The 144,179-nt window shown below is 41.1% G+C and overlaps 2 protein-coding genes and 1 long non-coding RNA gene across 3 annotated transcripts; 2 read left to right on the forward strand and 1 right to left on the reverse strand.

Annotated features, from left to right (window-relative positions):
• Positions 1-25,949: 25,949 nt before the first annotated feature.
• LOC134498388 (uncharacterized) lies at positions 25,950-45,711 on the forward strand. The gene is made up of 2 exons (XR_010068031.1): positions 25,950-26,063; positions 45,414-45,711. It is a non-coding gene; the product is annotated as an uncharacterized LOC134498388 (long non-coding RNA).
• A 106-nt stretch (positions 45,712-45,817) lies between these two features.
• On the forward strand, positions 45,818-94,902 carry SACS (sacsin molecular chaperone). The gene is made up of 9 exons (XM_063305764.1): positions 45,818-45,910; positions 61,342-61,492; positions 64,103-64,190; positions 72,257-72,342; positions 74,435-74,546; positions 75,578-75,724; positions 76,206-77,688; positions 78,796-78,887; positions 81,619-94,902. Exons 1-9 carry the CDS (start codon positions 45,873-45,875, stop codon positions 93,171-93,173), a joined length of 13,752 nt encoding a protein of 4,583 aa, XP_063161834.1. The 5' UTR covers positions 45,818-45,872; the 3' UTR covers positions 93,174-94,902.
• Positions 94,903-96,909: 2,007 nt separating this feature from the next.
• On the reverse strand, positions 96,910-113,620 carry SGCG (sarcoglycan gamma). The gene is made up of 8 exons (XM_063305765.1): positions 113,511-113,620; positions 109,658-109,852; positions 107,742-107,843; positions 105,261-105,348; positions 104,362-104,487; positions 103,995-104,079; positions 98,995-99,118; positions 96,910-97,098 (listed from the first exon to the last, which is right to left on the reverse strand). The coding sequence occupies exons 2-8, from the start codon at positions 109,850-109,852 to the stop codon at positions 96,928-96,930; spliced, it is 891 nt and encodes a 296-aa protein (XP_063161835.1). The 5' UTR covers positions 113,511-113,620; the 3' UTR covers positions 96,910-96,927.
• Between the last annotated feature and the right edge of the window lie 30,559 nt (positions 113,621-144,179).

Raw genomic sequence — 144,179 nt, forward strand, 5'->3', positions numbered from 1 at the left:
GTCTCAATATCAAATAAATATCCCTTGCCTTTGATAAAAGATATGTTATCACATCTGGCTAAGGGGAAAATCTTCTCGAAACTGGATTTAAGGGAAGCCTATTACCGTGTGAGGATCCAGGAGGGGGATGAATGGAAAATGGCATTCAATTGCCCGTTGGGAGCTTTTCAATATAAGGTTTTACCGTTTGGTTTGGCTGGGGCTCCTGGGGTGTTTATGCAATTGATCAATGAAGTATTACATGAATATCTGTTTAAAGGGGTATTGGTCTACTTGGATGATGTATTGATTTATACTGAAACTCTGGAAGAACACGTACAGTTGGTTAAGCAGGTGCTTCGCAAGCTAAGGAAAGCTGAGTTGTATGCCAAACTGTCCAAATGTGCATTCCATCAAACACAAATTGATTATCTGGGGTACAGGATCTCAGATAAAGGCATAGAGATGGATCCTGCAAAAATCCAGGCCATCTTAGAATGGGAGAGACCCCGCACCTGCAGGCAACTTCAAAGTTTCCTGGGGTTCAGCAATTACTACAGGTTGTTCATAAAGGGGTTTGCAGAAATAACTTTGCCCCTGACAGATTTGCTTCGGACGAAGGGGGTGGGAGAAACCCGCCGGGTAAAAAACCCAGGCGCGCTGCTTAGATGGACTCCGGCTTGTCAGGCGGCGTTCGATAAGCTGAAGGAGTCTTTTACACAGGAGCCTATTTTACAACATCCTGACCCCTCCAAGCCTTTTGTTGTTCAGGTGGATGCCTCTGATTATCCTATTGGAGCCCTGTTGTTGCAAGCAGATGGGGCGGGTTGTTTAAAGCCATGTGCCTACCTGTCCCGTAAATTCTCTGAGACGGAGAGACGTTGGCATGTGTGGGAAAAGGAGGCTTTTGCAGTCAAAGTGGCTTTGGACTCTTGGCGCCACTTGCTGGAAGGGGCTAATCATCCATTTGAGGTGTGGACTGACCATAAGAACTTGGAAGCCCTTAGTACCCCTTGCAAGCTGAGCCCTAAACAAGTCCGCTGGGCTCAGTTCTTTAACCGGTTCAACTTCAAACTGAAGTTTATCCCAGGGAAAAGGAACTTTTTAGCAGACGCGCTGTCCAGGCAACCCCAGGGCTCCAGCTCAGCGCCAGAGGTGGTCAGCACGCTGTGGACACAGCCATAACTGGGAATGCCGGCTGTGACCCGCAGCCAAGCCCGTGCGCAGCAGCCTGCTGGCAGTAATTCCGCTCCACAAGGCACCTTGTCCATTTCATCTCAATTGCAACAAAAGTTTCTAAAGGAGCAAAAACCTGACACTTGGTTGCTAGCCAATAGAGACAGTGTTACTTTTGACCGGGGATTCGCTTGGAAATCCAACCGTCTCTATGTCCCTGACAGCTTGCGAAAGGAGGTTTTACTCCGTTTGCACGATGATAAGGTTGCTGGGCATTTTGGCTTTGTAAAAACTTTGCACCTGGTTCGCAGACAGTTTTGGTGGCCCACATTGCGCAAAGATGTGAAGGATTATGTGGCGTCTTGTTTTGTTTATGCTATGTCTAAACGTAAGGTGGGAAAGCCTCAAGGCTTGTTACAACCAGTGGCCAGTCCTGCTTGCCCCTGGGAGGAGGTTTCCATGGATTTCATAGTGGAGTTGCCTCCCAGCTAATGAAAAACTGTTATTTGGGTAGTAAAAGACTATTTCTCCAAGCAAGCTCATTTTATCCCATGCGTCTCCATTCCTTCAGCACGACAATTGGCCCGCCTATTCCTTGTACACGTGTACAGGTTACACGGATGTCCCTCCCGCTTAATTTCTGACAGGGGCACACAATTCACCTCTCAATTTTGGTGGGCATTTTTAAAACTTTTGGGCACTAAACAGGCATTGTCCACAGTGTGGCATCCTGAGACTGACAGGGCCACAGAGGCGCTAAATTCAACACTGGAACAATATTTGCGTGCTTTCATGAATTATCAACAAGATGACTGGGTTGACCTCCTTCCCTTTGCTGAGGTTGCCTACAACAACGCCGTTCATCAAAGCACCGGTCAAACCCCTTTTCGCACCGTTCACGGCAGGGATTTTGTCCCAATCCCTGACTTGCCGCAGCCATCTATCCCGCCTGCTTCACCGTCCGAATGGGCAACACAGCTGGTGGACTCTTGGCCGGTCATCCAGCAGGCACTAGCGGACGCACAGTCTGCTTACAAACAGCACGCTGATAAAAAGTGTGCCCCTCACCCTTCGTTTCAAGTGGGTGACATGGTGTACCTGTCTACCAAATTCATCAATTCCTCTCAACCATCGAAAAAATTAGCTCCTAAATTTGTGGGTCCCTTTCCTATTGTGGCACAAATTAACCCAGTGACTTTTAAACTTGATTTGCCGCATAATTTGAAACGCTTACACCCTGTCTTTCATTGCAGTTTGCTCAAACCCCTTACTCGCTCTGACCGCTGGCATGACCAACCTCCGCCGCCTCCTCCCATCATGATTGATGGGCAACAACACTTTGAAGTAAAAGAAATTCTTGACTCTCGCCGGCTTCGCAACACACTGCAGTACCTAGTTCGCTGGAAACACTTCCCTCACCCTGAGTGGGTGACCGCTCACGATGTGGCTTCCCCTATTCTTGTTCGTCATTTCCATAATGCTTACCCCTCCAAACCGGGTCCGTAAATTTATTTTGGGGGGGGGGCAGTATGTCATGTTCACCGTTTCAATGTGCTTGATACATCGTAACATTTCGCATGTCATTTGCCTGATACATGTTTGATCTCGGGAGAGAGGAGGATTCCTCCTCAGGGAGTTGTTATCTGTTGGCCGCTGGGTTGGAATGTGTTTGAGTTATCTCATGTGTTCAAGGTTGCTTTCCCAGGATGTGTGGAAAATGGTTACCAGCACCTGGGAGGGGGGTGGTTGCTATGGCTGGTAGGGGGGAGGGATTACGTTTGGAGCCGAGGGTTTTTAGTTTGTATTTGGCACGCTTTTAGTCATTCTCAGCTTTCTCTGTATCTGCCATAATTTCCCTAATAAATCAGATTTCATTTAAGTAACCTCTTGTGAGTCTGAGTGTTTGGGATAGGCAACCATCCAGTCACCAGGTATACATAAGGCCTCCAAAGTTTTCAGCATTCTTCCCAGAGCCTCCAGAAGTTGCTGAAAAGCCACAAATTTTAATGTATGCAGATTCTTCAAGAGCAGGCAAGTCCACGCTTTTAAAAGGTATCTACCGATGCCACTGAAAACTATTCCAAATAGAAAACATTAATTATACTTCTTCTAACCACATTATAAAAAGGATTCCTTAATGTTCTTTCATTAAGTACATTATTGTCATTAATGTACTTTCATGTACGTATCATAAACCATCTTGCAAGGCAAGAGATACTTACTTACTTACTTACTTACTTACTTACTTATTTATTTATTTATGAAATTTCTATCACCACCCATCTCCCCCCCAAGGAGGGACTCTGGGCAGTTTACAATAAAAATAAAATTTCAAATTCAATACAAACTATAAATAGTACATTAAATATAAATACAAATAGAAGCTAACAATATAAAATGCAATAAAATCCAGATGGCGATAAGGTTCTACTTCAGTCCATGAATATATAAGGGGCCATTCTAAGGTGCTAGCCATTCCCAAGAATGACTATTCCCCTCCCTGCCCCAGATGCGCTGACAGAACCAGGTCTTCAGTTTTTTACGAAAGTCCAGGAGAGAGCGGGCTTGCCTCACCTCCGGGGGAAGAATGTTCCAGAGGGTGGGAGCTACTGCAGAGAAAGCCTGCTTTCTGGACCCCACCAGGTGGAATTCTTTTACAGACGGGGTCCCCTCTCTGCATGACTGGGTGGGACGGGTCGATGTATTGTCAAGCAACAAAAGGGATCAAGCTCACAAGAATTAAAAGACCATTTTGAGTGGGTAGGATTTGAGGGAAAAAATGAAAAATGGATATACATATGGCATAGTTTGAGAAAGTTCTACTTTCTGGCTCTTTTGATATGATATATGTTGAACCCTTATTAAAATGTGGGTTTTGTGGTGATTAGAGGCTAAATTATAATAGATTTTTTTCTCCAAAACCAACTAAGAGGTTTGTGCTATTTGAACAATTCTAGCACAAATGGATATAGTCCATAAAATACATTAGCCTTTAAGGTGACATCTGATTGTTAATTGTGTTAACAATTTCTGTTTTTTTCTGTTTTACTTTATGAGTCACCAGAGTCCCTCTGGAGTCAGGTAGCACCAAAATCAATCAATCAATCAATCAATCTATCTATCTATCAATCAAATAAATAAATAAATACAATTTCCTTGGAAGTTGTTTTTTATGAGGAGTTATCAGCATATTCTGGTACTGTTTTCTAACATTAAAATATGTTCTAGTTTTAATATCCATTATTTCAGCATGCCCCATGTCATGTTCCCCTTTCAATGTGCTGTTAACATTGTAACGTTTCACATGTCATCTTCTGTTCCGTGTTCCTTCACCCGGGGTTTTTCCATTCCTTCACCCTCCATTGTTTTGAGGGCTTGGAATGTATGTTTGGGTTTGCACTCCTGCTCAAGGTTACTTTCCCAGGCGCGTCTAACGGCTTCTAGCACCTGGGAGGGGGAGCGTCCTGACGAGGGATGGGGCGGAACTTGCTCACAGGCAAGGCTTTTAAGTTTGTATTTGGCGCGCTTTTGCTCATTCTCAGCTTTCTCTGTATTTGCATACTATTCCTTTAATAAATCAGTTATCTTTAAGCCCGAGCTTGTGAGACTGAGTATTTGGGATTAGGCAACCGTTACATAAAGCTGAGAATCATTTCATCCATTTTCCGCTAGCCCCATCCAATCGTTGGATAAGAGGGAACGCTAGCGATGACCGAACATCAGCTTCGCGCAAGTGATGGAAGCGAGGATGAGCGGGAGGCGGCAAGGATCCGGCCAGCTCTAACCTTGAGAGCGCGTATCTGAGATATACAGTTGTTGCCATTGTAACTGCTAGTAATTTTGACATAGACTTTGTGCCAGTGGCATTGTATCCATGGATGAGGAAATGCCATTTAAAGCCAGAGAAAGTTACTCTAGAAGCAACAATTCTTGCTACCTTCAGATTGAAGGGACAATCTACCGTCTCTTTGGGGGGAATCCTTGGTTCACTGCATCTCCCATCTCCTGATTGGCTGGTTATTCTTTGAAAGTCCTATGAATATGCTCTTGCTCATAGCATCCTAATGTCTGAGTAGATCTGAAAACAGAACAGCATTGATCAATCTTGGTGAATTTGCATCCACATCCAAGAAGTTGGGAGGGGAAATGTCTGCTCACCTGGAACAATCTTAAGGGCAATGCCAGAGAACTTTCACTACAAGATTTGCTTCTTCTTAGTCATTCTGGCATAAATGTATTTTATATACTTACTGATTACTGGTATTATTTATGATTTTATTGAATTTTAAATTGTTTTTATTGTGAACCACCCAGGGTCCCCTGTCCTGGGGGAGATGGGCGGTCATAAAAATATGATAGATGGATGGATGGATGGATGGATGGATGGATGGATGGATAGATAGATAGATAGATAGATAGATAGATTCCAAGAGAATTTAAGGTGTGTTGCCATCCATTCCAATTTTACATGGATCTTATTAAAGAAAAATGAAAAAAATAGTCCCATGAGCCCATCATGACTCAATATGTAGTGTCAAAGGACAGTTCGTGTGATGTTTCTTTTTTTGCATTTTGCAGCTTCCAACTTAAAACCGCATTTTTGTTGAAAAACTTTCCACTTCACCGTATGACAAGTTAATTGTTTCTTGCTCCAGATTCTATCAATGTGGTTTATCAGTTACATCATCTAGATCCCTCTCTTTTACTAGCTTGAAGGCAGGTTGTTCCAGTAACAGAGCCAGACTAGTTTTTGCCAAAAAGCAAAAAAGCCCTGCTTTTTTTACAGTCCTGTATTTCTCATTGTTACTTAATGTAACTTTTCCTAATTGGGTACCTTCCACGTGCATTGGACTTGTACTATCCAGAACCCCAGATCAACAGTAAGATATGTCATCCCAATATATCTATGCTAGGTTGGAAAACATTAGTTTAATTAAAAAACCTTGCAAGCAATTTGCTTCTAGACTAAATTTTGGAGCATGACTAGATGCAAAATGGATTGTGCCCCATGGATCAGTTGGTACCATCACTAAGTGACTGGAGGTCTTGATTTCCTCTTCCTGCAATTGCAAGGTCTGGGGCAAATGGGAAACTTCCAACTACGAGAAATGAGAAGCATGGCTATTTTGTTTCCCAATGGGGAGACCTCTGAATTGGCCTTCTTCCCAGTTTCTGGTCTCCCAGCCTGGCAGCTGGTTTGCAAGACTGGATAAAGGAGATAAAATATGTCATGCTGGGAAGTGTGCTGGATAGAAATAACACTTGCAATGTGTTTGCTTTTACTGTAGGGTTTTTGTTTGGTTTGAAACTGAGGGAGTTGCTAGGCAGAGGTTGAGCACTGATTGGCTAAGGCATCTCATCTATTGGCCAGAAAGGGAAAATTTTCAGCCGTTGTCATTTTACAGAAGTAAATGTGTCCCTTTCTGAGGTGTCCAGGTAATAAAACCAGTTAGAATAGTAACTCACGCCCTGCTTGCTTTCAGTTGTAGAATCAGAAGACTTGGGAAACAAGAAGGCTGAACATCTGGAAGGAGCTTTGGATCTCTCTCTGATAAGAGATTTCAAGAACTATCCCAGAAGAGAGATGATCCAAACTAATTTAGAAAGTGACTTTAATCAAACTGCCAAAAGCCATTACTTCAAAGGGATATAGGAAGATCAAACACACCGTACTATGCAGTAATTATAACTATATACTTGAGCATTTCAAAACCTGGGCTTGAATTTGATATTCATGAAAGAAAGGCATTAATAATACTACCTTTAGTCAGCAGCTGCTAAGCAGGAATCCCCACATGTTCTGCTGCTGTTCTATGTTCTCTTAATAGTCTTGGTCAATTACTTGGCCAGCTCCACTTACTCAAAATACTTTCTACGTATTTGTGCAAAGCTTCAAAGGAGCGCGTTGCTCCGGCGAAGGTTTGTGTGAAGTGCCCTTTGAAGCAGCTTTCCTTAATTTCACTGATGTCCTGAGGTCTCTTCTGGCGGTTCCAAAAGTAGGAAGAGACCTGTGTGTGTGTGCAGAAGCTTCTTCCGACAGTTGGACCTACTAGAGGAACCTCTTAGTGAGGCCAAGGGACTTGTTATGGAGAATCGTGTCGCTTCTCACTTTGAGGAGGAGGCCCACACCGTGGCGCGAAGCACATTGTCAGAGCAAAGCCATGCTACCTTGCACAGGCTTACTTTCCAACATTTCCTAGTTTTGATTAGAACAGCTGGTCAGGAGCATATTGGTAGAACTGTGACAATTAATAAAATTTATCAGGTTGTAATATTCCTTATATAACAAACAAAACAGGCTAAAATCCTGTGAGAACACTAGATTGGATGGTTGTGGTGTTTTCAGAAGAGATTCAGCAAGATTTCAAGTGAAAACCCCCCATCAGCTTGAGGTCTCGTCATTCTCTTATAAGATCAAGTGAGATCTTGTGAAATTTGGGACAATAAAAAGTAGCTTATTTTGTGGCACCATGCTATTCCACAAGATTGCAAATAATGTCAACCACTTGAAAAGGTTACCAACCCTTTTACTAAGGAATGATGGGTGTGTTTGTGCATCATTATAAACCAGAAACAAACAAACTGCATTATGGATTAACATTATGTGTAATCTTAATATGGATGCAATAGTTACTTTGCAGAACAGCCAAAGGAAACTTTTCTAATTTCTCATTTTACATCAGTGGGGTGATCTTCAAGAAACATTCATGCAAATACAAATATGAAACTGCTAAAGTGTTTCTGTACATCTGTTCAGGTGGCACTATAATTAAGCCAAATGGTTTTCTTTGAGAAGTTTTGGCTTGAAATGGATTGTTGAGAGAATGGGCATTTAGTTCCTCCCTAGAGCTGTAAGGCAGATCTTTCAAACACATTTGTATGCATGTTAAAACTCATTAAGAGGTTTACGAGGTCAAAAAAGTTGGGTGTTCTAAGGGCTGGTCTCTTACAATGGGACAATAGTGAGTCACCTTAGAACATGCTTACAGAATCTGCTAAGAGACCTGGAGTTCCAAGTAATGCAAAAAGGGGTTCCTTGCAGGTAAACAGATGGATTATTACAAATTAATAACAATAATTAATAACAACAAAATCTATCATATGGTAAGTATGCAGGTAGAAACGTTACTAGAGAAGTACTAAATGCCATTATTTGGTGGTGCAAAAATGTCAAATGTTATATTAGGAGTGGACAATGTTGCTTGCAATTTGGGGGCTAATTTCAAAAGCCCTCTGCGCACAATTGATTCAACCCTTGGTTAAGGTCCCTGTCTTTTTCCTGGTTGTCTGCTGCCATGCAGAGAAGGAAAAAGGCCTACTTTTAGTCCTGTTTCTCTCCCTTCTTAACAGCATCCCCCAATGCAACCCCCAATAAATTATCCTTGAGATAATCTGGCTCTTGCCAGAAAAAAGTTGCTTGCCCCTGCCTTTGTCTCTGCTAATTGAGAAAAGACAGTGAGTAAAATTAAGAAATACAGAATGGCTTCATGCTGGGCAGAGAATGCACAAATCAGATTTTTGCTTTACCAGGTCAGTGAGACATGTGTGAATATGAAGACTGAATTATGAAAAGCTTTGTGTGACTTTGGCACTGAAGATTGCTGATTGTAATAACTCTCGTGTTGATGGAAGTAAAGCATGTCTGAGAATAAATGGAATGCTTTGTGAATTTCAACACAGACTAGGGAGTATATTATCATTATTTATTATTTGAATTTATTAGCCGCCCAACTCTGATGGACTTAAAATGGAGTAAGAGAAGGATATGTGATGTCCCCTTGCTTGCTTAATGTATCTGTGGAAAATTGTGTAAGGAATGTTGGTTGTGATATTAGAGGTGCGTTGGCTGAGGATATGAATGTGTATGTACTTTTGTAAATAGACAATGCTACATTGTTGGCTGAGAGCCTGATTGTTTTGCAGTGAATGTTAGATAGATTGAATGATGTAATAAAGAGTATACATCTGAAAATAATGTATCAAAGACCTAGGTAGTTGTGCTTGAGGAGATGAACAATTCCCAGTTATACAGAAATGGTAAAAAAATGAGAGGAAATATATTAGTTTTTTTACTTACTTTGATAGAATACTTTCTAGAAATAGGAACATGGGTGGAGAAATTTTAGGATGTGCAAATGATTGTAGTAAACCTGTCACACTATCCCCTTTCAAGATAAGCAGTCTTATAGAACAGGGTTCCTCAACCCTGAGGAAGCTTTGCTGGCTGGGGAATTCTGGGAGTTGAAGTCCGCACAGCTTAGAGTTGCCAAGGTTGAGGAACCCTGTTACAGAAGGCATAGAAAAAGAGTAGGCAGGAGGGAATAGAAGAAATTAAAGGTAGAAGATGAGAAAAAAAGGAAAGGAAATCTAACAAGGAAATCTAGACAGTGTGATTAGATTGTAGTCTGTTGTAAGGAATGAATATTGTATGAAAAGAATCAGTAATGGCTGTGTATAGGAGTGTGCTGCTGCTCACTTTGTGATATGGAACTGAGAATTTAGCATGCCAAAAATTGAATGCAGTGGTAAATGTATATGCTAAAATAAGAAGAGATAAGGTAAAAATAATTATGAACAAAACCAAGTGACTACTACGAAAGAATACCCTGAGGTGGATCGGCCACATAAAAAGAATGAATGAGAAGTGAACGGGTTCAAAGGATGGGGGAAATGAAGAAAGTCAGGGCTAAATGGAATAGATTAAATTATCCAAAGTCAGAGGGGACAGTTAAAGAATAAAAGGCAGTGTATGTCTATGGATACACTGTATATGGAAGTGGTGGAAGTTGGCAATGGAAAGTTAGTGTAAACTAGATTTCCTCATTAGATTTCCTTCCCTTTTTCTCTTTAATTTAATTTTTTAAAAAATTAAAAATTAAACACTTATACTTTTAATTTCTTCTATTCATTTCCGCCTACTCTTTTTCTATGCCTTGTACAAGATTGCTTATCTTGAAAGGGGATCGTGTGACAGGGTGTCCGCATGTGGTCATCATTCTGTTGCCCTTGGTAGAGATGTCAACTCATTGTAATGTGGAAGCTATCTTACACAGAGCCATCCATTCCACTATCTTCAGAGAAGAAATGCTGATGTAAAGGGCACGCTTGACAGTGTAATCCAAGATGCATGATCATATGGCATGGGCATATTTTCCCCATGGGGCAAGGCGTAGTATAGGATGAAGGATTACTTCCCTCCTTTCAATAGCTTTGCAGCTCTGATATAACCCCAGACAGCCCTTAGCTGCTTTTTTTTCTTTCTTTCTTTTATAGCTTATTCATAGTTTTATTCCTGGTTTGGTTTTGTGTCCTTTTCAAGCCTCTCTCCAATCTATAGAACAGCTAGGAAAGAGCCAGTAGAAAGGGAGGAGTGGGCCAAACAAGTCATGCTTACTTTGCTCAGCTATAAGACTGGCTTCTTTCTAGATTGTTCATCAAACCAGGTCAAAGGATGATTTAGCATTATGTGTGAACCCAGCCAATGAGTTGGTGCCAAAGTAGAAACATGGTGCTATTAGAGTGAAAGGTGTGCCTAGATTATGCATATTAGGGTGTGGAAATCTTCAAAGGGGTGATTTGCTTCAGTAGTGCTTTAAGAAGCAAAGGAGCCACATGCTTCAAAAAGTAAAGTTGGTATGTTGCTTTATGTCATACTGTGTCTAAGGCCTCACCCAGTACACCCAGGAGCCAGAATTCTTGTTTTCTAGCCCTACATGCAATGCAAAGGGACTCAGTTGGATGAATCTTGCCATCCCTGCATCTCAAGTAAGCAAAGACCTGCCACTTCACAGGTCTTAATTTTATTTTATTTTATTTTATTTTATTTATTTATTTATTTTATCCCACGACCACCTTCTCCACAAACTTCCCTAGAAAAGGAAGGTTGGAAACTGGACAAAAACTGTCCAGGCTGGTTGGGTCGAGTGATGGCCCCTTGAGAAGGGGGCACAACACTGCCTCCTTAAGAGAACTGGAGGTTCACCAGGGAGTGATCTGACCATGACAGGGAAGAAATCAATATCTCTCCCAAATTCAGAACATGTTACCACTGCCCTGACAATAAAACCAGGTCAGGTGTATGACCACTATTATGCATTGGGCCCTGGATGACCTGGGACAGGCCCATGGCTGTCATGGTGACCAGGAACTCCCGAGCTCCCTCAGACCCTATTCCAGGGAAGGCAAGTTGAAGTCCCCCAAGACCATAAGCCTGGGGAACTCTACCACCAACCTGGCCATGGAATCAAGGAGCTCAGGCAGGGAGGTTGCTATGCAGCATTATGCTTATGAACCAGTATAAGAATGTGGAAATTAGATACACTGAAAGATTGAAATAATATACTAGTCTTTATACCTTTCATCAAATGCATCCAACAATTTCAGAAAAAGCCAAACAAGGATACTGGGACAATTAAGATGTGGCAATGTGCAAGAACTCAGAATTTCACTTGCAAAAATGTTGCTGAAATTATATTTGGAATTAAAGTTTACATCTCTGATACTCCACCAGGCCTGTGAGTTCAGGGTAAGTGGCACCAAATTCCATAACTGGAAGCACTGCATGTTGTATCAATTAGTGTTATAGAATTATTTTCCCTGCTGTTTCTCTGATGTGTTCTCCTCTGAATGAGACTTCTGTTTTTCTAGCTTATTCATGTTCTCAGGATGCTTGAGAACTTCTTTGTGGTGGCTGAGATTACTTTATTCTTGGAAGTAGTGAAGGATCATGCAATTGGTGATTTTTTTGTTCTCTGTTACACATCTTTCCATCTCTGAAATCTTGCTGGCTGTGATATTTCTCAGTATAACAAAGCCCAGCAGGAGCTGTTTCCCTATCATACCTTCCCCTAAGATTTGATGAAAGGATGGAAAGCCAGGAAAGTTGGAGACTGCTAGAGAGATGATTATAAAGTGAAAGACAGGTAGCTCACACACGGATACACCTGGGCCAGCTTGCAGCTAAGAATACCACATTCCAACCCATGAGAATATCATTAAATTCTTTTCTCCCTTAAAAGAAATTTCAGATGTAAATTCTTTCATCTAACTGGCTGAGAAGCAGTAGGAAAAATGCAGGAGATTTTTTGCAAGACACCGATATCCTTTTATAATATTTTCCAAGGATGCCAAGAGCTTCTGCCTAATGGCATTTCAATATGAAGGTTGCACCATCTACTGGATATATACATTCTGGTGTAAATGGGGCATGGCTGCAGCTAAGATACTTCAAAGGCAGAGTGGATGAATGGCAAATTATTATTGATGATGTTGTCTTTCAACATTTTATGTTTCACTTTATTTTATTTATTTATTTATTTTTCAAATTTAGTCACTGCCCATCTCACTCAAAGAGCGACTCTGGGCAGTTTACAATAAAACAAGAATAAATACTAGTTAAAATACAATAAAACAATAAAACAATACAATAAAACAATATTCTTGAATAAATAGTGTGTTCCAAGGTGTAGATGGTAAAAAAGTTCTTAGTTTACAGGAGCATCTTCAGAGTGCTAACCACTCCCAGGGTTGGTTACCCCTCCTCATGTTCCATGCAAGATGGCAGAGCCAGGTCTTCACCCCTTTCCGGAAGGCTGGGCGAGTGGGGGCCTGCCTCACCTCTGGGGGAAGAGTCTTCCATAGAGCGGGGGCAACAACAGAGAAGGCCCTCTTCCTGGGCTCCGCCAGTTGACATTCTTTCATAGACGGGGTCCGCAACATGCCTTCTCTGCCTGACTGGGTGGGATGGGTCAATGTGATGGGGGTGAAATGGCCCCTCAGGTAACCTTTATGGCTTGATTCATGCATCACCATAAACTATAAACTAGGGATGTGCCCAGCACTGACAGGGCACTTCGCTTTGACAAAGGCTTCTACGAAGTGACCCTTCTGAAGCTGCTGTACGCAGTAAGATCGCATTGTGCTTCTAAAAGCAAAGCAGTCTCATTGCTTCCCACTGCATTACTATGGATATGCAGATGCCATTTCTGATTATTAGAACCACCAGAAAGACATTGAGATACACATTGCCTCCTTAGCTTGATGGGAAGAATCACATTGCCTACAGGTGCCTTACACGTAAACTAGGCAATTGATTAGCTGCAGAAATATTTACAGATCATCAGGTGAGAAATAAGAATTTAGTACACAGGTTCTCCACACTTTTTACTGCATATTTAGTGTGTGTCAGGTTCTGATTTCTGCGAGTTCAGTAGAAACTGGTTCTCTGAAATATTTTGTAGATAATTTCTAACATTGTTTTGAAAGTATCCCAATTAACATATCAGGCGAGCAGAATATATGAGAGCAAAATTTTCCAATTTGATGACCATCATCATGAAAAAGTTTTGAGGAGCATACTATCGGCCAGGCCTGAGCAACTTGAGCTCTGCAACTTATGTCCGGAAGTCTCCAATAGTCAATATTTTAGAAAATTAATTGGCAATATTACATAAGTGCCAATTTCACAAGATTTTAGAGTCATATCTGCTGCCCTGTAGAATTTTAGGAGAAGGAAAGAGAAAGAGAGAGAATGAGAATTGGTAGTGCTCTGAGATTTGGGACATTAAAAGAAAAAAGAAAAAACAGGTTGGAGTTAATTCCTGGCATTGCTTTGGATGGTTCCCAGTGAAGAGAAGTAGACTAAATATAAATCAACAATGCAAGTCTAGTTAAAACAAAATATAAGAGAAAATAGTTAAGGAATAATGAGCTGTTGGGATTTTAAAAAAAATTGTCTGAAATGATGAAACCTTTTGGCTTTTAAAATATATATATTCCCAGCTCTGAAAACCACAAGATCTATTTCTGTTGATAACTGGAGTAACACATGAGAGGTATTATTGATTTATGATAATCAATAGTGTTTGTTTTCTGGCTTGGGGGCAAAGTTTTGTCTTTTTCTATTGCTTCCAGTTTTGCACAGCAATAAAAACAAACAGACTGGCATGGGAGCTGCTTAGCATCCCAGTTGGGCAATGCAGTCATTCAGCTGGGAATAGAGGACAAGTATAGGAAATCTAGTTGATTTCCACTATATCTAGGCTATATGGTATAACTGACTCCTGGGTTTGTCAAAATAGAATTTTTTTCCAATTGTAAGCACTGTTGATTGATGATAAAGATGGATTAAATTGATTTTGCCATATTATCTGGACTCCTTTTGGCCTGTGATCTTTGAGGAAGTTTAGTCTAGCTTGTCCTCTAGAAGCAGGTAGAGAAGTGACCACCTTGATCCATGAGATTGTTAACACCTTCCAGTATCCTGGAGCTGCAGTCCTAAATAACTACCAGCCAGTCCCCAATCTTCATTTTTTGAGGAAGGTTGTTGAGACAGTGGTGGCAGATCAACTATGAAACCACCCTAGAAGAAGTAGATTATCTGGACCCTTTGCGGTCAAGGTTCAGGCATGGGTATTGGATTGAGGTGGCTTTGGTCACTCTCCTAGATGATCTTTGTTGGGACCTGGATAGATGTAATGTACCTCTCCTGGTCCTTTTAAACCTTTGGTTGGTTTTGATACCATCAACCATGATATCTTACTGGAGATAGGAGGCACCATTTTATAGGAGTTCCCCTCTATCCTCAACGGGCAGTCCCAGTCTGTTGCGGTGGCAAATGAGGTCAGCTCAGTGGCCTCTGATTTACAGAGTTCCCCAGAAATTGGTCCTCTCTCCCTTGATTTTTATCATCTATATGAAGCTACTAGGGGAAGTCATCCAATAGTCTGGGATGCAATATAATTTTTTTCAGTATCGGGGAAAAAAAAGACTTTGATTTGAAAGTGTTTCTCCAGATGTCTTTACATATGGGTTTGCACCAATGCTATGACCCCTCCCCCCGGTACTGCTGCAGTTTATTTGAAACTGGCACTAAACATCACAACTGTGTAATTTTGATGAATTTGATCTGTTTTCCTATTGGCAGGAACTCTTGCCTCATGCTTCCTCCCGATTCCTGGATTCAAGGCAACTATTACTGTTTCTCTTCCCCGAACCCTGCTTCCAAAGAATTTCAGTGTCCTGTTCCTGACATCTGTTTGTAGGCATTGTTTAGAATGTTTCTCCCCTGTTCCAGCCATCATAGAAGGTTAGGGTTAGGATTGCATGACATTCTATTATTTCACTATTCCAGAAGCTATTAAATGCAGGAGAAAAGGTAAGCTGTACAGTACAGCTGGAAAGCTTTCCTTGTAGTAGCCACACAGATTTTTTTTTCCAATTATTTATGTTCATCAACAAGTAACATCAACTAAAACTGTGGATCTGAAATAGCTAGCAATTTTTTTTAATGTAGAGTGATCTTTGCTCTACGATTTGTGATAGCTTGGAGATGGAGTGTTGTTTAGATTATTTGTTGTCTTGTATTCTCCAGTTGGTCAGCTGGAGATGAGCATTCATGGTGTTCCTTGCATGATCTCAGTATTTAAAGTCACCAGGACTGAAAATGGTCATCTTTGAGTTGCTTAGAGGAAGCAACTTAGAGGAAGTAACTTGAGTTGCTTAGAGGAATTGGGGTATATAAGCTACTACATATAAACAGGGAGCAAACCCCACACTCACCAGAACTGATGATGTTACCTAGTTGGGTACTGAAATATCTGCAAGCAAACAACCAAGCTCAGAGAGCACCAAGGACTCCACAGTTCAACCCTGAGCTATACATATTCTCTTCTATTGAGGTATGGAAACCCTGGCAGTGTGGAAGTGCCTGAGTCTTAAGGGCAGCTATTCCTTTTATATCTCAAATATAAATTTCATCCTATTCAACAAATACCTGAAGATTAATGGAACTCCTAAACAAGTAAATAAATCCTAAATAAGAAAAGCATTGTTAGATTTTTACAATTATTTTCTACCAATGCTGTATTAATGATAATCTGATAAACAGCTCATCTCCATATTTTATATACTTCATATTCACTTCTACAAAAAGCTGCCACTGCATTGGTTTGCTTGAAACACATTTTTCCTTAAACACTGTACTGAATTATGGTAGAATATTAACACACATTAAGCTAGCAGCCAGTCAAGTTTCTCAACCATCTAATTCTAGTCAACCATTTTCTGTACTTCTAGTTGAAAGAAAACATCTGTGTCGGTACAGAGTTCATTATTTGATCAATTTATTGTAACAAGATTCAGATTATAAATTCCCTGTCTTTAGGATGAGCTGAATCTAATCCAATTTTGTAAATTAAAAACAGATGTCCAGATGTTTGGAAATTACCAAATAAAACAGATCTGTGTACATTCCCTTTCCCCCCACAGCATTAAGTTTTGTTGCCAAAATTGGCAATAAAGGAAAGATTTAGTGTCAAAAATTTGGCTCACCTTAAATTATGTTACAATTCAGACTTACTTTACTGAGGATCAGATTTCAATGGTTAAAATTAAAGAAGGCTTTTAGCTATCAGCCATCCACTTTGAAGAATGTAGATATTATGTATAATTATTCTCACAATGTATTCATTGGTGGAGGTATTGTTTTATATTTGCATGGCACACTAAACCTTAATATAGTTTAGTGACAAATAAGCTCTGTAAAGGTTTTACTGTATTTGGGACCTTTGGGTCTTTTCCAAAGTTTGGAAGTCACGTAACTTGTGCTACTCACAAGATGAGTTAATGGCTGCAGGTGGAAGACTAACAAGATGCATTTGCTGGTTCGCTAATGTTTTGTAAACATTCAGTTTGTATGTCGCAGCACAGTAAGCAACCCTGGACCTTCAGATGTTCCTGAGTTATAACAGCTAGTGTCCTTCACCATTGACCACTGCTGATTGGGCTGCTAAGAGCTGAAATTTGGTGGCATTTGAAAAAAAAATGAATTGCCCACCTTGATTAAATTAATAGATTTAGAATGCATTCCTGTATTGATGAATCACTGATTGAGGATCTACAGAAAGGATGGACAATATCTGAGAATTATGGCCTGCAATTTGGCTTTCTGTCCTTCTGGAGGACTGCAGAAACCCATAGGGATGTCATCTGGCAGGTCCCTAAGTGAAGCCTTTTCTGTCAAGGTGCCCGTCTTCTGGAACATTGTTCCCCAGAGATTAGCCTTGCCTCAACCCTATCAGTCTTCCATAAGGTCCTAAAAAACTGATTTTGTTGGTGAGCCTGGGGCCTGTGGTGTGTGGGTGAGCCCATACCTTAGCTATGTTGATTGTGCTGTTGGTTTTATCTTGGCTCCTATGTTTGTTATTTATTGTTTTGTTATGTTTTTATCTTGTTTTTATTCTTTGTTAGCCACTTTGAGTCATATGTTCGAGATGGGTGGCCATATAAAATGAAATGAAAGAAATAGTTGAAGCCATTTTTTTTACAATTTTTTTAAAGGGGCAGGGAGATTTCCGTGGAAGGAATGGGAAGCTTTGGGAGGCACACTGTATCCATTAAGAACCCCAGAAAAGTCCTAAGTAGTGTCTTTAATGTTAATGATTAAAAGTTTTTTTTTAAGAGAGCAGTGTAAGCATGAGAATGAAAGTGATTTTCCTCCCATAGTTCTCTTGCTTTCATTTTTGTCTTTAATGTTGCAAAGGGAGGGAGGGAGGGAGGGAAGGAAAAATAATACTCAGTTATTAGTGGACTGGTGATTAATGGTGATCAACTAGTAGCTCTCCAGATGTCCATGAACTTAACAAGTAGCATAGCTAGTGTGAAGCATGTCAGGAGTGGTAAATTGGCAACATCTGTAGAGACAAAAGTTACTCACCCTTGCAGGATATTGCTTTACGTTAATACTTTCCCCTTCTTTATTATAAGGCAACCTGATACAAGACAACTGCTATCCAGTTTTAAATGAAGTGTACAGAAAGAATTTCATTTTAGGAACTTTCATGGAAACTCTTCTAAGTGATGTTTATGTTCCTTCTTTCATTGAAACTGAATTATATTTCCACAGTTGCCATCTTCTGAGAATAAACAACAACTGTAAGATTTCATCAAGACAGTGTAGAAGTGTTTCTTTTATATAAATCCATTAGGTTCAAAAGGAATATGTTGCTTGAGACCAGCTTCTTCTTGCACTCAGTAAATTCAGATAGCTCCACCCTCAATCAATCCCCACCAGGTTCCATCTATCCCTACCATAGATGGAACCCAAAGTACCCCAACCCTGCTGGATCTTATGCAACAGCAGAAACAATTGGAGAACGATGGTCCTACAAATATCCTGGCCCTATAGATGACAACCACCATCTGGAAGTGTTCCGGTAACTAGTGCAGTTCATGTAGTTGAGCTGTTACATGGGTGTACCAAGGTCCACCCATAGCTAGTTACCCAAGTGCATTCTGGATATGTATCAAACATATTAGGTCTTCAATGAATTCAAGAGATAGATCATGCTTACTTTGTTTCATGGGTGTTTAACTTCCTTCCTTATTGTTTTTGTCCCTGAAGCTGTTAATGCTGTTGCCAAGATGCTTTGCTGCATTCAGTTGCCCAATTAATTTCTCTCTTCCTTTACACAAAAGAAAAATATTATTCTGGCTTCTTTTCAGCTTGCAAGTAACAATATTTTTATTTCCAGTTCTTAAAAATAATAGCCTTTCTTTTCCTTGCTTTCTTAACTGTGCTTTATGAACTTCAGATAGCTGGTTGAAGTATAACAAAGAAATGCTTAAGTACCTGTGTTACCCAAAATAATCCATCAGAGTTGCAGCAACTGGCCAAGCTTTTATCAACAGCAAAAAACAACAAAAAACAAATGCACGTTTATAGCTGAAACAACATCTTGTGTTCTTCATTCCAGACTTTATGATCTCTTCCTGAGATACACTTTCCTGTTCAACAAATAACAATTTTATGGCAATGGCTAGAAGTCTGTAATTTACAAGCTTTGTTTCAGTTTTGATCTGGTTGTTAAAAATGTGCATCGCTTTCATTTGCTAATGACAGGATAGTATTTTGTCTTGGTCTTCTGATGGGTAGCCAGGAAAAGACTGCTTCTTTCCTGGAGGTCCTGCACTGCTACCACATTTGCCTGCATAAGTAGTTCTATGCCAAAATAAAGCCTATTTTGTCTTGGAATCTGAAGGAGAATTGCCCATTCAGCAGCTTCACTTGATGATAATCCTTGTGTTTGAGAAGCCCAGCAAGAAAGCTTGGTCTTTATCACAGCAGCAGTTATTTAAAATAGGGATGCACATTTTTTTCAGGCCAACTGCTGCGCTGGGTGTTTGAGTAGCATGGTAGGGCCATAGTCCCAAAATAAGTGACCTAGGGCAAAGTCTACATTTGAACTAATGAAACTGAAAGTGAATGACATTAACTCAGTACAGTTAACACTATATAATTATTCCCCGCAAACATAGTACTTTCCCCCTTCCATCACATAATGAATGGCAGGTGTGTGGCACGTTTTGGAGGACTTTGAGAGCTGCACCAAAGACTTTCTGAGCCTAAGACTGTGCTTTCCTGACATAAAGATTTCACCAATTAAATTCTACAGGACAACATTGGAGTTGGGTGGCTATGACACATTTGAATAAATAAATAAACATTTAGAATTGATGTGAGGAGACTTGATATACTGTATAAGGTTGGTTAATTTACTTACTGTGCCTCATATGATGCACCACAGGAATTTTACTTATTCTTTATTTTTGCGTTTCTATCATGCCTTTTTCCATGGGGATACAGTATTCCCTCATTTTATCCCCATAATAGTATCCCATTGCTATTGCGGGATAGTGATAGGAGGTGGGCTGGGTGGAGAGAGGGAGGAGGTGAGAGGGAGGGAGTCTTCATCAGAGTCACCTGGTGAGCTCTGTGGTCAAATAGAGACTTGGGCCTCCCCCATCAAAGTCCAGCACACTTACAGAAACTCACACAGGGGTGTCCGCAGAGGGGATCTAAAGTCAAAATGGCAGGTACAACTGTATGATTGGAACCCCATCCCAAGGGGGGCATATTGGTTCCAAGGTCATGGGCACCATCTTGACTGTTTTATCCCCCATGATGCCTCTACATACACATATACACTTTGTACATAATGTAACTGTCAAACATGTGGTCATACACAAACGTTTATACTCCTTGCTGTGATCCTCTTGAAACTATTAATAATAAGCAACCACAACAAATGAAGGAAGGCTGGAGCCTGGCCCGGAAGGGAGGAAGAGTGCCAGATCCCAGCACGCAGGAGGCTGAGTCGTAAGCTGGGGGGCTGGGGTTTCCAATGGGGAGAGTGGTGGGAGAGCAAGGAAGGGGCAACGGAGGACGGTGGGGGGGAAGGAATCTGACGGCTGGATAGCAGGAGAGGAGGCAAAAGGAGTTGAAAGACAAACCAGTGAAGGGAAAGAAACAGAGAGCCAGGAAAGAGTAGTGGTAATGAATAGATGCCTAAGGGAAGAGCAGGTTGGAGGATTTGGGGTGTGGGTGGGGGGTAAGCTCCTTGGTGGCTGCTCCAGGCTCATTAAAAACTAATACAAATCAGTTTAGTTCTTTTTAGATTGCCAGCTGGATGAGGCATTGCAAGGATAAATACTGGATTTCCCAGAAAATAATTAGTCATATGGCAGGCTTAGGGTAATGCAGTGTATTTGAGAGTTACAATTTATCTTCCATGGCAAGATTTTGCCATCCAAAAATAAAAAAAGCTTTGTCTAGTTTATGGCATGAATTAGCTCCAAGTAAGTTCTTAAGAGCAGCATATCTCTTTTTGTTTTCTCTCTGTCTTTCACGCACATAGACACCACATTCATAATTGTGTGTGCATATGTCTCCATATACAATACAATGTACCAAATCCAATCCATTCAGTGGTGTAGTAAATCAACCTTACCTTCATAGTCAGAGCCCTTGGAGAGCCTAAGGCTCAACATTGCCAGTTGAAAGGGCCAAAAATGGGATTTGCATCTTTTCTTCCCTTCCAAGCCATGCTTTTAATGGGAGGGAATTAATCTGTGTCAGGTCAAAAGATAAACACTGGAAAACCAACTGGTTGTCAGAAATCCTGTCCATCTCAGAGAAAATAATGTTTAAAATTACATCACATTTGTGTGATTCCACCCCTGAGATCTCACACATTCTTGCAAGATTTGGCAGCATCATGAGATTTTAGCCATTTTTTAAAACAAATAACATTTAAAATAATAATTTTACTCTAGCGATCTGCAGATACCATCTAGGACCCTTAGTACCAGTGGGAACTTGACCAAGATTATTTTGCAAAGGGGGTCAAAAAAGTCAAGATGTTGGCCACAGTGATGTGATCAAAGCTGCACCATTTTTAATGTGTGTTGCATGGTTTTGCTCACCATCTTGACTTTTTTGACTCCTCCTGTGGACACCCCTCTTTAGGATCATGATCAAAACAGCTGATTGCTCAACACTGAACAGCCAATTGTCATAGATTTGCACTCCTATGTTGATAAATATTTCTTTTACCTCCTCTCCTTTTAATATCCTCTTAGAATTGATGCTTGAGTAGCATCCTGGCTAAAGGCCATTGGGGAGAAGTCAACTTTCCATCAAATGTCTGATTAAATCTAAACATTGGCAACTTTTCCATTGAATAGAGAGACACCATTTTATCTGCAGTGACTGAAATAGATGCTAAAGGCATTTTAAAACGGAAAATTGAGTTGGGTGCATCTGTTCCTTTGAATGCTGCTGAGACAGTGTGAAAAGAAAAAGTGAATGGTAAATTATTCAGTTGCATTCACTGTAGTATAATATCTTTATAATGAAAATGCTGATCATCATGTTCAGTTTTCTGCATATTCATCTTGGTGTCCTGTTACTAAAATGAAATTTAAAAAACCCCAGAAAACCAAGAAAGGGGTAATCTTTCCATAGTCCTACAAGGGCCCCTGCTGGATAAAAACTGCATAGCAGCATTTCAAGCTGCATTCAACAATATTGGATAAGTATTGCAGAGATGCTACATCACTGCAATAGAATGGGCAAGAAAAAATATCTGTGCTTTCTTCATTAGGCTGCAGATACTGGCACAGAAAGGGGCAAACATTTGTGAAATTTCATCCATTTTCTGCATCTTGCAGAATATATTGCTTTTCAAAGTTGCAAGAGAATGCTAAAATCAAAATGATTCTGAGATACTTTTCTACTGCTATAACCATGGGATTAGAAGTCATATAAAAATAATTACTTTCCAATCAGAATATTGTAAGAACATTTTTGGCTCTTTTAATTTTGTGTATACACAGACTGAAGGTCCTAACTTGCTAAAATAGGAAATCTTTTGACCCTTAAAAGCTGAGGAATTTATTATGGCTTAAGGGTTCTTGGACTCTAGACCATGACAAGTAATTTCATAATTAATTGGTTAATTTTTATGGTCTTAATTTTTATGGTGTAGCTGAGTGGAAAAGAAAATAGGACTGAGGACTGATAATTGCATGAACTGAAGAATGAGAATACTTGATAGAAATTCCTTGATCTATCCTATGAATAAAACAATAATGAGAGTTTCAGGTTTTAGTCTTATTTTTGATAGATTATAACATCCTACAGGCTGGAGATTTCCTTTCCCATTTTATGGTAATATGTCTTCATTTGGGGAAAGTGTCCTTCAAATCAAACTTGATTTTTGGGGACTTCATGGACACATCCATGTGGTTTTCTTGACAATGATACAAACATTTGCATTGTCTTCTTCCATTTATGCCAATTTCACAAATAATAATGTCACTTCATTCTCACACCCCAGACTGGGAAGCCTAGACTGGCACTCTGGCAGATTATCTCATGCTCTCCTTTTGGGGGAGAAAAATCTAGAAACTGTTCCTCTTTTATTGTTTTTTCAATATTATTTATTGAATACTCACATATTGAATACTCAATATTATCTGAGTAATATTTGAGTGAAATTTGAGTAATTTGAGTAATATTGAATACTCAATATTATTTATTGAATAAACAAAAATATTGTTTATTCAATATTTATTGAATACTCAATGATGTATTCAATGTTGCTGCATTAATGAACTTGGAATTTCCTTGAACGACAATGGCATATAAGTAGTGACTACTGACTGATTCCAGGATGAAGCCAGGCTGCATAACTTCGAAGGGGTGATTTGAGTTGTCCAACCTTTCCTTAAGTGCAGATTCATGCATCAAAGCAGGGAGCTACTTCCAAGGAAACAAGTCAAACTGGGTGACTTTCAAATGCATTGGAGCTTTCCAGAAACACCCGAGATCTGACTGCTTTTCTGCTGCTTCACAGCTTCTTACAGACGAAATACTGTATTCAATTCAGTGCCATGTGTGGAGAACACCGGGGGTGGAGCAGGGTCTGAGTTCGAGTCATCATGCAGCCACAAATGGTGGCTGTGAACGATTGAACCAAATGCTAGAACAATACTTTAGGTGCTATGTAAACTACCAGCAGGACAGCTGGGTGGATCTACTCCCTTTTGCTGAAGCAGCTTTTAACAATCTAGTACATCCAAGCACGGGATTCACCCCGTTTAAGATAGTAAACAGCCAGGATTTTGTAGCGCTCCCAGAATTGCCTGCACCTGACCCCACAGTAGTTCCACTGAAAAAATGGGCAAAACACATAGCTGGCCGATAATACAGAGGGCGCTAGAACACGCAAAGGAGACATACAAAAGACAAGCTGATCACAAGAGAGCCCCCAAATGGAAACTGAATGTTGGGGACAGGGTGTATTTATCCACGGAATTTTTAAAGTCCTCACAACCCTCCAAAAAGCTAGGACCAAAGTTCTTAGGACCCTTCCAAATCACTAAGATAATCAACGATGTAGTGGTGTGGCTGTAACTACCAAAAAACCGTGGTAAAATCCATCCAGTCTTTCCCTGCAGCTTACAGAAGCCAGTCAAGGAATCAGACTGCTGGCAGCCAGAGCAGAAGGTGCCGGCACCAGTAATGATAGATGGGGAAAGTCACTTTGAGGTACAGGAAATGCCAGACTCCAGACAGCATAGGGGGAACCAGTATCTGGTTCAATGGAGGCACTTCCCTAAATCACAGAGTGAGCAGGTGTACAGCCGCGTTGTCCAAGCGCCTTGGCCAGTAAAAGGATTTCAAAAAAAGTTTCCTGCAAAACCTAAATAAGAAGGGGGACTGATCTTCTGGGAGGGGGGCAGAATGTCATGGATAGCCTCTGCTCAGGTGCTTTCCTGACATGATGCCAGCGGAGGACGGTCGTTAGCAACCCATAAACAGCAACAACCAGAAGACGTGCAGGCGGAGAAGAACCGATGTTGATTCAGCACCTTGGACCAGCAGCGCGCCAGAGAAGTGGATTCGGAGGGAGGAAGCACGAGACGAGAGGCGACACCGGCTTAAAGGAACTCTGGGGAGGAGATGGGAGAACAAATGTATTTGTACTGACAATTAGAGACTGTAGCCACTTGGATCTTTAGTAAGCTTTTGGATCACTGCTCAATAAAACTCTTCTGTCTGTTCCTAACTGCCTGGTTCAGAAGCGCTGATTCATTGGGCAAGGGATCAGGGCCATGACAGAGGAGCTCAGCTCAACTGCAGCATGTAAGTATGAGTTCAGGCTGAACTTAAATTCTGCAGTAGCTGGGCGGATTGAAGTCTCTTGGTGAAGAGCAAATGGGTGCAAGGCTTTATGCAATTGTTCTAAAAGTAGGGATTGGTTGGCAAGGCTAAAAATGCCACTTTCTTAGGGCCAGCCTCTGTCTCTGTGATTGCCTAGCTCTTGACATATCTCATTGTGCCAACCTGCTTCATCCGCCTCTCCTATTTAACAGAGTATTGGCAGTGAGCTCCAGCCCTGACAGCCAATTCCAACCAGTGATGAGGGGTCCTTCCCAAGATGCACCGAGCTTGCCAACCAGCTATGCCAGCTTTCATGGCATCCCCAAAACCCAGTAATCATAGGCAGAAGAGCTATGGCACCCCACAAAGGCAAATCAATGGTCATTCTTTGGAGATCTGCCCAGATTTCATATTTTGCCAAGGTGCCCTGCCCATCTTGGCACCTCACCAAAGCCACATTCCCAGGAAGGGCCAATCTTGCTAACCAGCTAGGCCAGCTTTCCTGGCACCCCAAAATACCAGTAATGAGAGGGCCAAAAAAGCAGAAAAGCAAATGGAAAGCAAATTGCTTGCTTTTAGTATCTTTTTAATGTGTGTAATTTTTAATTGGAATAGGACACCTCAGCCCATGTCTCTGAGCATTTGACAGAAAATTGGAGGCTGTTGTGATGTTCTTTCCAGGAAATGGCCATGGGAGGAGTATGTGTCCAAAATGTCAAGCCATGACCACTGCATTTGAACCAATGACCCATGTAAAAAAATGGTTGCAGGGCCTCACTGGTTAAAATTGACGTGTTTAATCTTTCAGGATTTCACTGTCATAAAATCTTATTTTGAACTACTTTTCTTTTCTTTTTGCACTAACTGAAATCCACAATGATGCTATACACGGCTGCATGGGATCTGATATTTGTCTATGTCCGGTGAATTCACTCTGGCTTACACCTAGATGCATCTTGGAAGATAGACATTCAGTACAAGCTGAACTGTATCTGCTCAGAAGCAGACTCCATTGAACTGTGTCCAGGTAAGTGGAACAGAAGAATGCACTGGGTCCTCAAAATGCTGAAGTAACAGGTGTTCCCACTGATGCCTGAAATAAATGATACACAGCCCTTTAAAAAAAGAAAAGAGAGAGAGAGAGAAGAAAAGAAAGAGGGCGCTAGATCCTTTTACTGCATTGGACTTGTTTGGCTCTGCTAAGGCTGCAGCAGAGATCGTGCAGTGTTCCATAAGAACAGCTGATTTTACATAAGGCATGTGCTCCTCTCAAGGAGTTGATACACCTATCTGTAAAGGAAGAACTGGGGTGTCACTCTGGCTAGTATGTGGATGGCCTTTAGAGAGAAAGAGTCAAACCTAGAGGCTGGCCTGTGCTGGTGCCAGCTGCTCTTCTGCTGATGTAAGTACCGGCTTGGTTGAAAACTGCTCAAGCATTGTCGTTGGTTGTCTGGAGGAGATTTTATAGCATGTCCCATGCTGGTGGCTTTTATTGTCCTTATCACAGTAGCAGTTGCTTTTTAGTCCAGGAAGGAACCCCCTGTTTTGCCTATAAATCTAGGAAGGTTTTACATTTGATTTAATTATTTTACCAAAATATGCTAGGATGTAAGTGTTTGAGGCTGAATGAAATGCAGGCTTGGTTGATTTGCTTCTGTCTTTCTTGCACCCTGAGTTGGGGAAAATGCTCTTGTCACTGCAAATTTACAGAGAGGCTTATGCTGAGATATAGGACACAGCCTGAATTTGAGATCCCAGTATGATTTCTATTGATTTTAGAGAAGCTTCTATGGAGACATAGCAGACATCTTTGATGAGCTGTGCCCTTGGGCAGAAGCCCTTGAAAACATTGATTTCATGATCCTAGTCTTTGTCTGAAATGACAGACACCAACCTAGCAGGAGAATAAAAATATTCTTTACCCAACTGGCTGTAAGAATGAGAGTTTCTTCCCCTACTTTTTACAATGACCATTTTTATCTTATGCTCCAGCATTACGTTTTCTTTTTCATCTTGGCAGATCTTTCTTAATTCAGGGATCTTTGATTTTTAAAATATTATAAAAGTCAGCAGTTGGATTCTGGATAGTAAGCTCTGTATGGAAACCTCATCTATCTTTTGGTGGCTGGTTGGTGGATAATGCTTTCCATATGTCAGGGGGTAGCAGGCATGAAACTGTGTATTCTTAGGAACAGGTGGAAACAGGATAAACTTTCTTGTGCATGGGGAGCTTAGAGACGATTGCTCAGTAATGAAAATGTGAACTATAGTTGACTTTTTAGCCCCTGTACAAGGTTGAATTACTTGCACTGGGTCCATCATTGTTTTGTAAAAAATTTATATAATCAGCTGTGAAATGGAGCAGAATGTTTACTTCCTCTGTAACATTTTGGTTTTTTAATCACATCCTTGAGATACCAGTCTTGAGTCTCTGGGCACCAATATTCCTTGGTTCTTGTCTGGCCTTTTGCCCCATTCTGCTTATTTTAATTTTAAAGAAAATTTAAAAGGAAGCTGGTGTGCATCTTTATTTCCAAGAATTCCCATAGATTCCACATAGGTTCCACAGATGTTTCTAGAAAATAAAAATGGTGAGCGTGTTTTGTAAAAATGCCCATTTGTACAGAGAAAAGAGAGAGATATAAGCTGAGGTTTGATTATTAATATCTTGGGGGCCTAGAAAGTATAACAAAAAACATTTCCACTAGTTTTGTTGTTGTTTATTCGTTCAGTCACTTCTGACTCTTCGTGACTTCATGGATCAGCCCACACCAGAGCTTCCTGTAGGTTGTCACCACCCCCAGCTCCCCCAAGGACGAGTCCATCACCTCTAGAATATCATCCATCCATCTTGCCCTTGGTCAGCCCTTCTTCCTTTTGCCTTCCACTCTCCCTAGCATCAGCCTCTTCTCCAGGGTGTCCTGTCTTCTCATTATGTGGCCAAAGTACTTCAGTTTTGCCTTTAATATCATTCCCTCAAGTGGGCAGTCTGGCTTTATTTCCTGGAGGATGGACTGGTTTGATCTTCTTGCAGTCCAAGGCACTCTCAGAATTTTCCTCCAACACCACAGTTCAAAAGCATCTATCTTCCTTCTCTCAGCCTTCCTTATGGTCCAGCTCTCGCAGCCGTATGCTACTATGGGGAACACCATTGCTTTAACTATGCAGACCTTTGTTGTCAGTGTGATGTCTCTGCTCTTAACTATTTTATCAAGATTTGTCATTGCTCTTCTTCCAAGGATTAGGCATCTTCTGATTTCCTGGCTGCAGTCAGCATCTGCAGTAATCTTTGCACCTAGAAATACAAAGTCTGTCACTGCCTCTACATTTTCTCCCTCTACTTGCCAGTTATCAATCAAGCTGGTTGCCATCATCTTGGTTTTTTTGAGGTTTAGCTGCAAGCCAGCTTTTGCACTTTCTTCTTTCACCTTCCTCATAAGGCTCCTCAGTTCCTCTTTGCTTTCAGCCATCCAAGTGGTATCATCTGCATATCTGAGATTGTTAATGTTTCTTCCAGCAATTTTAACTCCAGCCTTGGATTCATCCAGCCCAGCACGATGCATGGTGTGTTCTGTGTACAAGTTGAAGAGGCAGGGTGAGAGTATACAACCCTGCCCCACTCCTTTCCCAATCTTAAACCAGTCCATTGTTCCGTGGTCTGTTCTTACTAGTTTGCCTTCTAGTAAACTGTTTTTTTTTAATTTGGTGGCTATTCTGGGAATGGGCAAATCCATCTTCACCTCCATCTTCCTATTCAGGCATCTGCTTTCTCTGAGTGCCTACAAGTTGCTTTCAAATATCAGATGTTCCCATTGGCCCCCAAAGGTTGGGAGCCCTTATTTGTAGCAGAAATTCCATCAGCGTCCAATGAGAGGTATTCCTAATATCAGATAGAGCAATCTGAATTTGTTGTTCCAGGATCACTTTATAATTTGGCTGATAGACAGAACACCTTGTCAGGCAGAGCAATTTTCCTCAAACTGGTACCCTCTAGATATGTTGGATTTAAATCCCTATACAGGTAGTCCTTGCTTAACAGCTGCCCTGTTTAGTGACTGTTCCAAGTTAGGATGGCACTGAAAAAGGAACTTTACAACCAGTTATCACACTTACAACCAGCACAGTGTCCCTGCGGTCATGTGATTGAGTTTCAGGTGTTTTGCAACTGGTGGGTGTTTATAGCCATCACAACATCCTGTGGTCATGTGATTGCCACCTTCGCACTTCACAGCCAGCTCCCAACAAGCAGAGTCAATGGAGGAGCCAGCAATAAAATCGCAAGACCCAATTGTGGTTGTTAAGTGAGGACTACCTGTAACTCTTATCCACCTCTCTCTTGTTAGCTGGGATCTATTAGTGTTGAAGCCCAACACATCTAAATGACACCAAGATAGACAATAGGAGTTCTCAGTTGTCCTATAAAACATAAAGGGAGAAGATGGTTTTACTTCAATGCAGACCCTTTATTCCAGGGAGAGCCTGGATGAACTTATTTTAAAATAGTGTTTCTCCACACCACTCTGCAGAACCCCAGAAAGTTAGGATTTTTTAAAAAATTGGAACAGACTGAATGCCTTCATAGCTTACTATGATTTAGTCTATTTCAAGAAAATCTGAACACATAATAATTGCAGGGGAAACTGGAATCCAGAAAAAGATGCTTGGCTACAGACTGAATTCACATAAAGAATATTTGTGTTTGCTGATGTCTATGAATTCTGCTTCTGATGACTGCCAGCCTCTAGTACTGTTAAAAGCTAATCCCTGCTGAGCGATCCAATATGGTCTAGTGGTGATAAGGTTGGATTAGGAAACCTGGATTCAAATTTTATTTAGCAATAAGGCTTTATTGGGGGACTGTCTCAGCTTACTTAGCCTTGTAGCATTGCTATGAGGATAAATAATTCCTTCTCTAATTTTAATGCTAGAAATTACAATTCTGTAGTCAAATAAATAAATAAATAAATAAATAAATAAATTCATAAATAAATGCAAAACTGAAATACTTTGGCCACATAATGAGAAGACAGGACAGCCTGGAGAAGATGCTGATGCTAGGGAGAGTGGAGGGCAAAAGGAAGAGGGGCCGACCAAGGGCAAGGTGGATGGATGATATTCTAGAGGTGACGGACTCGTCCCTGGGGGAGCTGGGGGTGTTGACAACCGACAGGAAGCTCTGGCGTGGGCTGGTCCATGAGGCACGAAGAGTCGGAAGCGACTAAACGAATAAACAACATAAGTCTTCTAAATAAAGAAAATACATATTTTATGGGAATAGAATGATATGCGCATGCAATACAAACTTGTAAAAGTGAATTGCAAAAACAGAATTTGGGGAAAATAAGGATTAGTTGCCTATGCATGATGTACATACACACTGTAGTTCACACCAAACTACCTGTCTGGGGAGGAAATTCTACAAGTTGTTGCTCAACAAGAGACCAACAGTTCTTCCAGGTAGAACTGGAATTATTCTCCATTTTCAGGGTGTTTTCAGATTTCTTTCACTTTTTCTAGGGCTTTTTAATTTAATAACATAACTTAACAGAAAAAGCTTTACTGTTGCTGCTGAACATTTTTTCATCACTCTGCAGAAGTTGCTTATTTATCCTAAATTTAAAAAGAATCGTCCTCCTGTGATGTTCTTCAATCTGGGTGTCCTTCCTTTGGGATTGAATTGAAGTGCAGGAAGCAAGAAAAGCTACAGACGGTTGAGAAATTATGATACTTTAAAAGATTTGGCACTAACTCACACCCCTTTTGTTATACACTGAAATTAAGCTCAGTAATCCAGTTCATGAGAATTGCACTGAAATCTCTTTTAAAAAAAGCTTTTTATAAAATTTGAACCTTATTTTTTTTTTTAAAAAAAGGGTAAACAAACAAGCAAAAGCAGGTCTGTGTGCGAGAAGGTGGATTTTCAGACATGGTAAGAGTGATAAGTCACTTATGGCTTAACTTTTTAAGAGCAGTCCTATACGTTGCCCTGAGATTTTGGGAGAAAAGTTAGTTTGATTGATCAAAAATGAAAACATAAAACATTTTAAGTTTCATTATAAGTCGTTCTCAGAATAACTTCAGTTCTGGGAATGGACATATCAAAAATGGGGAGAATTTGGATAGCCTGCATATAACTTGAAACATTATCTGCACTTTCTCAGGCCTGTTGGTAGGGGAGCACCTAAAATGTTCTGCCATTTGTGTTTTAAAAAAGCTTTTGAAACAAAAACCTGTCCTAAGAGGTTTACTGTGGCAGAAGGCACAATAAATTAATCTTAAAATGCAGTACTTTTGTTTGTGTTTGCTGTAGCGGTTTTCCTTTGAACGCTGATGTTTTAACAGAAAGCACAAGAAAGTTTAGCATCAGAGAATTGTGCAAGGAACGCTAAGGAATCAATCTAGTGTTTACAAGTACAAATCTCTGAAAATCAAAAAGATAGCACATGTACCAATGTAGACTACAATACCTGGTACTGTATTAGAAGAGTCCCTGTTCTGATTTTCCTTCTCACAAAGATCACCATCGTGACAGGACTTCATAAGACCACATCATCCATAAGACATTCTGGCAGGAAAAAAATGGCAGCTGGTAGCTGCCAAAAATAGTTCTGTCACTATTCCACTGTCCTTGGCGAATATAAATTGGGAAACAAGGGAGAGAGAGAGAGAAATAACTGCCATTGCTAACAGTAATACTGTCCTTGAGAAGCCTTCGGGGGAAAAAAAATCCTCTGGAAATGTGCTGAAATGGTTCTCTGTCTCCTCCCCCATTCCCGTGAATGCGAAGCTGAGCTGAAGAGGACATACTATTTTCTGTCCTACTGACAGACCTATGATGCACAAAGTTTTCTCTTTCCTGTGAGAAAGTCAGGGACATTTCCATTTTATGAGAATGCAGAAGACATAGATGTCCAAGGGCTCTGGATTGTTGCCAGTGGGTTCAAACATGAATAGATTCAGAATTGTGCTCTATTTTTATGAGGTTGGTCTCTGCCTGATATGCACAAATTGGAATCTCTGTCTATGTATGAGAAACAAAACAGAGATTGAAAAAATCACATTCTGATGTTTTTAATGCAGGCCTTCTTCGAATTCCAGGTTAATGAGTTAGTAGAATGCTGCTATAAATAAACACAGGCTCTTATGAACCAATTATTCAGTTGCTGGGAAACAAAAGGAGATATGCATGCCTAGTTTCTGAATTGCTTTTCTCTGCTGGAGACTTGCTTTCAGGTTCTTCCCACCGGTTTAATTTTCCTGCTCTAATAAGGCTGGTTCCTGGTTGGCCTTCTCAAAGGGAAAAAGTGAAGATCATGCTGCTGTTTTAGATTAAGAAGTGCTAAAACTAGAATTCTTTAAGTGAAAAATAAGTGGTAATATGGAAAACCTGGGTATCATTAGAATGAGGATGTTAGTTATTTGGACTAATGTAGTAGGTTGGGAGTTGGAATACAATATTGGTTTGGTTCTCCTCTGCAGGCCTACAGCCACAGCACAGTTCCCTAGAGAGGTCCTCTGCTCTGCTGGAGTAAGTTTATAATCTGGGATACACCTAGTTCCACAGTTATTAATGGAGGATTAAGGCATCTTTGCAACTAGAGGTGCCTTTTCCCAGCTTCAGCTGGATCATCAGTTACAGCCTTTCCTACACAGGAGTAGCCTGGTTATAGGGATGCATGCATGGTTAAGCTCAAGGTTATATAATTGCAACACATTTTATATAGGTCTGCCATGAGGCTGATGCAGAAGCTGCAGCTAATGTAAAATCTTGAGGGGCCTACCAGCCAGACCAGTTGATGCTTGTTTTGAAGGAGCTGCACTGCTGCCTATGTGTTAACAAGACGAATTCAAGACATTTGTACCGACTTATACAGCCATATATAGAGTCCTTCATATTTGACTGATTATGTGCCATCAAGTCATTGTCCACTCCTAGTGGCAACACTGAGAGATTTTCTCCATGGCAATCTGTCCTTAACCTGGTCTTTCAGGTTTTCCAATAGTGTACTTATCATCATTGCAACTGAACCTATCCACCTTGCTGCTGGTCATCCTCTTCTTCTCTTTCCTTCCACCTTTCCCAGCATTAAAGTTATTTGACCTATTTCTTTGTTTTCTTGGCTGTTCATGGTATTCATCCCTGGGGGAGCTGGGGGTGTTGACGACTGACAGGAAGCTCTGGCGTGGGCTGGTCCATGAAGTCACGAAGAGTCAGAAGCGACTGAACGAATAAACAACAACAACATCATGGTATTCAAAAGCATCAATACTCTTTTCTATCCCACTCTATCCCATTCAAAGTCCCACTTTTGCTTCCATAAGGTGTCACAGGGAATTCCAAGGTTGCAAGATTCTGATATTTTAGGTATAGACACATCACAGCATTTGAACATCTTTTCCAAAGTCTTCATGGCTGCTCTACCTAGTGGTAGTCTGCAACATATCTCTTGAAGCTCTGTTCAAGTGATACATTTTCATGTTGATTTAAGGGAGGTGAATTCAGTGAGTAGTCTTTCCCCTTTTCAAATCAGAGTGTGATGTTGCTGAAGAGTTAAATGTCCATGAATACAGAGTGACTGTCTGCAGCAGAGCCTTCACATACACCTGAGTGCTTCAGGTTGAGATGGAACTCTGCATTCTTAGAGCAAGTGCCCCCCATTGTGGACAAATGCCCTTTCTTTGTGGAGACTAGCTTTTCAGTGACATCACTAGCATGACTTCAGTTAGAAGACATTGCTCCTGGATGTTTGTGTGCTCATTCCTAAATGCAAACATATCACCTGAACAATGTTGGAATGCCATAACATTTTTGATATTGGTGTCCAGGTTATGGAATTCCACCCCTGTCCGTTTATGTGAGTCTCTTTCAGCAAAGACCTGCCTGTTTACCTAGGCTTATGGCTGAATTTATGCCGAAAAGTATGTAGGAAAACACAGTAAGGTATATTAAGTAGATGCACCTACCCTTGTCCTCATATATTGTCTCATATTGCAGCAGCAATATGAGACACTATTCTATACCTTATACAAGTTGCTTCCTTCCAACCGTTTACTGCAAGCACTGCCCTAAGCAATATACAGTGATAAAGTGTGTTTTATAATGAAAATAAGAATGCTAGAAGAACAACAGTTCTAGTTTGATAGATTACCTTGAAAACCAGGAAAGGGATTTCAAGTTTCAGCTAAATGTCCAGCTGACAGCAACCCTGATTTTTGTAAAACAGTGAAAACCAAAACTGTTCTCCCTGCCCTCTTTCATCACTTCATCTCTGGCTGCTAATGTGGGAATGGATGCAGATCTACAACATCCTGCCTGAGATTCTGGGGAAAGCTACTGCTCTGTGATCCATCTATGGCAGAACCCCAGTAAATTGGTGAAGAGGGAAGAAAGTAGCACTAATCACAGCCAAATTGTGAGATTCTCTGCTTGGCTAGAATATATCTTATTTTATGGGATTGTTTATGTTTCCTGATGGCAACCAAAAAGGCATGGTGTGATCGGTATGTATATGTGCATGCTTTGCTGGTTTAAAACTGCCCCTGTGAACATATATGAATACCCATGTGTGCGCATATGCATTCCCAATCACATACTTATATAGTTGCATTGTAGGGCAGTCTTCTTGTGGATTGCTTCTGAATGTTCAATATGCATTGGTTTCTTCTGCTTTATCTCTGATGTTACCATTTTTTAAAATTCTAAGATGTTCTTGCCAAACAACTGCAGGCTAATGTGCCTCTAATGGTCTTCTGTGGTTTTTCAGACCTTGACTGTGATGATGAGAGGGAGGGCGGTAGAAGAAAGTACTGGCTTCTTCTGTTTAGACTTGCAGAGCAGACTACTGTGCCTTTTCCTGCACATGTGATAGACCTTCAGGGTAAATCAGACTGGGAAACCAATGCCAGTACTACTTTTATTGTAAACCTATAGTAACAGAATCTTGCAAGTCTGAATGCACTCCCCCCCCCCTCCATCTTCATGTAAACTAGGGAGGGGCTTGTCCAACATGTTTACAGGTAGTCCTCACTTAATGACTGCCCTGTTTAGCAACTGTTTGAACTTATGATGGCACTGAAAAAGTAACTTTATGACCAATCTTCACACTTATGACTGTTGCAGTGTCCCGCAGTCACACGATTGCCATTTGCGTGCTTCACAGCTGGCTTCTGACAAGTAGAGTCAATAGAGAAGCCAGCAGTAAAATTGCAAGTTGCAGTCACGTGATGTCTCACTTAATGACCACATTGCTTAATGACTGAATTGCCAATCCCAATTGTGGTCATTAAGTGAGGACTACCTGAACTCACATTACTTTCTTGTCCTGGACTCAGGTTTCTTTTATCTGACCTTGGTAGTGGCTCTTCCTCCTGTCCATCAAGGCCATTCCATCTGCCTTCTACAGCATGGTTATGCATCTTACACCACTTACTATTTTATTTTCAGTGGGTGATTAGTGATAAACAGCTGATCCTGAACAGCTTTTCCTAATAATCTGGTTTCATTTTTTATTTCTAGAGGGTAAAGCTGGTAGTGAAAGGTTTTATTGCTAATTTCCTCTCATTGATTTCTATTTCACTATGTAAATTAGAAAGGAAAGGGGGAAAAAAAGGAGAACAAATATTACAATGGGGGGAAAAAAACTGGAAATGCCGCAAGGCAAAAAGCCTGTAGAAGAGCAATTTGTGAGTCTTCTTCACTAATCCAAGCCTTGATCAACAGAAACCAATAAACTGGACAGAACCGTATAATCTTAATAAACATTTTCATTAATAAAAAAGTGAACACTGGAAAGAAATAAATGGAACACACAAGCATTATAAAAGAAAACTGGCCATGGTGAATATTATCAGATAACACAGCAGTATTATCAACTGCTATGTTGAATCTCTGCTTTAATTCCAGTTTTATAGTTATGGAAAAGCAGTACCAGCTTGGGCTCTTCTAATCAGGCAGCTTAGAAAGAGGGAACATCCTTTTAACCGCCATCATTTGCGCATCATCATTTCCATTTTTGCCAGTTCTTTCAATTCGACTTGAAAGTTTGATTCTCCATGCAAACTTAATGTTGTCTATCCTTTTGAACTTGAAAATGATATATTTATGTCTGCATATGCAATTATAGATATATGGAGTGACTCCAAATGAACTGTAAAACAGATATATACAGTATGTTCGGTGCTGATTATGGATGGATGGCCCTCTTGTTTTTGTTGGTCAAAACTTACACTACCCCCAAACCAAATGAGTTTAATCCTTCCTTGCAAAAAGAGCTTTTTCCCTCATGAGTTCTCCCTTAAATTTAGTTGGAATGGTAAGAGTTTATCAACTAAAGAATAGCAGCAATTTATTTGAACTGATGGCATGACTGCAACAAAATATGAGGATGGAGGCAATGAATAGGTGAGGAATAGCTTGCTAGATCATCTGAGAAAGGAGAAGAGACAATCCCAATTAGATACAAGACTCAGCTTTTGTAATTAATTAGTACAAACCTGGAGCCTAGTTTAATCTAGGGTTTATGACATTTCCCTACATGCTGGCATGAGTTCTGGGAACCATTGTCAGTCCTTTGAGTAGGCCAGGCAAGAAGCACAAACCATGAGTACTAATGTTACTTTTATTGTAAAGTTACAGTAAAGGTAGTCCTCAACTTACCACCACAATTGGGACCAGAACTTCCATTGCTAAGTGAGGTAGTTGTTAAGTGAGTCATGCCCAATTTTACAACCTTTTTAGCTGCAGTCATTAAGCAGATCACATGGTCATTAAGTGAATCTGGCTTCTCTCATTGCCTTTGCTTGTTGGAAGCTAGCTGGGAAGGTCACAAATGGCGATCATGTGATCCTGGGATGCTGCAACCATACATGCCTGTTGCCAAGAGCCTGAATTTTGGTAATGTGACTGCAGGAATGCTGCAATGGTCATAAGTGTGAGGACTGGCCATAAGTCACTTTTTTCAGTGCCATCATAACTTTGAGCAGTCGTTAAATGAACAGTTGTAAGTCGAGGACTACTAGTAAGGGAATCTTGCAAGTCTGAAAGTATTTCTTCCCTCCTTTACTTTTACTTTCCAGAAAACTAGGGAGGGTCCTTTCTGAAATGCTTCCCGTGCCCCTTTTGCTTCTGTGGGCTGAGATACTTTTCGCATGACGGTTGTCTAGTCTGTGGCTCTTCTTGTCTCCCAAGGTCATTCCTACGTACCATTTTACCTGTAGACCTAACACATCAGAAGCTCACCAGTTTAATGAAGGGTCAGCTAGTGCTGGCATCTCTGCTGTGCCCTTGCACATCTCAGTGCCTACCAGGTTTCCTGGGTCAACTGTACTTCTTAATTACAATATTTTTTAAATTAAAAATAATTACAAAAGGCAAGCTGAAATGATGCAAAACAAAGCTGCAATCTCCAACCCCCTTCTTCCTTTCTTCTCCAAAAATGTCATTGTGTCCAGAGCAGTTTCATAGGGATTCTTAGAAACTGAAAATGGTGGCTTCATGCTTCATCTGGAAGTGTCTCATGCGGTCTCTAAAATTACCATAGTAGGGGGTGGTAGAGAACTCACTGGGGGGGGGGGAAGAGGATGGCAGAGAACAATTGTGCCCCTTCCATTCTAATCAATAGATGTTCTATGATTGGCTAAATCTCATGAGAACCATTTTGTGAGAGCACTATGACTTGTTCTCAAAATTTTAAATGTGCCTGCTAGCTTCAAAGTATGCATATGCTTAGAGCAGTCAATGGATTCATTTAGTACTTAATCTTAAGGCCTAATGTGGATGTCCCAGGTTTATTTCTTAGTCTGGGATGTAATGACCTATGTTTGCTGATCCAGTGTTCATACAAAATAACCAATAAAATGATAGCATAAAATGCAACTAGTATTGAGGGAGTGCATATGTGTATTTATACATGTATGTACTGTATATTGATAACCCCTGGATAAGAATGGTATCAAGGTGCTGCGTGCAAGACAAGTGGATGTTTCTTTGGCTTCAGCTCTTATATTTTAGGATTATTGATCATCTACACGCCACAGGTACATGCACTACGGATGCACTAATTATGCAAACAATGCTTAGTATAATTGTATGGAATCATACCTTTCTGCCTGGTACAAATCACGTGTAAGTTTTAAAGAAGGAAAAATTCTCATATAAACCTAGAATAATATTATACTAGAATTTTTCTTCACTTATTTCTACCCCTTGAAAAATATATACTGTACATTTTTCTTCTTAACGCAAAGCACCAGTTCTAATGAAATCATCATGCAAATTGCCACTTAACATTTTTGATGTATCCACTGTTTGAATTCAATACACAGTACTGTTATATACACATCTATACCTAAAGGATAATACGTACTCACATTATACTTAAAAGTTCCTAATTACAAATGGATTGTAACTGTCCATAAAAAGTTGGAGAAGTTATCTGAGCAGTTCCTTTAGGTCTGGTATGTAGCAAAACTCTTCTGGAGGGTGGAGAGCTACAGTAAATATTGGTTTATGTTATGAGTTTTGTTACTATATATCCCATCAAAAAACTGAACTAGTTCAATCCAAAGCAAATGGTTTCACTAAAATTCCCTATGAAAAAAAGCTGTAATAATACAGAATACATTGGAAGGGAGAAGAATGATTCTAAATTTAATCAAACATTATTGCCCAGCTTAACTTCATTACTACAAATGATGGATCCCATGAGGATGACTATATGTTGGGAATTTGAACAATTTTTTGTGGATTGCAAGCATGTGGTTAATTTTGAATTTGCAAGATAAACCTCATTTTTCTAGAAAGTTCTGTCTCCCAGAGCTGGAATGATTCCACATTGAAATAAACTTAGCAATCTGTGAATGTAATATTCAGTAACTTCTTATACCCTTCAGCATAAAGCTTTTGGGTGGTTTAAAACAAAATAAAAAAGAGGCATTATAATGCAAACATAAAATCAGTCCATTAAATTGCAGAAACAGTATCCAGTGCTAGATTATTAAATACTTTTCTTAATATAAATTATTTCCTTCTGACTGAATAGTGATTAAATAAAAGATAAAACTCTCTGAACAGGAACACAGTCTCTCTTTGTATGTATTAACAATATGGATGGGCTTTAAACAAGGGGCAAAGTGCATATGGTGGTGGGAACCATCTGAAGTATGGTTCAGTACATGAAATGATAAAATGAATCAATATTTTTCATTCAAGGCACTAACACTGATTAGTTAAAAAAAATAACAAAGAATTATTTCAGTTTTCCCCACACCCTCCCAGTTATTGTTCTACTGATTTCAATAGACAAAAGACAATGGAAAAAAAATTAGATGGCAACATGAAGACAGTTGGAGGAGTCAAATGAACATCCTGCTCCAAGAGCAATCAGATCTTAAAAAGGCTCAGACACAAACTCCACGAAGCCAAAAATATATTACCAATAGAAAGCTCAAAGTGAGGCTTTATTGTACATGCAGAGTTTCTTTAAAGCTTTTTTTAAACATAGCAGAGACTCAGCTGCTGTCATTAATAACATCTGTTACTCAAGTTGCCATTCTTGGGTTGATGCTTAAAGGAGACAAAATTAATCTTATTTCTGAGGCTGTTGGTCTCTTTTTGAAAATGCTTCTGAAGTATGCAGGAAAATCATGACCTTAATCTTCCTTCTTCAGTGTTCCTAAAGATACATTTTCAGCATTGCAGAGGTTTCAGATAGCATATGGAATTGATACTTCAAACAGAAAGAGCTACTCAGCTAAATACGTTCACTCTGTGGTCATGTTTCTTGCATGCCTCTTAGATCAGCAGACAGTGTACAGCTGGGAATCTCCTGGGCCCCATGAAAGAGAACCTATCTGCCTCTTATAATGCATGAATATTTAAGCAATTTAGGCTCTGAATCGTCTAAAAAGCACCCCCCCATGGGAGGGGGAAAATTAAAATCTAGAGAATCACTGCAAGATTTAAGTAACTCTTCATGGGTGGGAACAGAAAAATGTGGCTAGTGAAGAAGTCAAGTCAGTATCAATTTATTTTGTTAGATGGAGTTACTAGAATCACACAGACATGCAAACTGAATCTTGCCAGTTTCATAATAGGGTAGTAATAAGGATTGTACCAAACTTTGCTGAAGGGGAAAAAAGCCAGCAATGTTTGTAAATTTGCTGTAGTTTGTCCAGATTCTTTTGTAATCTGCTACAAAAATGAAAAAAACAGTTGTTCTCCTGTCTACACTATTGTTCCTGTTTTACCTTAACCTCCTAGCTTTTTATTCTTTCAAGGCGAAAATCTATGAGTTCTCTAAGAGTCAACAATGACTTGATGGCATGTAATCTAACCTAGCTTTCTACATTAAACCTTAGAGCAGTGTTTCTCAGCCTCAGCAACATTAAGAAGTGTGGAGTTCAGCTCCAAGAATTCCCCAGCCAGCCTTATAGAGAGCCACTATCCCATCCCTTTTCGTCACTGAAGCCTTCTGAAGTGGTGAATTTATAATACTGAATAAAGCACCACTGTCTGATTGTTAGTTTTTCTTACTGCAGAAATAAAGCCAGCTATTTCATGTTCTAAGGAGCTGAGTACAATTCCTTCCCTGGTCTCCTATCGAAATGACATAAAACCAGAAAGGTATGCTTAGGTGGAATAGTATAGTTGTATGTTAACTATAGACCGACAGGAAGCTCTGGCGTGGGCTGGTCCATGAAGTCATGAAGAGTTGGAAGCAACTGAACGAATAAACAACAACAAATGTTAACTATAAAGCTCAACATAATCATGAGGGAGGAAAGGAACATAGCTCAAAGGACACTTCAAACTGAAGCCTTTCTATTCCCCCCAAACCTTCAGATTCTAGTACAAAATACACTTGAGACTGATCCACCTTTCCTTCCTTGAACTTCTTCCTGTAGTAGCCAAACAAAGCAATCCAAGATGAAATTGACTGTAGCTAATTTGCAGTAGACTGGCTCAAATTGCTTGTCTTTTGGTATAACAGACTAGAAAGGGAAAACTTCTCTTTCTCTTCAGTTGGGGCAAGCCATGCAAAGCACCAGGCTACACGCCAGAACTAGGACTGTGCCTCCTGCAACAAAAGGTCCTACTCTGCATGCAATGGGTTCAGGTCTTGAGATCTTTAGTGGGAGGTGATGGGAAAGACTTCTGCCTGAGATTTTAAAAAAACAGCAACAACAACTGGAGTCCTTGGTGCTCTCTGAGCTTGGTTGTTTGCAGATGATTCATTACACACCTAGGTAACGTCATCAGTGCTAGTGAGTGTGGGGTTTTGCTCCCTGTCGATATACAGCACCTTGCTCTGTTTCCTGGTAGTTCCTTGATCAGGATATTGGTTGCTTGATTGTTTGTCTCTTTGGTAGATCCTTGGTTGGAGTATTGTTTTCTGCTTGATTGTTTGTCTGGTGTTAATCCCCGCTTATCTGGCTGCTGGAGAGGATGTGTTCTGGTCTTTTTGTTTCCTTCTTAACTTTCTTATTGTCTCTTGAATGGTATGTAAATGTGGTTTATCTCTATTTAATAGAGATAACTCTATCTCTGTTTATTTGGTTTAACTCTATTTTTTAAAAGCCACTCTCTGGTAGATATTTGGCCAAAGAATTTCATGTGGTATACAGCAGATTTGTGTGTGCTACGATCTGTACTTCTTGAAAGGTACCAAACTTAGCTATCCAATATTATTTTGAAGACATTTTTTTGAGTATCAGCTGCAGGAAATCATCCAGCTTAAGAGTCTGTTATGGGCTTTAAAGAAAATTGAAACATGAAGGATGGAGAATTTACTCTTATCTTCTCTTCCTCATGGCCTTGTCAAGCCTTTTTTGATTTTTTTTTTCTGTCACAAATTCCTGTGGAGAAATACAGCTCTTACTTTCTAAGAAATTCTCATGTTTGTCTATTCATTAATGGTCAGTTCCCTTTGATGCATACTATAATTAAAAAAAAAGGGTTGGGAAGGATTAAACATTTGGCTTCAGGCTGGTTGGCTGATGGCCAGGTCGTTATGAGAAAGAGAGACTGAGAAGTAATTCACCAACTGGTGAATGAATGGGATATTCATTGCTGTTGGCAGCTCTGGCACAACTGGTTTCAGTAAATGAACAAATTCTTAGGGTAATAATTGCCAAGACAATTATTTTTAAACACAAAAAAACCTGATTTTTCAAGTAAACAAAGCGTAAACTTTGCATGCCAATGCAGTAAACTGTTTTCAAGAAATTAATAGGTCACTCAAACGGAACTTAGAATTCTTGATTCTTCTGGACAGAGGAAAATACGTGTGAGAAAGTTGTCAGAGGAATCAATTTCATGTACTTTGTTTCTAAGGCAGCATTTTTTTTCCTTCCACTCTTTCCAGAAACTTGTGTCCTTCCCATAAGCATGAGATAAAGTGAAGAATATGCTTTTTATGGTTCTAAAACAAATCTGCCATTTCTTTCTAGGGGAGCAGATGGGTAAGATTTGCCCAAACTGGCTGTTCCTTGGCTAGGTAGTTGCATTAAATGATTCTGCTCTTCTTGAAGTACAACAACTTTACTTCAAAAACCGCACTGTTTATGAGGGATGCATATGAAAAATCATATGTTTCTGAAATCTGAATACAAAAAAAGGATAGTTGCATATAAGATAGTTTTCCAAGCCTGCATTAGAGAAATTTTCATAACGAAGAATGATACCCAGGAAACGTTGAGGAAATTGTCATTAGCATCTACGTAACTTAGAGCAGTTGTGTATTAAAGATCTAAAAGGTGGGAGAAATTACCTATGCAGGCTCTCTACCTGTGTGGATCTCAGCATGTCTCCTAGCTTTCACAGAAACTCCAGGTGATGAAGTGATGTAAGAGATGCGTTGAGCGCTGTTGGAGGAAAACAAGGAGGAAATCTGACTGAGCCTTCCTTAAGGATTCCTTCAGGAAACCAGTTGGCTATAACAGTGGACAAATTATTTTTCTGCCCTTATGTCCTGTTCACTGTTTCAATGTGCACTGTACATCGTAACGTTTCACAGGCCATGGTGCTGACGCGCGTTGCTGTTGGGAGGGAGCTGCTGGGGGACCTTGCGCCAAGCTCTGTATCTGTGTTCGTTTCATTGGAATGTGTTTGGGTTATGTGCTCGGCTCAAGGACTTTTCCGCCGCACCATCAGAAGCTGTTGGGAGCACCTGGGATTGTGAGCCTGGGAAGATTCTACGGGGGGAGGGATCTCGTTTGCACCGAGGGTTTTTAGTTTGCATTTGGCGCTCTTTTCCCATTCTCAGCTTTCTCTGTGATCCTGCATACTATTCTTAAATAAATAAGATTTTATGAAGCTCTTGCTTGTGAGTCTGAGAGTGTTTTAGGATAGGCAACCATTACACCGTATTGCATCATGGAGAGCTGGCCAGCAACCCTGTTTAAATTGACTTAGAAGAAAGAGATTGTACATGTACACTTATGGGTTATTGTATTTGAAGCACTGAAGGGAGCCAGGAATATTGGGGTGATACTGGGTAAGAAACTAAAATGTGATTCCTGTACATATTCAGTATTACTCATCCCAATGCAAAACAGAGGTCAGCAAATGTGCACTATGATTACTGAAAATCAGGAAAATTACAGTCCATGTGCTGATATGAAAGTCTCAACTTTCTTTTGGAGAACCTGAGAGTCTGACCATTCTATAAAACCTAATCATAATCTTTAACTTAACAATTTGTTTAAAATATGTAAGAGAAATAGGCATACCACTTTAAATTGTGGGGTTATATTCCACATAAGCTCAGAGGTACTTTCAACCTTCTATTAAATCTTAATTTTTAAATTTATGTTTAATGTATAATACAATGTCACTGTTGATCTGTATTATACAATTTAAGATATCCAGATCTACCAACATTGTGTGCTTTTAGGGTTGTAGAGCAATTGATATAACAAGGTTGGACTGCTATTTTCTCCCTAGTGTACAATGGACTGAAGAGTGCAGATCTCCTGTAGCAACTGTTTTACTTCCAGGAGCCCTGTTTTCAGGGCAGTTCAGAAATCTGGACTACATATATGCTTATATGCTTATTTTTCTATTATTCATTTAACTGATTTATAATCCTTGAAATCTTTTTAGATCATCAGATCACACAACATTTTGATAATCTCACCCGCCCCCAAGATTTCATATGATCTGGTGTAGAGAGCCAGGAAGGTGGCCTTGAAGCAAATGTTCAGAAACTATGCACAGAGGCATTCCTTAAGACCTGATAAGAGAGATAGCATTAAGAAGAGACCTGTTGGGGCCAGATATGTATTTTAATTCAAAGGATTCTTAAGATCAATATACAGTTGAAGCCAGAAGTTCTTTTAGGTTTGATGGATAAACAGTTTCAAAGAAAATTTGGGACTTTGTTTTTATACATGATAACAGCAGCAAGACTTCTATACGCACAAAGGTGGAAGGACTTACAAATTCCTACAGTGGAAGAATGGATGGTGAAATTAATGGAGCTGGCCGAGATGGCGAAACTGGCTACATTGATTAAAGAAAATAACTTGTCTAACTTTGTTTCTACTTGGAAACCACTTTTGGACTTTTTGCTTGAAACCAAAAGAGATGAAGTTCTGATTCTGGGATTTGACAATTAGGATTGTATAACAATATAGAAATAATGGGTTTTAAAGTTAAAAATAGAGTAAGAGGTTAATTTTATGTTTTTATCTGTACTGAAGATGGTCGGAAGTCACTCTCTTTTCTATGTTTCTTTTTATTTCTGCAGTTTTAATTTTTTTGTTCTTCAATTTCTTTCTATTCTTAAATGTTCTGAAATTTAATAAAGTTTAAAAAAAAAAAAAAAAAAAGACTCAGACTGACTTCTCCCTGACTGACTGCGGTATCAGAAGGAGGGGAGGAAAGGCACTTGCATGATCCTGCTTCTCTAGCCTCTCCCAATAAAGTTTTGTCTTCCTGTGGAGTCGGTTTCCAGATCTTGTCTACCTTGTCTGGCTGACATCTTGCACGAATTCATGTAAGAAAGCTAAAATTGCACAAGATTTGGCAATCATGTGAACTTTTGACTATTTTTAATGATTTAATTATATGCAATTTTGAAGACTGATGGAAGCTGCCTATGGTTTTTTTTTTTTTTTGCAAACACTCTGATTCCCACAGAATTGGTGTTCCTCCTATGTCTTATATATGGTTTCCTGAAAATAATGAAATAAAAAAAGTAATGAAAATAATAAGTTATATGAAAGTAACTTGATCATATCAGGCTAGAAGTTTGCAATCCATTTTCTCTCCTATAAGTAAAAATATTCATCCTGTACAAAGGAATTCTATAGTTTGTTTTTATAATTCACCTGGGTAGCAGAACGTTATAAGCAAGGATTTACTCATTGGACTTCTGCTTTCCCAGTCCCTTGCCGTTGACCATTCCTACTAGGACTCTTGGGAATTGATGTACAAAACATCTGAATGGCACTAGGTTTCTGCCCTGGCCTAATAGACCATCACCTAGACTATGAGAATTAGCCTTAAATACAGATAGATTTATGCAGAAACCATGTACTTTGTCTTGCAATTTCATTGCAGGAAGGAAGTAAAAGTAACTTGCTTTGTGCACGGGCTGAAACTGGAAAGAAAACAGTGTGCAAAGGAATTTATAATTAGAAATATGACTCATAATAGTCAGCTATGTCTTCAGAGGAAATGACTTTCCCAAGTCCTTCGGTACCTTCACTTCAACTTCTGCCTTACTCATTTTCTTTTTTTATCCTTTAGGAGCAAAGTATGATATTAAGACATGCTTATTATCAGACTGAGAGAAGAAAACAGTGGACTCAGCCTCCGGCTTCATCCCTAGGCTCTCAGGAAGCAGGAGAGCAATAACTTCTATGTTCTGATTTACTCTCCAACAAGGGACACCATTAACCTAAATAAAAGAGAACATGGTGTGTTTTTCTTTCAAGCTGCAGTACAAATCCATGTATTTTCCCATCACGGTCTCCTTCCCTATGAACTGAAGCTGAATCCAAGAAAGCCAAACCATCTGAAGAGAACAACTTGGAAGAAGCCAAATCAGCAGTGAGAAAATCATTCAGTTTTGGAAATAAGGATTTTTTTAAAGAAAAAAATGGGCTAGATTTTGAGATGACAGAGTGATATACAGTATAATCATAAAACCTGTAAAAAAAAATTGCTGCATTTATGTCTGCTTCATATTGCTAGTGAAGAACAATCATGCCTGCTGAAAGAAAAAAGGCCCAGGATGTCCTCAGGTAAATTATCTAACCACTGTTGAACATCAGGGTATATCTGAATTTATAAAAATAATCTAGTTTTTCAAAAGAAAAAAATGTGGAAAATTCAAAATAATTGATCTCTATAAAATCAAGCCATGCCTCTTCTACTGTTTGAAGAAGCTTTGTGTTATGTAATCCTGCTAATATTCTCTCCAAAAATAATATGTAGTAAATCATTCCCAGAAAGGTCTTTGAAAAGCTATGAGTTATTAATAAAGATAAGTCATAATGGCAGGTGCCCACACAGTCACCAGAAGTCAAATCTGATTTGATGATTTCTTATTAATACTGTCATGCAACTAGCTTGATTCCATAGTGAAGACCTTTTTCTCCAGCAGGGTTTAATTTCTGTTGCATAAATTTTCATTATACAGTGAAACCTCGATTTAGTAGGCATTGATACAACAGACTTTGCATTCAGCAGACCAAATTTCTGCAGTGATTTGTATCATTTGCATAATTATTTCATTATTGGTATAAATGGACATACATGACATAAGTTGCTTCATCTGTATAATTATACAACGGATACAAATAGCTGTAGTGACATATTTTCATATTTAACAGACATTCAAGACACCTTTGTCACCAACTAGTCTGTTAAAAAAAGGACTGAATGTACCACAAGTGCATCAACACTTTTAGGACTTTCCATATTGAAGGGATGATTTAGTGTGGGTTCTTTTTCACCTGATGTCATTTATACACCTTTGAGAGTCATGTGCCTCTGCAGGGGGAGCAAGTGATATCATGCATATCAAGGCATCATTGTGCAAATGATACAAATAACGCATTTTACATCATTTGCTTCATGATGTGACCGACGCAAATTATATAAAGTCATTTTGTCACTGTGGCTTTTACTTGGACCCTATGTTGATAAAATTATGGTTTTCATTTTCACATAATAAATGTAAATAATTCCATTGGCAAGCAAATATTTGCATTGCAGATAACAGAATATTTATATGATGTATAAGCTTATATGATGGGGGCTGGGATGAGTAAATATGTTAAACAACCTATCTTTGGATAAGTCCAAATGTTTGACATTAGTTACCTCCTAAGATTCAATTAAAAACTGATGCATCATTTGAGAGGATGTTGCTTGGGTAGTTTTGTCTGAAAGAATTAGAGTGATAAAACCAAGGGTCCTTATTATACTAATTCATATTATACTAACTGACAAAAACCTGGATTCATAGTGAACTTGCAAAATGTGCATATATTAGCATTTTTGCTCTTTCCAAGAGCTAAACTTATATATTATGCAGATATTCCCTGATTGTATCAACATCTTATTAATAAAATAGAGTAGTGGAGGGTGCCAGTGTGACCAGAATAGTACAGTGGTCTTTAAATTATTTTTTTCCCATGGCACAAAAAGCAGCCTGAAGAAATTTTGGTTTGGAAATTGGCAAGCCTCTTCCAGCATACTACCCTGATCAAAATGTCATTCCTCGTGGCTGCGTGTCCTTAAAACGTAAGTAGTATAATCATAGATTTTCCATACAGCAGAGAATTGAGCAGTAGTCTAGGATTAAAATTGGGCAAGGAAACTGGAATTTATTATGTAGGATCAAGAAGGGTGGGAAACAGGACCTATACAATGGACATTCTTCTTCCATTCTTATGATCACTGTTCTTTTCTATACATGTACAAGAATGTGTTCTCATGTCATTTTTCTACATTTTGACTAGAAATTTATGGTTCGCACCTCATCTCTCTGCCAAAAATGCAATCAATATTTCATTAATTTTTGGCTTAGCCAAAAAAGGATGGCTTACAAGCCACCATGGCTGATTTTATACGCACACTGAGTCAAAATCAAACTATGTAATGGTTTAACACAGTATATGGACTAAAGCAGGATTTAACATTCCATCTTTGAATAATCTACAATATACAGTAAAACCTTGATTAAGTACAACACTAAGGGTGAGATGTTGTCAAATTAGAATTTACATCATTTGTGACAACTTACATCACGTGCATATTTACACATGATATGCATTTATATTGCTTTTAACAGGAGAACCAGGATTTGATCTCAAAAGCTGTTCAAGAGAAACTCAGGAAGTATAATACATTCGTACAGAATACAGGTCTTGCATGCAGGTTAATCATGGACATCTTCAGTTTTCAGCACGGGAGATGACCTCTGCAGCCTGTAATCCCCGCTCCCCCTTTCAGCAGTTGCCAGCACTCTACCTGAACCACTGGTTTTGGTTTCCTCCCACTTTGAGAATCAGAAAATAGTAAAAAATATTCTAAGCCTGACGTAGGCTTAACACTGGTGTTTTTGAAGCTATGAATAACTACAACCCTCTCCTCCATTACACCCCACAAAGAAAATCCAGCCCAGCCCTCATGCAGGATGCAGATCCATTGCTGCTTTGCCCATTGCTGCTCTTAACCTCCCCCAAACATTAACTGCAGCCACCAAAAGGGACCCATCCACCTCTAGTGTACAGGGTATATCCCTAACCTGGATCCTCCAGATGTGCTTTACTTCAACTCCTGGAAAGTAGAGGTAGTATGGCTATTCAGGTAAGGATTCTAGGGGATGATCCAACACATCTAGAGGGCACCAGGTTAGAGAAGCACCAGGATGCAAGTAATAAGGAAAATCTGCCTGTGCCTGAAAGCATTCTCACTGTATGTCAGTACAAAGGCAAGCTAGCATCAGGCATGTGTCAGAATAATAAAATTTGCCTACGCATTGTAATACTAGAATGGAAGGATACCAGATTTTTCCTCTCTTCCCTGAACTTTAGAGAGTTCTTTACAGAGAAATAAAGTTTCCAGCTTCTGTTTTATATTACTAAGCAATTAATAACTTCTATATTCTCGGTCTGCAAATGTGTATTATGTTGCACAGATTGACTCAATCTATACCTCGTCGTATATCTCTGAGCTCAGACATAGTTGTAGCATTAGGTACAAAACCAAAGAGAATGCCAGCTGACCTCATTCTTTTAAATATCTACAAACGAGGCCCTATCCATCTTTTTTCATGTTTCCCCCCTCCTGCTTTGGTCATTTTTTCCACACCAGTGACATGGGATTATTTTTTAAGAACCTGAACAAATTTATCCCAAAGCTGGTAGATGTTTATCTGTACTTTTCATCCTATGCTTGTTACTACTTCAGTACATCAAGATACGCTTTCACCAATTTAGGAGACTGATGCTTTTAAACTGAAATATGTGCATCAATATTTTCAAGTGTTTCATATTATTCTGAGACACCTGGAAATAGTGATTTGTTAGAGAAGACACCTGAGAATACAGTGGACAGCCAAGAAAACAAAGAAATGGATCATCAAACAAATCAACTCAAAATTCTCACTTGACGCACAAATGACCAGGCTCAAATTATCCTACTTTGGACACATTATGGAAAGACCTAGCTCTATAGAGAAGGCTCTAATGCTGAGAAAGGTGGAAGGAAAGAGAGGAAGATGACAACCGGCAGCAAAGTGGATACTCAGTTGCAGTGGTGATGGGTGCACTGTTGAAGACCTGAAGGACCAGGTTAGGGACAGATTGTCATAGAGAAAAATCTATCTTTGTGGTTGTTGACACAGACTTGACAGCACATAATCCAATCAATCACATTATTTTCATGTTTAATCTTCTTTGTATATACAGTATATTAAAAATATTGATAAATGTGAATGTTAGCCTATCAATATTTAATCTAGCATATGTACAGAGGCTAACCAAATGCTTCTGTGAGTCCATAAACAGGACAATGAAGATAATCCGTTTTCTGTTCTCCAACAGGTAGTATTCAGCAGTGCAGTGTTCTTGAATCTGAAGGCTGCATATAGCTGTTTCAGTCTATGATAGAATGCTGAATATTATATAGGTACTTTGGGATTTAAATAGCAACTTAAATCATTATTAAAATCCTCCATTCCTACGTGCATGAAATATTTAAAATAATGGCATTAAAATCCATTAGGGGGCATAAAAACTTTGATTTGATATAAACAACTGAAAGATGGACATTACTTATTGTAGTTCGAAAAGTTCCATAATAGCATTGCATTATTTCACATTCAAATGTGGTTGCTGAGTCATTGGCATTTTCCTGCCAACACTGCAGAATCTTAACTGCTGCAGCTGTATGTCCCTTGCTGCAGCACACAGTCTCTTGCATTAGATTTACGCAAACCTTCCCCTAGCTCTTTCTAATCTGTTTCTTTATAGTTCTGCCCATAAGACTCACTGCTGATTACTGCTATGTGAGGTGGTCCCAGTTAAATACAAACAGCCCTAGTCATTCAGAATCAAAGTTATTGCAAACTCCCAAAAAAGGCCATTGGTCTCTTTGGTTTTATGCTAAAACCCACAAAATTGCACTGTACTTGGCTGCCGTTCTTGGTAGTGGTTCAAGACAGTGATTCAATACAAGTTTTTTCCACCATACTGGCCATAGAAACTAATTTAAACCAGTCTTAAAGGAGCAACTCATCAAATGAATGTGAGAGTGAAATGCTTTGGGAGGAAAAAATACATATAAAAATGGCATGAAGGGTTAGGAAAGAAGAAAAGTAATTTTTCTTTTTAAAATTCTAGATTAGGCAATTTAAACTTTCTGTCACTGCACCTATTGCATTAAACCATGGTTATAAACCACAATGACTAGATTGAGGGAGGCTGTTGCACCCAACTAAATAAATCACAATTGGCCCCATTCTGCTATCCTTGCAGCAGCAATGGGATGGCTGATATTTTAGCATTAAAGCTCCTGCACTTTGCCAGCTGTGCTGATGATGGAATTTTGGCACACCATTTATTCCACAATTTTCACCTGCTGAAATGCTGCTATGCAACTATTAAATAAAACAGGAGCCCAAAAGGTGAGCTGGTTTGCCTTCCAGACAATCACTCAGCAGAATACATGACTCAGACTATAGAAGTTATCTGTGTAGGGGTGCAGACAGAGATGCAGCCAAGCTTTCATTGTATGGTGGTAGTTCTTACTGCTAAAATGCCAAGCACAATAACAAGGGCTGGGCTTGAAATACCAGTCCCAAGTGGATATCTATGCTGCCTTTCATTGAATCAATCAATTAGCTCAATACTGGTTTGCATCTGAAATTTAATTTTAAACAGTATTCTTTCATAATTGTTGTGCCTGGTATATCGCTATTATCTGGGATTACGTATTTTCTACTGCTTGAAATATGTTCTCCCTGAGAGAAGAATAAGTACGGTGATTCATGTTTTAACATTCTTTATAAACATCATGCTAAAATTCATGAATCCAGGCAGGCATTTCCTATAATCTATATGCTATCAAAGATACCTTTGATCAATGCATTACTTATTACGTAAAACATTAATTGATCTACAGCATTAACTAAGCCCTAATGCAGCTTGTTCGGTTTTGGCTGAGAATGTGATCCCAATCCCTTGTGGTTTCAAAAGCATGCTTTATTGACTAGGGGGCTAGTAAACCCAGCAAACCGTGGTTTATTCCACAAACCAGAGTTTTACACAATGCATGGATCCATTCATTGAATGATTTTTAGCTTTTGTGAACAGTTGTCATACCATGTTCTACCGAGAGTGACTGGTGACTGGATACAGATTTTATTCTAAGGATGCTCAGGCATTATCTACAAATTATTGGTGCTGTAACCTCCAAACTACCAATCTCGCAGTCTGAAAAGTGAAAAGAGATGCTCAGATCAGATGTCCTAAGTGTCCTCCTCCTTTCTTGCAAAACAGTTCATTCACAATTGATAGTATCTCAAGTCAGAGGAGGAAATGGATTGGCAAGAACAGATACAGGCACCAGTTTTCACCATGTTCAGAAATTTCGCATAGGAAATGGTGACACTTCCAGTGTAGCACACTGAGATAGTGGTTGAGCTAGAAGAGAAGTTGTGACTCATTCGCTCCTGATGGGGGAAGTTATCCTGAACAGCTTGGCCAGAGCTACCAATCAGTTGGTATCTTCTCAGCTAAACAGAAAACCAAGCATAAGCAATGCAGCCATTTTCTCGGCCTACTTCATTTCCTTACCATTGAAAGACTGGTTAGGCACTAATGATTAGGTACAGGCAATCCTCACTTAACAACCACAATTGAGACTGGAATTGACCAAATTGGTGTTTGCTACCGGTGGTGTGTTCCGACCCTCTGGGTTCAGACCCAGGCCCTGAACAGCAGATCCTTGAGGGCCCTGGTCTCCGGCTGCTGCTCCTTAATGCCAGGTCAGTTAACAACAAGGCCCCCCTCATATGCTATTTGATCGCAGAGGACGGGGCAGACCTGGCGTATATCACCGAGACCTGGCTGGGCCCAGAAGTGGGGGGATAGCCCTTTTGGAAATGTGCCCAGCTGGGTTCCAGATGTGGCACCAGCCGAGATACCAGGGTAGGGAAGGAAGGGTGGCTGTTGTCATCCGAGAGTCTCTTGTGGCCTTCAGGGGCCCTGCTCCCCAAGTGGCCGGGTGTGAGACCCTGTTCTTCAAGTTGGGTTCCCGAGAACAGTTGGGAGTGCTGCTACTGTACCAGCCTCCCTGCTGCGTAGCAACCTCCCTGCCTGAGCTGCTGGAGGTCGTCTCAGGGTTGTTGGTGGAGTTCCCCAGACTTATGGTTCTGGGGGATTTCAACCTGACTTCCCTGGGGTGTGCCTTGGAGGCAGCTCGGGAGTTCATGTCTACCATGGCAACCATGGGCCTGTCCCAGATTATTCGGGACCCTACTTGAGACAGTGGTCTCACTCCGGACTTGGTTTTCTTGTTGGAGCAGTGGCAATGTAATCTGAGGGGAGAGCCACATCTCTCCCCATTGTCATGGTCAGATCATGTCCTGGTGGCCCTGAGATTCTCCTATGCCGCCCCCCTCTGCAGGGAGGTGGGGCCCATTCAGATGGTCCGCCCCTGGCGACTGATGGACCCAGTGAGGTTTCAGAGGGAGCTGGGGGTTGCACCCGAGGATCTGCTGCATGGTCCAGCAGAGGCCCTGGCTGCTGCCTAGAATAGGGAGGTGGCTGGGGCCTTGGACAGGATCGCGCCTGTGCGGCCTCTCTTGCCTCATCCAACCTGACACTCCCCTTAGTTCACGGAGGAGTTGAGGGTTTTGAAGAGGCTTAAGAGACATCTAGAGCGCCGCTGGAGGAAGACAAAAACTGAATCTGACCAAACACAAGCTAGAGCTGCTATTAAGGCCTACCTTGTGGCAGTAAGAGCGGCAAAACAGCAGTATTTCTCCGCTCTTATTGCATCCACAGATTGCCGTCTGACGGCCCTGTTTAAGATCACACGTACCCTTTTGGGGAAGGTGGGCCCAGTGACCCACCTACAGGGCCATGCAAAAGAGTTTTCTGAGCATCTGCAGGATAAATTCACTCAGATCCGTTCCAAGTTGGACTCCACGTGTGAAGCAGGGTCTGAGGAGATGCCGAGGGAACGTTTTAGCCTTGTTATCTGGGAGCAGTTTGATCCTGTTGGACCTGAAGAAGTGGACAGGATCCTCCAGATTGTGAATGCCACCACCTGTCATTTAGATCCATGCCCCTCCTGGCTGGTGAAGGCAGCTTGGGAGGTGACATGTGGTTGGGTCCAAGCGATGGTAAATACATCCTTGAGTGATGGGGTGTTCCCGGCTGCCTTTAAGGAGGCGCTGGTGCACCCCCTCCTCAAGAAGCCATCGCTGGACCCAACTGTGGTGGACAATTTTTGTCCAGTCTCCCACCTCCCCTTTTTGGGGAAGGTGGTCGAGAAGGTGGTGGCATTGCAACTCCAGAGGATTCTGGATGAAATGGATTATCTGGGTCACTTTTAGTCAGGTTTCAGGCCAGGATATGGGACAGAAACTGCATTGGTCACACTTATGGATGATCTCTGGCGGGAGCAGGATGGAGGCAGTGCATCCATCCTTGCTGTCCTTGACCTATCGGCGGCTTTCAATACGATCAACCATGGTATCCTTTTGGGACGGCTCAGAGAGTTGGGGGTGGGCGGTGTAGTTCTGCGCTGGTTCACCTCCTTCCTCCAGGGCCAATCCCAATCGGTGGTGATAGGGAGTCAGAGATCCGACCCTCGACCCCTCTATTGTGGGCTGCCACAGGGTTCGGTTCTCTCACCTCTCCTATTTAACATCTACATGAAACCACTGGGTGAGATCATCCGTCACCACAGGATGAGGTATCATCAGTATGCAGATGATACCCAATTATACATCTCCATCCCGGGTGAGGTAAGTGATGCAGTGACTGCGCTTTATCGGTGCCTGGGGGCTGTAGGGGTCTGGATGGGGAACAATAGGCTTTAGCTGAACCCTGGTAAGATGGAGTGGCTGTGGATTGACGGCGCCTCGGTTTCCGGGAAATTGTCATCTTTAGTTCTGGATGGGGTTGCACTGCCCCAGACAGACTCAGTGCATAATCTGGGGGTTCTCCTGGATTCACGACTCCTGCACGAAGAGCAGGTGGTAGTCATGGCCTGGAGGGCCTTTGCACAACTTGTGCACCAGTTACACCCATTCCTGGAATGAGAAGCCCTCCGAACAGTCACTCATGCCCTGGTCATCTCCCATATAGACTACTGCAATGCGCTCTACATGGGGCTACCCTTGAAGAGTATCCGGAAGCTTCAGCTGGTCCAGAATGCAGCCGTGCAGGCCATTTTTGGTGCCCCTAGGTCACCTTTGCTGTGAGAGCTGCACTGGGTGCCAGTTTGCTTCCAGGTCCAATTCAAGGTGTTGGTTATCACCTTTAAAGCCCTATATGGCATGGGGCCAGGTTACCTGAGGCACCGTCTCATCCCCATTACATCGGCCCGCCCCACCTGATCATCCAGAGAGGGCACGTTACGGACCCAGTCCATAAGAGAATTTCATCTGGCAGGGTCCAGGAAATGGGCCTTTTCTGTAGTGGCCCCCGCCCTTTGTATCATCTTGCCCCCAGAAGTGAGGCAGGCCCCTTCACTCCTGGCCTTCCAGAAGGCCCTGAAGACTTGGTTCTGCCATCTCACCTGGGGCGGGAAAGTGGGTAACCATTCTTGGGTGTGGCTCACACCCTAGAGTCCCTCCCACCAGCTTGGAATTTTATAGCCTCTTGGATTTTATATTTATTTATTGCATTTTATAATAATTGTAATGTGTCTAATTTTTATGAGATTTAATGTTTATGATCGTAGTTTGATTTTATTGTAAACCACCCAGAGTCCCTCTTTTGGGGGAGATGGGCAGTAATTAAATTTGAATAGTAAATAAAAAATAAATAAAAATTTCAGTTGCTAAGCGAAGCGGTCATTAAGCGAATCCAACCTAATTTTACCACCTTTTTTGCAGTGGTCATTAAGCAAATCACCATGCTTGTTAAGTGACCCACATGGTCGTTAAGTTAATCATGCAGTTCCCCATTGATTTTGCTTGCTGGAAGCCTGCTGGGAAGGTAAAAAAATGGCGACCATGTGACCACAGGATGCTGCAACAGTTATATATATGTGAACTGGTTGCCAAGCAGCCAAATTGTGATCATGTGACTGTGGGGATGCTGCAATGGTGTGAGCACCAGTTGTAAGTCAGGTTTTTTAGCACTGTCTTAAGTCTGAACTGTCACTAAACAAACAGTCATTAAGTGAGGACTACCTGTAATAACCTTTTTTATAAAGCAGAAGCTCTCAAACTTCTTTTATTCAAGGGAAGCATGAAATGCATGGTGATTTGTGCTCCTAATATATTTCACTGCAGTTTATATGAATGAGTTTCTCTGTTTCTAACTTGAAAAAAATCCACCTTAGAAAATGCCATTCCATTTCCTTAAATTCTTTGTGGATATAAGTATTAAGAAGGCTTATGTCAATTGTGTGGAAACTATTTTACTGGAAGAATTTTCAAGTGTAACAATATAAACCTGTCTTAATTTAAAAAGCCAGGGTCTAAATAGATAATTAAACTAATCTTGTTCCTGCAAAAATAATGACAAATAAAATTTTATAATTTTTAAAATTGATTTTGGAAACAAAAATGCTGAAAGTATTGCAGACGTTTGACATTTTGATATTGTGTGGACTCAATGACTTAAAATGCCACTTTTACCTCCTATTCTATTGGTGTTTCAACACTGTATATTAGCATTCTTTACATTTTATTATTCCAGATTACGAATAAAAGATACAGCTTTTTATTACAATATATAAATGAGTTTTAAGAAATCACTAGCTAAGGAATGTTTCCATTTTCCTTTTGGAAATGCTAGATGCTATTTGAGATCTATTTAAAATTATGGGGCATCAGTGCTTTCCAGATATAACTTACTAGATATGTATTTCCAGTAAACCCAATACATGCTTAGAAATAATGGCTAAAAGTATGAAATCAAGTACTATTCATTCATAATATGACCCAATATGAAATCAAGTACTATTCATTCATAATATGACCCAATATGAAATCAAGTACTATTCATTCATAATATGACCCAAGGTACAATAGCTGATAGTCTGAGCAATTATTTTGTTAGTTTGCAGTCTTAATTCTTACTTACAAGAATTATTATATAAAAGTAACTTTTGACATTTTATTTATTTTTCCCTTTCCTTTTGTGTTTTGACTTTCTAAATTCTAATTCTATGAGTGATTGTCTAAATTGTATTCTTCTGTAAGACTCAAAATAGTGGAATAATAATAGAAAATAGACTAGAAGCTCAGTTTCTGTTGGTATGTAGAAATCAAAACATCAGGGAATGGGCAATTCATCACAACATTCCCACTTAGACTTAAGTTTTCAGGTAGAAAAAAAAGGCTTCAAGTATGTAAGGAAGTATAGCATGAATGTAAACACACTATATTTATATGTGTATATGCTTCTACGCTTCAGAGTTTCTTGAATTTGTTTTAATAGATACATTGCAGATCTGATAGAACTGAATACAAATCCAAGGTTGCTCCTTTAAAAGCACAGAGAGGGAAACCTTACTGAAAATAGTAACACTTACTTCTGAATAGACTTACAGTAACTGATTTTTGCTTTTTAATTGATACGTTTCTGAGTTGAAAGACTCCCAAGGTGAGATTATACTTGACAAATTCTAAAGGCAAAAATAAGGAAATGGTTTTAAACCCGGGGGGTTGGTTAACAGCGCACTGAGGAAGAAACAGACTTCTTTTGCAGCAGGAAGAAGTGAATTTAGCTTCGAGAAAAGAGATGCCAGGCCCTTTCCCGGTTGGCTACGAAAGGAGGTTCTCTGCATTTGCTGCAAGCTGAGTGAATGCAATGCAGTGCGGAGATGGGGTCTTTTGTCTGCCTGACCGAGCAACAACCTCAAGAAATACACCTTTTTCATTTAAAAAACAACGGCCATGCAAGAGAAGGGCATTCGTGTGCGTCCTGCCGCTGGTCAGGAGTCACACGATGGAGGGAAAATGGGTGAGTGACTGGCAAACCATACGGAGGCTTGTCGTGTGTCTGTGTGGCATGACACATCGGTGTCAGGGTTCCGCAACGTTTTGCACCCAGGGAGACGGAGTTCTATAAATCCTGCAGCTGTCGCAGGCGAACGCAGCGCCGCCCGCCCCTTCCTTTCCTCCTGCCCTCCGTTTGACCCTTTGCTGCTCGGGCCGGGGCAGAGCCGGGCAGCAGCTCCCCGGCCCTTCCTCCACTGGATCCCCGCCCCACTGCCGAGACTCTCCCCCTTCCTCCGCCGTCGGCGTCCGTCCTCTTAGGGCGGGCTCTCCTCTTCCCCATGTGCGGAACCGGCGGCGCGGCGCTGGGTGGAGGCGGGCACCGGGCCTGTCTGATGCTGCGGCTAGCGGATTTTTAGCCTTCCTCCGGATAGGCGGGGGAACTTCCAGCTGCCTGCCCGTCACGGAAAGGAGGCTCGGCCCGCGAAGGAGGCCGGCGAGGGAGCCTGGAAGGGCATGTGAGTGAGACTGGGCGGCGCGCGCGGGAGTCTCCTTTGGAGAGCCGCTTCGGCTCCCGGCGCGTTCCAGGCGCCCCGGGCTGGTGCTCGCCTTTGGCCGGCGAGGATGGCGCTGCAGCTCCTCGCGGAATGGGGTGGGAAGGCTGTTGGGGTGTGGGAACGGCCGCTGTCCGGTTACAATGGGGCCCGTGCTTCCTCGCGAGGAAGTCCTGGGTTGGAAACGTAACTTGCTTCGCAGCCTCGGGTTGTCCATGTCTTGCGGCAGGATCCCAAAACCTCTCCAAACGTCTGGCTCCTCGGCTTTGTGACGTGAGCTGCCATAGTCGCGGTGACAATGGAGCTAATTGCCGAGTTTGCTGTTTTAACCGTTGCTAACCTAGTGCTCTTTGGCGTGTTTGGAATTAAACTGTCGTAATGCTCTCCGGAAGATAAGCGCATCTGGAAGCGCCACGTTAGGGGTGGGGTATCTGCATTGAACGTTTCCATGCATTTTAAGGTATAGATTCAGGCCCAAGAGCACCCCGCTCTATAAACGTACTGGATTTTAGGGTGGCCCAGAAGACCTCCTAATACCTCTGTATCATGTTTCCCAGTGACTTAGGTTCTTTAAAATGAATGCATAGTACAGTAGGGGTAAGGAATATATATGGGTATATCGCATTTTAAATTCTGCCGTGAAATGCCCACACCCTCATCTGCATTGTTCTTCAGCTGACAGAGCTACTCCTGGCACTCAATCACTCCCCTCCTAGTCATGCTTCTGCGGATTGGAGAGAAGAGTAAATGCAAACTCCTGGAGAATAAGAGAGAAATGATGATCCTTGTAGAGCAGAAAGGGCGTCCAATAGGTTTGAAAGAAAGTAAGAGTGTAGGAGAAATACCTCTGACGTTTGTAATGGCAAAGAAACTTGGAATGAATGAGAAGTAGTTGAAAGATGATAAAATTGTATGGGCTGATAGTTAATCATTCACAGCCATGCAGCAGGGGATTGTTTATTTGTTTTATTTATATCCCATCTTTCCTAGGACAGCTCAAGGTGACATACATACAACTTTCTCTTTTTTCCCCTCAACAACCTCTGAAAGTAGGGCTATGCAGTGCAGAAGTGCAAATGCAACTTTTTAAAGCAGTTGAGTCTTTTCCTAGGATTGTATGGTAGTTGCCATATGGTCGTGGGAAAAGATGTGGCTGCTTTAAAGGGTTTCAGACGGGCTGTGTTTGAACCCTGCGTGCTCCAAAGCATCTTCTTGGAACAGAATCTGAACACATTGTACCACCTTGCTAGGAGGTATGTTAAGTGGAAAAATAAATCTGGCCCGAAGTAATTTAGTGAGCTTGGAAGATTGAGGGTAAATTTACACTTGGTTCACTGTGCCACACTGGCTTTGGATTACAATGATAGCTTGCAGTTAAATTCCCCATGTAAATATATTACAGTTTCCCCCTATTATTAGTACATATTTCCCATATAACAGCAGTTTTAAAACTTGGTGGACCTACTATATATATGTGTTTGTATATGTGTGTATCATTATTTTTATGTTTGACTTGATGCTCTGAAAGGCAAGTTTTGCGATCCGTGTAAACTTGAGGCAAATGCACTTATAAATGCCATTCATTTAGCGACCATTTGAAGTTACGACAGCACTGAAAAAAGTGACTTACAACCAGTCCTTGCACTTATGGTTGTTGCAGTGTCCTGTGGTCATGTGATCAAAATTCAGGCATTTCGCAACCAGCATGTATTTACAATGGTTGTAATGTCCTGGGTCACATGACTGCCATTTGCAACCTTCCCAGCTGGCTTCCAACAAGCAAAATCAGTGCAGAACCGTGTGATTCACTTAACCACCATGTGATTTGCAAAAAAGGTTGTAAAATCGGGTGCAGTCACATGGTGCCTTGCTTAACGACTGCACCACTTAATGAATTTTCCGGTCCCTATTGTGGTTCTAAACTGAGGACTACCTGTATTCTAATCCTCATTAGTATTGGCCTGTGTTCTTTCACTGTCACTGCTGTTGCAGTGGTTATTTTTTCACCTCTTGTTTATTTTGCTTCCTTTTCATCATAGTAAACATTGGGTTTTCCTTTAATACTGAATCCCTTATTTTGACTGTCTGAAGATTTATGGGCATATTGTAGACGTGTAAATAACAGGTGGTCAATTTTTTAATAGCTTGCTGAGGTATTTTAAGAAAAACCATTTGCTTCTTATCTCCTGAAATTTCTTGCTTTATTTATTTCAGTGCTGGGCATGGAAATTAATGTTTTCCTTTCATAACAGGCCACTTAAGAAATTTCGATGTTAGGTGCAGAAGACAAGCATTCTGTTTCTCTTCTGTTAGCCCACTAGGTTACCTGCACAGAATTCCTTGTTACCTTTATCTGCAGGCAATTGATTAAGTCAAAGCTTCTGTACTAGCCCATACTGTTAGACCTTTGTAAAGAGCTAGGAAAGAGATCTTTTTGCTGTAGTTCAGTTACAGAAAATTGAGGGGAAATAAATAAAATATAGGAATTACTAAACAGGAGATAGGGTATGAGACTTTAAAACAGCAAACACCATAATTACTTAGACTATATCCTTGGTGTACCAAATGGTTGCCCCATTTCAGAAAGGATTGTGCAGAACTGAAGGACATACAAAATGGGCAAATACGGTTATAATAGGGTTGTAATATAGTTCCTGCAAAGAAAGTTAAAAGATGCAGAAAATATTTCCATAATAAACTAACAAGTGTAGAGATAGATGTCTCCAGAGACATTAAATTATCTATTTCAGAAGTAGAAATAGAAAAATATTTTAAATGGGTAGGTAGGTAGATAAACCCTATAACTATTTATAAGTTCTGAGAAAGATAACAAAAGCAATATCCAGAACAAAATCCAATCATTCCTTAGCCAGAGATAACCACTTAATAAATGGAACATGGTTTGATATAACATTTTTTCAGTTTCTCTGTTCTCTCTAAGCTTTGACAGCATATATGCTAAAATTGGAAAGAAACAGAGAAATATGTTTTATTATCTCATAAACTGAAAATATGTGGCCATTCATTGAGGTTGAATGTAATTGGCTTCAGAACAGATGAAAAAAATTCCTTTTTTAAACATAGTTCATACTTAAAATTTCAACTACAAATAACTGTAACCAGGACTTTTGTTGGGATTTAAAATCTTTATAAAATTATAAAGATGAGGTATATCCATGGATATTAATATGAAAGCAATATACTCTGAGGAACAAATGGCAGAAACCCAGTTTATGAACTTTGCAGAGGATTTGGCTTATACAGTAAATGTGATTGGTTCAGAATGCTGTATTTGGTGAGCCTTTAATATGATTGTGGAAAGTGATTCTAAGGTAGTGGTTTCTTCTAGGGGATTTGGCAGGTGGCAAACAAATCATGATAAAAAATAACATTCTACTATGTAGGCTTTTTACTGCTCTACTATGTAGGCTTTTTACTGCTGCTTTATTTTTATTAATTTATTTCTTCATTGTCAATTCAGGTCAGCCACAGTGACTGTTCTTCATAGTTATGTGGGTTGCAGAACTTTTGAGGTACCTTATTCAACTAATGTGGGAGCCATAAAAGAGTTAATTTATCCTGAGACGGGTTTTCCAGTAGCTGAGCAGTGTCTGTTCTACCAGGGAAGAGAGGTAAGCCTCCTTTTGGAAGTTGTGTTCCTGGCATCACTGAAATTACTATCTTGCTTAAGAGCAGATGATGATGATGATGATGATGATCTTATTTGATTTATATCTTACTTTCCTGCCTGGGACACTCAGTAATCTGCAGAAAACAACTAAAATATAAATTGCCATAAACATACGGGAAAATCTTTAAATGTTAAAGATGTTAATGTAATGTTGAATTATATACCAAAGCCTTGGAATCTGACCATTTATCAGGAATTATGGTTGTATCAAGCATGGGGAGGTGGCTATAAGAATAATATTAAGAAATTGGAAAAGTGATATTATTCAGATGTCAAGGAATGGTTGTCAGAAATGTGTGGACCTGTTTTGGAAAAAGCAATATTTTCTACTAATTAAAGGATGCAGTAAAACATGTTACTATGGCAGAGATTCTGTGATATCTTACAATAATATCTTGTATTGTTCATATTATAGTAGTGAATCCATTGGTAAACCAGTGACTATTGATTTTATTTTTTAAAAAAAATCCTTTAAGATTAAAGTTTGTTTTGTTAAAAGTAAATAAATATATAAAATATGTAAATTGTTAACACTAATAAAGAATACATAGTGAGTTTTGCAGGGAGGGAAAGTGGGGTGGTGGTGGTCAGGAAGATGAAAGCAGCACTGAATTGCAAGCCTGGTCCCTTCTCTACCTGATTTGCAATGTTGTACGGACGCCCAAAGGGGCAGACTTGCAGATGCTACTTGGAGTGCGTTTTCATTGGCTTGACATTGCAAAGACAATTCAGTGGCAATGTAAGTTTGTCATGAGATAATAATTTTCTAAATATACTTTATACTCTTGATTTTGGACTATAAGTGTCTAAATAATTTGAGTCCCACATGATTGTTTCGTGTGTGTGTGTCTGTGTGTGATGCCAAGCTCTTGCAATATCTAACTGCAGCAAGACTGCAAAGGGAACTGCTCTAGGTGGGTTGATGTGATGAACCTGGCCATAAACAGGCTGTGCCCTAAGAATCAGGCATCTGTGCAGAATGATGAGTTCTCCAACCAAGCAGCAGAGCCTTAAGACTGCTGGGCAGAACAAAGTGCTGGCTGTCCTTTTGGTAGCATTCTCCAAAGACTTTAGGAGGGAAGTGCAGAAGCAGGCTGGCCTTTTCCCTCAGAAACAGCAGCCCCTTGAGGAGGTTCTGGAGGCCCATCTTGTACAGACCTTCATCTCTGACAGACATGATTGCCACCCCAGCAAGGCCATCTGGGAATTCCTGGAAGTCTGGTTTTCCCCAACTCCAGGGACTAGCCTTCCCCACCAGAGTGGGACCGCCACTTCCATTCAACCTAATGGACAAAGTTTGGTGGCAGGAGCCCAGCCAACCTGTGGTTTCATGGTACCCTTGATTACAGTGTGGCATGGAGGGTCCTTGATTGGAAGCTTAGTTCGAAGCAGCAGCCTTGGTGGTGTAGATCCAATGTGGATTGTTCTGTTCTTCTGGCAATAGCCCGTGGAGATCCTGTCCACTCTACAGTGGTACTCAGCAGCATGTTGGGGCTACTGCAGGAGTTACTGCTGCATGCACCAAAGCTGTTGAAGGAGAATCCCAGCAACTGGATCCTGTGCACCACCCAATTCAGCACTAGCAGCTTGGCAAAGGCCACTTGCATCCAAGTGGAAAATTGAGGATCCTGACTTAATATATTCCCTTGGTGCACACATAACACTAAGCCAGAATTGAGGGCTTGGATGAATCTGTACAAATTTCTCATTGGGGAAGAGGGGACTTCTGCCAAGTGTAGTTTCGCTTCCCTTTGTTGTTATTTTGTAAAAGGTAATGGTAAAGATTCCCATTTAGTTGTGTCGAATGACACGCTCGGGGGTGGTGCTCATCTCCGTTTCCATGGCCGAAGAGCCAGCGTTGTCTAAGGACACTTCTGTTGGGTTGCTAGTACAGAAAGTTTATATAGTAATAAAGCATCAGTTCTGTGATGAATGACTGAAAACAGAAGTGCTCAGTTTAGTTTTATAAAAGAGAAGCTGAAATACTGAAGCTGGCAATTGAAAATGCATCATGATTTTAACATCACGGGCATGAGCCAGAGCAAGTCTGACTGAGAAGAGTCACCCTGACTGTCATTACTTATATAATAGAGGCCGTTGTTATATTGTAGCTAAAACTTAATTCTTGCCCATTGTATAAAAACAGCTGTTACAAATTCTGTAGGTATCAACTGTACTAAACTTTGTTCTAAACAATATTCCTACTTCCTATCTAAGAATGAATATAATCTGCAATTTCTCGGCACTGCATGGGAGAAGAGGTGGGCAGGGAGCGAAGGTTTTCAGAGGTTGGCTGATACGTTTGTGAAACTGGGTATTGACAATTCTAGCATATTAATGGAACTGTCTGTTGCTTCACAACATACGCAGTAAAGGTTTAGTACTTTTCTTATCAGCATGGAATATTCTATATCCTAATGATTTTTTGACGTGGCATTTGATAAGTGACGTAATGATGTAGCCATTTATTGATTGGTATCATATAAGGTAATTAAGTTTTGATGCATACTTAGAAATCTGTAACATTAAAAAAATACTCTTTTCCTTATAGTTATTGGATTGTGTCAAGGTTGGGGACCTTCAGTCTTCTGAGAATCATGTATTTCTAAACCTTTTGTCCAAGGGCCTAAAAGGAGGAGGTATAGTAAATCATAATATGTTATCCATTTATTTATCTGTTCATCTTTTTTCATCTTTTTCTATTATTACATCTGTCTGTATTTTTAAAAATCAAATTATTCTAATGAAAAAAATTAGAGTAGACATTCTTGTGTATTATAAATGAAGTTTGTTTATGTAGTAATTTGATGTAGAAATTCATCTCTTTCAAATTCTAGCAAAAGCTTTACTCTGTTTCAGGAGCATGTGTTAAATTTGCTATTGCTGTTCATATGTAACATCTTACTGGAACAATCTTTGCCACAACCAATATTAAATTTTCAGGTGCCCATGTGAAAGTAGTTGTGCTATAAGTGTTTATGAGACTGGATTTGTACATCTGTAAGGAATGCCTAAGACTAAATAAAAGACTCAGACTCTAAATCAAGGTTAAGCTCTGGCTTTTATTTAGAATAGAATGCACACCAGTAAAAAGCTGAGTGAGGGAAGCGCGGCAAAAGTTGAATTAAATAGTCTCGCGCCAAACAGCGCTCCACCCCACACTCCCTGGGTGTGCCCCACGAGTTCTACGGAGTGACAGGTCATCCAGACTTGATAGGTGAGAGGTCGTCCAGCCCCATTTGCCCCTGGCATCATTCCGTTTATCTTCCTGTGAGGTAATGGTCCATTACCAGGCGATTAGACTTCGTTGTTCAATAGATCTCCCAAACCCATTACCTCCTTTGTCCGGTTTATCGCCCGCACCTCTCCAGTCATTGACACGCATCTGCGCTTTGTCATGCGAGCCGTTACGATGTCGCAAACATCGCAACGGCTGTCATGACATACCGCCCCCTGAAGAAAATCAAGCCGTGGGCTCGGAGGGATATGCCACGTGGAAGTTGTGGACTAGCTCGGGGGCCTGAATGTCGCGGGCAGCGACCCACTCGGGGTGGGGAAAGTGTTTCCAGCGCACTAAGTATTGGAGAGAGCCACAAAGCTTGCGGGAGTCGAGAACCTCCTTGACTTCGAAGTGTTGCTGTCCATCTATCATGACGGGTGGAGGGGGGGGAGTGCGTGGATGCCACCAGGAGGGGTCACTGGCCGGTTTGAGTAAGCTGCAGTGGAACACAGGGTGCAGCCGCTTCAAATTATGCAGTAGATCCAAATGCACCGTGACCGGGTTCACAATTTGTGTAACCTGAAAGGGGCCAATAAATTTGGGGGCCAGTTTTTTGGAAGGCTGAGGTGACTTGATAAATTTAGTGGAGAGATAAACCAGGTCCCCTACTTGAAAAGGTGGCTGTTGGCACCTGTGCTTGTCAGCCTGAAGTTTGTATGAGGTCTGTGCCTCATTGAGGGCGTCCTTAATGATGGGCCAGGAGTCTGCGAGTTTAGAACACCAATCACCGGCCGCCACTACTGGAGACGGGGCCTGTGGGAGTTCGGGAATGGGGACGAAGTCCCGACCCGATACCACCCTGAAGGGGGTTTGTCCCGTGCTTTGATGCACAGAATTATTGTATGCGACCTCCGCGAAAGGAAGTAAATCCACCCAGTCGTCCTGGTGGTAGTTGATGTAGGAGCGGAGGAATTGTTCAAGGGTGGCATTGAGGATCTCAGTAGATCCATCAGTCTGGGGATGCCAGGAGGTTGACAATGCTTGCTCCGTGCCAATTAATTTCAAAAAAGCCCGCCAAAGCCGTGAGGTAAATTGTGTGCCCCTATCAGTCACCAAGCGAGAGGGGCAGCCGTGAAGGCGGCACACGTGCACCAAAAAGAGCTTTGCCAGCTGTTGCGCCGACGGGATAGAGGCACAGGGGACAAAATGAGCTTGTTTGGAAAAGTAGTCTTTGACTACCCAAATGACTATTTTCTTTTGACTGGGCGGTAAATCCACAACGAAATCCATAGAGATTTCATCCCAAGGGCGTGAAGGGTTAGCTACGGGCTGCAGCAGCCCCTGGGGTTTACCGGACGGTCACTTAGACATTGCGCAAACAGGGCAGGATGCCACATACGTTTTGACATCCTTCCTCAGCGAGGGCCACCAAAATTGGCGTCGGGTCAAGTGGAGGGATTTGAGGAACCCGAAATGACCAGTCTGTTTGCTGTCATGAGACCGGCTGAGGATAGTTGATTGTTGCGAGTCAGGGATGTATAAACGTCCCTCCACCCAGGCGAGGTCTTGTTCCATGGAAACCTTGTCAGGGTTAGCAAGGAGCCAGGGATCAGACTTTAATGCGAGGGCAAAATCTGCACGCAACCCACCCGGCATCTGTGGTTGCCTGCGACCTGGAGCGGGCTGCGCCGGAGTCATTCGCAGGGGGGGGGGGGGAGGCTGTTCCCAAGCACGGCTCCGTGTGACAGCGGCCAAACCCAATTGAGACTCAGAGAGCACAGTCCCCACGAGACAGGCTCTGCGTCCTGAGGTAGTCGGGAAAGTGCATCTGCCCAAAAATTCTTCTTCCCCGGAATAAACTTCAGCTGAAAGTTAAAACGGCTGAAAAATTGAGCCCAGCGAATCTGCTTAGGGCTGAGGCGCTGGGGCGTGCGGAGCACTTCGAGGTTGCGGTGGTCTGTCCAGACCTCAAAAGGGCAAGTCGCCCCTTCTAAAAGGTGATGCCAAGCCTCCAGTGCCGCTTTCACTGCAAATGCCTCTTTTTTCCAGACATGCCAGCGCCTTTCCGTCTCGGAAAATTTCTGGGAGAGATAGGCACAGGGCTTCAAGAGTCCGGCAGAATCCTTTTGTAATAGGATAGCCCCAATCGAAAAATCAGAGGCGTCAGCCTGCACGACAAAAGGCCGTTCAGGGTCGGGATGGGATAAAATTGGCCCCGCTGTAAAGAGAGCTTTCAACCGGTCGAAAGCAGCCTGACAGGCGGGAGTCCAATTGAGCACGGCCCCTGGGTTATTTACCTTGCGCGTCTCCCCGATGCCTTTGGTCTGCAACAAATCAGTCAAGGGCAGGGCAATCTCTGCGAATCCTTTTGCGAAGGATCTGTAGAAATTTGCAAATCCCAGGAAACTTTGGAGCTGGCGCCGGGTGCGCGGGCGCTCCCAGCTCAAAACAGCCTGAACCTTTGCAGGATCCATTTCGATGCCCTTATCTGAAATCCTGTAGCCTAAGTAATCCAGGTGCGACTTGTGGAATTCGCACTTGGAAAGCTTAGCATAAAGTTTAGCGTGCCGGAGCTTGGTGAGAACCTGTCTCACCAATCTTTCGTGTTCTCTCTCAGTTTTGGAGTATATCAGGACATCATCCAGATAAACCAGTACTCCTTTAAACAAATGGGCATGCAGAACCTCATTAATTAGTTGCATGAAAACCCCCGGGGCCCCTGCAAGACCAAAAGGCAGTACCTTATACTGGAAGGAGCCCAAGGGACAGTTAAAAGCTGTTTTCCATTCGTCCCCCTCCCTGATGCGAATGCGGTAATACGCCTCGCGGAGGTCAAGTTTGGAAAAAACCTTTCCAGTCGACAAGTGTGCCAACATATCTTTGACGAGGGGGAGGGGGTACTTGTTTGCCAAGGAGGCTGAATTTAACCCGTGATAGTCTGTACACAGTCTTAGGGTACCGTCCTTCTTCTCGCGGAACAGAACAGGCGCTCCAACCGGCGAGTTTGCCGGTTCGATGAAGCCCCGAGCGAGGTTTTTATCGAGGAAGTCCCGCAACGCTGCCAATTCCTTTTGTGTCATTGGGTAGATTTTTGGCTTAGGCAATGGGACACGAGGGAGCAGTTCAATGGCACAGTCCGTCTTGTGATGGGGTAACTGGTCTGCCTCCTCCTCCCCGAAGACGTCAGCGAAGTCTGCGTATTGTTCCGGCAACCCCTCCATGGGGGAAGTGTGAACTTGAGGGTCGACAATCTCTGCCCTCCCTACAGTCAAAGTGAGGGATTTCCCTTTAGCAGGTGCCTGATAGAACCCATCCTCAAACGTTATCGTACGGGTCCTCCAGTTAATGTAGGGATTGTGGTGAGTTAGCCAGGGGATACCCAGAACCGCTATAGGCTTGCCCACCGTGGTGACCACGAATTCTATGGTTTCCCTGTGCGTGCCTATTTGTAGGGTAACATTCCCTGTACCTTGGGTGGTCGCCCCCCCCCCCACCATGGAACCATCGAGTTGCTGGAAGATCAGCGGCTTCGGGAGAGGGAAACGGTAAATTTAGCACAGCGACTAGGTTGGGGTGGATCAGGCATCTGGAACACCCGGAGTCCACCAAAGCCCCGACTTCGATGGTCTTGGAGCAGTAGCTCAGTTCAATTTTTATGGCCAGGATGGGGCAGTCCGCACTCACCCTGGTGGTATCACGCCCGTTCTCCACCACCTGCCCAGCGGCGCTGTTTAGGACAGGTGGAAGGCGTTTTCCGCCGGCTGCTGCAGGGCGGCCAACCCTTCCCCCGCTAGGTAGACGTCCTCTTCTTCGTTTGGGGTCGCTAGCGCTCCTGTCAGCCGTCAGGGAGGGTTGGGTGGTTTCTGCGGAGCCTTCTGCGTTGGTCTAGGCGGGCGATCCGCCGTCCTAGCCTTGTGGCATTCTGCCGCACGGTGACCTGCCTTACCGCACTTGATGCATTGCCCACGGCCAAAGCGATGTTGTCTTTCGGCGTCCCATGTCGGGCCCGACTGGCACTGGCCCTTTCCCGCTGGGAGGGAGCCTGTCTCTCTTAGCCGCCAGCATGAAGGTGCACTGGGCGTGTTCAGCCTTCCCGGCAAGACAGATCCAGTCATGCAGTGAGTCCGGATCGTCTCTGTACAGCGCCCATTGCAACACCTCTCCCTTGAGGCCATCCTTAAACATATCGACCAGGGTGGCGTCCGACCATTCAGGGACCTTCCCTGCCAAGACCTTAAATTCTAGGGTGTAATCTGCGACCGATTTCTGCCCCTGATTAAGTTCTTTCAGAGCGCTTTTAGCCCTCTCCTTCACCAGGGGGTCTTCAAAGTACTGCTTCAAGGCGGTCAGGAAGGTGTGAAAGGTAGTCAGGGCTGGGGCTCTGGACTCTGACATTTGTATGTACCAGTCTGCGGCTCTGCCCTTGAGTTTTATGGCAATAGCCAAGATTTTAGCCCCTTCCCATGCAAAACAGTGTCCATATAGCTGGATGTAGTTTGTTGCGTTAGTTAAAAAAAATGACAGGTTCGTGGGATCGCCATCAAATTTTACTGGAAAGTCTTTAGCAATCCCACCAACTGGAGAAACCCCAACCTGTGAGTGAGTAGGGGTGACCCCCACTGGTGTAAAGTCACGGGGCCCTGGGAAAAAGTCCGCGCCTGGCCCCTTCCTTTTGGGGCCGGCGATAGGGTGGGTGGGATGCTGAGACCCCTCCCTGCACCCTGCGCAGCAGCACTCTTCGTGAGCTCACTCACCACAGTCGACATGGATCGCAGCATGTATTCTAATGACTGCACCTTGGACTCCAGAGCCGTGATCCTGTCCATTGTGACGGGATCGTCCATCCTCGGTGCTGTCGGTTGTTGCCCGATCGGCAGTCCTGCAAATTCCCTCTCAGGCGTCTGGGGGTATTGGAGTCTCCAAGAGGTGTGGGGTGTCCCCGGCCGGGGTCCCACTACGCCGTCCCACCTGAAGTGTTGTTGACTCACGACTCCCTCTTCCATCGGGGCCCTCCACTCTGGGCAGGGGCTCCAGGCTCCAAACTGGGGTGCGGTGTGGGTAGGGAGGGGGCTCGTGTCCCATCTCGGGAGCGTCGATTCCAGAAGCTGTCTGGTCGCCTCCCCCACTCGCATTGAGTCCTTTGCGTCTCCGCTCTGAAGCACCGACTCCAAGATCGTCCCCGGTTCAGTCATCGCTAGCTGCTTCTCTTGCAAGAAAAAAATTCCTGGTAGAGACTAGCGAGGTTCGTTCTTAAAAGACACTCAGCTTTATGTAAGGAATGCCTAAGACTAAATAAAAGACTCAGACTCTAAATCAAGGTTAAGCTCTGGCTTTTATTTAGAATAGAATGCACACCAGTAAAAAGCTGAGAGCGAGGGAAGCGCGGCAAAAGTTGAATTAAATAGTCTCACGCCAAACAGCACTCCACCCCACACTCCCCGGGTGTGCCCCACGAATTCTACGGAGTGACAGGTCATCCAGACTTGATAGGAGAGAGGTCATCCAGCCCCATTTGCCCCTGGCATCATTCCGTTTATCTTCCTGCGAGGTAATGGTCCATTACCAGGCGATTAGACTTCATTGTTCAATAGATCTCCCAAACCCATTACCTTCTTTGTCCGGTTTATCGCCCACACCTCTCCGGTCATTGACACGCATCTGTGCTTTGTCATGCGAGCCGTTACGATGTCGCAAGCATCGCAACGGCGATCATGACAACATCACATAAACCATAATGTGCAAAGGTGAATCATGGTTTGTTTTAGGATTGTAAGCTAGTTTGAGGCCATATTTATATTGGCTTACTGATTGCATCTATAGCTTAGCAAGTTATACAAATATGGGCACTTAGGTTTGTAGTACTGCAGCTTATTCCTAGTTTGTTTTTGTGCTTTGCCAAGACCTTTAATCAATCCACAGAGGTACAAATGCAATTTCAATTAAAAAGAAAGGACTACAAGTCAGGACTTGACAAAATAAGCTACAGATACTTTACTCATCTGTAATATTACATGTTTCTGGTGTTTCAAGAAACCATAGCTTTACAGGCTGCAGCTTTCTGTAATGAGTGCAGATGTGTCATGGTTCCTGTTCCAATGTTCCTGTGAACATCGTAACCAGTTCCCATGCCATGCTGGTGCTGACATGTGTTATTGTTCAGGAGGGCGCTGCTCTTGTTCTTTCGTACCAGGCACTGATGTAGAGACTTTGGAATGTCTATCTGGGTTATCTCGCCTGTTCAAGGACGCTTTCCCGAAGACCGGCAGGAACCGTTAGGAACATCTGCAGGCTGCGGGGAGTGGACTCTTTCTGACTCTGGGGGGAGGGATTGGAACTGTCTAAGCTTTAATTGTTTGAAAGACCTGCGCTTTTGCCATTCTCAGCTTTGCTCTTGAACTTGCATACTATCCAGTAATAAATCAGATATCCATAAGCTTCTTGTGTGAGTCTGGTTGGAAACTTGGGTAGGCGTTCATCACAAGATGTTACTGTGCAGTATTTTTGTGCAGATTTCAAGTTCTGGGGAGATGCTTGCACTGGCTGTCCATTTTAGAAAGTATCTGGATTTGGTATCTTTATTTTTAATTCCCACAATACATCTGAAATAGTGTTGCTCTGGAGCAATGTGGAAAATTAAGACGAGGTCTTCTGTTTACTTGGCTTTAATTCAGGATGCTGTTCCTGCATCGTACTACTGTGTGGTTCCATTCACTGACCTAGGGAGTGCTCATGAGACAGCATTTTGCTAAGGAACCTCTTAATCTGGAACTGGATTTGGGATTTAAAGTTTTATAGCTTTATAACTTTAATAATTTTTAAAGATTAACAACTCTTGTCCAGATTATTCAACAACACTGTTGTAAGTTTCCAGGTCATATTATGTGAGCTGACCAAATGAAAGTTACAAAATTTTCAGAATAATAAAAAAAAAAAGTGTGTATTCACATATTCAGAGCTTGGGCTGCTAGTACAGAAAGTTTATATGGTAAAGCATCAGCTCTGTGATGAATGACTGAAAACAGAAGTGCTCAGTTTAGTTTTATAAAAGAGAAGCTGAAATACTGAAGCTGACAATTGAAAATGCATCGTGATTTTAACATCACGGGCATGAGCCAGAGCAAGGCTGACTGAGAAGAGGAGGCAAACTTTGGCAGATGTTAGCTTTAAATTTCTACAAAAACTGTCATTACCTATATAATAGAGGCCATTGTTTTTAAAAAGACTTTTCATTTCTAAACAAGAGGACTTCACATCATATCTTATTTAGTTGCAGTGTTCAGCTAACCAGGTTTTGTTTTAAATCTGATTGTTATTACTATTTACTTGATTTTTAACCTGCTTATCTGCAGAACAGCTCTGGTATGTGAAATTAAGCTGTTACTGGGATTCTTCCTATAAACATTTGAAACCAGTTCTGTAATGAAGTGCATTTTCCAATGTTTTCAATTACAGGAGTAGATAGTAGTTTTTCTTCTTTCATATTAGGTCGCTTTGGGCAAACCACTCCTCCACTTGTTGATTTCCTTAAAGATATTTTAAGAAGATACCCAGAAGGAGGGCAAATTCTTAAGGTAATTAAAACTATTGTTACTATATAATATTAAATTGTTGTTTTGTTGGTTATCTAACTTTCTCTGCCAGTTTTTTTTATTTCCAAGAAATTATAGTGAAATGGGCATAGATTAAAGGATAGTAAAGGTAAAGGTTTCCCTTGACGTAAAGTCCAGTCGAGTCCGACTCTAGGGGGCGGTGCTCATCTCCGTTTCTAAGCCTTGGAGCCGGCGTTGTCATAGACACTTCCGGGTCATGTGGCCAGCATGACGACTCGGAACGCCGTTACCTTCCCGCCGAAGCGGTACCTATTGATCTACTCACATTTGCATGTTTTCGAACTGCTAGGTGAGCAGGAGCTGGGATTAACAACGGGAGCTCACCCCGCTGCGCGGTTTCGAACCGCCGACCTTCCGATCAACAGCTCAGCGGTTTAACCCGCAGCGCCACCGCGTCCCTGTTAGATTAAAGGATACTAGGTTTCAAATTCAGACATAATACTAGATGGTAGTTAAATTAAAAAAAATCTAGCAATCGTGCTAAAAGGAGCAGGGAGCCTTACTTCCGTTCTTTTCCATCATGATAACTCACGGTGTATTGTGACACCCGAGCAAATTCACTAACTGCACTTCAGAGGCATACCCTGAATGAAATAAAACTATGCACCCCAAATAGATTTATAAATATATTTTCCCCCACAGAAGTAGCTATTATTTGTTGTTCAGTTAAGTCATGTCTGACTCTTCGTGACCCCGTGGACCATGCTGCCAGGCCTTCCTGTCCTCCACTGTCTCCCGGAGTTTACTCAGATTCATGTTCATTGCATTGGTGATGCTATCTAACCATCTCATCCTCTGCCATCCTCTTCTTTTGCCTTCAGTCTTTCCTAGCATCTGGGTCTTTTCCAGTGAGTCTTCTCTTAGCTATTATTTACTTACCTAAAATTGGTAATAAACTTTCATAACAGAATTTCAAGAATCATAGTTTACTTATTTGTCATATGAAGGGTATTTTTTCATTTGTGAACATTTAATTTACATATAGAAGCAGAATTATGAAGGAAAGGTGTAAACAACCTTTTTCCAGACATAAGTATTTGGATAAGAAAAAGAAGAATTTGAAGTGCTGGTAAGAAAATCTTTAATCCAGTTTGTGGCAAAGAGAGAGGAGGGCAGGGCCAGCACTGATCTTCCATCAGGTTTTACCTCATCTAAGGATTTATATAAAGTTGTGGTTAATTGACAGATTAAGATCCTTAAACTGGTTCTTATGGAATAGCCCAAACCTATTATGACAACCAGAGGGCAGGATACAGCACAGTTTAAATTACAGGAAAGCAAATTCCAATTGGATGTTGCAAAACATTTTCTGGCAGTAAGATCAGTTTAACAGTGGAACCAGTTATCCAGAGTGACCAGAGTATCTGTCCAAACCTATTTTGCTTTGGCAGCAATCCTGGTAGAAAGGTTTTTTGTTTGTGCATGTGCATCTTTAGATGATGAAGGGAAGCCCTCACACAGTCCTACATTGGTGTTTTTCAAACTTGGCAACTTTAAGATGTGTGGACTTCTACTCCCAGAATTCCCTGGCCAGCTGGCTTGCTGCCAAGTTTGGAAAACACTGATCTACACTAAGCCTTCAAGAGGATGTGATTTCTTTTCTTTCTTTTCTTTGTAAAGGCCTAATTGCCCTTTCAATTCTATCATTCTTTAATTCTGTGATTCATGATTAAGTACCTGAATATTCTTGCTTTCCTTTTCCTGTGCAATTCCTTTCCCTTTTATGTTGTAACTTTTTCTAGATTCTAAGATTGAGATCAGGGACTGTCCTTATTTTTAACCTGTAAACTGCCTTGCATTTCCAGCTCCAAATCAATCAATTAGTCAGTCATTAATCTGAGCTAAAGTATTTTTCCAAATATGACATCACCACCTTTGACAAAAGAGATACCTATTTGTAATTTTAATACAATTTTTAGCGTAATTGTGTTGTGCAGCGTTCCTTCTTAACCTTTGTTCCCGTGTCATAATCTGTAATACTGCTATCAACTAAACTTTGGGTTAATATGATGTAAAGTATTTTAACATAATGTTTCTTCCATTCTGTTTCCAGGAATTAATTCAGAATGCAGAAGATGCTGGGGCCACAGAAGTTAGGTTCCTCTATGATGAAACACAGTATGGAACAGAGAGCCTCTGGTCTAAAGACATGGCTCAGTACCAGGGTAAGATCTTTTTTTCAGTTCTACTTTCATGTATGAATTATTTGGTTTCTTGTAACGTCATAGCAAACTGGTAAAATTCCATATGTGGAATGGCTCTGCCTGTGTAAAGATAGCAATATAGAAACAGAAGCTCATATTCTGTTGTATTATAATTTCTGCTGAGACAACCTGAAACATGAAAGGAGCTAGTAATGCTTCTTCTAACCCCATTTCTGGGACAGATGGAAGAATATTATGCTGGGTTTTTACTGACAGGTAAGGAGTCCAAAGTAACTCTCTCCCTTGCAAAATTTGCTTTCATAGCTTGTAAAACTCGCACACTGTTGAAAGCAAAATAGTGCAAGCATGATTCTACATTTTTACCTGATGCCTTATTTTATTTTGCACCTTCTATTTTGTAGGTTCTTTTTAGTAGGTCTTATTTAGCGTGGGTTGCTGACTTGCAATAAAGAATTTGATTGGATTTGATAATGGCAAACTGAGAAGTATAATGAAACTGTTTATTTCTGCTGCTATTCTTTCAGGAATATTTACTGATGTGTAATCCAGTCATACCAATTTATTTCTAAGAGTGACCTAATAAGGTGCCCACTATTAGCTAATTGACTGGTTCCAAGCAAAACCATGTAAATTATTGGATGGAATCACACACTGTGCTAAACCAAATACATTTATTTGATTGGCTTAGGGCAATCTGTAACTCTAGCCAGTGTGGTTCATAAACAAGGAATTATGCCTTAGTGTTTTGTATGAGTCCAGCCAATTATATTTTAGTTGAGAAACCGTAATTAAGTAAACCATGTCTTAGCATGATGTCTGAACTAGGTACGTGAAATTCATGTCTGTCTATCTATCTCTGTCTCTATCTCTTATCTCTATCTCTGCACTAAATTAGAGAGTTAGCTGGGATCAAAGTTCATTTACCTCAATTTTTCAATTTTAAGTAATTTTATCTGTAGAAGTCAAAACACCTATGCTGTATTGGCTGATAAGATAATATTTTTGAGTTTAGTTTACTTTTTCCCCTTCAGGTCCTGCGCTTTATGTTTACAACAATGCTGTTTTCACTCCTGAGGACTGGCATGGCATTCAAGAGATAGCAAGGAGCAGAAAGAAAGATGATCCACTCAAAGTGGGAAGATTTGGAATTGGTTTTAATTCAGTCTACCACGTTACTGGTATTTGCAATTATGTTTTTGAATGCTTTAGAATTAACATTACATTCATGATGGGCAGGTATGCACTGGGATTTGCTCTGTTTTTTAAAAAATAAGTTTGTTTTAACACAAATTTAATAGGAAAAAGCTGTCCATCAGTAAGTTTCTTTAAAATATATTCTGGACAGAGTGAGATTACAAGATGTCTAGTGGACCATTGGAAGACCTGTAAGACCAGATTAAGGAAGAAAATTAAGAAAATCATGAAGAAAATCTATCTATGTGGTTGCTAATAGTTGACGCTGACTTGATGTCACATAATTAAAAAAAGTGGGGAGAAATATGGGCTCTGAGTTGTTTCATCATCCTTACAGTTCTTAATGGTGTTGTGTGTGTGTGTGTGTGTGTGTGTGTGTGAATTCTATATTGTTAGGCTTCAAAGTGTTTGTTTTTGTTCTTAATGCAGACATCTAAGTACACATTTCTGGCTTTTATCTTGTAGATGTCCCTAGTATATTCAGTGGTGACCAAATTGGAATGTTGGACCCTCATCAAAAACTTTTTGGACCCTCTGAATCAGGCCAGTGTTGGAATTTAAAAGATGACATTAAAGAAATCAATGAACTAACAGACCAGTTTACACCATTTATTGGTGTGTTTGGAAGCACGAAGGAAACCTTCAAAAACGGGCACTTCCCTGGCACATTCTTCCGTTTTCCTCTTCGCCAGCAGCCTTCCCAACTGAGTAGCAATCTCTATAACAAGGATAAAGTTCTAGAATTGTTTGATTCATTCAGAGCAGATGCTGATACCGTTCTTTTATTCCTTAAAAGTGTGCAAGATGTCTCCTTACATGTTAGGGAAGCTGATGGAACTGAGCGGCTAATTTTTAGGGTTACAGCCAGTGAAACTAAGGCTTTGAAGCATGAAAGACCCAACTCTATCAAAATTTTGGGAAGTGCAATAAACCAGTATTGTAAAGGCATTCCAAGCAATAGCATAACATGTGTGACATACCATATAAACATAGTTTTAGAAGATGAGAGCATTAAAGATGCACAGAAGACATCTTGGTTGGTATGTAACAGTGTTGGAGGCCGAGGAATATGTAATGAATTGGACTGCTTGGCTGATGACTTGAAATACATCCCAGCTATTGGTATAGCCATGCCTTTATCAAGCAGTGGAGAAGAAAAAGGAGCTGCGGCCCAATTATCAGGAAGAGCATTTTGCTTTCTTCCATTACCTCCTGGTGAGGAAAGCAAGACTGGCCTCCCCGTTCATGTTAGTGGGTTTTTTGGTCTTACAGATAACAGAAGAAGTATAAAATGGCGAGAGCTTGATCAGTGGCGAGATCCAGCAGCCTTATGGAATGAACTTCTGGTGGCCAACGTGGTCCCTGAAGCCTATGCAACTTTGATACTGGAAGCCATTAAGCAAATGGAAACAGAACAAAATTCAGATTTTCCTTTGTCAGCTGAGCAGATTTACAGGTTGTGGCCACAAAAAAATACTGCAAAAGTTCACTGGCAGCCAATTATAGAACCTCTTCTGAAAAAGTTATTTCAGGACAAAGTTATTTATTCCACCAGTAGCAACTGGATCAAGGTGGAGGAGGTATATTTTTCAGAAATGGATGAGAGCTTGGAATCTACCCAAGCTGTGTTAAACTACCTTCAGGACTCAGGAAAAGAGGTTGCTAAAGTACCGGATAATATTGCTAATGCAGTTAATCTTATGATTTCGAGTATGAAACCTGTGAAGAAAGTGACTCCGGGTACAGTACGGCATGTGTTACGAAAATCTGGGCATAAAGGATCTGCTGATGAAAAACTTTGTATCCTAGAGTTCGTGCTTGGTGATGGAAATTATGGTGAACTTATTGGATTGGAGCTTCTGCCATTACAGAATGGGAATTTTATTTCATTCTCTTCATCGGCATCAGATCAGGATGCAGTCTATATAACTTCAGAAAGTTACCCAAGGTATAATATGTTTTATAAATTATGTTCTAGAGATACACAGTTTTATTTAAATACTGATAGTATTACTTAAGAGCCAGTTTGGTCCAGCGGTTAAGGCATTGGCCTAGAAACCAGGAGACTGAGTTCTAGTTCTGCCTTAGGCACAAAGCCAGCTGGGTGACCTTGGGCCTGTCACACACACACAGCCCTAGGAAGCAGGCAATGCAAACCACTTCTGGAAAACTTTGCCAAGAAAACTGCAGGGACTTGTTCAGGCAGTCTCTGAGAATCAGACACAATTGAGCAGATTTTTTAAAAAGTATTATTCAATTACAATGTTTCATAGTTCAGTCTCCCTTCTTTACCAGCATCATTTGCTTGTACAGACTGGGGAGAAAGACTGGAATATGCCTTCAGGTAGCCCACTGGCCCCAAACTTTACTTGTACCTGCAATAGGAGAGAGGAGAGTGATTTTTATAAGGGCTTTGACTTGGATGGGAGGAGTAAGCCCCATCTCAGTGCATACTAGTTATTACCTTGATTATTTTACATAATAAAAATGAATTCATTTTTTGTAGTATCTACTTCGGTCCTTGTTCTCTTCCAAGTTTATATTTTCACCATTTGAAGAATGGTATAATTCCATACAACGAAATCACAAATTATACCTGTCGGTGGATATGAAGGTATTGGGGTGGAGTGTAATTGTGTTGTCCTTAAATAGCAGGCATGGCCATGGCTTATTTTAGTGTACTTAGCCATTCTTGGCTGAACTTGAAAAAGATAAGTAGTGTAAGGGCTAGTTGGTACTTGGATGGGAGCCCATCAGGCCATTCCCAAATCTGTAGGTGGTATTGGGAAATTCGAAAAAAAAAAATCGAGAAGAAAACAGCTGTAAATGACTTCCGTATTTTCTGTAAAAACATGCCCAGAAATACAGCCAACTAGAGGGAGTAGTTTATGGAGGCTGAAAAGTACCCGGTTCATTGAGAGAATACATTGGCAAGTTGTATGAAAAGGAACAAAGTCTTTTATTCACTCAAATTATATGAACAAAATCCTATATTATTACAGGAATAATATAAAATATTTAGATGATCAATACTCTGTTTTTAATGACTTACTAGGTCCCTCTTCCCAGGTCTTGAAGGAAGATTACTTGCTGAGAACTTGAAGCCTCAAGTTTTAGCTGCCTTAAAGGAAGCTTCAAAAAGTAGAGGTAATATATGTATATGGTGTGAATTAAAAAAAAAACTGCAATGAACTGAAGCACATTCAAGTGATCAGGATACAAAGAATGGTACATAAAAGGAATAAGGTAATTAAAAGGAAATCACTTTATCCATATCACTTGATAATCAGCTATTCTAGTTCCTGATAGCAATATCACTGGTTTATAATAAAATGTAAAATACACTTTCCATCAAAATGAAATCAACTAAAGGGGGTGATGGAAAGCACAAAATGAATTGATTAAAGGCAAAACAATGTAAAATGCAATTTAATCAGAGAAAGTCTGATTAAATAAACTATTTAAATTAGCAATTTAGATTTATGGTTCTGAATGTCCCTTAATAAAAGTGCTCATTTTTTTTCTTGATACAGAACTTGACATACTTTGATTATTAGTATTGTTGGGACATTCAGCTGGGAAGCATTTTTGTTTGTTCTGGTTTGTACAATTTCATATATTGCAGAAACAAGGAATTATAATGTGGTAAATCCCCAAATATATCAGATTTCAGTAACGCCAGACAGGATATGGACTGAATGCAACTTATTTGGATATATTTGGCACACATCACAACCATTAGATCCTATATATAGCATAATGGAAGGCGGGGGGGGGGGAAGAGAGCGCGCATGTGCCAGTTTGGTCTAGTGGTTAAGGTGCTGGGCTAGAAACCAGGAGACTGAGAGTTCTAGTCCTGCCTTAGGCATGAAAGCTGGCTGGGTGACCTTGAGCCTGTCACTCTCCCTCGGCCCAACTCACAGGGTGGTTGTTGTGGGGAAAATAGGAGGAGGAAGGAGTATTAGGTATGTTCACTGCCTTGAGTTATTTATAAAAATAATAAAGGCGGGATTAAAAAAATAAAAAAAAAATGCCATCATTATTACTACAAGTAGCAAATGAAATTATTTTCTTCTCTGAAAATTCATTTTATTGCATTTTAGCCCAACAGCTTCTCTGGGGAGTTCAAGGTAGGAGAGTTGTCTGGATGGCTGCTGAATTGAAACCTAACATTTGGATGTGTTGTTTACTGAATACTCCGCTCATCTCGAATTCCAGATTCATAATGGTTACAGTGCTGGTTGATTTGTGCTTTTCAAATTTAATGTACTTATACTAACTCTACTTAAAGCATATTTGAAAAATAATTGATACCATTAACTTGCCAAGTTTATAATAGTGTTCAGAACTGCATTATTAAATATATGATCCATGTTTTATGTACATCTGTCTTTATAATGAGCAAAATTGGAATAATGATTAATTTATTGAGTGCACTTCTTGAACACTGTAAGATAGATGGGTAGAAATTGAGCTAATACAATTGAAGATTTCATCTTAATTTTTAAAAGATACAAATTAAACTATTTAAATGAAAAGCAAAACATTGAATATATATAGCTTCATATACATTTCAGGTTCTATAGGGAATGTATGCTATCTTGACATTCAAGTGTCACCAGTATAAAAAATAACATGATTTTATTCATGACAGCCCTTATTATGAATGATTTAAATATGGCACTTAATAATGAATCATGAATAGATTTGACATTGCTGCTTACAATTCTTTCATTTTGAAAGATAGATTTACACCATAAATAGATCAGCAGACTTTTTTCCCCCCAATTTTGGTAATAATGAAAATTGATAGTCTACAACAGTATAAGTTACTGATTCATAGCATTAATCAGATTTTTAAGCATTATATTACTTTGTGGAAATCAACTAGTTCAGATATTTGAAAAATAGATAGCACCAAGGCAGAAAGATTTACCAAGTGATAGAGAAGAGAGTGATACCTATCTATCTATCTATCTTTAGTAAAAATGCATTTTTCTTTTTTTCGGTATTCTTTTTATATATCAGAGGGAAAATCGGATGACGTGCAGATTTGTAGTAATATGGAATTAAGCTATTTATTGAAAAATCATGATAGAGTTGTACATGTATGTTCACTTGCCAGCTTGGATTTAGTAACTGCATGAGTAAATCAAAATAATCACAAAATCACTTAAGACATCTGTGAATTGTTTAGCAGAGAGACTCCATTCTTTCCTGGATCTCAACTTCTGCTGTGAATGGAAGAGGTCCTTCCAGACATGAAACCTAATTAGGATATATTATTGAGATGCATATCTAAGTAAACATTAATAGGATTCCATTATTTAAAATCTGCACTCTGCTAAACTTCCCAAATTAATTGTAAGCACAAAATAGGCAGATCAGATACAGAACAATTGAAATATATTCTGTATACTTGGGAAGTGAAACAGTGGTAAAGGTATCTTACGCCTTCTATTGTCTGTCAACTTGAACAAAATAGAGTGAATTGCGATGGCATCAAGGGTGTAGATATGCCATTTTTCATGCTATGAAAAGGTATGTGACTGAAGGGCAAATGACCTGTTTGATGAGAAAGGGGCATGAGTTTTCTGTTAGAGCCAAGCATATTATGACATGCCATTTTGTGGATTGCAATAACTACTGATCTCTCTGTGGGTTTCTAGCATGTGGGATAAAATCAGATAGTATACTTCTGCCTTGTATAGAATTGAAAGGCTGCCTGAATGCTGTTTTTGTCACTTTTTTGCCATTTTTGTGGACAAAAAAGCACCTAAAAGAAAGAAGTGCTTTGTTTTCGTTTTGATTTACATTTATAAAAGACTTCTAAATTAGTTTTCAGTATTACTAGCTTTTTTTGTTTGTTTCATTTCAGGAAGACAGTGCACTCAGTTGCAGCTTCTAAACCCTGAACGATTTGCACGACTCATCAAAGAAGTCATGAATACTTTATGGCCCAGTTCAGAGATTGTAGTGCAGTGGTTTCCCACTTCTGATAAGAATCACCCACCTGTTTCATGGCTCAAAATGGTATGGAAGAATTTGTATATACATTTCTCTGAAGACTTGTCTCTGTTTGATGACCTGCCGCTTATTCCGAAGATGTTACCAGATGAAGAAGATGTTGCTGTGGATCTTATAAGATTAAGGTCTCCATCACCAATTATTCTAGATGATGGATCTGAAATGCAGCTTCCAGAATTTTTACCTGAGATAATTGAGCAACTTGGTGGGATCATTCTTAAGAAACTTGACCCCTCTGTACAACATCCACTTTTAAAGAAATATATACATGCCCCATCTCCACATATAGTTTTACAGATATCAGAAAAACTTCCCTTACAGAAATTGGTAAGTCAGGTTACCTCATTGCCTACGTCACACAAAAATGCACTTAGAAGCTTCCTTGCTAGTTTAACTGATGTTACTGAAAAGGAAAAGAGAGTAATTAATGAACTAATAATATTTAGGAGAATTGAACAACCACTTGATGAAGACAATGCTTTTAGTGCACTGAAAGTTTGTAAGGTACTGCATCACAATGCCAAACTTCCACCAGATATAAAATTCTCTGTTTCACTGGTTGACAGCAGTGATGAAGCCACCATTCGTTTAGTAAACATACTGAAAGCAGAACAGTTGAAGACCACTGACTGCATAGAACTCGTCTTAAAAGATATACAGAACAGCTTTTATTCTACGGATGAAGCAATAAAAATTATGCTATGGATTCTAGAAAATTTGACTTTCCTCAAAAACGAAAATGCAGAGGTGCTGGATTGGTTGAAACCATTAAAATTTATTAAAATTTCAGAGGAAAAAATGGTGTCTGCCAGTGAACTTTTTGATCCTGAGGTGGAAGTATTACAAGACCTTTTCTATGGGGAAGAAGAACTCTGTTTTCCTCCCACAATTTTTAAAATGTCTCCAGATATTCTACATGCTCTGAGATTAATAGGCCTAAAATGTGAGAACAGTTTAGAAGAGAAGGACATTTTACGTGTAGCCCATAAAATTGAGAACTTGAAGGACTCTGCTGCTACAAGTCAGGATGCGCTGACACAAAAAGCCCGAACTTTGTTAATGATTTTGAACAGACGTTCACTACTGCATTCAGCTGAAACAAAAGCCACATTGAAAAAAATTAAATGGATTCCAGCTTCCAAACAAAGGCCTCCAAATTACCCAAGTTCATTAATTTGGAAAGGTGATCATTGCTATCTGTGTTCACCACCAGAAATGTGTGATATATCTCAAGCAACTTTAATAGGTTCTTCTGTTCCCCTTGTAGAAAGTGTCCAGCCTAGTGTTGAAAAAGCACTAGGGATCACCATCAAACCTAACATCAAATCAGTGTTAAAACACTTTAAAGTAGTAGTAGACTGGCACAGTTCCAAGAAATTTAGTGATGAAGATTACTATCAGTTTCAGCAAATCTTACTTGAGATTTATGGTTTTATGCATGATCATTTAAGTGAAGGAAAAGAAGCTTTTAAGGCCTTGAAATTTCCCTGGGTCTGGACTGGTAAAACATTTTGTTTACTATCTCAAGCAGTAATAAAATCACCACATGATCTTGATCTCCAGCCGTATCTTCATAGTGTGCCAAAAACCATGGCTAAGTTCCATCAGTTGTTCATCTGTTGTGGGTCAATTGAAGAGCTAACCCCAGACCATGTTTCCATGGTAATTCAAAAAATATACCTCAAAAGTGAACAGTCTCTTACTGAAGAAAAGAGCAAGCAAAATCTTCATATTATGTTGAATATTATAAGATGGCTATACAGTAGTCAGATTCCAGCCAGTTTAAATACACCTGTTCCAATACATTGCAGCAAAAAACCTTATAAACTCACAATGAAGCCAATCCATGAATGCTGCTACTGTGATATCAAAGTAGATGATCTAAACGATTTGCTTGAAGATGCTGTGGAGCCAATAATTTTAGTTCATGAAGATATTCCCATGAAAACTGCAGAATGGTTGAATGTGCCATGTCTCAGTACTAGGTTGATTAATCCAGAAAATATGGGGTTTGAACAATCAGGTCAAAGAGAACCCCTCACAGTAAGAATTAAAAACATTTTGGAGGAATACCCTTCTGTGTCTGATATCTTCAAAGAGCTGCTTCAGAATGCAGATGATGCTGATGCAACAGAGTGCAATTTTTTGATTGACGTGAGGAGAAATAATGACATAAGAGAAAATCTTTTGGATCCAGGAATGGCAACTTGTCACGGACCAGCTCTCTGGTCTTTCAACAATTCTGAATTTTCAGACTCAGACTTTCTAAATATAACCCGATTAGGCGAGTCCCTGAAAAGAGCAGAGGTTGACAAAGTTGGAAAATTTGGCTTGGGATTTAATTCCGTTTATCATATCACTGACATTCCCATCATTATGAGCAGAGAATTTATGATCATGTTTGATCCAAACATCAATCATCTCAGTAAACATATACGAGATAAATCTAATCCTGGGATCAAGATAAATTGGAGTAAACAGCAGAAGAGACTTAGAAAGTTTCCTAATCAGTTTAAGCCTTTCATGGGTGTATTTGGTTGTCAGCTACCTTTGACTGTGGAGGCACCTTACAGTTACAAAGGGACCCTTTTCAGACTGTCTTTTAGAACTCAGCAGGAAGCTAAAGTGAGTGAGGTCAGTAGTACCTGCTACAACACTGCAGACATCTATTCTCTTGTGGACGAGTTCAGCATTTGTGGGCATAGGCTGATCATTTTCACTCAGTGTGTAAACTCAATGGTTTTGAAATATTTGAAAACTGAGGAAGCCAATCCTGAGGCAGCTCAAGACACTGTGACTATTAAAAAAAATCTATGTCCATCCAAAGCAATTACTACTCCTTTTACAAGCGTTCTAAAAGAAGCTGCGAAACTCATGAAAACATGCAGTAGCAGCACAAAAAAACTTCCCACTGAGTCACCAAAGTCTTCATGCATATTACAAATAACCGTGGAAGAATTTCATCATGTATTTAGACGCATTGCTGACTTGCATTCCCCAGTTTTTAGAGGGCCGGAAGATGACACAGTTTCATTCTTTGAAATGGCTAAAGTTGGACAAACCAAAAGGCCCCCTGAGGAACTGCCACAAAAAACAGTAGATTCTACCACATGGCTTCTGTGTGCTTGCATGGATACTGGAGAGGCCTTAAAGTTCTCATTACATGAAAGTGGGAGAAGGCTGGGACTTGTCCCATGTGGTTCAGTAGGAGTTATGTTGTCTGAAAGACAGGATCGAAAATGGATAGTGAAATCCAATTTCTGCAACTTAGGAGAAGTATTTTGCTATTTACCTCTTCGAATTAAAACAGGTCTACCTGTTCATATCAATGGTTCCTTTGCTGTTACATCAAATCGAAAAGAAATATGGAAAACTGACACAAAAGGAAGGTGGAACACGGTGTTTATGAGACATGTTATAGTAAAGGCCTATTTGGAAGCTGTGGTAGTTTTACGCAACATGGTTGAATCTGGTGAGCTGGAAGATTACAACTGCTTTGCAGTGTGGCCTGATCCTGATTCAGTGCATGATGATTTTTCAGTTATATGTCAGGGATTTTATGAAGAAATAGCTCACACAAAAGGCAAAGAAGGAATCCGAGTGTTCTCCGATGGCTCATCTTGGGTGTCAATGAAGAATGTCAGGTTCTTGGATGATTCATTGTTAAAACGTCCAGACATAGGAACTGCAGCTTTTAAGATTTTTCTTAAATACCTTAAAAAAACAGGTTCAAAGAATCTTTGTGCTGTGGATCTTCCTTCTTGGGTCAAAACAGGCTTTGAAGAAGCAGGATGCAAACAAGTATTACTAGAGAATACTTTTTCAGAGAAACAATTTTTTTCTGAGGTATTTTTTCCAAATATTCAAGAAATTGACGCAGAACTTCGTGATCCTTTAATGCACTATGTATTAAATGAAAAAGTTGGCGAGTTCTCGGAAATACTTAGTATTACTCCGTGCATTCCTTGTTCTTTGATTGAACATCCTCTGGTGGAACCTTCCAGACTGATCCATCCTGAAGGTCGAGTTGCAAAGCTTTATGATAAAGAAGATGGACGGTTTCCCCATGGAACTACCCAAGATTACCTTAATCCAGTAATTCTGGTCAAATTAGTTCAGTTAGGCATGGCTAAAGATGATATTTTGTGGGAAGACTTGATAGAACGTGCAGATTCTGTTGCAGAAATCAACAGGACTGATCATGCTTCAGCTTGCCTCAGAAGCACTATACTGTTAAGTCTCATAGATGAAAAACTTAAAAGCAGAGATCCAAGAGCTAAAGATTTTGCTGTCAAATTTCAAACAATACCATTTCTCCCATTTCTCACAAAACCCGTAGGCTTCTCCTTACAATGGAAGGGCTCAGTTTTTGAACCTGAAACAATGTTTTCTGCAATGGACCTTTTCACAGTTGATTACCAAGATATAGTTTGTATACTAAAACCCATTCTCAATGAAAATTCCCATTCCTTTAAAGGATGTGGGACTATTTCCTTGGCTGTCAAAGAATTTTTAGGATTGCTTAAGAAACCAACTGTCTCTATGGTTATAAAGCAATTAAAAGAAGTTGCAAAGTGTTTTGATGGAATTACTTTATACCAGGAAAATATCACCAATGCTTGCTATAAGTATCTCCATGAAGCACTACTACAGAATGGAGGAACAAAAACAACCATAATTGAGGAATTGAAAAATTACAGTTTCATTCTAGTTGAAAATGGTTATGTTGACCACACAAAGGTATCTTTTCATCTTAATTTTGAGGCAGCACCACATCTTCATCAACTGCCTAATAAATACAGAAATAATTTTCGTGAGCTATTTGAAAGTGTAGGAGTGCGTCATGCTTTTATGGTGGAAGATTTTGCTCTAGTTCTTGAAGTAATTGATCAGGAAAGAGGAGATAAGCCACTCGCAGAAGCAAATTTCCAACTTTGTAGGAGAATCATCAGTGAAGGAATATGGAGTCTTATTAGAGAGAAGAAGCAGGAATTTTGTGAAAAAAAGTATGGAGAAATTTTGTTACCAGACGCTCACCTTGCTCTTCTACCAGCTAATTCTTTGTGTTACAATGACTGTCCTTGGATAAAAGTGAAAGATACAACTGTAAAATACTGCCATGCGGACATCCCTAGAGAAGTAGCAGTAAAGCTTGGGACAATACCTAAACGGCACAAAGCCTTAGAACGGTATGCATCAAATATCTGCTTCACTGCTCCTGGAACTGAGTTTGGCCAGAAAGAAAAATTGACCAGTAGAATTAAGAGTATTCTTAATGCATATCCATCAGAGAAAGAAATGCTAAAAGAGCTCCTTCAGAATGCCGATGATGCAAAAGCTACAGAAGTCTGCTTTGTGTTTGATCCTCGGCAGCACCCAGTTGATAGAATATTTGATGAAAAATGGTCACCGCTTCAGGGACCAGCGTTATGTGTCTTTAACAATCAGCCATTTACGGAAGATGACATTCGAGGAATTCAGAATCTTGGTAAAGGCACTAAAGAAGGCAATCCATGTAAAACTGGTCAGTATGGAATAGGGTTCAATTCTGTGTATCATATAACGGATTGTCCTTCTTTCATTTCTGGAAATGATATACTTTGTATCTTTGATCCTCATGCTAGATATGCTCCAGGAGCAACATCAATTAGTCCTGGACGCATGTTTCGGGACTTGGATGCCGATTTCAGAACCCAGTTCTCTGATGTGTTGGATCTTTATTTAGGAGACCACTTTAAACTAGACAACTGCACAATGTTTAGGTTTCCACTTAGAAATGGAGACATGGCAAAAGTTTCTGAAATTTCCTCGGTGCCATGCTCTGACAGGATGGTACAGAATCTTCTAGATAAGCTGCGTACAGATGGTGCGGAACTCTTGATGTTTTTGAACCACATGGAGAAGATTTCTATTTGTGAGATAGAGAAAACAACAGGAGCGCTTAACGTGTTATATTCTGTAACTGGCAAAGTAACTGATGGAGATAGATTGAAACGAAAGCAGTTCCATGCTTCTGTAATTGACAGTGTAACAAAGAAGAAGCAGCTTAGTGAGATACCTGTGCAGCAGATCACGTACACTATGGATACGGAAGACTCCGAAGGCAATCTTACAACTTGGTTGATCTGCAATAGGTCAGGTTTCTCAGCCATTGACAAGGTTTCAAAGAGTGTTGTATCGGCACATAAGAATGAGGATATTACACTTTTCCCTCGAGGAGGAGTTGCAGCATGTATCACTCACAACTACAAAAAACCGCATCGGGCATTTTGTTTCTTACCTTTGTCTTTAGAAACCGGGCTACCTTTTCATGTGAATGGACACTTTGCGCTGGATTCTGCCAGGCGAAACCTGTGGCGTGATGACAATGGAGTTGGTGTCCGAAGTGACTGGAATAATAGCTTAATGACAGCACTGATAGCACCAGCCTACGTTGAACTTCTAATTCAGCTGAAAAAGCGTTACTTTCAGGGAACTGATCCAACAGTGTCAGTTTTACAAAACACATCTATGCACGCTATGAAAGATACTTTGAAAAAATTTCTATCGTTCTTCCCAGTTAATAGACTTGACTTGCAACCTGACTGGTATTGCTTAGTGAAAGCAGTTTATAGCTGTATGCATGAAGAGTCAAAACGTCTCCTGCCTGTTGTGCGAACTCCAAATGTTGATGGTTCTGATTTGCATTCTGCAATTATCATTACTTGGGTTAATACATCTACCTCAAATAAAGCTAAGCCATTCTTTGACAATCTGTTACAAGATGAACTGCAGCACCTCAAAAATGTAGAATACAATATCACAACTCGTAAAACTGTAGCAGAAAATGTGTATAGACTCAAACATCTTCTCTTAGAAATTGGCTTTAACTTGATTTACAGCTGTGATGAAACTGCGAATCTTTATCACTGTCTTGTGGATGCTGACATTCCTGTGAGCTATGTAACTCCTGCTGATGTTCGATCATTCTTGATGACATTTTCCTCCCCAGATTCTAATTGCCACATTGGAAAGTTGCCCTGTCGTCTTCAACAGACAAATTTAAAACTTTTCCACAGTCTAAAGCTTCTTGTTGATTATTGTTTTAAAGACACAGAAGAAAATGAAATCCAGATTGAAGGATTGCCTCTGCTCATTACACTTGATAGCGTGCTGCAAGTATTTGATTCAAAGCGCCCAAAATTCTTAACAACTTACCATGAATTAATTCCGTCTCGTAAAGATTTGTTTATGAACACACTTTACTTGCGGTACAGCAATATCTTACTTAATTACAATGTAGCAAAAATATTTGATATCTCCAGTTTTGCTGATTTATTGTCGTCTGCGTTGCCAAGAGAATACAAAGCAAGAGGGTGTATGAGATGGAAGGAGAACTTTGCAACCGAATCCTGGCTTAAGAATACATGGCATTTTATTGGTGAATCTGTAAATGACAAAGATGACCAGGAAGATGCAAAAACAACATTTGACAATGTTATTGAGATTCTGAAGGATTGGACATTGCTTCCAGGCACAAAGTTTACTGTCTCCTCTAATCAGCTTGTTGTACCAGATTGCGATATGTTGCTTCCTCTCAGCCTTATGCACATAGCTCTCTTCCCAAATTCCCAAACGGATAAAGTGTTTCATGCTTTAATGAAAACTGGTTGTATTCAACTGGCCTTGAACAAAATTTGCTCCAAGGATAATCCTCTAGTGCCCCTGCTGTCAGGACATACAGCAAATACAGAGAATCCTTCAAGCATTTTAAGAGCTATACATTATATGATTCAAACTTCAACATTTAAGACAGAAAAGTTAGCTGAAAATGACTTTGAGGCCCTCTTGATGTATTTCAGTTGCAACCTAAATCATTTGACTTCTCAAGATGACATAAAAATTTTGAAGTCCCTTCCATGCTACAAATCTATCAGTGGACGATACATTAGCATATCAAAATGTGGGGCATGCTATGTACTCACAAGAAGTATTCCCTCCATTGAAGTGGATAGATGGACACAGACAACTTCAGTTGCTTTTCTTGAAGAGAAAATCCATTTACAAGATTTGTACACTGTGCTAGACTGTGTTCCAGTTGATGATCTTGAAGTTTATTTAAAGCACCTTTTACCAAAGATTGAAAGTCTGTCTTACGATGCAAAACTAGAACATCTGATTCACTTAAAGAATAGACTTTCTAGCATTGAAGAATCATCAGAAATAAAGGAGCAGCTGTTTGAGAAGTTAGAGAGCTTTTTGATCATTCATGATGCGTGTAATAGACTAAAACCTGCAAAACATTTTTATGACAGGACTGTAAAAGTCTTCGAAGTTATGCTTCCTGAAAAACTGTTCATACCTCAAGATTTCTTTAAAAAATTGGAACAGCTTACAAAGCCAAAAAACCGTGCTGCTTTTCTGTCATCATGGGTGGCATTTCTCCGAAATATGGGACTAAAGTATGTCATTTCCCAACAGCAGTTATTGCAGTTTGCTAAAGAGATCAGTATGAGAGCGAATACTGAGAATTGGACCAAGGATACTCTGCAGAATACAGTGGATGTCCTCCTCCAGCATATATTTCAAGAAAGAACTGATTTATTATCTGGAAACTTTCTTAAAGAATTATCTTTAATTGCATTCTTGTGTCCAGAACGTGCTCCTGCTGAAATTGTTAGATTTCATCCACAGTATCAAGAAGTTAATGGCACACTTCCTCTTATAAGATTTAGTGGAGCCCAAGTAAACCCTAAATTCAAACAAACAGATGTTTTGCAACTTCTGTGGACTTCATGCCCTATACTTCCAGAAAAAGCAACACCTTTAAGTATCAGAGAACAAGAAGGAAGCAGTCTTGGTCCACAAGAACAACTTGAGCAGGTTTTAACAATGCTTAATGTTAACTTGGATCCTCCTTTGGACAAAGTTATAAATAACTGCAGAAATATATGCAATATAACAACTTTGGATGAAGATATGATAAAAACGAGGGCTAAGGTTCTAAGGAGCATCTATGAATTTCTTAGTACAGAGAAAAAAGAATTCCGGTTTCAGCTTCGAGGAGTTGGTTTTGTGATGGTTGAAGAAGGCTGGAAGCTATTAAAACCTGAGGAAGTGGTAATAAATCTTGAATATGAATCTGACTTCAAACCTTATTTGTACAAGCTTCCATTAGAACTTGGTACCTTCCACCAGCTTTTTAAACACCTAGGCACTGAAGATGTTATTTCAACAAAGCAGTATGTGGAGGTTCTGAGTCGCATATTCAAGAACTCTGAGGGAAAACAGCTTGATCCTAATGAAATGCGTACAGTCAAGCGGGTTGTTTCTGGCCTTTTTAAGAGCCTTCAGAATGATTCTGTTAAAGTTAGAAATGACCTTGAGAATGTGCGAGAACTGGCTCTTTATCTTCCAAGTCAGAATGGTAGATTGGTAAAATCAAGCATCTTAGTTTTTGATGATGCCCCACATTATAAAAGTAGAATACAAGGTAACATTGGTGTCCAAATGTTGGTTGATCTTAGTCAGTGTTACTTAGGGAAAGACCATGGTTTTCACACTAAGCTGATAATGCTGTTTCCTCAGAAGCTGAGACCTCGTCTCCTCAGTAGTATTCTCGAAGAGCAGTTGGATGAGGAGTCACCTAAAACTTGTCAGTTTGGAGCACTCTGTTCACTTCAGGGCAGGCTTCAGTTACTGCTGTCTTCTGAACAGTTCATTACAGGACTTGTTAGAATTATGAAGCATGAAAATGACAACGCATTTTTAGCCAATGAAGAGAAAGCCATAAAACTTTGCAAGACCTTGAGAGAAGGCTTGAAAGTTTCTTGTTTTGAGAAGTTGCAAACAACCTTGAGAGTTAAAGGTTTTGCTCCCATTCCTCATAGTAGAAGTGAAACATTTGCCTTTTTAAAGCGGTATGGAAATGCAGTAATACTACTCTACATACAGCATTCAGATAGCAAAGACATAAATTTCCTTCTAGCTTTGGCAATGACCCTGAAATCTGCAACTGATAATCTGATTTCTGATACTTCCTATTTAATTGCAATGCTAGGCTGCAATGATATTTACAGAATTAGTGAAAAGCTTGACAGTTTAGGTGTAAAGTATGACTCTTCAGAACCATCCAAACTTGAACTACCAATGCCAGGTACTCCTATTCCATCCGAAATCCATTATACTCTTCTCATGGATCCAATGAACGTTTTTTATCCAGGTGAATATGTTGGGTATCTTGTTGATGCTGAAGGGGGCGATATCTATGGATCTTATCATCCAACATATACATATGCTATAATAGTGCAAGAGGTAGAAAGAGAAGATGATGAAAACTCCAGTTTTTTGGGGAAAATTTATCAGATTGACATTGGATATAGTGAATACAAAATTGTAAGTTCCCTTGATTTATACAAATTTTCAAGACCTGATGAAAGTTCTCAGAGCAAGGACAGTGCACCATCAACTCCGACAAGTCCTACTGAATTTCCAGCACATGGACCAAGGACAGTTCCTCCTCTTTTTCCTGGCAGGGAGAGTCATAAATCGTCATCTTCTAAACATCATTCTCCCAAAAAGGGTAAGGCAAGTTCTCTGCCAGAAATTTTAAAGGAAGTTACATCAGTGGTAGAACAAGCCTGGAGGCTTCCAGAATCTGAAAGGAAAAAGATTATAAGGCGGCTTTATCTTAAATGGCATCCAGACAAAAATGCAGAAAACCTTGATATAGCCAATGAGGTTTTCAAGCATTTACAAAATGAGATTAACAGGCTAGAAAAACAGGCATTTATTGATCAAAATGCAGACAGGGCATCCAGACGGACATTTTCATCCTCAGCGTCTCGATTTCAATCAGACAAATTTTCATTTCAAAGGTTTTACACCTCATGGAATCAAGAAGCCACAAGCCATAAATCTGAAAGACAGCAGTCTAAAGAAAAATGTCAATCTTCTACAGGCCCTTCATATTCACAGCGATTTTTTGTGCCACCTACGTTCAAGTCTGTTGGAAATCCTGTTGAAGCACGTAGATGGTTGAGGCAAGCTAGAGCAAATTTTTCAGCTGCCAGAAATGATCTTCATAAAAATGCCAATGAATGGGTCTGCTTTAAATGTTACTTATCTACTAAATTAGCTCTGATTGCTGCTGATTATGCAGTAAGGGGTAAGTCAGATAAAGATGTGAAACCAACTGCGTTAGCACAAAAAATTGAGGAATATAGCCCACAGCTTGAAGGTCTTACAAATGATGTCCACACACTGGAAGCATATGGAGTAGATAGCTTAAAAACTCGCTATCCAGACCTCCTTCCTTTCCCACAGATTCCAAATGACAGGTTCACTTCTGAAGTTGCCATGAGAGTAATGGAGTGCACAGCATGTATTATTATAAAACTTGAAAACTTTATACAACAAAAGGTATGAGAGATGTTAAAGATATGGTGGATTCATGCCATATTTTTCAGTTTTTTTTAAAGCTACTTTTTGGTGGCGTGTTGTTGTAGGTATGTCATGTAGTAAATCAGATGGCTTTGTTTAATAGGAGTGAAAGTCATTTGTTTATCCCCGGAGAAGGTAATTTCTGTAGCTGTGAGAAGAGTACATTTGAGTTCACTTTTGCTAGCAAGAGTTACTAAATATGATGGAATAAAATGTGATTTAGTTGTGTAGTTACTGTACTTCAGAAGCTACACAGGTTTTAGCAGATAGTAAATGTAGTAAACATATTCTGTGTTGATTGGGGCAAAACTAGGTATTCTTGCAGACCTGGGCATGTGAATCTGCCCGTTACTAGAAAGCAGCAGAAGCTGGCTTTATAGCAGCGAAGTGTTGGGCAGGCAAAGGGTCCTGAATCCTTCCATGGCTTGTCATGGTTAAAAACTTACCTGCTAAAAGTTGCGCCATCCTCTGCTACTTTGCAACATTTCCACAAGAACTTTGTCAATGAATGCCATGTTCTGTCCTCAGGCATGCAGAGTTAAGATTATAGAGACTTTGTAAAAATCTGAGCCTATTAACACATAGGTATGTGGAACATGTATTTAAAGATTTGTCGGAGACTGTGCTGTAAAATAGGTACACAGTAGAGTGGTACAATTAACGGGGCTAAAGTGCACTTTATATAACCAAAGCTTTGGACTGTGGTTGGTAAAATCTGCTTGTATGCATTCATCCAACTTCTCCCCAAGAGGTGTCATTTTCAGTGTACTAATGGAAGACTGAATATATTATTCTTTTTTAAGAAGTTCAAAAACCTATGGAGAAAATCTCTGCTGGAGCAGTCTGTATACATTTATTTGTTATGGACATTCATTTTATTCCGAGTGGAATATGGTAATACCTCTGCTGCATTTTTACATGAAAGGTTACTGTGGACTGCACGTTGTTTAAATGTTTAGTGACTTCTCAACACAGTATATTTTCCTTATAATTTACTTTAGGTGCTTATGACTTATTCACGTCTTTGGTTGAATGAGAATTGCATGTGTATTATATAGCAAAATACCTTACTTTCTGTAGGAATTTTTGAAACTGCACACCAAACCATCTTTTGAGAACTTGCCTTGATTTAGCTTTTTGTTTTATTTATTTATTTTATTAGCCACCATTAGAAATAATATAAAAATAAAAGTATTTTGTTATTCAGTGGGGTATTTTTTTTAAAATACATTTTAAATGGTGCTGCAATGTTACGCTTTTTTATTTTGTCTCACACAGTGGCACATAAAGAAATTTGATTTTTTTTAGTTCATACTGTTTCTTTTATAAATTGTTATACTTTTGATAATGCCATGTAAATTATTAAATATTTGTAAGAAAAAACATGAAAACTTGTACCAATAAACCTGCGGTAGTTAGTATTGTATATAATGGTCACAAATTTCACTGCTTAGTACACTGAAACTATCATTTCATTGAAAGAATGTAACTTGAACAATGAAGATGATTAGCGAAATTACAATAAAAATAATTGCAATACAGATAGAAAAAAAAGATAGCTCTTCAAATACATGTAAAGGGTGTTCCCTATGAAAAGTATCTCAGCAAATTCTAGGCTTTGAAATCTTTTAAGGCTTCTGATTGCAAAGCCATGTGATTATTTCTGCTGCTAAGTGCCATAACATAAATTTAATAATAAAACTCAAAAACTCTGCAGGCTGATGTGTTGCTTTTTAAATCAGATTTGTTTTGCCAGTAATGTTCAGGAGAGAACCCACCTGCCCCCCCCCAACACTTTTAATTAGGTATTTTACTTATATATGTTGTTTTGCTTTTGTGGGAAGAAAACAGCAACCTTCAAATGTTACCTTTCAGTGTGCTGGAAGGGGGCTGCTGAATGAGCACATACCTGTAATTCATGGGCTTGAAATAGGGAGGAGAAAGTTTGGAAGTCAATTTGAGCTTCCAAAAAGCAATTGTGAGTGGGTGAGTTAGGATACTTTGATGGGACTAAAGGAAGCTGTAAGAGATAGAAGGGCATGGAGAGCATTGATCCACAACGTGACCGAGAGTCGGACACGACTGAACGGATAGACCAGAGAGTTAGGATAGCATACAGGAAAAAAAAATACCCATCCATGTTTACCACTTTTGGAGAATTGAAACTTTTGTATTAGAATTACTGAACATGCAAGGGGCCAATTAGGTGATCAAATCCAACGCCTTATTCAGTGCAGGGTTCCAGATTAAAACAACCTACAGTTGGTTAACAATTTGTTTGAACACATTCGCTGAAGGGAAGCTTACCATGTCTCTTGGTATAGAAGAGAAGTCATATGTTGGATGTGCCCTTTATTTTAGTGGCTTGATTTCCCATACTTTTGTGAAGCTTTTTGTTAGGGACCTGTGCAAGCAAGCAAGCACATTTGTATGTCCATCCCTCTTAACTAAGTAACTGAACAGCTAAAAGAGTATACATATACACAGTGTAAAAGAGCAAAAAAAAAACCTATTAAAACATAGTTGAGGCACCCTTACAATTTCTATAACAGCATAAAGACAAAACACATACCAGGCCCCAGTGCTTGAAGGAAGAACCAAGCCTTTAGGGTGTTACGAAAGTCCAGCAGGATTGGGGCCATCTGAAGCTCGAGAAGGCTGTCCCTGTTCTCTGCCTTATTTCCTCATGCCTATTTCTAGTTACCAATTTGCGGGTAGCTAAGAAGCGATTAGCAAATCCAACCAAGGAATGATTTCAGAGTAGCTATCTTGGCAGTTTTTCCCTGTTCCCCTACTTAGACCCAACTCCTTAGACACAATATCAGGCATGCAGAGACAAATGCAGGTGAAGGGATTGTTCAGTTCCATTTCCTATCACTTGGTAACTCACCTGGAGGACACCCAAAAGAGCATTCTGCTTATTAATAGGCTTTGTAGTGAGTGAAGCAGCGTAAAAGAAAAATAGCACTATGAGAATACATAGGACTTCTACCATTGTCCTAGTGCCCAACGAGCAGAAAGTTATATACATAACAGCTCTGGGAAGTTCTTTTAAATTAGAATGCTCTTTGGATTATTGATCTGTTTAGTCATCTAGGTGTTCCCTTGGCAGGTTGCCATAATATGCAGATTGATCAATGTTCCTTCTTCACATTTCTTTTAAACCTTGGTAAGTAAGGAGGGTCTTGAAACAAAGCCCTGAGAAATTTCAGTAGACCTTAGGCAGTAAATTGCTATTCTATGGCTGCTAAGTTTGGAGTTCTTACAGAACCAAAATGGATTTTGTCATTCATTTAAACAAGATTTTAATTGGTGAAATTCTTAACATGCACAGAGAACAAGACTAAAGTCTCTGCAACAGAAAGGTTCCATTCGTAAAACAGCTGCCATAGTGGATATGGCTGTTTTCTTAGAATACAAACTGAATTCAGGAAGACACAAAGGAAAGCATTGTATCCAAGAACCTGAATAGGATTCTTCCGAATTCAGCTTTTGTGAAATGGTTAGGCAAGAGCCAAAGTAATGAAGAGAAAAGATAACAGCCAAGCAAGGGAAAGATGGGGTTCAAGCTGCAAATGACAAATCATATGTTTATCCACCTGATTTTTGTTTGTTTATATCTGATGAAACCTAAAACCAATCAGGTTTTCCAAACAAATTACATTACCCAAATTTTCCACTTTGTGGTATTACAAACCAGGCAAGAATGGCAAAGAAAATCCAGTTATGTTTTGGTGCTTTATTGACAGGGATGACTGTATTGTAAGCAAGTAGAATCTATGTCAGCCAATGATAAGAATAACCTTCCATCTGGGCAAGCACAAATTTCATAAAGTCCTTCAGATCTCTCAGATTCTCCATTTGTTCCTTGAAGCAAGTCTGGCAGTAGCAAATTTTGAGCATCAAGCAACTGCAAGGAAGAAGCATACTTGTATTGTAGCTGTACCATTAACAGCACAAGAGAAATCTTGCTGCAACATTTACCAGGTAGAAATACCAAACTGTTTTCAAACTATTAACAATTTCAGTCTAAAACAGAGATACTAGGAAGGAAAGGAAAAATGTTAAAAAACCACTAGCACAGTAGATTATTTTAGAACAAGCACATTCTATCTTTCCTTTGATGCCTTACTGAACAATTTAATGGAAGCTGTACTTTGACTTTGCAAATGAAAGTTCAAACCCTCCTTTATATTCTTCAATATGGCCTAATGAACTAGATATGTTTTATATATAGCTTGGGAAACTACTCTGAAAACACTGTCAAACTGTTGAAGAAAGTCTCCTTTATGTGGTGCCCAAACCCTAGGAAAGTGCTTCAACTGTCCTGTCAGTTAACCCAAAGAAATGTTTTCCAAATTTTAAAACATTTCAGTATGCTGCTGCTTTCATTTATTTAAAACATTTACGCCCCCCATTTCTCCAAGGAGCTTGGAGTAAAAAAATGCGTTATTTCTTCATTTTTTTTTATTCACAACAAACATGATGTCAGGCTGAGGAGCAGTGTTTGGGTCAAGGTCTTCTACTTCAGTATATGGTGAAGAAGACAAAGAATGTTGTCTATTCTTAATCTGATAGTCAACTGTTAGTCCAATCAATTAGTGCATTTTGTTGGCTGCTTGATACTTTATACACGTAAAAAGCTTCTATTACACACTTCTAGAGCATATACATCATCCAGGGTGCTTTTATTGGTAAGGCAGAGATTCTCAATCCTTTTGGGGGCCAGTGAGCTTATATGGGATTTTGAGAAGATGATGGGTAGTTTCACAGATTGGCTACTGTAATAGGTGTAGCTGGTTCCAAAATACTGATTTACCAGAAGACAAACTGGTGAAGTTGTTCCCCACTAGCCTCCCAGGATGTTCTCTATCACCTTAACTTACTTCTGCCTTTTTTAATGAAAGCACTGGATGGCAACCTTCTACTTTCATTTTGTGATGTTCAGAAGCATTCTTAGAAATGAAGGATTTGCTTGAGTCTGGTGCTTTACCTAGTATTAGCTTTCCATTTGGTTTTTGTTTAAAAGTACGTAAAAATAAAATCAGGTGGGGCTTAGAGCCTAGTGGATTCCAAAGGAGGTTCTGCTGGCTTCGTGTTGGGTATCCAGGTGCTAAGGAAAATAAGTACCTAGGACAGACTTCTCAAATGAAACAGATATAAATACGGATCTGTGCACACACACTGTTTATCCCTATCAAGTTGCATCACAGCAAGTTATACCTGACACCACTGGCAGTTGCCAGGCACATGACTGATACCTGGCAGAGCACTATAAGGTCTGCCCATATCTGTATCTAGCCACCTTTTCAAGTTCCCTCACTGCCTTTCCACCCAGCATTATTGTGGCTTTGCACTGCTCGCTCAATTCTGGAACTAGTGCAAAACAGGAACCTTGCACTGAAACTGTTGATATTCCTTCAAATCTCCCTATGCATGAAATGTATGGATTTCTGAGACATGAAACGTTTGGAGAAGTAATGGGAAGTTAATATCACTAACTAGAGAACGTTGCATCTGAGGAAAAAAAATCTCCCTTTGAACACTTAAGCTTCCTCTTTTTTTCCGCTGCATTTGGTTGACATTGGCAATATCCTAAGAATATCCTAGGCATTTATATAAAATGAAACAGAATTTCTAAAGGAACTATTAGCCTTTGTCACAAACCTGAACTTTTCAAGGTCAGTAGTAGCCTTTATTTACTGGACCTAAATCTGACAGTTCAACTCATGTGGCAACCACCTCCCTTGAATACCAATTGTGAAAAGGAAATGTATTGATGTTAGATAAATCTTTAATGCCTCACCATGCCATTGGTACTATGGAACTTGATATCCAAATGAGAGAGTGCTACAATATCACCATTTTCTGCTTTGATGTGAATTCCTCTTGGAGCATTCATGGTGAGAGACCGGGTTGGTGATTCAAGTCTGAAACCAATCAGAAGAAGAGTTATCTTAGTATTACAAGAAATACAGTTTTGTAACTTCTACTTCAATCCTATTCTATTACGCCTTTAGTTCTAATGGTAGAAAAGCAGGAACGTACATTTTAAGTAATGCATTTGTTTCCCCCTTCTTGTAGTAACAACCATGTTAGACTAGAATAACTGTAAAGGGCAGTGTTTCTTAACCTCAGCAACTTTAAGCTGTGTGGACTTTATGCTGGCTGGGGAATTCTGGGAGTTGAAGTTCACACAGCTTAAAATTGCTGAGGTTGAGAAACTCTGGTAAAGGGGATTTACTGCAACTTTGTAATGTAATCAAGGGCAGAATCCAGTCTATAGAAGTGTTCACAAGAAGCAGTTTACTTCTGAATTAGCTGCAGGGGATTAGGAGTACATTTTTTGCTTACATCCTGCTTGTGAGCCCTCCCCAGGCATCAGGCTGTTGTGACTAGAAGGCTAGACTAGCTGGCGGTTCGTTTTGATCCAGGGGTCTGCTGTAATCCATCAGAGATCATCTTAAATTCTTATAGTAGAATTATAATCTGAATGTTAATTTTCCTAGGAAGTACTGCAAGCCTGATCTATGGGAGCCTGAGTCATATTCTGTATATAGCAGTGGTTCTCAACCTCAGCAATTTTAAGGTATGTGGACTTCAACTCCCAGAATTCCCCAGCCAGCTGGTCTATAACTGGCAGTTTAATCATCTGGCTTGACTGAATAACTTTATGATTGTAAAGGGTCAAACATCCCTTTTTAGAAACTAGACTCAAGTTACATAATTTGCTATAATGAGACATGAGGTGCAGCCTCTGTAGAGTTTTATGTATATTTGGAAGCTGTGAAAGCTCTCTTTGAGCAGGTAGTGCTAAAGATCAGTTATTTCCAATTGTCCATTTAATTGGAAAGTACATCACCCATGGCAATGTCATTATGCAAATGACACAAACTGCATCATTTGCTTCATTTTACATCATTTTACAGATTTGACAAACTATGTAAATACAAGAGGAATTTTACTCCTTGCATTTGAAGTCTGTTGCACAGAGATAATGACTAATCTTCTAAAAAATACCCAACAAATAAATTTACAAATCATCAACCTCAAACATCAGGTAAAGCTATTTGTTACTTAAAAAAAAAAGTCATTCAGGCAACAGCCATGACAATATGTAATGCCACAAGGTGGCAGAAAAGAACTACAGAACTTAACTTTGATACAGTTTCTATGTTGCTTTCAACCTTAAATGCAATGAATTTGTGCACAATCCAGCTTCTGCCCAAGGGATTCCTATGGGAGAGTTAAATACTTGCATATATGTTAAGGAAAGATAACACAACATGTGAACTTGGTTGGGGTGACTTGGTTTTGTATACAGATATGGTTTGCTCTTTAATACAGAACATTACCAAGAAGTAATGCATGTTTTATCTCAATGGAACAATTTTTCAAGATGGAACATTTTTTTTCACTTGATAAACAAAACAAGCAACAGTTCTGAGTTGAGGGGAAAAAAGGAGGCATTTGAATCTTGGAAATTATGGACCAAGTATGGAACAGCAGTGATTCTGATAAATCTTCATTGTTGGAAACCAAGGGGACCATGAATTAAAGCTAAGTCACTGAAACTGAACAGTGGAAGTTACAGGTATGCACAACAAATGAAATCTTAACAGTACCAAAGTGGGACTCTAACCAGATTATTTCTCATGGGTTTGGAGTAAACAGTGTGCAAATATTCTCTTGGGTAAGTAGAGATTTGCTACTTCAGCACGTATTTACATTATCTACTGCTTCATGGAATCAACTTCCTTTAAGTCTTACAAGAAGTATATAAACAATCATTCACACCCCTGCTGCACTTTAGGATTACTTTTAATATAACACCACTGAGGCTATTTATTTTAAATAAAATAAAATGTTCTAGTCCTCTGGTTCCTTTGCAGCCTTCAATTCACTGGCTCTGCTTGTTCAGAGTTGGGTATCTGATTTTATTCCTTTGAAACTCTAATTTCAGTATTGTATGTATGTACATCTTTTAGTGCTACTTTATTAATGCTTCTTGTTACCATTTCATGTAGAGGTAGCCTCACTTAACAACCATTTGTTTAGCAACAGTTTGAATTTACAACTGCTAAAAAAAACTGACTTGTGACCAGTCCTCACACTTATGACCATTGCAATGTCTCCATGGTCGCATGATTATGATTTGGGCACTTGGCAACCAGTTTGCATTTACACCCATCGAAGCGTCCTGCAGTCATGTGATCACCATTTCGACCTTCCCAGCCAGCTCCCAGCTAGAAAAATCAATGGGGAACCGTGTGATTCGCTTAATGACTACATGGTTTGCTTAACAATCATGTGAATCGCTTTATGACTGCTGCAAAAATGTTGTAAAATCAGTTTGGATTTGCTTAACAACTGCATTTCTTAGTGACCACAATTCCAGTCCCAATTGTGGTCGTTAAGTGAGGATTACCTGTCTATGATTTTATTTTTGCAAACTGCCTTGAGAAAGTTTTTGCCCTAAAGGTATCTTAAACTATTTACATTTACATTTACAGCTTAAACATTTTCACTTAGAAATGAATACGTTTTCTAAAACAAAAGGGATTATTTGGCAAAGGGATTAGAGGACATTTGGGTAAAAAAATGACAAAAACCACATATCTAAAGAGAGCAAGCCTATCTGAAGGCTTCCCTAACAGCAAGGGCATACATGCACACACACAGATCAAGTTTTGGCTTGGTTAATGCATGAAAGAATGCATTATAACTTTCTAAGTGAATAAGGATCAGTAAGGAATATGAGACTAATATCCACCTCCTCTATCTGAAGCATTTGCACCCTGGACTCCTTTTAAGTCTGCTTCTCTGTAATTCAATGCAAGTCATCCCTCAAGTTTTAGCAGTGTCTTAGCAGCACTGAGGTCTCAGGTTGCTTCTTTAGCTGTCTTACTATATAATATGAAGGTGGAAGATGATCATGACTATTTTATTGATATTGACCATAATTGCCAATATTAAAGTTCCCAAAGATAGAAATATCCAAAGCTGCGGATATTCCTTTTCTTGGCATTGTGAATTTTATTTATTTATTTTCTATCCCGTCTTTATTAGTTTTAGAAATAACTCAAGGCGGTGAACATACCTAGTACTCTTTCCTCCTCCTATTTTCCCCACAACAACCCTGTCAGGTGGGTTGGGCTGAGAGAGAGCGATTGGGTCTCTCTCACCCAGCCGGCTTTCATGCCTAAGGCAGGACTAGAACTCACAGTCTCCTAGTTTCTAGCCCGGAGCCCTAACCACTAGTCCAAACTGTATATACAGTATGTAAAAGTGGCATGTATCTTCCTCAACCTTGGGTCCTCTACCAAGGCCAGGTGTCATGACCCCCATTGCAATGCAATCACGCATCACAACGGGGAACATGCCTTTCAGGAAAAGGGGAAGGAAGGAGGAAGGAATCATCCTAATCCCTTAAACACTCAAACACAAGAGCAATCACAAGGACAAAGGAGACATACCTTTGCCCTGACCAGAGAAGCCATCAGCATATTGCCCGGACACCCATGCATTACCCCGGGGGATACACCTGCACCGGACACGGGAAGGAGACAGAGGAGACCAGCGATAATCATCCTGATCGCCCATCAAGACCCCGGTATCGCACCCCGATCACCCATCAAGAAACCGGATCTGGACTGTGGGACAATGGGGGTGGAGAAGGGCCAGGTCCGCACCAGGGGTATTTACGGGGTACCCCGCACGCTATGTGCTCATTCCTGTCTTTTTGTGTGTATGCACTCTGTTCTCATTAAACTGGATATCCTTAGCCCTATCTAAGTGAGTCCGTGTCTTTTTGAGAGCAAGGCAACCATTACACCAGGGAGCTTGAGGGTTTTGTGCAGTATCTTAGCTGTTCCTAGCACTGCACTCTTCTGGACAGAGAGCTCTGATGTTGTTCCTGGGATCTGTTGGAGCCACTCTCCCAGCTTAGGAGTCACAGCCCTGAGTGCTCCTACCACCACTGGGACCACTTTGGCCTTCACTTTTCACATCCCCTCTAGTTCTTCCTTCAGGCCCTGGTACTTCTCCAGCTTCTCATATGCCTTCTTCCTGATGTTGCTGTCACTTGGCACCGCTACTGTCAGATCCCTGCAATCAAAGGTTTCACAGAAACCCTTATCGGAACATCTCCCATCATTTCCTTCTCCAAGGAATGCAGTCCGTGTCGCCAGATGGGAGGGGGTGTGAAGTTGGAGCGTGAAGTGGTTTATTATGGCTATAGAGGACATCAAGGACACGGGGTTGAGATATGCCAGGAATACCATCTGGATGGGAGGGGGAGTGACATGGTTTCATGGGAAGGAGGACTAACTAAGAGAATGTAGTTTTTAAGTTAGGTTTGAGCGGGAAATCTTTATTCGCAGCTTGCCTTCTGTACTGTTCGTTATGCTTCATTAAAACAGTTAAAGGAATCCCAGCCTCCTGACTGTGATTGTGTAAATGCTGGAATGATCAGGTGCTGACAGCTACATCTTTTACCACCACTGTCTTGTATATACATATACATATACACTGTTCATATACATATGTATACATGTATACATACAATATATGTATCATATTATCTGTGATATCACTTAGTGTTTAAATTAGTTTTCAATAACTAATGTGGAATTCAATTCCTTGCTCCTTCCTATTAATCCTTTCCCTATTACATTGGGTTCTTCACTGTATTACTGATTACTTATTACCTTACTGCTCTACAAGTCTAGTTTTACTGAAGAACACAGCAAAAAAATTGAAGTAAATAAATAAATAATGTTTACTCATTTTGAGAGATCTTCTTACCTGAGTGTCTGATTTTTGACATCATCTCCAAAACCTTGGATAAGTGGTGTTTCTACAGAATGTTCGCAAAGGGCACCTTCTAGACCTGAAGCAGAAAAAACAGAAATGACTGTGACTTTTAAGTGTTGGATGAAGTGTCCATTACTAGAGAAAAATAACTAGTGTTATTCAAAAAGTTAGTTCAAAATAACTTTTGAAGATGTTTAATGTAACACTGTAGCGAAAATAGAAATATCAGTAATAAAATATTCAATGTTCTCTTGAATTCATTAATACAAAACATTACTGTTATCTATATAACCAATTTCACTTTCAGTCTTTAACTTCTAAATAATAATTTTGTGTAGTTTTAGACTTGCAAGCAAACCTGTAACTCGAAGTTTCTCTGTACCGATTACAGTGTCGCTGTCGTCCACTGTAAAAAGAGGTTTTCCATCCAGATTCATAGAGTTGATCTGAAATTCTGGACCATGGAATTGTACCATGTCTGGATCTAAGCAGGACAAAACATTATTAAATGGGCTTTCATTGTTCATGTTTTAAAAACGCAAACCATGTACACATTCTGAGTGATACCATATATATTTATATGATTGGGATATTAGGTCTGTAATCCTATACCCAGTTACTTGTGAGTAAGACTCATTGCACCTGTGAGTTGATACATATATTGAACTGCAGTGCAAGTTTAGCATCTGGTTATGTTCTCAGTTTGTGGCTTCTTTGATCAGAAAAAGCAGAACATTCTAAACCAAATGGAAAGATATTTCAGAGATGAGCCCCAAAATACCCAGCCTGCAAAAATATAGCACATAGTGCTTTGTGAAAAGCAACAATATGGACAAAGTAAGCTAAATTAAAATTCCAGATTTGATATAATTTGAAATCCTTAATATGCAACACCTTGTATGTTTAATTAATCCAAACAGGACTGAATGCTTAATTATGAATTCTTCTATGGCTCATCAATATTTCTGTAATTTACAGCTTATGTAAAAGGGCCTTGTAAATTGGATATTGTTATCTTCCCAGGTACTAAACCACTAAAGAGGTTTATAAATGAAGGCAAATTATCCATATGTTAATTTTTCAATAATGACATACAGTAAAATGTATTTTTCTTTATTTCAGGTATTTGACTATTCAGGGCAATTGGCATATCTAGACTATATATGCCATGTATTATATGAGATCATAAAAAGGTACACATTAATTTCTTTGCATATAAACTTTCACAATGCAAACTAAAGAAAAATATATGCCTACCTACGCTTAATCTGCCTGTGACATTTCCATCGCTATTGCGTGCATTCAAAGTCACATTATGAGAAGACTGTAAAAGCAAGGATGAATCCTAGGATTAAGACAAAAAAGGACGCAAATGTGTAAGACTTTTGGATACACCTTACTGAAAGTAACAAATATATTCACTCTTTACTAACTCTCAATAACTTACAATGGTAGGAAATGTGGTAGAGCAAGCAGGGGTGCTCATTAGAATTCCTTACTACGCATGGCTTTATTCTCTCATGTACTGCAGTTTTCCCTTTTTAATCTTCCTATATTTCACTTCTGCATAGTTTTTGACATTACTTTAACCTCCTTCTCCAGGGCATTCTGATTTCCAAAATTAAGCTGAAGACTTAACTCCTGTGAAATCTATCCTTCTACTTTTGCTTGCCCCACACAAAGAAAACAGTCTTTGCAGGGCCTGAGAAATACTCACTACTATCCTGTTTTCTTGCTCTGCCAGAGGGACATGGGGCAGAGGCCTTGGAGCAGGAGAAAGGGTGCCAGTAGTTGAGTGCACATTGTATATCCTGTCTGAATTCTTTGTGGGAACGTCCCTACCTGCATTTTACTCACGTCCTTTTGCATAAGAGCCACTTCATTCACTGCCAATATATCATACTTCATGGTTCACAGTAGCATTGCTCTTGATCACAGCTCTTATTTAATCATCAAATGTTTGTTTGGATGACATATCAATTTTGCATCTACATTTATTTATTTCAGTGGTCACCGTGGTTCTATAAAGAACTGCTGAACTTAACCTACATGCACCTCATATACAATCATTAGTAAATATAAGGTCTGGGTAAATCAGTCCTGATTTGATTTCAATTAGAGATCTGAGATTCAGCAAAGGTATGTCTCCACTTGGGTTGGCCATTCAAGATTCAATAATAAATCAATTCAATTTTAGCCCCTTTGACATTTGATTTGAAAAATAGTTCACCTATATACTGTAATGGGAAGTATCAACATGCCTACAGTAGCTTAATATTTTTGGCAAAATGGGATGGGAAGAGCAGAGCCCTTTTGCAAGACACAATCCTGTTAAACTTCAGCTGAAGACCTTCAAGAATTTCAATACGTTTTTTGACATATCCTCTCTGCACCTATTTTCAGGCAGATAAAGCAGGTCTGAGAAAAAGGACAGCACAGCACTTTTCAAACTATTGTGCAAAGGATCTAAGTTGTGCTGAAGCAATGTAGAAACTGTCCTATTCCAAATTCATTTTCAAAGACATACTCAGAAGGGAAGCACTTACTTTTCCACTTGCTTTTCTGGGATGCTAGGTTTGGTATGACAGTAAGAATGCCCACTGATGGCCTTTGTGGGGGTGATATGCTTTTCTGCTTTTGATTCCTGGGCTTGCTTGAATGCCAGGAGAATTGGGACACCTACTGGTAAGCTTGGTCCTTCCTGGGAAAGACTCCCTCAACACCAACAGGACTCAACTGGGTTAGGAAGCGGCATTTCTAAAAACAATTAACATTTGACATGGTTTTGTCAGTGGGCCTGGGGACCCCAGGCTGCTTCGGAACCAATCAAGTGGCTGATATGAAGGTGTTTGCTGCTGCCAGGGGGTGTCTATTGTGTTTTTGTGGTTTTTAATTTTGTAAGCCACCCAGACTCACCATATATGAGTTGGGAGGCCTTATAAATTTGTTAAATAAACAAAATTTGGGTGAGAGCCTGTAAGTGTGAACTTGGCATCCATTTACGCTTACTGACTGATGTAAATGTGCACCAACAAGGCAGAAGTTAAAAGTAAGGATTTTATATTCATTTGATCAAGGAGTGCATACCACCTTGAGCCCATATTGACAGAGCTGAGTTGAAGGTTCAACTGCGTTAGCAGGATAAGCACAGATGAGTCATCTCCTATTAGCAAAACCCCAAAACTTAAGGCTTGTGGTTGGATGTGTTCAAGAAGCTGCAAACAGAGAAGGTGAATGAAGACCAAATAAATTTTACTTTGCCACCACAAAAGAGCTCTAGTAATAATATAAAATGATAAAACCTACTGGCTAGCTATGCTTCCCAATGTTGGGAAGCCCATCATCCAATCGATCCTTCCTTAGCATTCTTTGTGTATGTTTGTGTGTGAGAGAAAGAGAAATTACAGAACTAAATATTGCTGGAACAAGGTCAGAATCAGCAGAAAAGACATCAGATCTGTGAAGTGCTTCAAAAAAAACAACACCCTGAAACATTTTCAGTCGTGATACATTTTGCTGCTTTGAATCAGGTCTCTGCTTCAATTTGCAAAGCTGCTTTGAAGGGCTGATTTTACTGAAATTCTATCAAATCAAAACAGACTTTGCACAGCTCTAGTAAATATTATTCCTTTCCAGACATAGCACAGCATAATTCCATGCATATTTACTCAGAAATAAGGCTTTTTAAAATCCGTGGGATTTGTCCCAAAATATCTGTGCATAGCATTGCATCATTACCTTTCTGGAGTGAATTTCTTTGACATATAATGGATATAAAAATTCAGACTCTCCTTCTAGACGAAGTCCTTCACTTTTAACATTTAGGTATCCCATTCCAGTCTGGAAATATAAAAAACTTAAATTTTAACAGCATGATATTAGCTATGTAAGTCGTCGTCAAATTCTTTCCAAGATACCACATTTATCTTTTTCCAAATGCTGTATAATTTACTCATGAAGAACGTCTCTGATGAAAAAGGAAGTCAGAAGATAAACATCTCATGCACAGAAGAAAGACGGTCATAACAAGCATCTTCTCATGCAAGGTTTGCATAAAAGCCATCTGCAAGCAAGCCCAGCCTGCAAGAGGCACTGCACATTTAAAAAGGTGCTGCACATAAGGACTAGCAGCAATGTATATCCCAAGCCCTCTTCAAAAAGCAGTAATTCCAAGAAACAATATATGTAAAGTTAGAAGTTGTCCATTTGCTTCTCCTTCCTTTTGGAGTAATCATACATTACTGCTGTTTGAAAAGGACTCGTATATTCATCACTGCCTGGCATGCAAATAAATCTACATGGTGTCTCTCCCATTAAAGATTTACGTATTTGATCAACACAGAAGCACTTCATTACATGAAGCATCTCAGTAACTGACTCAGAAATGATAAAGTTCACATAAGGATCAAAGAATGAATTTAAAGGAATACAAGTCGATGAACACAACTCAAAGCATGCTAACACGGAGTTAAATAAGGCTTACTCTGGAGTATATTTAAGACCGCAGCCTCTGGCTGGGATCACATATCACACTAAGCAATGGTTTCTTTAATATAACACGGGTTAACAAACCAAAATGATTGACTATTAGCAATACTGTGATTTGAAAAGTACATAGCTGGGGGTCATACATCAGGCTAAACTAAAACGAACAAAAAACACATAAAGACTTCGTGTGATATACCAACTCAGCTATTGAAACAGGATAGAAGCAGGGGAAAATATCACATTTGCTGCAAATAACTATGTTAAAACTAGGTATTAGAGCATCTGTGTTCAAGGAGGCCTTTCATGCCATAGAAATAATGTGCTTCGTCTCAGTGTTGATCATTGAAGGCCAATTTGCTCTAATTAATTGCCTTGGTCCTAAAACGTGGTTTCTGCTCTTTCAAAGCTTTGCACAGCCCTGTATAGGTATTTCAGGCTTTGAGTAATTTTTAAGTAAAGAAATAGCCTAAAATGCATGAATAAAAGAAATAATGAAATCTTGTAGACTGACTTTCAAGAGGAGTGAAGAGGAGGGGGAGGGATAGAATAAAACAATAGTGAAACAAAAGGCAGTAAACAAAAGACAACAGTACAGAAAGAAACAGTACAGTACAGAAAGCCCTGAGAATTTAAAGCCCTGAAAAAAAATCAGAGGTGAGGGGCTTGGCACTGCAAAGAACATTGGAAGCATATTCCATAAATCACTGCCCAACATTTGTTGGGGAGAATATTCCATAGCAACCTTTCTCAACTGGGGTTCCAGTTTCCGTGAAAGGTCACTAGATGTTCCATGAGAGATCGTGACTGAAAAAAATATGTTTGTCTGTTTTTTAACTTCGTGTCCCGTGCAATGCTAGCACTCAAAAGAGACAGGAATTTTTACATGCCATGACTCAGTTGCCAGCCTGCTGCTTTTCTATTGTTGTAAATGTAAAATGTAGATTGTGTAGGTTAGAAATAAATTGTATTATGAAGGTTTTGTACTTTTTTGTGATTTTTATATAGGGGTTCCCTGGGATCTGAACATTATTTCAAGCGTTCCTCTCGGGTAAATAGGTTGAAGGCTGTTCTACAGAGTGTCATCACAGAGAAGACCTTAGATACGACAGTAAGAATATAAGCAAAAGCAACGGCAAAGACCCAATTAAAGGAAAAAGAACACTTACTGATGAAAACCACATTACTTTAAGAATCCAAATTGTCAGAGCAAGATTCACAACGAGAATGATGATCAGGAGGAGGACAAATAAATAAAGGCAGCGCTTTCTCCAGCCATAAATGCCAACACTGTAGACACACTGAGATTCTGGTCTCTGTATGTTAGTACCCGGTGTTGCTGAACTATACTGCTCACGCACCATCTGTGACAGAAAAAGAAATGGACACAATTAAGTTAATCGATTTATCAAAAATAAATATTTCAAAAAGGGAATTCTGCTTTAAGTTTGGAAATTGAACAACTAATAATTAAAAGTAGATTTCTAAAAGCTAAGAATTAGCGAGCTGTGCTGTTCTATGACCCTCAAACAAAATAGCCAGGCAACACTGCTGATTAATAAAAGAACTGGTTATATAATTTTACCTAATAATAGTGTATCCTATCCTATGAGCAATTAAATGCAAAAGGAGTCCCTGGGTGGCACCCAAAAGAAGCCCCAGCCGGCGTGTGAGAGAAGGCCCTGCACTGGCATGAAATAAGGTGGCGTGAAAGAAGGCCCTGGCTAGTACAGTAGTGGCACATGGTGTGGCAGGCACAGAGGTGGGCAGGGACGAGCGGTGGAGGCAGCTGGTGGCAGTAGGTCCTCTTAGTAATGTTATTTCTAGTAATATAAAAAAAAAAATCTAACTCTCCTCAGGCATTTGAACCCTAGATTATATTTGACTGGCCTGCATAATCTCCTCCAAGCAATTTATACAGAGGAACAAATATGTACAACTTTTATTTATTTATTGGCTGCCCATCTCATATATATGACTCTGGGCGGCTCACAATTAAAACAGAATAAAAACAGTAAAAAAACAACCAGAGTTAAAAACAACAAATAAAAATAGCCAAGAAGACTCACGAACACTCAAGCCATGACACAATCTCACCCATGCTGTGAGGGCCCCTGGCTCAATGGCAACGCCAGGTTTTTAGTGTCCTGTGAAAGGCAAGTCTAATTTGGTGGGGGGGATGAAGTTCCAGAGGGTGGCTGCCACGGCAGAAAAGGGTCTCCTCCTGGGTCCCGACAGAGGACCCTCTCTTGCAAACAGGACCTGGAGTATGCCTCTCCTGCCAGATCTAACAGGACAGGTAGACACCACTGGGGAGAGACAGTCCTGTAACTACTGAAACCCATTACCACACATGCTGTCCCGTCAGTATCTGTGAAACTGAATTGTTTGATTTTCCTCTGTGTGTATACTCAGACAAGCCCACGGTATAAAATAAGGTTAAGAATCCCCCAATGGGAAGAGATGGGCGGGGACCAGTTGGATAAATAAAATAAGGTTAAAGATGCCCTCAAGTTTTGAACTGTGTTGTTTTAATATTAAGAACAAGCATAAATTAAGCTGTTGATTATATGAAGCATGGACAGTTGCCAGAGAAAAAGAGTTGTAGTCTTAACCATCTGAAGGACCTTGAACTATTCACTTTTAATATGAGGAATGCAATTAATTCTGTAAGTAATAGCAGAATCCATTTGCCACAATTACTCATTTATTTTGGTAAAATAAACTTCAATGAGACATGAAAAAACAGGGATCTAATATGGTAAGTCTTAGTATCAAGAACTCCTTCCTCTTCTCTCCTTTTCCTATATATTAAAAGGAAGAATTAAGAAATCTTTTGGTTTTATTTGGACCAGCCAACCATGATTAATAATATTTATGGTGTTAAACAGTTCTAATTTTTATTTCTTATTCAGAAGGGGTTATATTCCATTCACTTTTATTGGGTCAGTATATTAACAATGTCTCACAGCATTTCTCAACAAAAGAACTGCATGGCTATTGTTATCAGTGTATTACTTCACAAAAGAGCAGAAAGTGATTATTTAGTGCCTCTCACAACATATCTTGAAATAACAGAATGCAGTAATGCTATTTACTGTTTAAACAAAATAGGACTATTGTAATATTCTTAGCTGGTCAATATTCCAGCCCAAAGAATGCACTACTATAATTACTATCTTACTATAATTATATTTAAATTATAATTATAGTAAACTATAACTATAAATTAGAGATGGATTGCAGATAGGCAGTCATGTGAAGTGGGTGGAGTGATATCATGCAATCTGAGTTGAGATTCTTCTGAATTTAAGGAATCTAAAGAAGTGAATACGGTGCTCTGAAGCATGACATCTGTTGCCTCTGGAGTGAATCCATGCCCAGTCTGGCTGCTTTGGGTAGCTGTTGGGGGTGAGGACAACTGGATTCAGGACATGATTAGTGCCTCTGTGAAAGATGGTAAATTGCCCCATCTTGAAAGATGCAGTACATCCTCTCTAGCTCTAGAAAAGGCCCTCTCTAGAGCTAACCATATTAGACAACTTCTATCCAGTCTCTAGCCTTCCTTTTCTGTGGATGGTTGAAGAGAAGATGGTGAGGAGCCAGCTATAGAAGGTCCTAGCAGGGTCCTAGCAGGGCCGCAACTGGGGGGGCGGGCAAGCAGGGCATGTGCCCCAGGTGCTGCACTGGGGGGGGGGGCGCCAAAATGACAAAATAGTATATTTTCCTCACCAACCCATGCGGGGGGCACAGAATCCATGTTTGCCCCGAGTGACACAGACCCTAGTTGCCCTCCTGGGTATACATACTATATACCCCTACTCTCTGTTCCCTTTGCTAACTTAAGTCTTTTTCATGGCAGGTGGGCACACTTTAAACATCATTCTTTATTCACTAAGAAAGCTTATGGAGCTCCTTGGAGGCCCAGAGGCATTGCTGCAAATAAAGTTAATGCTGGACTCACTGCTTTTCAGCATACCAGCTTCCCATTGTTTTAATTAGAAGAAGTATCCAAAGATGCAATATTATGTACAAACAATAATGGGTCAGGAAGACTTGCTGGCATCAAGGGAAGAATCTATAGGTATACTGCAGCCCTAAGCACTGCAGACCCCAGTCCTAGATAGTCAACTGACCTTAACTGACAGTGTCCAGACAAAAATCAATTGTGGGGTAGCATTTTGAAAAATAAATCCTAACAGAAGAGCCAAGTGATACCAGAAGCTACTTCCCTACCACCCCAGTTGGTCCCAGATGGATTTCCAGAAATCTGAACAAATATGAAGGCTTCCTTAGATTATTCCTGATACAGGAATGGTGATCCATTAATGAGAACAAGCTTCCGTAAATTATAATATGAAAGTGCAACAAGCATACGCATTTGTGGAACTAAAAATTTTATTTATTTATTTATTTATTTATTTATCAGATTTGTCACCGCCCATCTCCTCCCACCAGAGGGACTCTGGGTGGTTGTAGCTAATGCATCATACAAGATAGTTAACATGATTGACAAATATTCAGTTTTTATATGATTTTATACCCAAGCCCTTATACGGCAAAAAAAAATATCCTTTATTAAGTAACATGATTGGTTTTTTTCCCTCTATAAAAGGTTAGCCTTGCAGCTATAGACATTTGGTGCATGTAAAAAAAGTGGAAACCAGGTAGGCATTTCTAGCAAGGAAAAGAGGTAGGTCACTGCATTAAAAGCACACTGTCCCCCAAAGGAGTAACATGTTTTTATTTTGATACTGCTATTTATTTCACTGCACCAAGGACACAAAGTCAGAGTCAGTCCTGCTCAACTGAGGATTTAACCACATTTACATAGTTACAATAATCTAAACTTACAAAAAAATAACTTGTGTTTTGTGTTTCAAGTCAATATAACAGTCTAATGGCAGAAAAAAGGCAGAACTGAAAGAACTGTCATAGTTTTTTGTAAACCAGACTATTAAGGCTTTATATTGTTTTATAATTCATAATACCTACACAGCTAGGCTTGCCTAAAAGACTTACCTTGTAAGGTTTTTAAAAACAGCACAAACTGCAGATCTAACTAGGATCAGACGCCTTCAGCATGACAATGAATTTCTACACTTGTACCCACAGTGGAAAATATTTTAGGAGTGGCTGAACTTGTTTACATGTTTGGCCACATTTCACATTCCACCGCCTTTCACTGGCGGCACAGCCCGGGCTAATTTTACTCTATGATAAACTAGCTGGTGCTGCACTAATGCTTCAGGAGGTGAAAGGCTGGGTATAATTTGTATTTTCAAAATAGCGTACATCTCTTATTAGCATGTTACTCACACTACCCTGAAGAGGGGGGGAACCCCTTACTGAACTGTTATCTATTTGAAAAAGAAGAAAACACACATAACTCTGCTTATATTCAGTTTACGAGATAAAAGTTCAGACACTGTTGTACACATACAACAGCAGCACCCAACTTTTGGGGGGCAGAAGCCTGTAGTTGGCCTGGAAGTATATGCTGGGGTGCACTGCCCAAAAATAGGTAAAACCAATATTAAAAAGTAGGTAAGCCCAGGAGAAAAACTGAACCTGATTTTACTGAAATGCATATCTAATGCAATTGCTCCACAACCATGTATTTAATAATTTCCCTCTTCTGTTAAATTAAGAACTATCCATAGTGAGAAACCTCAGTCTGGAGCAATATACAGATGGCTGGGTTAGGGGCAGCAACCATGTATGTATGTATGAATGAAACTTATATGGCCACCCATCTTAAGAAACACAACTCTGGGTGACTCACAATGGTTATTTAAAACTAATCATACAAAAGCAATAAAAAGAAAAAAGAAACAACCCTGTGCACAGCTGTCAACATTAGCACAAATGATCCCTTCACACACACACACACACACACACAGAGTATACACACAGAGGGACAAACTGATCTCATCTTTCTTTCCTCCCTCTAAGCCGGGAGAGGGAATCTTTTAGTGGCAGGCCAAGAAATCCATTTTTTTGGGATGGCTGGGGCTGTAATAATTGGGTAATTAATACAACGTGGATAAAACCAAGATTTTCTGTGGGTTTTGCCTGGAGGGGCTGTGGGGGGGGGGAGTTTAGGAGTTTTTCTATGAGCCAACACTACAAAGGTTTTCACATGGTGAATTACACTTCAAAATGTCAGGTAACTAAGTCACTAAGCTTTAGCAATAACTATAATAAAAATAGCTTCAGGAGCTGTAAAAACAGACTTCACATTTTGAACAAGGACATTGGAGACAAGAGAATAAGCAAATATTTGTAGCTCAGGGTTGAACTGTGGAGTCCTTGGTGCTCTCTGAGCCTTGTTGTTTTCTTGCAGATGTTTCATTGACAGACTAGGCAACATCTTCAGTGCGAAGAGGGAGTGGGCCTTGCTCTCTGTTTATATACTGTGGCTTGCCCTGCTTGTGTTGGTAGAGATGTTGTTCTCTCCTTGGGAGTTCTTTGATTGGGCTGTTGTTTGCTGCTTGGTTGATAGCCTGAGTTAATAGTTCCTTGATTAGGGTGTATTGTGCTGTTTGATGGTTCATCTGGTGTTAATCCTAGTGTTGATTTTTGCTTTGACTTTTGGTAAGTTAGAAACACAAGTCTACAGGAAAGCTACCCATACCAACCAAGTGCTCCACTACCAAAGTAACAATCCAACCTCCCACAAGAGAAGCTGTGTAAGAACATTATTCAGACGAGCACTTGCAGCAACCCAGAGCACCAGAAAAAAGAAAAAGAACATCTGCACAGCATCTTCCAACAAAATGGATACCCGCTCAACTTTATCAAAAAGTGCCTCACTGCCCAACCCACTACAACCCAACCAATGGAAACTATGAAAAGGATAACACTGCCATACATCAGAAACATCTCAGAAACAACCAACAGACTGTTACAACCACATGGCATCACTGTAGCACATAAACCAACTAAACTCTTCAAAACATATTAAGCAAGTCAAAAGACCCAATAGCCCAAGAAGAAAAAACAGGAGTTATTTACAACATACAATGCAAAGACTGTAACAGCCACTATGTAGGACAGACAGGCAGAAGACTAGCAGAGCGCATCCATAAACACCAATTAGCAGTCAGAAGACACAATGAGAACTCCTTAATCTCACAACACATGGACAGACTCAACCATAGTTTCATCTGGGAAACTATGAGCATCCTAAACCAAGCCAAATCCAAAAAAGCCAGAGAATTCCTGGAAGCCTGGCACTCAGACCAAGCAGCCATCAACAGACACATAGAGGTAAACAACATTTACATACCATTCAAAAGAGACAATAGAAAAGCCAAAAGACCAGTACACTCCCTTGCCAGCAATCATATGCAAAAATCAACACTAGGATTAACACCAGATGAACCATCAAACAGCACAATACACCCTAATCAAGGAACTATTAACTCAGGCAATCAACCAAGCAGCAAACAACAGCCCAATCAAGGAACTCCCAGAGAGAGAACACCCCCCCTACCAACACAAGCAGGGTAAGTCACGGTATATAAACTGAGAGCAAGGCCCACTCCTTCTTTGCACTGAAGATGTTGCCTAGCCTGGCAATGAAAGGTCTGCAAGAAAACAACCAGGCTCAGAGAGCACAAAGGACTCCACAAGAGAATAATTCCTTCTTTTCAACTATTTACTGGTTTCCTGCTGCCATTAGCAGCAGGAAAATAACAGTGTGACTTGCTCCAACCAATTGATGGGCTAATTGGTGAGAAATCTTTTCTGCTATTAAAGATGGACTATAAGTAATATTTATTCCTGCCAATTCTATTATCTTTTTGTTTATATGTCTCTAATTGCTGGCAAACAACTAAACAGGATGTGCCTTCCCACAACCAGATCACCTGAGTTGCATACAGTATCTGCGTGTGAAAGAATCAGCACCTCTATCCCGATAAATATATCCCCAAATTATGAAACAACAATAAGCACAACAATAGTAATGTCTTCTTTCAACAGTAACTAAACCGGATTTTTAAAATCTCCACCTGGCAGAAGGAGAGTGAGCACATTAAGTTATATTGGAAATAAAAGCAATTTAAAAAGATACTTGCACTCAACAAGATAACTAATTTTATCCAATATGAGCAAACTAATAAAAGCTACCTATCCTCCCCATTTTATGCCAGTGACCCAAACTTTACATATTTGGAAAACCTGCAAAAAGAAGCAGGCAGAATTTATTTAAAGCACACTTTTTAGATCACATTACCTATAATGTTCAACTAACAAAAAATAAAGAACAAAGTTTAGGGGTTGCTAAATGAGTTTTGGATAACTGGAAAACTTGCTCAATATTTTATGAGCTTGAATCTTGCCCTAATATGGATATTAAAAAGTACTGCTATATTTCGGCTTTGTGAACTGGATTAGCAGTTTGAAATGCCTAGTCAAATTACAGCATTTGTAATTTGATATCATAAATGATAACTATATCATTTAGTGATATAGTTTCATATCTCACAAAATGTATTTTCTATAATAAAAAAAAAATTTTTTTGTACAGAATTATATTCAATTGCCTATATATTTTCATCTGAAGAAAAATTGAGAAAGATAGGATTGAAATGAAAGAAGCCATACATCTACATGCATGTGAATACTATGATAATAGTTAAAAAGAGGAATTGCAATAAAACACATCCAATGCAAGGAAGCGCAAGGCTTGTAGAAAAAAAATTAGGCTCCCATTCTTCTGAGACACAACTTAAATAGGGCAAAATACTACGCCAGCCTGGATGTATTTTATTTCCCTTTCATTGGGAACAGTGGGAAAGAAAAATAAAAACAAAGCCACTATAAATGGACAAATAAAAAAACATAAAAGCTGCATTCCATTTTTTGCTCTCCTGGTATTAGAGATGAAGCAGAGAAAAAAGTGATTCTTCTGCAAAATGTCTTCATTTCTACCTGACCAGGCTCCCAAGAGTGAGCAAAACAGTATCACTAAAATTGGGTAGCAAACTGGGGTGGGTCGTGAATACTGCAGCCCAGTGCACTTTCTATGGTTTCAGATTGCACTAAAGAAATTCAGCAGCAAATCAACAAGTTAAGCTAGTAAGATTTGTACCTTAAACCCATAAGCCACCGAAGACCAAGATTTTCAGCCATGCCCTTTAGCAAATGGGGATGGGGGTGTCAAGAAGAAAGCCATGGCCATGACCTTAAAGCCCCCTGAGAATGATTCCACCATGTCACTGTTACAACATTCTGCTATTGTAACATCCCCCACCCAAATAATTTTTAAAAGGGACAGTTCCTAGGTACAACCTCCCAACAACAAAACAAAACAGACCCTGATTTAGCCATTAGCATAATTTAAAACTGTCTTGTCATTAACTGTAATTTATAGTTACATTCTGACTTAGGGCTCTAGAAATCCCATGCTTGATATACTGCCAAATATGATGAATTAGGGGGTAACTCACTACTAATTTAAGGCTCTCTTCTGTGAAATTATTTTAATTATTTATTTTAATTATTTAAAATAATTTAATAGATGCCACAATTTAGGAAGGATATTGCCAAACTGGAGTGTGTCCAGACAGGGCCGCATACTGGAGTGTGTCCAGACATGGATTCCGCGCCCATTTTGGTGCCCCCCAGCACTCATTTTGGCGCTGTGCGGGGGGGGCACCAAAATGAGTGCTGGGGGGGCACCAAAATGGGCGCAGAATCCATGTTTGCCCCAGGTAACACAGACCCTAGTTGCGGCCCTGTATCCAGATAAAGGCAATCAAGATGATATGGGGCCAGGAATGAAAAATTTGTGATTTATGGGTAAGGGCTGTTGGGTATGTTTGACCAGAAAAGAGAAGACTGCATGGAACCACGGTAACTATTTTCAAGTATCCGAATGGCTGTGAAGATGGGCAGAATTGACCAGATTTGTTCCAGAAGAGAGGACAAGAAATAATGTATTGAAATAGCGAAGAAATAGGTTTTGGTTGGACATCTGGAAAAATTTCCAAATAGCAAGAACTCTTCAACAATGGAAAGACTGACTCAGGAGGTGGTGGTATCCCTTTACTGGAGGCGTTTTAATTGAGGCTGGATGACCTTCTGTCAGGGATGCTAATGTTCTAGTAGAGGATTCCTGCATTGAACAATAACCGCCCAGAGTCCCTCTTTTGGGGGAGATGGGCGGTGGCTAAATTTGAATGAATGAATGAATAAATAAATAAATATGATCTCCAACATCTTTGAAATCAGTGCAACTGAGATGCACATTTTGCAACCTTTTATATATATTTCATACTGTTTATCATATATACAGAAATAAAGAAATCAAAATTAAGAATTTAAAATTTTCTTAATCTTCATTCTCCCTAAATATTTTTTTCCATTACATTCAACAGATCAGAACACTCTAACTCTAAGAAAACTGTCCTAACTTCTATAGCTTTATTACTTATTTGTTAGAATTATATCCTTGAATTGCAAAAGGTCAAGATAGCATATGTAGTACTTCCTCCTCCAATTTTTCCACAGAAATACAACTTTGTGAAGGTTTCGCTGAGAATGATTGACCCCAAATTACCCAGTGAGCTTCTAAGGGTGGATGGACCTGAACCTGTCTCCTCCTGGTTCTAATCCAAGCCTTTAACCACTATACCACACTATCATTACCCTAAGAAAAAGCAGAATATCTCATAAAAAGTAAAGATAAGATACCAGCCACCAGTCATCCTTTTTCCAAATGCATGCTTTTTTTATTTATCCTATAAAAGACATAATACTGTGGAGTTCTTGGTGCTTTCTGAGCTTGGTTCAGCATGAATGTGAATGTCTGGTTTGCTCACTACACACACACCACACTCACTTGCACTGATGATGTTACCTAGTTGGGTACTGAAACAGCTGCAAGCAAACAACCGAGCTCAGAGAGCACCAAGGACTCCAGAGTTCAACTCTAGGTATTTCCTTCTATTGGAAGGACATACTGTACAGTACTACTTATGCAAACAGTATATTACACCTGTACTAAAAGAAACTCTGCCTTATTTACATTTTGTCACCCAATCTGCCTTTTGGTTTATTTGGAGAAAACTGGGAAAATGAAATGACATGTACACTTCAGTCAAAAGTCAAGTTGCTTCTAGCATAAATTATGAACACTTAAAGTCACATAGTAACCCTGCATTTGAGAGTAAGATTTTCTGAATTCAATGGAACTGACATGAATAACCAGTGGAGGACTGCACTGTAGATCTGTAGGGATGGTATTAGAAGAAGAAAATGATGGGAATGAATATGAACACAGAATGTGACCTGTCAACATACAGTAAGATTATGCTATGAGGAGTAGATGTTGGGAAGAAAGGGCTTGCTATATAGCGATCTTTTTCTTTCTTTTCAACATGTTACTTCCTAAATGTGCTGGACTCTGTTCTTATTATCCCAGGCAGAACAACTATGGATTACACTAACTACAAACGATAGGCATTGTAGTCCAACACACCAGGAAGGCAACAGGTTGGGAAAGGCCATTATGTACTAAAGGAACGTATCTTGACAGTGGAGATACAGCAGCAGATGGAAAATAAACAAACACATATTCAGGCATGTCTGTTGGTATACAGAGGCAGAGTAGGTAATAGGCAGGCTATCAATTTAAAATAAGTTCAGGGAAAGCAATATATACAAAAATTATCCTCTGATGGGTATATCAGAGTAGGCATACTGTGGATAGGTATGAAAGTAATCAAGCTGAGCTGAAGTCATGGTGACTGCCTACCTAGACATATATATGTAGCTTCCCTGGAAGCAACTTAGAAATGATTTGCCCTTGCCTTCTTCCAGGATTTTTTTTTTTCACTTCCCAACCTAGTTTATAGCCCTGGCATTTTGTGGTGGCCTCCATCCAAATTATAATCAGGTCTGTGACTGCTTAACATTTTCAAAATCAGCTAGGTGCTCCCACTTGCTCTGGCATTCATAGGCATACATTCCTTTAAATTTGAAAAGTAATGGACATTGCTGATCACAGCATATTGCACAATTATGGTATGATGCTTTTTAAGGAGATGAAATACTTAGAAAAAGAAATGTTACATTTCCACAGAGACTTGGTCCGGGGAATAGCCAGGAGACCCAGAGGAGAGGGCTTGGCCTGAGAATTGACCACAGAATTGATCAACAGGTTTGCCAAGTGAAATTATTTTCACTTCTTGAGCCCCTTGGAAGAAAGGAGCAATAATAATGTAACAGAGATGTAAATGCTTTTGATACGCTAAAGCAGTGTTTCTCAATCTTGGCAGCTTTTAAGATGTGTGGACTTCAATTCCCAGAATTCCCAAAATGTCTGGCTGGGGAATTCTGGGAGTTGAAGTCCACACATCTTAAAAGTTACCAAGGTTGAGAAACACTGCACTAAAGGCTGGAGCAGAGTTGAACATGCCACCCCAATTTAGGATAGGTACAGGAGCTGGGAATTAGTTGGTGTTCATCCATGTGTATAAATCCGGACCCAGGGGTCTTGTGTTGATGACCAGGCAGGAGTAGAGAAGATCGTGCTGGAGAGGTGGGCATCTACACCTGGTGCTTCCAGTGTTAGCTGTCAACTCTCCTAAGTCCCACCTCGTCCTCAACCAGGAAGCCACATCTTCTCCGCCCGCCTGCGACCCCAAAGCACGCTTACTCCGAGCAAGCTTCGTTTTACTCCTTAACAAGTCCGTCAGAAAAGTCAAACGTAGCAGAAAGGACCGGGCTTTACCTGCTGTTCGCACGGCTGTCCTCCTCAGGGGTCTGAGCGAGGGGTAGCGGAGCCATCGCATCTCCCTGCTCCGCCGCGGAGATCGCCGAGCGCGCCCAGGACCACCAGCCTTCCTCTGGCAGCGATCCCCCCCGGCCACCCAAGCGAGCTCGCCCAGCAACAGCCGCCACTTTCTCGTCTCAGTGGCCCAGCCTCGCACGCCGCGTAGAGCGGAAACGCCCCTTCACCGCCTGCTTTTCGCCGCTGGAGAACGGCGGGCCCTGGTTCCTGCGCTCCGCCTTTCCGTTGACCCGGCAAAGAGAGTCCGGACGCTTCGCCGCGCGCCTGCAGCGCACCTTTCTTTCTCGCCAGCAAAGTGATTTAGCTAACGCAGCCAAGCGCTCTGAGGAAAATCCGCCTCTTCCTTGTCCCTTAACGGGTTGCTCGCCCGCGGGAGGGCGTTTGGTGGCTTTTTGCTGACCAACAGCAAAGACTCCAGTGGCAGTTTCTATAATCTGTTAGTTTTTAAGGCGCCACTCTCTTTGTAGCTTGAACTTGTTGGAAAGAAATTGTTTTTTCGTATTAATTTGACCCAGAGGGTTCGTTGGTTCCTGTGGATGGTGGTACCGTGTTCTCTTTATTATTATTATTATTGTTGTTGTTGTTGTTATTATTTATGTATTATTATTATTATTATTTATTTGGGGCGGGGTTGACTCCTGGCGACTGCCTGGACTGGTCCCTTCAGTTTTCTCGACCAAGTTTTTCAGAAGTGATTTACCATTACGTACTTCCTAGGGCTGAAAGAGAGTGGCTGGCCCAAAGTCACCCAGCTGGCTTCATGCCTAAATCAGAACTCATGATATCCTGCTTACTAGCTCCGTGCCCTTAACCACCATACTGGTTCTGAGTTTATATGTTTAATTTCCTACTTGTCTCCCAGTAGTTAACTAAGTTGACTCAAAACAATAATTATAAGACAAAATGGATACATAAGTAATGCTGGTTTGGTTTACTATATGAGAGGTATATGGTATGCTTCTGTTCCTTTTCTTCTGTTTTTGCATATAGACCTTATTTAAAACAAGGTGGAGACATTATGCAGAGCAGGGGTGCTGGAATTCTCTCCAATACCACAGCAGGAGTTCTGCTCTGGGTCATATATTGGCTAATTGTCTCTCCCATAGAGATGCATTAGGTGATTTTTTTTTCCTCTGCAGCCCTTGGCTAGATCCAACCCAATTTCAAATCTGAACTTTCTTTTACTGCCCCCTCCCTCCAACTTTTGGTCCAGTTCTGTTCAGACTTCGAAGATTTATCATGCTGATGGGCAATCAGATAGAATCCCATACCTCCTCCTCTCCAACATTTTGTTGGGTTGGAAAGAATGAAAAAGACTTGTGAAATGACTGAAGGAAGATATGGTAGAATGGAGTCCTTTTGTTTCAGGCTAACATAAAGTTCAAGAAACTGACAAAGATGAAATCTCTTGTATAGATATTCCATCTACTGATCTAGATGGGGTTGTACTTTCCCTGAAAGAGCTAATCCACAATCTGGGAGATCTCTTGGACTCCTGGTTCCCATGGGAACAGCAGATGGAAGTTGTGGCCAGCAGGTCTTTTGACCAACTTTAGTGGGTCTACCAGTTACATCTATTTCTGGACCAAGAGACACTGAAGATAGTGATTCAAGCTGTTATTATCTTGACTACTGTAATTCACTTTACATGGGGCTACTCTTAAACACCATTTAGAAGCTGCAGCCAGTATGGAATACAGCTGCTCACTTGTTGACTAGTGCTGTTGGTTGAGTATAATAATTCCTATTTTGCAGAAGCTGTGCTGGTTGTCCATAGGTTTCTAGGCCCAATTCCAGCTTATGCTTACCTATAAAACCTTATAAGGCTGGGGTCCTTATTACCTTCAAAATCTTCTTGAGGTAGAATCTGCTTACCTTGCACAATCAAGCTGGGAAAGGATGTTGAGATGCCTACCCCTAAAGAAATCTTTGGCATTCTCAATGACAATCCCCTCACTCTGGAACAGTTTACCTGTGAAGTCAGCATGCTCCCCCAGCCCCAGCCCCAGCCCCGCTTTTTATCTTTTAGAAAGCTGGTAAAAACAGTCCTCTGGTAGACCGTTTGGTGACAGATTTTAATTGAGGCGCGTGAGAGGTTCTGTGGGCAAGATCAAAGAATCAAGAACTACACAGAATTCAGTAAAGTATCTTTAATGCTGTCCTGAGTAAATACAGAACCCCAGAAAGAGGAATTTCTTACCCTCATTGATAGTGAATTCATTAAGGCAGTGACTCTTTGAACCATTTAAAATATATCTTCCCAAGTTTCTTGCCCCCATGGTCTGAATTGCCAACGGACTCTCCTTTTCTCTCTTGATGGCTTTTATGTTCTTTCCCTTCCATTCTTTTGTATCCCCATATTGTTTTAAGGTTGGATGGATTTTATAGAAGTTTAATGCATGTGTATTGTAAGCTGCCTAGAGACATAGGGGTCAGCATACAGATCTTTGTAATAAATCAGTAAAAGCACATGTATAGATTGGATTTACACAATCTGCTAAACCACAGCTTCTTTTTGATTTATTGCACTACAACTACAACATGCTAAGATGAAACCAAATAAACCACATTATGGTGTCTTGTATGAACCAGGCCGTAGGAAAATGGCTTTAAATGTATCCATGTTCCACTGTCAATGTCTGGGAAGTACGAAATGGTCTCTAGCCCAGAGGGATTATAATCTATAATTTGCCTGAGAGATAATCCCATCTGAGACAGAGAGAGAAGGAAATAGAGGAAGGGACAAACAGAATCCATATTTATTTCAATTACATGATTGGGCAGGACCAAGAAGATTCTGGCTGAACTTTAAAAAACTAAGCAGTTTTAGACCTGCCTAAATCTAGGCATTCTAGGCCTGTAAATTTAACTGGGAAATTCTAGGCCTGTAAACTTAACTGGGAAATTGAAAAACACTTCCAGAAAGAACCCAATAAGAAACCAGAGCCATTGTGGCTTAGTGGTTAAGGTGTTGGCCTAGAAGCAGAGACATCCATGTTCAAGCCCACTCTCAGCCATGGAGCCTCACTGGGTGATTTGGGGCCAGTCATTTACTTCCTTTCTTCCTTCCTCTTCCCAACCTTTCCTCCCAAAGTTGTTCTGGAGAAAAATTGGTGAAGGAGTCTTGTGTATATCATCCTGAGCTGGATGGAAGACATGATATAAGTCTAACAAACCAACTATTTCCATGTAATCCCTGTGTCATGCGCTGCCTACCTCTGAATAACGTTCAGACACTGGGTTGCAAAGCAGGCTCTGGTTTATTTCAGGATAGGTACAACGTTGTTAGAAAAAGCTGAGAGTGACAGGAGCGCGCCGGTGCGGGGTTTAAATACCCCGCGCCGGTCAGCGCCCCCTCGCTCTCGGTCACGTCACCCCCCTTTGTCCCATGCGTTGCCCTGCCATTGGTTGAGGGTTTCTAGGATCGCCCATCCGCAGGTTTTCATTCTTCTGCTGATTGCTTTCAGCTGGGCGATCCCCGTGGTATTGCTGCTGATGGCTTGGGTGGCTCCGTGATCCGTTTATCTATTGTTTGTTAGCCGTTAGTCGTTGTGGGTTGATGGCTACTTAACTTGTACCCCTTCACCTATTTCCTTGTCATTGTCATGAGTGCCATTGCGCTGATTACTTTAGCTCAACGGCACTCATGACATACTGCCCCCTTTCCGAATAGTGTTCTCCCCCGGGTTTCTGGGTTTCCCCCATGGAGCTGTCAAAACGCCATTTTTTTTTTTTTTTTTTTTTTTTTTTTTTTTTCAAAGTTCCCGCCGGAGTAGTTGTCGCCCCTCCCTTTGCTCCTCCCTCTACCACGTGCCTTCCCAGGGTGTGTCCATGGTGCGCATGCTCGGGTTCTGACCTGGCGTGCGCATGCTCCAACCACACCCTGTTTGTTTGGCTCAGTTCGGCGAGGCGAGAGGCGTGGCTGGTCGGGTGCTGCTCAGCTCCAGGTAGGGCCCTTTTTTGCTTATTTGGAGTGCGTCGCCTTTGTTGTGTCTCCTGGGCGTTGCCCCCAGGTTGCCCTGTTGACTTGCTTGCCACTCCCCCGCGGCCAAGGGGCGGGGGGAGGGTGCTGGCGATCGTTTGTCACCACCCCGTGGGCCCGGGGCGGGGGGAGTGAGTCCCGGGGGGGGGAAGGTCCACCCAAGTCGCGGGCTTGGGGGGGGCCCCTTCCCTTGGGGCACGGGAGGCGGGGGGAGGCCTGCGGGGGGGGGGGTTGGTTTTGCTGACCTTGATTGCGGTTTGTCGGGGTATGCCCGGTGGAATGCTCTGGTCAGGTCAGGCGCTTTAACGTTGTGCGCCGCCACCCATTCCGGGTGGGGGAAGTGTTTCCACCTGACCAGATAGTGTAGGGTTCCTCGTTGCTTGCGTGAGTCGAGGATGTCCCTTATCTCGAAGTGGTGTTGCCCGTCGATCATAAGCGGTGCGGGCTGAGGCGTGCTTGGGTGCCATCGGGAGGTGGTTGCCGGTTTTAGGAGGCTGGTGTGGAACACCGGGTGGAGCCTCCGGAGGTTGTGTGGCAGGTCCAGGCGTATTGCTACCGGGTTCACTATTTGCGTGACTCGGAACGGCCCGATGTACTTAGGCCCCAGTTTTTTCGAGGGTTGGGTTGACTTTAGGAACTTGGTGGAGAGATAGGCCATGTCCCCCGCCTGGAACGTCGGTTGTTGGCGCCGGTGCTTGTCGGCCTGCTCTTTGTAAGCAGCCTGTGCCTCCTTCAGCGCCGCCGTGATTACTGGCCATGCTTCCGCGATCTTCCGTCCCCAGTCGCTGGCGTCCACCTGGGGTTCCGGGGGTTGAGGTAGCTCCGGTATGGGGACGAAGTCGCGCCCCGAGACTACTTCGAACGGGGTTTTTCCCGTGCTCGTGTGGACGGCGTTGTTGTATGCGACTTCGGCGAACGGGAGCAGTTCAGCCCAGTCGTCCTGGTGGTAGTTCGTATAGGATCGTATAAATTGCTCTAAGGTGGCATTAAGAACCTCAGTGGCTCCGTCCGTCTGCGGATGCCAAGCCGTAGACAGGGCCTGTTGGGTCCCCGTCAGCTTCAAGAAGGCCCGCCAGAATTTGGAGGTGAACTGTGTGCCCCTGTCGGTCACCACACGTGCGGGACATCCGTGTAGCCTGTACACGTGGATGAGGAAGAGTTTGGCTAGTTGTTGAGAGGATGGGACTGACGTGCAGGGGATGAAGTGGGCCTGCTTTGAGAAGTAGTCCTTCACCACCCAAATGGCCGTTTTCTTCTGGCTGGGTGGGAGGTCCACTATAAAATCCATAGAGATTTCCTCCCATGGGCGGGAGGGTTCTGCCACCCGTTGCAATAGCCCCGCGGGTTTGCCTGGTGCCCGTTTGGCCCGAGCGCACGTTGGGCAGGACGCCACGTAGGTTTTTACGTCTCGCCTGAGCGCGGGCCACCAGAATTGCCGCCGTGTTAGGTGTAGGGTCTTGAGGAACCCAAAGTGTCCCGCTTGCTTGGCGTCGTGTGACCTATGCAAGATCGCCTGGCGTTGCGAGTCCGGGACGTAGATTCTGCCTTCCCCCCATGCTAGGTCTTGCGCCATCGTTACCTTGTCGGGGTTTGCCAGGAACCAGGGGTCGGTTTTGAGGGCGGCGGCGAGGTCCGTGCGCATTCCCCCTGGTAGTTGCGGTTGCCTTCTTTCCGTCGCCGGTTGTCCCGCCGTCGGCTGCGCCGTAGCGTCGAGCTGCCTCCGTGCGCCGCTTCGGGTGGTCACGGCCATCCCCAGTTGCGAGGCGGATAGGACCGTCCCAATGGTGTCTGGGGCGGGCTCTTCGTCTTGGGGCAGCCGGGAGAGGGCGTCGGCCAGGAAGTTCTTCTTGCCCGGCATGAACTTCAACTGGAAATCAAAGCGGCTGAAGAATTGTGCCCATCGGACCTGTTTTGGGCTAAGGCGTCTAGGCGTTCGTAGGGCCTCGAGGTTCCGGTGGTCCGTCCAGACCTCGAATGGTTGGGTGGCTCCCTCGAGTAGGTGACGCCATGTCTCTAGTGCCGATTTCACCGCGAAGGCTTCTTTCTCCCAGACGTGCCATCGCCTCTCTGTCTCGGAGAACTTCCTTGACAGGTAGGCGCATGGTTTCAGGAGCCCCGTGGAGTCTTTTTGTAGGAGGATGGCTCCCAGGGAGAAGTCTGAGGCGTCGGCTTGGACCACGAACGGCCGTTCTGGGTCCGGGTGCGCGAGGATTGGCTCCGTCGTGAACAGCGCTTTCAGCTTGTCGAATGCGGTCTGGCACGCGGGAGTCCAATTCAGCACTGTGCCTGGGTTCTTGGCGCGTCTGGTGTCCCCCACCCCTTTGGTTTTGAGGAGGTCCGTTAAGGGTAGGGCTATCTCAGCGAACCCCCGGGCGAAGGACCTGTAGAAATTCGCGAATCCCAGGAAGCTCTGTAGTTGCCGTCTGTTGCGGGGCCGCTCCCAGTTTAGTACCGCTTCGACTTTTGCGGGGTCCATCTCGATGCCGTCCCCGGAGATTCGATACCCCAAATAGTCTAGGCGGTCTTTGTGAAACTCGCACTTTGTGGGCTTTGCATAGAGCTGCGCCCTTCTGAGCTTGTCGAGGACTTGCCTGACTAAGGTTACGTGTTCCTCGTATGTTTTTGTGTAAATAAGGACGTCGTCGATGTAGACCAGGACCCCTTTAAACAGATGTTCATGCAGTACCTCATTGATGAGCTGCATGAACACCCCAGGGGCCCCCGCGAGTCCGAAGGGCAGTACCTTGTACTGGAAAGCGCCTAGGGGGCAGTTGAACGCCGTCTTCCATTCGTCCCCCTCCCTGATTCGGATGCGATAGTACGCCTCGCGCAGGTCCAATTTGGAAAAGACTTTGCCCGTGGACAGGTGGGCGAGCATGTCCTTCACCAGGGGTAAGGGGTATTTGTTGGACAGGGAAGCCGCGTTTAGGCCCCGGTAGTCGGTACAGAGCCGTAGGGTCCCGTCTTTCTTCTCCCGGAATAGGACGGGGGCTCCGACCGGTGAGCATGCTGGCTCTATAAATCCCCTGTCTAGGTTTTTATCGATGAACTCCCGGAGGGTTGCCATCTCCTTCGGGGTCATCGAATAGATCTTTGGTCTAGGTAGGGGGACGTCGGGCAGTAGGTCGATTCGGCAATCCGTCTTGCGGTGGGGGGGTAGTTGGTCTGCCTCTGCTTCTCCGAAGACCTCGGAGAAGTCGGCGTATTGTTCCGGTAGGTCTGCAGTGGTAGCGGCGTTGTCTTGTGTGGTCGCCTCCGCTCGTCCTACCGTGGGGTTGCTTTTGCCAGCTGGTACTGGTGCTCGATACTCGCCGTCGCCGAATGTGAAGGTGCGGGTCGCCCAGTTGATCCGCGGGTTGTTTTTCGCGAGCCATGGCATCCCCAGGACTGCAATGGGCCGTCCGATGGGCGTGACTACGAACGATGTGCGCTCGGTGTGAGTGCCCATTTGCAGGGTGACCGGCTCGGTTTGTAGCGTGGCTGGTTTCCCCCCCGCTGTGGAGCCGTCCAGCTGGTGGAATGCCAGCGGCGTGGGGAGGGGGAAGCAGCGGAGTTCGAGTTTGGCGACTAGGTCGGGGTGGATAAGGTTTTTTGAGCACCCCGAGTCCACTAGTGCCGCGGCCGTGGTGGCTCCGTTGCCGGCAGAGAGTTGAATTGCTGCCAATATTACGGAGCTTTTGTCGTTTCGTTGAGGTGGTTCGCGTTGCTGTCCCGCCGCCTGCCTCGCCACGCGTTTCAGGGCAAGCGGGGAGCATTTCCCGCCGGCTGGTCGGGGTCGGTATTGTCCTCTTCTCCCCAGTAAGCGTCCCAGCCCTCTTCCGGTGTCGCTGTGGCCACGGTCATTCGGCGGTGAGGGGGCGGCCCCGGGTTGGGTGGTTTGGGGCTAATTTTCGGGGCGGGCTTGGGCGCGCTGGTCGGCGGTCGGTTGGCGAAGCAGTCCGCCGTCTTGTGCCCTAATTTGCCACACCTCCCGCAGGGCTCCCGGTTGAACTTCTTTTTAGGGTATATGGGGCCGGCCATCCCCCCGTGTGGTGCGGGTACCTTTTTCCCGACGTAGTTTGTGTCTTCCGTGGTTGTCATAAGGAAGGTGCGGTGCGCGTGTTCGGCTTTCCCCGCGAGGTGGATCCACCCGTGTAACGTTTCTGGGTCGTCGCGGTAGAGGGCCCATTGGAGAACGTCGCGGTTGAGCCCCTTTTTGAAGATTTCCAGCAGGGTGGTCTCAGACCAGTCGCAGACCTTTCCCGCGAGGGCTTTGAACTCCAGGGCGTAGTCAGGGACCGTGCGTGCGCCCTGTTTAAGTCTCTGGAGTGCGCTTTTCGCCCGTACTTTGGCTAGGGGGTCTTCGAAATAGTTTTTCATCTCGTTGATGAAAGCAGGGAAGGTGGCGAGGGCGGGGGAGCTGGACTCGTACAGTTGGACGTACCAGTCCGCCGCCCTGTCTTGGAGTTTGATTGCCACGGCGCCGATCTTGTCGGCCTCGGAGTCATAGGAGTGTCCGTGCCTCCCCATGAACTCCCTAGCGTTGGTGACGAAAAACGAGAGTTTTGAGGGGGTCCCATCGAAGAAGATGGGGAAGTCCTTTGGGGCCCGGGCGTTTTGCGCGGCCCCGCCTCTCGCTTCCCGGGATGTGGTGTCGGCCGCCTGTGCCGTCTGCTGGCTTTCCGCTGGCTCGTGTGGGTTCGGTGCTTCGCTCGGGGTGTGGGCTTGTGCGGGGACGTCATTGGGTGGCGCGGGGGGCATAAGCGCCTGGAGCATGGTCCGGAGTTCCGTCAGCTGAGCCCGCATGGCCGCGAGTTCAGCTCGTGCCTCCTCGTCCACAGCCCGCACCGCCGCTGGGGCCGGTTCCGTTGGCGCGTCCTCGGGGGGGGGGGGTTCATCGTCCCTCCGCCGCGGGTCCGCTTCCTCCTCCGTCTGATGGGTGTCTCCGTCGTCCTCCTCCGTGTCGAGCACCGTGGGGCTGTCGCTCCACGCCCGTTGCTGGGGTTCGATGTGGGGCGCGGGGTCCTCCGCTGGTTTCGGAAGTCGTGCTGCTCCCTCCCGCGGTCGGGTTGCCTCCGTCGCCATCTCCCCTTGGGGTTGGAGCTGAGGCTCGGGTCGGGTGGGGCGGGCGTCCATGGCTCCGGGAGTCCGCGGTGCCTCTGGCCTCGGTCGGTCCTCCTCTGTCTCTTGCCCCGCGGCTCGCCCTCCTTGCCCGCGCCGTTCCGGCCTCATCTTGCTGGTCTTCTCGCCGTCTACTCCTCCCGCGGCTCGTTGTCGTCCGGTGGGGCTCGGCGAGGCTGAGTTTATGACTCTCAGCTTTATGTCATGCGCTGCCTACCTCTGAATAACGTTCAGACACTGGGTTGCAAAGCAGGCTCTGGTTTATTTCAGGATAGGTACAACGTTGTTAGAAAAAGCTGAGAGTGACAGGAGCGCGCCGGTGCGGGGTTTAAATACCCCGCGCCGGTCAGCGCCCCCTCGCTCTCGGTCACGTCACCCCCCTTTGTCCCATGCGTTGCCCTGCCATTGGTTGAGGGTTTCTAGGATCGCCCATCCGCAGGTTTTCATTCTTCTGCTGATTGCTTTCAGCTGGGCGATCCCCGTGGTATTGCTGCTGATGGCTTGGGTGGCTCCGTGATCCGTTTATCTATTGTTTGTTAGCCGTTAGTCGTTGTGGGTTGATGGCTACTTAACTTGTACCCCTTCACCTATTTCCTTGTCATTGTCATGAGTGCCATTGCGCTGATTACTTTAGCTCAACGGCACTCATGACACCCTGTGAATCAAGCTATTTATATGCAATTAGCTTTACTTACAGCAGGTAGGGTTGGAGAACCCGAAGTCCTCCAAATCTTGTAGAACTATAAGTCCTAGTATGTATCACTGTTGGCCACCAGTTCCATGTCGGGAGCTGTAGTTTTGCAGCAGCTCCAGTTCTGTTGAGCAATTGAAATAAACAAGTCATGCAGAAACAGCTATAGAATCAGGAGGTGCTTTAGAGTGGTTCTGGATGGATAGCAATTAACATAAAGACACAAGAAGGGTGCAGCTATTCTGTTCTTTCTTCCTTTATGTTATTTTCTACTGGAAATAAGAGGAATATGTGACAGTTACATGTGGAAAATACCATCTTCTCAACCACCTTATGTAAAATGTGAGTAAGACCAAGTGATAGCTCAATAAAGCCTCATCTGGAAGGAGTTTCCCTCAGCTCCATGGAAGACTGTAATTCCTGATCGCCCCCAATGCTTTTCTCCATAATCAAAAGCAGATAGACAGCATCTAAGCACAGGCCCACTGCTGACAGAAGGTCTTCCTTCTCCATCTGATATTTAAGTAGATGCCAAGAAGGTGAGAATTTTCTTCCTTTGATAACAACTTTATTAGTACTAATTTTCTGGCATGGTTACCGTAAAAAACAAGTTTTGAATCTGGATTATTCTGCTTTCCTTCACATGTTGATTTACGGCATCAACCCAGCTGATGAATGGGAATGTATGGGGATGCAGATGCTGTTACATTCCTTTGTCAATTTCCCACTTCTATCCTTTTTCTTTCTTTGGAACATCCACAGAAGGAAAAAGATGGAATAAAGAAACAATTACAATAGCTGTGTTCACCCAACATGCTTAACCTGCTTATTGAAATTAACTCATTTTCTGGATTTGTGCAATATACTGAATCATATCTTAACCAAATAGTCTTGACACACTAAGACAAAAACAAACAAACCCTAGCCAAAAGTTAAATAAACCAAGCTTAGCATTTAGTTATCTACAGTTATAACTTTTGTACCTACACTGGTGAAATGCATTGGTAAACACATACTCTGAAGCTATCTGTTGAGAAGTAACCCATGAGAATAGGTATTTGCACTGAGTTGAAGCATTTATTTATCTATCAAATTTTTATCCCGCCCAACTCCCAACAACTCTGGGCATTAAAGTGCTACATTTCTATGTTTTGCTTTTGCTTTTTGTTTTTTAAAATTTAGTGGTTGTGTAAGATGGATGCCAGATGTATATCAACAATATGAAATTGTTATAGTATTCTGCTTTAGGTGTTTTTATTATAAAGGGAGCTAGGTGTTTTTAAGAATGACCATCCAGTCTAGTTGATGACGTACTGTATGTGTTAATGAACAGTTCAGATTCTGTACTAATTTCAGAAATAAAACTTTCTATGATTGCGATTGCTCAAGCTCATCAATCTGGAAACAGGATTGTCAAATGATCTGTTTGTATTGCAGCTGGAATGCCCTCCTTCCTGCTTTCATAGGCTGAACATTTCATCATCTCAAAACTGCCAGTCCAGTGAAACAGTTTAGGGAGAACGTGTTCCTGATGTTTACTTGGAATTTCTCCCCTCATCAACAAAAGTATTTATTTTATTTACAATTATTTGTATTGCTCCTACTCAAATGATCCAAGAGCATCAATTATCTTTTAAAGCAAATCACAAATATTTCTTAGACTATAGAAACCATTGTAAATCTATTTTTGGATGATTTTCCAGACCTCAGATTGCAATTCTGTACCAATTTACCAAGGAGTAATCGCCACTGCGCTTATTTAACATATTTGAAGTAAGCACCACACAGTTAGCAATATTAGATGGGAGTTTTATAATTAAATCTCTTGCTGATTCATTTTGCAAACTAAAAGATTGTCAAAATCAATTCCAGATTTTTAAGAACAATGTGTTGAAAATTGCAGACTAAATATTTACAATTAAACAAAACCTGTAGATATTGTAAGATGTTACAACAAAGGACAAAGAAAAATAATGTAAATGATCAGTGCTGCTGTATATTGAATGAGTATGCCAATAAGTTCTAGTAAAATTGAATCATACGTCATCAAGGAATGTAGAACAGAGAACTTTAAGATTAGAAATCATCATCATCACCACCTGAGATGATTTCATACCGGACAATTTGAAAGTGTCCACTGAAATAAAGCGGAAAGCAAAGCAGAAGATCAGGGGAAAGAATGGATTTCCTTCTGACTTGTTGAGAGAGAAGCTTTCTAACTATCAGCCATTTATATGTCAATGAGAAGTCAATGAAACTGCAGGCTGAATCAAGTAGTGCTTATTCAAACTAATTCTTACTCATAAGCATTCATAAATAAACTGTAATATATTAAACTACTTTTCAGATGCCAAAGGAACAGTTTCTCATGCATGCTTTACGTGAATGAATGAATCAGCATAATCAATATTTAATATTTTGTCAAGGATCAAAACAAGTGAGATAGTCTGGCTATCCGTTCTGAATATGGATAGAATACAGGTTTTGCCCTCCAAAGACTGGAAGTGCAGATAGAAGATCTGATTCAGAGACTCAGAAGATCTGATTCAGAGACAGAGATGTGTTCTTGATTTCTTTAGGAACGTATTTCTAAGCTGCTTTCACTTCCCCAAAGTTGTATTTCAGGTCTCTTGGAGTTTATTATGATCACCAGTTTTATTTCTACACACTATTCCTTTTTAAATGTTTTCAGATACTGGTATTTGCCCACTGTTCTGTGAAATCCAGAATCTTCCCTTACATGATATATGCTTTTTTTTAGGCCCTTGGAGATTTATACTGTCCTCTGCAGATTTTCAAATGCAGTTGCTGATAGTTCAGCTAGTCCTGCTGCTGTTACCTTCACCTTCTTTGAGATACGTGTTGTCAGTGCCTGAGGTTTTAAGCCATTCAAATTGACCAAATATATTTGTTCTTTCTACTTTGAAACATTCATAGCCTGCACTACACTCTCTTTTTCATTTATCTTCATGAAGCTACAGGGAAATGCTCTGCTCACAGGCTGTACTCCATGACTCTTAAATTATTTTATATTCAGGAATGCAACTTGGAGCTTAATTTTATTCTCTACAAAATGCATTGTGATTTCAAGTGGAAACCTACAAATAGTAACAGGAATGTGAACCCCATCCCCCTTAATATAAAATGATCTGTGCTTGGGCACAATAGTTTCAATTTTGATTTCATATTAAAGTTTCTCTTGAGTGCGCTCTTCTGCTGACTTTCTGCTTCATTCAGTTATAATTCATGGAAACTATTAGTTTTGTCTACCAACTTGGTTGAAGATCCAGCTAGAATTCATAATTAGCAAATACTCAGTATTGCAGATTATGGTTTCTCAGTGCAACTGTACTGTGCAGTCATCCAGTGCTGAACTTAATGGGACCATCATCAGTTTTATTATTGTCATTTAGCCAGAAAGCACAGAAATAACGCATTACAGTAAATCCTTGATTTAACGGACTGATTAGGAATAGGTAATGTCCCTTTCTGCCAGATATCCATTAAATCTGAAAGTATATCATTTGGGATAATTTACATCATTTGCATAATGGTTCCACTTTTGCAAATGATTCAAGTTGTCTCAAATGATTTAAATATAACTTGTGCCAATTTAAGTGCTTTTTCTGGACTATTTCAAATGGCAGAGACTTTGCTCTTTCCAGATAATGTTCAGATGAAATGTTCATTGCATCCCAAGTCTGCTAAATAAGGGTCCATTAAATTAAAGTTTTATTATATAAACCTAGAGCACATTACAGGCATCCAAGCATATGAATCGCCTTTCTCAGACTTACTCCTACCAATTACAGTGAATCTTCCACTGCCAGAATATAAATAAATTAGTAGATGTCTATACCTTTCAAAGAGGTGACTAAATACAGTATTGTCTTACAGAATTGGCTGCCACAAAAACTCAATTGTATAAGGAATTTCAGCCAGGGAAGAGGGGTACCTAATATACATGAAAGATGTACACAAAGCTAAAACAATTACTCCTAGAACTTTTAAATATTGAGAGATTTCTTAAACATTATGCCATCAATAATTAGAGTAGCTCAATCAGTTTCATTTTCCAGGGGTATGAAGCATTAGTCAAGCTTCTGCAAAACCATCTACCTATAATGGGAAAAGTCAGGAGGACCCTGGATCCTTTTCCAAATAACAAATTTTACTAAAAGGCATAAGCTTTTGTCAGCTGCAGCTCACTTCAACAGATGCACTTCATCTGGAATGGGATGTCTGACATGCAGGACTGCAGCCTAAGGACAATTCCATACTGCAGCCTAAGTTCTTATCTTCCATGCTGCTTCTGGTTGGTTCTTAAGAAAACTTCAGAAATTCCAGCCCAGATTGCAATGGGTTGGCAGTGGGGCTGGGCTGGTGCTCAGTTGAGACTGGCCGCTGTAGGGTGTGACTGGTCCTGCTGCTGCTTCTCGCTCTTCTCATCCATTCTGAGAAGGCTGGGGCAGGCAGACTAATTCCTGTGCAGGCCACTCTGCCTTTAGTATATTAAATATTTCCCCCCATAAAATTCAGAGGCTATAACCAGATGGTTTGTTCAGTCTGTCCTTTGGTAGTGCTGATGAGCTTCAAGGCCCTTAGACTCTTTTTTATAGTTCTGTACTTTTAAACTGATGGAGTTCTGTCACTGGAATAAGTCAAATTACCAACTGTCAGTAGTAAGATCTCTTGTGTTCAAGGAAGTACTAATATTATTCACATGAAAATTATTGTGAATAGTAATAATAATTCCATGAAATATATTTCCATGACATAAAAGTATATAGGCTATTCTGAGATGTGGAATAGCACCTTTCTTTAAGCAAAGTCTTTTCAAAAACCAAAAGGGGTTTTCTCTTTCTCTTCCTCTTTTGTTAATATTGTCCTTGACATGAATTCCAGATGTGGATAGGATGTGTGTAGCCTCTGGAGTGGAAGGGCTGAGAAATCCAAGTATAAGAGAAGCGCAGCTACAGGACTTTTTAGTAACCAGTAGCAAATCATTCTAGATGCAGCATATTTTAATTGATTTATTTTGGATTTACACACTATAGTTGACATCAAAATGCAGAATTCTTTTCTCCCCCCTCCCCCCTCAGTTCTTTTTAGTTGCTTCACCCCAAATCTGGCCTTAACTGCTATAATTCCAAGACAGCGTGGGAGTAATAGTCCCATGGTGGAACTACAGGGAAGTCTCAGGTTGGAGCAGACTAGATCTAGATGTTCGGTTTTGGTCACTAAAAACATTTTAGGATAACAGCAATTTTATCGCTTCCCTTAATTTATGAAATTGACTAGGTACAGTATTCAGGCATGGCATGGTTTTTTTCAATATTAGAATGATGCACTAAGCAGCATAAATTATTCAGATTATTCAGATTAATTAGACTATTTACTTGTCTAGTCAGTTAAAATGTATTTGGTTTCCAGTAAAAAGATATGATTGTTTCAAATATTTTTTCACTTTGCATCAGTACCCTATTGTGTTCCATTATCAGAAGATAAAACATTTCATCAGCAAAATAAGCCCAATCCTCATACAGAAAAACATAACGTATTAAATCTTCCCCTCACAACAGTTATTCCACATGAACTGTCTATGTTCACTTGTACCTGTGTCTAGAAGAAAAATAGCATCTATACATTTTCTCTATCCTGACACAATTATCTTATTTATAATTATCCTGTAGGCTTCTCTGTATAATGCAGTCCTCTCTTTAGATGAATATAAGAATAACAGCAGAATTCCACTTGAGTCTATCTTCCCCCAATTTACCACTAAGGATAGAAGAAGGTAAAGTACAATTTGGTAAGAGTGACAATTTTGATGGAGGAGGAGGAATTGATTCAAGACAGTTCATAGGAAGAATTGATTGTCAAGTCAATTTTCAGAGCTCTAAAGTTTGCTGCTGACTCAACTTTTAAATTAATATATGGCCAACATGATGTTATATATGCATTCTTGGTTTTGGTTACATTGTCTTGTGGATCTTGTAGCTTTTCACTTATTCCTGCAGCAGAATTTCATCATAAGATTCATTAAGACTTAAAGCAATTGTTGCCATCATCATTCATGCAAATCTGTTTTGTGTTCAACACATATCTCGGGGGGGCCCAGAGAGGGTTTCAAAAAAGTCAAGATGGTGGCCATGAACATGTTATTGAAGACCCACCCTTTTTTATGTGCATGGTATGACCCCTTCCCCACAGACACCCCTGGATATCACAAAATGTGTTGTGAATGAGTTAAAATATTGAAGAGAGTTGATGTCTTGATGTTAAAAGAACCAAACACTATAAGAATATATATAAAGGTTTTCCAGTATAGAGAATTTCCAGTTTAATTTCCATCAAAGATCTTGAGGTAAATTTCAATTGAAAGAACAAAAGTTGTGAAACTTTGTTAAGTGGGACAGTTAACATCCCCCACCTCTAATGGTTATAGGTTGTTTACAATTGACACCCAATGGGCAGGGAGGCATTTCTTGCTAGGAGCATCAAGTAATACTTACCTCAGCAGCTAATAGCCCACTGAACTCTTCCTAGTGCAGTAAGTAATCCTTGTTGGATTCTGAAGTAATCACTACCAATCAGGGAGCCTGGGCTGCCTTTGTAATACCTGATATTGAAAAACATAAGCTGCTTTCCGAACAAAGGCCATGCATGTAATTTTAGAAATGTGGTGTGCAAAGCAAGGATCAAGGAATGCTTATTTTCTAGGAGGTATTTGAGATAACGGTCTGCAACTAATTTAAAAATCAACACTGCATTTCTGCTTTAGCAGTTTTGTGTGCAGCCTTGTTTACCAGGGTTGATAATGGACTGGGGAAATGATAAATGATCCAATATTCTGTGTAAACAAATTAACAGATTTTCTTTGAATCTTTTGCCATGGAGTATGATGCAAGGACATTAAAGAGGAATTAAGCATCTTCTTTAAAATTTTCCAGAGGCTAAGTCTGAACAAATCTTATGAGGCTGCCACCCTTAGAGGATATTCCACAAGATCCTGTATACCAGTGTTTCTCCACCTCAGCAACTTTAAGATGTGTGGACTTAACTCCCAGAATTCCCCAGCCATTTGGCTATTGCTGAAAATTTGGGAGTTGAAGGCCAAACATCTAGAAAGGGGCCTAACTGGTAAGGCTGCTATACAAGTTTATTCTGGGTGGGCATCCTGATGAAACTAAGTTAATAGATGAGTAGGTCAGCAGATCAATTTTCACTAACCATATTATTTGATTAGTTTGTTTGTTAGTTAATTTATTTAGCCACCCACTTGATATTGACTCATGTTGGATACCCAATTAAAATAATAAATAGCACTGCAAAAATAAGATACCATAAAAATATAATAAGGCAGACAGCAAATTTCACCAGAGGCAGTTCAACAACCAGAATCAATCCAGACAATTCATAAGACTTCTTGACCTGATGGAGGGACACTTGCCTAGTAGATCATTTCTCATGACACAAACTCAGCAATTTTACAGTGAAAGGGAACATTTCAATGAAATTCAGTTGCAACCGCTCATCCTTAAGACAAGGTGGGCATTGGAGGGCCAGGGAAGGAAGGCTGCAATTGGCAGTTGAGAAGCTACTGTTGTTACTGGCCCTGATGACAAAGCAAAAGAGAAGAAAAAGTTGATGGTGTACCAATGACCACATTCTCCTTCATGGATGATTATTTGTTTGCTTGTTCAATTCAGAAGCCACCTTAACCATCCAAGTGACTTTAGGTTATGTACAACATATTAAAAAAATAAAACAAGTAGTAAACCATAAACTTTTATATAACAGTATCCTGTCCCAGAGCCTATTGAAAGAGCCACATTTTAAGGGGCTTCCTAAACAACAGGATTGGGGCCATCCAGACTTAGGGGGAGATTCTATCCCAAAGGGCAGGTGCAGCCACAGAAGAGGCACATCTTGAGGTTCTACAAGATGATGTAACTTTAACAATGGCCCTGCAGGATGTGTGCTGCCCTAGATCTAATAGGATGGGCAGATATAACAGGAGAGAAGCAGTCCCACAGATAACCAAGTCCTTAGCTATAAAGAACTTTGACTAGAGAATACACATTAAGGACATTGAAATCATTGGCAGTGCACCAGACAGAAGCATTTACATCTATGTTGTACTATAGCACCAGGAAGGCAAAAGTAGCTGTGATTGATGAAGATGCAGATGTCATCATGTGGAACTGTGTTGCTATTTGATTGGATTTCCTGGATCATCATGTAATTATGGGGCATATACAGTAATAATAACAGACAAAAGCAGATCCACAACTTCTGCTGGGCTCATCACCAATATGGGTCACTGACTGCAGGAACAAATGACATTTTCTTCCTGCCACTCCTAGTCCATTGCAAATGTACCCCACAGCCTTGGTTTCCAGCTTCAATTCAAAACTGCTGTTTTTCTGGCCAGAGGTGTCTTAAGCCTTTCAGAGCAAATGGTCTCTATGCTTTGTTCCATTCTAGTAGCAACCACAGCTATGACTGGCTGTGGTGCCTGGCATGCACCTTCCCTTCCAACTACTTGTCAGCAATTGCTGGTTTTTTAATAATCTACAATGGTCCAACAGTGGCCCATTAAGTCAATGAACTATCCTCAACCTTAGAAGCTCAAGCTCCATTCAATCTTTACATATCCCAGTGGGCACAATTTCTGTTTCAGCTCAGGCTGGGTAGAGCATCCCCCCACTCTTTTCTACCCCCTACCATACTACTTCCCTTCCCCCCCTTTTTTTAACCTTGAAGTTGCAACACTGGAACATTTTTGCCTTGTTTCTATGGAACTGAGCTCTAAGTTTTTTCTTGCTAGAGAGTTTCCATGGACCTATAAAGGAACACAGGAATAGAAGAACAACTTGTTCCTTATTGCTTTGATTATTGTAGCACCAGAGCTACACTGGGACTATGAGGGGGAAAAATTAGAAAGGGTCAGCATTAATATCGAAAGAGATAATATGGGAAGAGGCAGTGAAGACATCCATCCGTGCACCATCTGGGGAAGCCAAGCAAAGACACAGGGACTTATGAGGAGAGAACAATCCCTAAAAAGAAAAGGCAGGCCTTGGCAGACTAGTTCATATAGGAGCCAGCCAAGGATGCTCCATGTCTGGGAAGGACAAGAGGCAGAGGAAGGACCAATCAGATCTTGCAGTGGCTGTAGTTCTGACTGAGCACCATGCCAGCCCTGTTGCCAATTCACTGCAATCTGGACAGGAATTTCTGAAGTTGGCTTAAGGATGGAACCAGCACAGGAGAAAAGCAACTTAAGTGGTAGTGGAAAACTGCACTTAGTAAATGCTTTGGTTTACTCCTGGAATTAGGATCACGTGTGCACAACAGTACTTCACGAAAGAAAAGAAAAAATCTAATGGGAAAAAGAGTATCTAATTAGGATTCTAAAACTGTGACTGTACAATTTGACATGTTCTAAATTGCGTGCTACGTGGCAAATTGTTTTTGAAACTAAAAAAAGTTACAAAAGAAATTCAAGACAATGGGTGGCTAGGCAAGGGAGAAAATTCAAGTCCTCAACTTAAAACAAAAAAGAAAAAGGAAGCCCCTTGCCTGACTCTAAGTGACTGTTTGGATCAAGGCCATAAATCCTTATAAAGTCCCCTTTCTTTGTGTAAGCTATCTGGGATATGTGGAAAATGAGTACAAACCAGTGTGTTTATACATGTACATTACTCATTAGGTAATTCCTCCAGAGATACCATAATTCTCCAGGAGGTATTATACTCAGTTTACAGATATTTGTAAGGCCAGAATCAAACCCCCTTGAAATTGGGAGTTCAAGTGAAACATGAGATTTCTCGGTTATGATCGGTGGAGAGGGAAGTTGTTGTTTCAGTTACAGTACAATGGAAGGTAGAAATTAAAAATTAAAATGAATGTTCTACCTTCTAGAAATGCTTAAGTTCCTTGGTCTTATCTTTGGAATTTTTTTAAATAATGAAAATGCAGGGAAAATAATATATACACAAAAATAAAAAATAACTTCCCCAAGAAGGTGCTTGTTAGATGTACTGGAATTACAAGTGCCAGAATTCTCAGCTAGTGTTGTTGCAATATATGTAGTGGGCACTAGACTGGGGAAAGCTACTGCAGATGGCCTTGAGAGCTTTAGTTTGTAATTTCTAGTGGACACAGGAAAGAAAGGGTTTACAATTTACAATTTAGTTTGTAACTTCTAATGGACACAGGAAAGAAAGGGTTTACAATTAAAACAAACCTCAGTGCCCTAATTTTAGGAGGAAAGTTTGGAAATATTTTTAAAGTGGAATTGCTAAATGACTGAGTTCCCCCATTACCATCTTGAGGGCCTGGTATGAGGGCCCGGTATATTATCCCTAAGAAAATTATTGTTTAATGCTTGCTTGCTAACAAGGCACAAGTGGAAAAATTGTTGCTTTCTGGCTGCAAGATCTCCCCCTGTTTCCTCCCCCCTTCCTCTCTCCCCAGCTGTTACATAGCTGAGGCATTTTATCAGTCACTCTACTGTCATGATGCTGGGAGGAGTGTTGAAGTAGAAGGGAGGGAGGCAGTACAGGGGCCTGGGATTTGTCAGGCAGCCTGCTCCCCCACACTGCTGAACTGCTGAACCGGGAAAAAGGGGAAGATGAGATCACTAGCTGACCTAGCTGCGACCTAAGGGCCAATTTACATAATAGAACACACACCCCTAAGGTGGGAGTCTTAGAAAACATAGTGTCATGAGTAAGGATGACGAGCAGGGGGCTCCCATCCAGACTGTTAAGCACATGCGTAGCACTGAGGAATTGGTCAGCCATTCAAAGAGACACAGATCGGGACCTCCTTAACCTTTGGGGTTTATATGTCTGGGTTTTTCCCACGCTTCTTCAGTTTGTTAGGATTCCTGTTATGTACTAGCAATAAATATTAGAGACCAGTTCCTTGTCTCAGCGTGTTTCCTGGCTGTTAGGACATCAATCCTAACAAACTCCTACTCCCATCGAAAGAGGGAGGAACAAGAAATTAAGGAGAGACATTTGGAAATGTCTTCAGAAAACCAAGAAATGCGACTCGCCATCCAACAATTGGCAGCAGCCCTGCAACAACACCACCAACAAGTATATCTCCAGATCAACACATTACAAGCTGCCATGCTACAGCAGTTACAACAACCAGTTCCGATTAACCCACAACCGGCACCAGCAGCAGCAGCAGCAGCTCCGCCAGTAGTCTTGAGATCCCAGGGCAGTCTACCAGAGAAATTTGGAGGAGAAGCAGGACAGCTGAGAATCTCACACAGTGCACTATGTTCTTCGACAGCAGACCGGCAGAGTTCCCCACAGACAGAACCAGAGTCACCTTCATCCTAGGCCTGCTAAAGGGACCAGCAGCCAAATGGGCTATTCCCATGGTGGAGAACAATGACTCGATTCTCAACGACTACCAGAATTTTTTGGCAGGGTTCCGAGCACACTTTGATGACCCGATCAGAGAGGCCACGGCCAGCCGAGAGATTCAGAAGCTCAAGCAAGGTAACAAGAGGGTGGGAATCTACATTGCTGATTTCAAGTTGTTAGCAGGAGATCTGGACTGGAATGAGAGTGCATTAAAAAACCAATTCAAACAAGGGCTGGATGAGGAAATTAAGAATGAATTAGTGCGCCAGGGGACACCAGCTACCCTAGAAGCCTTATATCAGTTATCGGTGGTCATAGATGCCAGACTAGAAGAGCTCAGGCAGATGCAACCGGGGAGAAACAGGACCCTCAGAGCGTTTTCAGGATTTCCAGCTCTCTCCGTAGCATCCTCTCACTCAGCACAAGAGGAGCCAATGCAGATTGGGGCAAGCAGGAGACTGATTTCCGAGGCTGAGAGGCAGAGAAGGAGAGAGAGAGCCCTTTGTTTCTACTGCGGAGCCCAGGGGCACATAGTGAGAGCTTGCCCAGTGAGAGGCCAAGCAGCTCCAGTAAGAGCCCCAAGGCAAGCAGCTGAAACAGGAACCATCTCCGCCTCTGCTTCCAACAGGGAAACTCCATCGGTCTCCCTCCACAGAGCTCAGCAGGGAGACCATCAATCCATTAAGGAGGGCTCATTCCGAGGATTCCAGGCAAGCCTTTTACTACTTACCCGTAATCATGCACGTCAGCCCAGAGCACCAGGTCAAGCTAGAGGCCATCGTGGATTCCGGAGCTTCAACCAATTTTATTGATGTGCAGACCTTACAGGACTTCAACATCCCGACCAGAGAATTGCCATGCTCCATAGAAGTGGAGACCATTGACGGCCAGCCCCTCAAGGCAGGGCCGATTAGAAGGCTCACAGAACCGGTGCAACTGACAACGGGAGACCACACTGAGTGGATCCAGCTTTATGTTACTGCATCGCTAAATGTGCCGGTAATCCTAGGCACGCCTTGGCTGAGGATCCACAACACGTTGCTGAACTGGACTATAGGAGCAATCTCCTTCCCAGCTAAGGAATGCCAGCACCACAAGATTCAAGCCGCTCCACGCTCTCCAGCAACCAACGCAGTCACGGAAGCAGGGGGGAGTCCAGTTGCCAGCCAAGTATGCAGATTTCACAGACGTTTTCAGCAAACAAGAGGCCACAGCACTACCCCCCCATAGGGACTGTGACTGCACCATTGAGTTGATACCAGGAGCCAGGGTTCCAGCAAGGAAACAATATCCCATGTCTCCCAAGGAACTAGCCACCTTAAAGGATTACTTGGACTCCAATCTCCAAAAGGGTTTCATCCGACCATCTACTTCCCCAGCGTCTGCTCCTACCTTCTTCGTACCAAAGAAGCCTGACCCGTTGGCACCTGCAACCCAGGAGACACCCATGAGAGTGGTCCACGACTTCAGTTTTTTAAACAAACAAACAAAAAGAGAATCCTATCCTCTGCCCTTAATCTCGGATCTGCTAGATCGCTTACAGAAGGCACGCATTTTTACCAGGTTGGATCTCAGGAGTGCGTACAATCTGATCCGGGTGAAAAAGGGGCACGAATACCTGACTGCTTTCGACACCAGGTTTGGAAAATTTGAGTACTTTGTTATGCCCTTTGGCTTGTCTAATGCAGGAGCCATATTTTCCAGATTTATGAATCAAGTT

This window comes from Candoia aspera, chromosome 5 (genome assembly GCF_035149785.1).
Source record: "Candoia aspera isolate rCanAsp1 chromosome 5, rCanAsp1.hap2, whole genome shotgun sequence".
NCBI lineage: Eukaryota > Metazoa > Chordata > Lepidosauria > Squamata > Boidae > Candoia > Candoia aspera.

Coding starts and splice junctions, on each gene's coding strand:
- SACS (XM_063305764.1), top strand. CDS start 45,873: ATGCCTGCTGAAAGAAAAAAGGCCCAGGATGTCCTCAG. Junction 45,911..61,341: donor AAGGCCCAGGATGTCCTCAG/GTAAATTATCTA, acceptor TTGTCAATTCAG/GTCAGCCACAGTGACTGTTC. Junction 61,493..64,102: donor TGTTCTACCAGGGAAGAGAG/GTAAGCCTCCTT, acceptor TTTTCCTTATAG/TTATTGGATTGTGTCAAGGT.
- SGCG (XM_063305765.1), bottom strand. CDS start 109,852: ATGGTGCGTGAGCAGTATAGTTCAGCAACACCGGGTACTAACATACAG. Junction 105,349..107,741: donor AAGAAATTCACTCCAGAAAG/GTAATGATGCAA, acceptor TCTTAATCCTAG/GATTCATCCTTGCTTTTACA. Junction 99,119..103,994: donor GTCAAAAATCAGACACTCAG/GTAAGAAGATCT, acceptor GATTGGTTTCAG/ACTTGAATCACCAACCCGGT.